Source organism: Rhinatrema bivittatum, chromosome 2 (genome assembly GCF_901001135.1).
Source record: "Rhinatrema bivittatum chromosome 2, aRhiBiv1.1, whole genome shotgun sequence".
NCBI classification, from domain to species: domain Eukaryota; kingdom Metazoa; phylum Chordata; class Amphibia; order Gymnophiona; family Rhinatrematidae; genus Rhinatrema; species Rhinatrema bivittatum.
The window spans coordinates 482,765,378-482,909,556 of NC_042616.1; the positions used below are offsets into that span (position 1 = coordinate 482,765,378).

General features: G+C 43.7%; 1 long non-coding RNA gene across 4 annotated transcripts; it reads right to left on the minus strand.

Annotated features, from left to right (window-relative positions):
* Positions 1–36,637: 36,637 nt before the first annotated feature.
* On the minus strand, positions 36,638–118,683 carry LOC115086177. 4 transcript variants are annotated; one of them, XR_003855125.1, is made up of 6 exons: positions 118,657–118,683; positions 118,507–118,577; positions 96,094–96,296; positions 65,477–65,681; positions 65,250–65,357; positions 36,638–36,657 (listed from the first exon to the last, which is right to left on the minus strand). It is a non-coding gene; the product is annotated as an uncharacterized LOC115086177 (long non-coding RNA). The 4 variants fall into 4 exon arrangements; XR_003855127.1 differs by lacking the exons at positions 118,507–118,577; positions 118,657–118,683 and adding an exon at positions 105,069–105,166; XR_003855126.1 differs by lacking the exons at positions 96,094–96,296; positions 118,507–118,577; positions 118,657–118,683 and adding an exon at positions 65,925–66,175.
* Positions 118,684–144,179: the final 25,496 nt, after the last annotated feature.

The window sequence follows — 144,179 nt, forward strand, 5'->3', positions numbered from 1 at the left end:
GGCTGGATTGCCGGCCTCATGTGTCATTATTGGCTACAGCTGATGCAGATGATATGAGTCCTGAAGCCCTTCAAGGTTACCATGGAGGAGCTCAGTTCCACAAAGCCACCCTGGGTGGTCATCCCCATACTCAACATCCTAGAGGATCTCTGGCAAAAATAGGGACTAGCACCAGAGGTGTTGCTGTTTGTGGACTCCTTGCATTAGCAGGTGTAAGATAGGGTCAAACCCCTCACTGAGAAGTATAAATAGAGTTAGTCATGCTGTGACTAACAGGTGAAAGGGAGTAATGGAATATTGATGTCTGATCCAACAGTCTAAATAAATGGAAAGAAACACTGGCGACTAGGGTGTGGGGATGTGGATACCTGAGGAAGTGGGGTGTAGTACAGGAAAGAGTGGACACCCCACACATTCTTGTCAGCTAGGGAGTACCCTGTCAACTACCATTTCCTCTCCCACCTCCCCCACATAACTATTGCAGAATGAGCCATAGCTACAGTGGCAATAGAGGAGATTGTGCTTCCCTATCAAAGGGCTTTGTAAGGAATGGTGGTTCTTGACCCAGCGACTCATTGAACTCAGGGCACAGATCCTCAGGATTAGTCACAGGACTGGCTAATTTTAGAACACCTTGGTAATTACCTAGCCTACCCAGCAGGGGTGGTCTACACCCCTGGAAGTTCCCAACTGAATCAGCCTTGGGTGTGTCCACAGACTGGAAGCTGGTTGAAACAGTCTTTTTAGGCCTTACTTGTGGAAATGCTGTTCATCTGGCCCTTGATTATTGATCATCACCTAATTCCTATTCCTTACCAAATGTTTGGTCTATGGCAGATTTGTGATCTATGCTAAATTCCTGGTCCACCCTTATTACTGATACACAAAAAATGTGCAGAATGAATTTATTGGTCCACATATAGGATTTCATCAATTAAGGTTTAAATATTTCATAAAGCGGCAACTCCACTGTATACAGGTATGACTTTAAAGGGTCCCCCAACATGGACCTCATGTTTTGCCGAAGGCTGCGTCGGGAGGGACAACAATTTTAACAACAATCTGTAAATAACTATAAGGTAAGTTATATTAGAATGAGACCAAACAAATAGGGCAAACCGATGAAATACATTCAGAGAAACATACCAATATCCATAGTTGTAAAGATTCACAGGGAGTGCACTGATAAAAGGAACGAAGGGACTTTAAACGCTAACAGCTTTGGCACGAAAACCATCAACCAATCAGAAACAAGGAGAAGGTTAGCCAATCAGATCACAGCAAACAAATTCAGATAAAAAAAAACTCCATTCCATCTCATTATTCAACCCATGCGGAATCAAACTATTCAAAGTATGAATCCATTTATGCTCCTTCCTGATTAAAATTTCAGAGAAGTTGCCCCCCCCCCCAGGGAGGAGGAGAGACAACATCAATAACAAAGAATTTTAAATCCAAAAGAGAGTGGGATAAAGAGACCCAGTGATCAACTAAGGGAGCATTTTCACTGAGATTTTTTATATTAGAGCGATGTTCTATAATGCATGTCTTAATCATTCGAGATGTTTTACCCACATATAATTTCTGACATGGACAGATGATAACATAAATAACCGCTGAAGAGGTACAATCAGAGGTGCCAAATAAAGAGAAAGTTTTTTTGGAAGCAGGGTGTGTGAAAGAAGACATTGTGGACGTTAATGGGCACATAGAACAGTGACCACACGGCTTATGAACTCCTGAGGCATGGGATTGTATAGTCCTAGGACGATGTTCAGAGTGGACCAACACATCACGAAGGTTCTTGCCATGACGATAGGTGAACTGAAGGGAACTATTAAAAGTATTATTAAGTAAGAGTGAAGACCAATACTTACATATAATATTGCTAATCGTGCCACTAAGTGTCGAAAAAGGGAGAATGCAATTAATAGAACCATCTTGTGGCAGGAACAAGAAGTCTCGGTTCACGTATAGTGCACGTTTAAAGGCTTTCTTCAAAACTTTGGAGGAGTACCCCCTTTCACTAAACCAGGCAGACATCTGCTTAGCTTGTAACACAAATTCAGTTTTAGAAGAGCATAGCCAGCACAATCTCAAAAACTGTCCAACAGGAATGTTATTCTTCAAAACACATGGATGAAAGCTGCCAAAGGTTAATAAAGTATTGCGGTCAGTCTTTTTTCGGTAAATGGAAGTAGAGAATCCACCATCCTAGTTAAGGGAGATTAAGATGTCAAGAAAAGGTATCTGATATGGATGAATACTGAAATTAAATTGAAGATTAGGGTTACAATTATTTAACCAATTCAGAAAAAGAAAGAATTGTACATCAGTACCCAGCCACACCAAAAAATCATCATCTATATACCGTAGCCATAAATGTATATGTGTGTGTACCAATTGGATGGGTAAACAAATTTCTCCTCAAAATCTGCTACGTATAAACAAGCCAAACTAGGAGCCATAGTGGCGCCCATGGCTGTACCCTTGATCTGTTGAAAAAAGTTGGAATCAAAAGTGAAGTAATTCTTAGTAAGGGCCAGTCGAGCAAACTCAATCAGGAAAGAAGTAGGTGTACAGAGGGAATTGGTGCGAAGATTTAAAGTATGTTCAATAACTGTCAATGCCTCATCCTGAGGATTATTAGAGTATAGTGAAATAATGTCTAGCGTAACCAAAAAAGACAGACCAGATAGAATATGGGGGGAAGATGGGGGACCCTTTAAAGACGTACCTGTATACAGTGAAGTTGCCGCCTTATGAAATATTTAAACCTTGACTGATGAAATCCTATATGTGGACCAATAAATTCATTCTGCACTTATTTTTTGTGTATTATTAATGCTGTGTGCAGCTACAGCTCTCCATTGTTTCTTTGGATTTTTCCACCCTTATTACTGGCCATGCCAAGATTCTGATACCCTTGGCCCACCTGGGCCTTTAGGTATTCTTCGGAAACACCAAGTCCTGACTGTGGCCTGCACTCTTGGGCTCAACCCTTGAGGAATGGCCATGGCATGGGGTTAAGACCCCACCTTGTCACTTTGCATGGTGGGCCTAGGTGGGCCACTTTCCTCAATGCAACCTCTGTCCTTAGACTGCTGTTTACTATATCCTCTGATCTCCTCTGGACTCCTACTTTTCTCCCGCTGGAAAGGAACCCATGAAGCTCCCAGGCACTACCTACTGAAAGATGAGAAGAGAGACACTAAAAAAGATGGGTTGGCCCTGTACTGAGACCTCCCTGCCTGATCTGACAAAATTGCTCCAGTCGTCTGCAGACAGTGAACTGTTTTCAAAAGGGAAACGGGAACCCTCAACACCTGTAGAGGGGAGGAGTGAAGGTAGCATTACCCCTCTTACTATGAGCATTCTTCAAGGTCCTCAGTCTACCCACATCATGACTACAGTATGGCTTTCTTGGGGAGCATACTTAATTGGCTGCATTAGATATGATCAATTCTGGAGCCATTATCTATTTTATGGACCTTGCCTTCACTGAACACCACCAGGTTCCCATCCACCACAAAGGGATAGGAGTGGTAATCAAGATAATTGATGTGTGCCACCTTCATCAAGGGTGATGCTGGTACGCTGACTCTGAGCAGGGAGTGAAGGGGAGCAGAAGAGAAGAGAGATGCTGGACAGAGGGATAGAAAGAAGGGAGCCTGGGCACTGTGATCAGGGAGGAAAGAGAGGAGGGATGCTGGATCTAGCAGAGAGTAAGAAAAGAATTTTGAAAAGAAAATTGGCCAGGCCTAAAAATCTGCATGCCCAACACTAGGCTCTGGGAAGCAGATCCTGAAGACAGCGTCTCAGGCAATCAAGGATGTGCTATATTAAATGAAGATGAGGACCTTTTGCCAGATAAGTACCAGGAGTTTCAGATGTCTTTGACAAGGATACAGCTGATGTCCTGCCTTCATATATTCTGTATGGAACCAAAATTCCATTTGGGTGGATTTATTCCTTGTCCAAGCTATTTTAATTTTTTTATTTTCCAGGGAGGGAGGGGGAACGGGTGCCAGAAGAAACAATATTGCACATTTCCCTTTGGAAGGATTTGGGGGCGGGGACTCAGCCAGAAGTGTTTTAAAAGATTAATGGTGGTAACCTGTGGTTAAAATGTTTTTGTTAATTATAGGAGCACCACTTAACCAGATATCTCTTGACGTTATCTGGTTAAGTGGCATGTTATTCGGATACAGAAGGCCGGAACATTTTAGACTTGCTGTAAAGCAGTTCTAAAGTTATCCAGCTAACTTAGCCAGTAATATTGAAAACTCCTCCCTGAAACACCCCCAAAAAGCCTTATTGTTAACTGGCTAGATTTAACTGGATAATAACTTATCCGGCTAAAATCTAGCTGGAGAAGAGGTTCAAAACTTGTGTTTTCCATCTAAATGGCTTTGAATATTGACCTCTAAGGATATACAACATTTCTTGAGAATTGCCAGCTTTTACAAAGGGTTCTTACAGGGGGTTTTTTTTCAAACTGAAAACCGTGCAGGATATGAACTCCCAGCATGCCCGCTGGTCACGTTTCTTTCTCACTCTCTGCTAGGTCCAGCATCCCCCCCTCCCCCATCTCTTTGCCCTTCTTTTGCAGTGCCCAGCATCCTCTGTCTCTCTCTACCCCACCCAGCACCCTCACTCCACAACTCTCCTACTCCCCCAACTTCCTCTCAATCTCCACTCCCTACATCTACCCAGCATCCATTCTTTTATCGCTTGTGGTGCCATGCTACCATGGGGAGTGGGAGTGGCAGCACCTGGAGGTTTATGGGGGCTTTGCTGCCCCCCCTAAAAAAAATGTTGTGCCTAGCAGCCATCTAGTTCACCTAAAAGAAGAACCCACTCTGTTAGCATATTTTCAGATGGTCATGCCACTGCTGGTACCAAATTGCCCCTCCTTTGGTGATGGGTATAAAAGTCCTTGTTGCCAATACCCTTTGTCCTTCTTGAGGTGCATTGGGGAGTTTATGCCATTATTGGTCCTGCTTTACTCATCTCTTGCTGCACTGGAATCTTCAGTCCTCTCTTGGTGCAGCCCTTTGCCCCTTATTTGCAGCCTTGGGGCATTCTTGCCATTCTGGGTGCTGCTTTGCTCCTATCCTAGTGCCTTGGGATTCTGATGCCTCTGTTTGGGCTACTTTGCCCTGTCACAGTGCTTTGGGCTATTCATGCCACTCATGCTGATACTTTGCCCCATTCCTGATATTTTGGAGTGTTTTTCTCTCTGCTACTGATGTCTGCCTTCAAGTTTCACTGAACGAATATAAAAAAAAACCCAATTTTTGAGCCCAAAATGCTATGTATTGCTTCCCCCCCCCCCCCTCCATTGACTTTAATGGGAAACAAATGAACAAACAACATGAAAAAAAACAATTTTTTCTTTGCTCTGAATTAAATGAAATGAGCTGAGCCAAAACTTTTCTCCATGCACATCCTTACTCCATGTCTCCATCCAGAAGCGTGATTACAGAGGGGACTCACCCAGTAGAGTAGAAACTGGAATACAGCATTGCCCAGGTGCAGGAATCCATGTGTAATTTGAGACCCAAAAAGGAATCACAAAAGGAAGAAAGGGCATCAGCTTACTGCTGAAAGAACTCCTAATACTCTTTCTTGTATTGGTTAAAGAATGGCCACAAATGTTCCCTGGCTCTCCAATTGTCCTACTATAAAGTGGACTGTCCTACGTTCTGTTGTGAAGGAAGAGAATATTCTAAAAAAGTTCCCTATTAATTCTCAATTACAGTTCAATTTCTCTAACATGAAAAATGAGAACTAGACAACCCATTGGTTCCTGTCAAATGCTGCTTGATGAATATTTTGGCTTCCTTGTATCCTGTTTTAGAGTTATTCCAAATATACGGATATATTAAATTGTCTTATCAGTTAATGTAAACATTAAACCTGTCTGCATATTACTTTTTATTGAGGATTAATGCTGCTTATAAAACAGAATTGATCAATGCAATCTCTATTGCATATTAACAGAGACATTCAATGTTATGATGTGTTTGTTTTGGTTTCCAATTAGTTTCTATTATTTTTCCTATTAGCTTTTAACAGATAGCTGGAGAAATAAATTTAATGACTGGGAAACTGTTATCAGAGTCAACAAAGCACCTTAATGGAAAATGTATGTATTTAAAAGTGGAAAAAAATAATACCATGTCTAATCATTTTATGTTAGGAGATAAGTTTATCACTCTAAAGCACATCTGTTTTATAAAGAGACATGGTAAATTTTGTTTTGTAGAGTTTAGTATGTACAATTTCTTTAGGTCAAATGGAACTATCCAGATGTTTGTTTGCAGCGAGGGTTTAAAAATGATTCTGAAGCCTAGGAACCTTTGCTTTTCTTCTCAGCAGAAGTTTTCTAAGAGTACAGTATATCCTAATTACCAGCTCATCTGTCTTGTTTTCAGTAGCATAAAAGGTGTTTAAGCAGTATAGGAAGTGTATTTATGCCTTAATTATTGACTGGTTTGTATGGCAGCAGATCATTTCATTACTTGAATAATTTCTTTGCCATAGAAAATTCTCTTGATGAGGCATAGTTACAGTAAATGCATAGCTGGAAAACCTGTTTGAGCTCAGTATACAAAGGATTCCATCCATAGTAAAATCAAACCTGCCATTAGGATATTCTACAAAACTACCTTTTCAACAGTCTAATCATATGTCTTCATCGGTATACAATTTCTGTCAACCTGCTGCTGACATAAACATTTTTTTCTGATCAGAGTTCTTTCCCTTTGATGGCATCATATACTATATTTTGAACATGGGCACTTGGGATCTCCTAGTGGCACCTTGCATATTCCCTATTTATTTATTATTTATTTATCTTAACATGAAAGTATCCCAAAATACTCTGCCTCCCTGGCCTCAGAGCAGTCACAACTGATCAGAAAGCCACCTGCAACCCATCTAGGTTTCTTATGATGATCCAAAGAGAACTGACAAATTTTGATCCCTCCCTACCATAGCCCAATGGAAGAGGTCCCATAGACCAGACAATGACCTCACTGCTATAGTGCTACTCCCAGTGTAGCAGCTCCTGACCACATCCTGATGCAGTAATGCCAACTAGCAAACATAAGAACATGCCTGGTTGAATAGAACAAAGTCATCTTGGCTCAGGTTACCTGCTACAAATGAAAATAACCCACCAGTTAATCCTCATTCCTCCATCCACAACTCTTATCTATCTGCATTCAGGCATGGTCTTCAAAGTCTCTTGAACTGAGTTATTTAAAAGGTTGATCCCAACATCAGATAAGTGCACTCCATCTGACCTGCGCAACCTTGCACAGTTGTCCCTCTTGGGAGTCCAACCATGAGCCCATCTGTTTATTGACCTTTTTGATTTCTCATCTCCACAATGGCTGGTCCAGATACTTTTGTTTCACCACTATGTTTTGTTAACTGGTTCTTTTTTTCCTGATTACAAATAGTATATTCAGTTGTATAAATAATAATAATACTGTCTTTGCCCTTTACTTGGCGAATATATGCTGCAAAAGCTCCAGAATGCCAACGGCCAATGACTGTATCTCATATGCTGCAATCTCACTTCTGCCGCACTAGTGATTGCTCCAATATGAAAAGAATGCATCCCATATTCCCCCATTTCTCATCTCAAGCTTCCAATAATTCGCTTCAGAATGCTCTCAGACTGATAAATCAGCAGGGACCCGACCCTATGCATGAAAAACTGTTTCCCTCCTATGTACACATTTCCTGAAAAAAAACAAGCACTGGTGCTGGGAATGCCAACTTATTTCACAACCGAATCATAGTGACTACCACTTTTAATCTACCTTTGACCAATGAATACACAAGTGATCTGCCCCATCTGTCACCTGTACATTCTCATTCAATTACCCTCTTACTCCAGGCTTTGCCACTTATATTGTCACCATCTTCCTCGATTGCATAGTTCCAAAGTAAGCAAATATGATGGCTACACAAAATAAAACTACTTGAAAACAGACCAGCACATCATAGGTAAATGCTGCACTATCACCACCAGCTCTCAGTATGTTATTGGCTTCTACTTGTGCAGCAATGACACCACCACCCCTTTCCTAGCCACCCAACATATGACTTATTGGAAAACATGCTGCCAGATTCCCCCATCCTAACACCTTTATGAAAATAAAAGCCTTCTATGTACCTTACTGTTGCCAATGAGAACCCAGCCCCTTTTGTTCACACAATATAGTGCATGATCCATGAATCTGCTACTGGACCACTATGCCACTCATATTCCTGCAGAAAATGACAGACCACATTTCTGTCCCTTATGTAGACTATCCACATTGCAGGAGAGAGTGATGCCCCAATGAAATCCCATCATTTGCCATGCCAAACTACTACTTCCAACTCAACTGCATTTGGTATTAATCTTCAGAACACTTCTCACTTTGAGTTCTCTATGCCTTGAATGTGTCTTGCCCAACCCGACATCACAAACACACAAGAGAGATGACACACTCTCGAACTTGGCAGATTACCTGTTGATGATATTCTGGTTAACACACCAGAATAACTCCATTTTGGCCCACTTCTTCTTCCCCCAAATTGCTAAAGCAACCACTAAAGGGAAATAACTCCAAGAAGGTGATGTTCCTTATTACTTCTGACCTGTGGCATAGTCACGAGTGGGCCTTGGTGGACAGTTGCCCACCCAATTTGGACCCAGGCCCACCCAACCATAAGAGGCCTGTTGAAGCAATGCCGATGCGGGATCCCATGCCAGTGACGGCGAAAAGGAGGGCCGGAGCTGAAGGCTATCATGGGTTGCCATCCCCGCGATGGCAAAGAGAAAAGCCAGAGCTGTAAGGCCAGGCCCGGCGTGACTGGGTGTGCATGGCCTACCCCAGGAGGCAATAGGCTGGTGGCAGCAGGAGAGGCCGCAACAGGGTTGCCAGGTTTTCATGAAAGAACAAGCACTTTTTTCCAAAAAAACAAGCCCAAAAAAAGCCCAAAACACGTGAAATTGAAACTTTTTTTATTTTTTATAGCATTTAACGCTTGAAATACTTTTGTAATGCACATAAAACAGCTGACTTTATTGTAATAAATTGTTGTAGCTCTTACACAGGCCGATACAGTATATTTGGACGCATGTTTTCGACGTGCTAGCTTTATCCCTTATTCAGTGTCCCTAGCGCCTCTTTTTATTTATTTATTTATTTATTTATTTATTTATTTAAAATTTTTGTATACCGACGTTCGTTATGCAAACATCACATCGGTTTCCATGTAACATAAAACTGGCCAACAGGGCTTTACAATGAAACTGATAAAAGAACTGGGGGCTGGTAAGAGGGGGGAAACCTAAAGGGAAATTATTGTACAAGAAAGATATAAGCGAGGTAATATGATTATAAGCGTGGGAGCATGATTATATATAGGCAATAAAATTATATACAGAAATTATATACAAGTAAATTTTTTACAATGAAGATGATTTGGGTAAGGGGGGAGGGGCAGGGGAGGGGTTTGGAGAGGAGGAGTGAAAGGCGGGGGGTTCAAGTGTATGCTCGTGCGAAAAGCCACGTCTTGAGGTTTTGTCTGAATTTTTTGGGGCAGGTTTCGTGGCGTAGATAGGTGGGGATAGAGTTCCATAAGGAGGGTCCAGCTAGGGAAAGCGCACGTTGTTTGGTGGTTGTTAGGTGGTAGAGTTTGGGGGATGGATTTTTTCCATGGGCCCTAATTTGCATAGGTCACCCTCCTGAATCGCGCGCTCAGGAGAGTGGCCTAGGCACTCGCCCGCTCTCCCACGACTTACTATATCAGCCTGTAACAGTTAACTAAAATAAGGTCTGACAATTAGTGATAACAGCCAGTTCTTCATTCTCTACATTGTCAGCATTGTCACGATACATATTTTCATTAAATTGCTTCAGCATATTTCTACCTGGCAAGAAGCTGGTACAGCAAATTCCCTCATGCTCATTCTCCTCTCCCCACCCCCCTCCAAGCACATCCCTGGCACGCACTCATTCCCCTCTCCCACCCCCTACAAACACGTCTTCAATTCCCTCATGCACATTCCCTCCTCCAAGCACATCCCTGGCCCCCCTCACACTGATTCTCCCCTCTGAGCACATCTCTGGCCCCCACACTCTCATTATCCCCTCCAAGTACATCCCTGGCCTCTACACACTGATTCCCCCCTCCAAGCACATCTCTGGCCCCTACTCTTTCATTCCCCCCTCCCTACCTCCTCCGAGCACATCTCTGGCCCCCACTTTCTCATTCCCCCCTCCCAACATACTAATTCCTCCCCTCCTGATACCTGACTGTAGCTGCAGAGTCTGAAGATTCCTTTGCTGCTGTGCTGCAATGCCCTGCTGCTGGCCTTCTGGTTCCAGGTCTGCCCAAGTGTGATGCTGTGCATGCCCACAAAATGTGCTCCTGTGTGTGAGTCAAGGTTTTCACTGCTGCTGTGCTCTGATTGGCTTACTGCTGCAATATAGGGATAGGGTGCGCCTGCTATGGACAGGCTTCATCGCAGCAGCAGCCAATCACTGCCACATGATTCAGAGGCCAAGTCCCGCCCAACAAGCCCAAAAAAACGCGCCTGGAATTAAAAATAGCCCAATTAAAAGCAACCCGCGAATCGGAAAAAAACCCCCGCGAATGACTACAAAAAGAAGCCCAATCTCGCGGTAAATAAGCGAGGTTGGCAACACTGGGCCGCAAGCCGCCAGCGGAGCCTAACCAGCTGTATAAGTATGTGGGTGTGCACATCTGCACACAGCTTCTGCTCCCTCCCTCCCCCCCCCCCATAAGGAGGAAGATCTGTGGGCTGTGCAGCCCGAAGATAGCAGAAGGTCCTTGGGTATCCTAATTTAAGAACAAATGCTCAGTAGGGACCTGAACCAGTTTTTTTTTAATTTAATAAAGATCTATTCATTGAAAGAATGGGACATTAAAGAGTCAAAGTGGACAAGAAGGGGCCAGACAGGCCGCCGCTGGATCCCATCACTAGGGTGGCAGAAGTAGGACTTTGACTGTACCTAATGAAAAGGCCCTGCATGTGTGTAGGTGAGAATGGGAGCTTGAATGTGTGTATGTGGGTGAGAATGGGTGCCTGGGTATGCATCTCTGTGTGCATAAGATTGGGAGCCCGGGGGGGAGGGGGGGTGCGAGAGAATGAAAGCTTGTGATTGTGAGGGAGTCTCTGAGAGAAAGCGTGTGTAGTGAATGTGAGGGAGGAAGGGAAGAAGACAGTAGGAGAAGAGAGACACTGAAAAGGAATTAGGAAATGAGCGACAAGGGAAAAATGGGAAAAAGAGACCAGGACCAACTGATTAGAAAAATACAAAGATCAGACAACAAAGGTAAAAAAAAAAATATTTTGAGATTTTAGCAATTTGAAAATGCCATCTTTGGGAATGAGCATTTCTTATATTTTTGTATTTTGCTCTTTCTTTAGTATACCACTATTCAGAATCTAGTTTCTTAGGCTTTCTATTTTGGTTTTGTCTTCATGTTTCTGTTTCTAATTTGTAGTCTCTTATTTCTATATTAGGTAAAGGTCGGTCTCTGTTTTGCCTGTGTGTTGTGACTGAGGTGCAGTATTTCTGCTAGCATGTAGTTTCTCTGTAGTAGTCCAGCTTGTTCTGTTATTCCAGTAGGTGATGTATTAATGTTCTAGGGCCTGGTGTAGTATTTGCGTTGCTGCTTTTTCATAAGGTTGCTGTTATTTGAATCCTGAGCATCAGTGCTGTGACTGTATGGTATGGCAAGGTTCTAGAAGTCTCTTTCTTTGCAGGAGTTTGTGTTATTTCATAAAATACCAGTGGAGGGATTCTTTTTGCTGAGGTGACACCAGAATTTGAATTTTTTTTTTCATGTTAGTTGTAATGTGAATTGTCCTAACTCTGCTCTGCACCTGTTCTGATGATTAATGATATTTTATTCTAGTTATGATGACTTCTGACTTTCTGCAACGAGGATTCATGAAAGAATGCATTGATTTTTGTTTTATTACATGATTGATTGGATCTGATTCTTTGCTTTGCTTTTTACATGATATACTTGTGCATTTATAAACTGCAATAAATATAAAATAAATTAATACAAATTATAAAGGAATTTTTAATGCTGGTACGTGCTTGAAATAATTGAGGTAAAATATTTTAAAGTTTCATTCATGATGCATAATGGCTGTTGCAAACTACTTAGAAAGCCATTGTAGGGTGCAGTATATGGCATTATTTATCAAGAAGAATACAACTAGTAAGTCTCAGACCTACATGCCTACAGCCTATCCATGTTAACTTTGTGCCCACCCATAAAATCAATTCTGGTTACACCACTGCTTCTGACTCTACATATACCACTCGCCAATGCTCCGTGCACCATATGGTCTGTCAATACATTTCAAACCCCACAGGCCTTGCCACATCCAAGTATAATTCTAATCTCTGCTACACACCAGTTCTGCCTGCATTACTAACACACCATTTAATGTCTCAAAAAATGATTCCCATGTTCTTAATTCCTCCTTAATTATCCTAGTCACTCATATAAAATGGTGTGATCTGTTAATACACATTGTCGATGCAAATTTCTAATGTATGCCTACCCCATGGATTTTGGATTGATGAACAGGCACCCCTCCTTAAAGCATTGGCATCAAAGTATGAGGCAGATGGCATCATTTGTAAGATTTTAATAGAAACCATGATTTAAAAAGAGAAAATATGAGTGTAAAGAATTAAAATATCATACTGTGTGAATGATGAATGAATATTTATTTATTTATTTAGAGAAATTTCTATTCTGCCCACTTACCAGACAAAGTGTTCTGGGCGGATTAAAGCAGAGTAAAATAGAATAACAGTACAATAAAAATAACAGTCAATAAAATATAATAAATCAAGCCAAACAATTTAAATCATTAATATATATAAAATAATTAAAACGCAATATTGCAGAAAAAAATGTGTCAGTTCCTAAGATCTCTTAAAAGCCTCATTAAATGAGTCTTCAATGCTTTCCGTAATAGTTTATAATCAGAAAGCAAAGTTCTGAAGGCAATTCATTCCAAAGAATATGAGTGATACAGGAAAATGCACAATGATTAGTTATTTTCAAGCATGTAGTTTTAGCACCCAGTGCTAACAATAGATTCTGAATAATAGACCATAATGTATAGGAAGGAACATCCTCAGCTTTGAGCCTCTTCAAATAGACCTGACTTTTTCCATACACAGCATGGTGTGCAAAGGTCAGTATTTTAAACTATAAACATTGCTCAACTGGAAGCCAGTGTAAATTTAGCAAAATTTGTGAAATATGATCACAAATTGAACTTCTTGATATTAACCATGCTGCAGCAATTAATAAAGTTGATGAGACTTTGGCAAACCAATATATAAACTGTTATAGTAGTCAATAACCAACAAGACAAAAGAGTAAATTGCAGTCCTTAAATCACCTTGATTAACGATGTACTTTAAACGATGTATTTAAAAAGCTATTTCACACAACTTTAGGCTAAAAGAAGTATCTAGAATAATGCACAAGTCACAGACTGAATAAGAGAAAACAACTGAATGTTCATCTATCTTTAGTGGAAGTATTTTAGATTCTGGAGAAGTATGAGAAGCAAGTAATGTTTGTTTTTTGAAACATTTAAAAGAAGAGCATTAGAATGCATCTGATTCTTTATCCTTAACATGGTTTCACTTACTTTGTATAACGTGGATTCTAAAGAGTCAAACTCAGGAAATAAGAGCTACAAATCATCGGCATAGATAGGAAAAACAATCCCTAATTCCTCCAACAAATGACCAATGGAGTAAATAGACATTTAAGAGTACAGCCGAAAGTGAAGACCCTTGAGGCACACCAACCTCCAACCATGAAGAAGAAGATGCTCCTACTCTAACTTGTTGTAAATGATGTTGTATAAACGAGGAGAACCAGTATCAAACTGCATCACCAATTCCAATTTCTGTTAGCCGCTGTAATAAAATAGGGTGAGAACAGAATCAAAAGTGGCTGATACATCAAGTAATACAATGACAACAGAGCCCTTCTGGTCAAGCTGTCACAAAACTATATCTGCTACTGAAACTAATAAGGTGAATGAATGTTGTTGATTGGCAGAATGGGTTAAAAGGGAAAGCAGAAGAAATAAAACTCAACCATACTTTATATTTGTTTTAGTAGAAATAAGCAATTGTACTTTGAAATTCAGGTGAATGACGTAATAATTAAGATGTTTTAGAAATGAGGGAAGGGGCCGATATTCAGAGCTAAATGGCCAACTAAATAGGGACTTATCTGGCTAAGTGGCAGCTGCTGAATATCTGGCTATGCTCAGTGATTGCCACTTGGCTGGATAAGTATTTTTCTTTGTTGAAACAAAAAATAGATATTTAAAAGAAAAAAAGAAATAATGTCAAAGCATATACACACAAAGATGCAAAAGTGAGCGAATGAATAAAGGAACAGGTACTCTATTAAAGTTGGATTAAATGACACATTCACAACAATCAAGAAAACAGAGCAGCTATCATACCAGCATGCCAGAAGGAGACAGACAACAAATGAAAAACAATTGCAGATAACATAAACTAGATTCCATCATGGACATTGACAGAAATGAACAAGGAAAAAGTCATGTAGTGGATACTTCCACCAGCCATATCTTTTGTACCCCTGAGGATCCTCTATCAACCTCTGGACCACTCTTGCCTCCTCCAGTTCTACCTCCTGTTATCCAAGGCCAAGATTAGACATCTCATGGGGTCCAAAAAAGGAAGGAGCTCCTTAGTGAACTGAGTCCAACAAATGCAAAGCTTCTATAAGTGATAGACTTGAGAAAAGTCTCCGTTTCATTTTAGCAGCATACATTGGACCCATCAACAATGTACAGGAACTCTACCTTTCTCATACAGAAAGACAATGGACAAGGTATTCCATACTTACTGGAGTTGGGAAGAGGACCAACCAGAGGTAGTCCTTCTCATCCCAATATTGGTCTCAGAGGACCAGCTGCAGGAAAGCAGGTGGGCAGGAGCTGGGGGGTCATGGAAAAATTACTGTCCAGGGCTTCCATCATCTCTCTCAGTCAGGCAATGAGCATGAGCCCATGAAGTCTGCATTTTTAGATTGTGCTACCACCCCGATTAGGATGGTATATTATCAGCATTTAAAGAAATAGGTCTGTTTATGCTGCTCATGCATAAGCATTCTATACTCTTTGGTGATTCCAAACAGAAAGCTTAAAAGAAGGGGCAATAAATGGTGAATGACAATAGTTAATCTTTGGCCTATAGATATGTCCATTTGCTTGTACATGGCATCGTTACCTCCATACATCACACTGGAGTACAAATATTAGGAGGTGTGCAGGACATCCTACACTAGAAGGCACTATGTCAGTCAAAATGTATGGTGGATGTGTTGTAGAAGGTGAAAGAATATTTGCGGGAGTGGAATACATGAAGCAGGAATCCCTTTTATTATTGCCTGACTACAGGAGATGCAGGTAGGTGGAACAATAGTGGAGCCCTTAGATGTGATTGAGGAGGTTCTAGTATCTAGTGCCTCTTCCTGAAATGTGTTCAAGGGGGTTACAGGTTTGTGAGGCCATGACTTCAATGCAGGGATGGAGGATTATATGGTGCATGCAAGAGGAAAAGAAATGTGAGTAGTATCTTGCAGGTATTGTCTCTTCAAGGAGACCATAGCTATGAGTGAAGAATACAAAATATTGTGTAGAGAGAAACAAGTGGGTTTTTTTTAAACATTTGGATTCATGTTAATTTTGAATGATGGGAGTTTCTCATTCTCTGCAGCTTGCTAATACATTGCTAGTTTGTTTTCGACTGTAATAAGCAGTGGGGAGTTTTTGTGTGTGTGGATTGCTCAGGTTTTTCCCAACAGATTAATTTTTCGCTGGAGTGAAAATGTGTTTTAGAGAGTATGCAAATGAGATGATATGGTGATAGAAATATGGGAATACCAGGCCGACCCAATGGTTCAGTGGCAGTACCATGCAGGTGGTTGCCAGTTTGAAGCCTGAATTAGATGTTCTGCTCCCTGATTTGGCTGGGGCTAGGATGCTGTAGAGTCAGCCTTCACAGTCTTCTGTAGGGAGTTGTGGTTATTGCTTATTGGTGACACCTAGTGGCTAGATTCAGGAATCCAGATTGGAGGGTACCAGAAGGAGTCCCGGTACTGGCTCTAAGCCCAGGACTGTCCTTGCAATGATCACATTAAGGGGCAGATTTTAAAACCTGCAGGCGTGGCCTACATTTGTGCGCGCTACCCAGCGCGCACAAATGTATGCCCGATTTTATAACATGCGCGCGCATGAACGCACTGAACGCACTGTATTGCATCGGCCCCTATGAAAGTTAATACTACAAATATTACACCAGCCCTAAAACAATAATACACTCCCTATTAGGAAAACAGAACAAATCAAGCTGCTATAGATGCCTATATAGAATTACATTCTAATGGAATATCTCACTTCAGTCACACATGAAAACCACAGATAAACCCTCAAATATAGAATAAAGAGACCAGACCATACAGTATAAATAGAAATGTACAAACAAAAACTGGAAACTACAATAAACTAAATTCTGTATGTACTGCAACAATGGAAAAAATAGAAATATTACCGTTCCTCATGAAACAAAATTAGTAACACCATACAAATAAAAAGAATATTTCAAAACAACTAATAAATAGAATAACATTCCATAATTAAAAATTCATATAATATTTTTCCAAACATTAATAAAATATTTCAAAACAGAGACATCAAATAACAACCAAAATTAAAATAAGGATATTTTTTTAAATCCACAGTTATCCATACCTTTGTAATTTAAATTTACAGATGCCCAAAATTGTCATGAATTAGCAGGCAGAGAATAACTGGGTTCACACACGTGCTACCTCTCATACACACACATGCTCTCTCTCAATCTCCCAAACACTTGAACACATACTCTCTCTCACTTTCCCACACATAAGCATTCACGCTTTCTCTCACTCTCCCACAGACATGAATAAATGCTCTCTTTCGCTCTCCCACACACATACACACATGCTCTCTCTCACTTTCCCACACACAAGCATTCATGCTTTCTCTCACTCTCCCACAGACATGCATAAATGCTCTCTCTCGCTCTCCCACACACATGCACACATGCTCTCTCTCACTTCCCACATGAAGCAGCAGGCAGCAGCAGTTTTCTTCTTCAGGCCCCACAGCCAAGAGAATGACTTCTGGCCATGAGGCTGACCCAGCTCTAACATTGGACTCCTTCCGGCAGGGCAGGGTGTGCTCTCCCTCCTCCCCCAAAGCAGTGTAGCCTTGCCGAAACTGACGATGTGGTAAGCGCGACTTTAGTAAGTGGAAAGGTAATGCAGCCCTGCCAGAATCAACAGCGTGGCTAACAGGGCAATGCTGTTTTTCCACTTACTAAGGCCGCAGCGACCACACTGTCAATTTCAAAGGGGCCACACTGCTTTTTCTCTTCTGAGAACCTGGCAGCTGCACTGCTCTCATTGACACATGGCAGCACTATGACATCTTTTGGTAGAGGTGCCTATGGCCATGGGCACGCTACAGCTCTGGGTGACAGAGGAGAGATACTAACACACATAAGTAATTTGTTGACTTCAAAACTAATTCTACATTTATACACCCAGCATAAATATAGGAATGTGCATTGATTTTGGATGAATTAGACAATTGTGATATAAACTAGAACTCAAGAATCAAGGGGCATTTGCCCTCTTTCACTCTTTCCAGACCAAGGATGTTCCAGAACCTCTCGGACACATCATCGATCCTGTTAAGATACTCCTGGTTAGTACAGTAGGGAAAATATTTGTACCTTCCACACTATATGAGAGAATGGGCCCATGACTCACTTGTTGCAGATCACCTTGGCAGGTGCAAACCCTTGAATTGCTTCAATAACACTACTGGTAGCCCCAAATGAAGCAAGATGTCAAGCCCTATGTTGATTCATGCCCTACCTGCGCACATCAAAAACACTGCATGGCCAACCCTGGGGGCTGTTACTGCCATTGCCAGCTCCCAAAGAACCCTGGACCTACTTTTCCATGGACTTTATTATGGACCTTCCCAACTCAGATGACACCACCTTGATTTGGGTGGTGCTAGACTGATTCTCTAAAATGGTACACTTTGTTCCACTACCGGGACTTTGTTTCACACTAGAGCTAGCCCGTCTCTTCACACTCTATGTCTTTCACCTGCACGGCTTGCCAATGCACATATTATTCAACAGAGGAGTTCAATTCACCACACGATACTGGTGCTCCCTCTGTAAGAAGTCTGGTATCACACTTGACTAAACCATAGCCTATCACTCACAAGGGAACGGACAAGCAGAGCGCACCAATCATATGCTCATAAGTCAATGAGCGCCAGGATAACTGGGCCACTCTCTTACCATGGGCTGATTTCTTTCATAACACTCATATCAAAGCAACCATCTGATCTTCTACTTTAAAATTAATCTATGAGAAACAACGTTTACCTCTTCTGTATCAGTGCCTTCAACAGCGGTTCAACTTTTTACCCAGGAATTGCATGTACTTTGGGAATAGACCAATCACCTGATTGAGAGATCTACTGACAGAACCAAGAAAACTGCGGATGCCCATAGAAGACCAGCTCCCCAGTTTAAAATTGGAAAGTGTCACTGAGTACTTGGCATTTATGCCTGCGGCTCCCCTCCATGCATCTGGCTCTGCATTACATTGGATTTTTCTACATGCTCTGGCAACTGGTGCCTGTCACTTACCAATTAAAATTACCACCTAGACTGAAGATCCACAATATATTTTATATGACATTACTCAAGCCAGTGGTATTCTCTTGGCCCTCTAGAATGCTGCCTGAACCACAGAATGTGGTGATTGATGGCGATGCTGTATATGAAGTTGAAGAGGTATTGGATTTGCACCCTGTCGCAAAAAAATTTGAATACCTACTTTCGTGGAAGAAATATGGTCTGCAAGAAAAATCTTGTGCCAGCCTCCAACATCTTGGACCTCAATCTCTGAGAGACTTCCATCATCAGTATTCCAAGAAACCCAAGGCCTCAGAAAGGGTGCTTAAAAGGGGAGAACTGTTACATTTAGTGCTCTGCAGTAGGGATGTGAATCGGTACCAGCCTTGTTTCTGGTATCGATTTCGGGTAAAAACCGCGGGAAATCTTCATTCTCGTGATTCTTACCCGTTTTAATCGGCTGTGTCGTGCCGAAAAAAAACAACACCCTGACCCTTTAAATGAATGAATGAATAAATAAATAAACACGCACACTAATACTGTGCGTACACTCTATAGAAAGTTTTTTGCATGGCCAAGCAAATATTTTGTGCAAAGCCTGTTAAATGATGTTTCAGCATGAATGTCACATTTTTTAGCAACGCTGCTACACATGTTAAAATGTGTTTAGCTCGTTTTAGTGCATAGACCCCTAATTGTATTAACTGCATAGAAAGTATCGCAAACTTAAAAGGTAAACATAAGTCTGTGGTGGTTACAGGTCTAAAGCATAAATGTTTTAGTCTTGGTACTTTTAATGAACAATCTTACTTAGTATAACAGCAGATGTCTAAATTCTCTTTTACCTCTATGAACAAATCTTTCCATTGCAGCTAAAGCCAATTCTATGCTTATTATTATTATTTCTATTTTTGTTTTAAACCACATAAACTATCCCAACCCTTTTTATGCAATCCATCAGTGGGCGAGGCAAAGTGTTGTGAAATTCTGTACCCAGGTATCATTTAGCATATAAATCCAAGGGTTTTACTTATTGTAACCAAAGATTTATTTACTTTAATAACTTCATATAATAAAAAATCCTTCTTTATAGGTACTAAATTACATGCTCTTAAAGTATATCACAGTTGCCTCCAGAAATATGTCACAATATTTTCAAGATATTACTCCTAACAGACAATGGTAGCTCTAGGTGGCCAGACCAGTGCGCAGTAGTACAATGTGGTACTCTTACAAGTTATGTTTTTTTAATTTATTGAGCACTTAAGTCAAGGCACCATACAACAAACTATATACAGTTGCAATGCATCCCTAACTCAGAAAACTTGTAATTACATGGGGATCAAAGAGAATGGGAGATGAAATGACGTGCCCAAGATCTCATTATATGGCAGAGGCAGAAGCAAAACTTAGACCTGGATCTGCCAATTTGCTGTCATAATCCATTCCATAAGGTCCACTCTGCTCTGTCTCTATCTATTAACCATTACTTCTCTTCCTCAGGCATACAGCATGGCATCAAAAACAGGGCCGCTTTAAGCACTTATGGAGCCCTGGGAAAACTTTGGTGGATGGGCCCCCCTTTAAATTTTTTCCCAGATAGATCCTGCCCCCATGTAAGGAACAGGGAAACTTTGTACTATTATAAAATATATTTTAAAGCAATGCTTTTACATGCCTGAATAATTACATACAGAGATCGTCATCAATATATAAATTGTTCTTATGCGCAGCTTTAATATTTTTTGATAAGGGAAGTAATTGTGATGTTGTCTGCTTTTAACCATTTGCTAGAAAACTCATTTACTTAATGTGAGCAGGGTCAAGCCTTTCATAAGACAGGATGAGGGCCGTGTCTGCTGTAGAGCACTCTCTGCTCTTGGTGGTTCATATGGGTTCAGGGTTGTATGCCTTCCTGCTGGAAGAGGGGCTAGCAGTGAGGTTTTGAGTATCACTCACCCCCACCCCACTTCCTGTTTTTCTTATTATAGATGGTTAATGAAAAAGAGGCTTGATTTCTTACAGCTTTTCCCAATTAGGTTTGACATCTTTGAGACTGCTTTTAAATCCAATCAATCCTGATCTTGATCCTCTGACAAACATGCTTTTAGTGTAATACTGAAGTGATTACTAGAATTGGCTTGTCTGTATGCCTCAACAAGACAGTAAGCTCTATCAAGCAGGTATTGTCTGTTACGTGTATATTTACAGTACTGGGTACATCTGGTAGAGCTGTAGAAATGTTAAGTAGTAGTGCAAGTATCTTCAGCAGTGTGGACAAAATAACTCAGCTGACTGGATGGGCCAGATATAGTCTACTTCTGTAATGAGACTGAAAGGTTCATGAGGAGAGACACTGTTTGAAAACCATAAGCTTTTGTCATGTTAGTCAGAGAGAGGCCTACGTTCATAAGGATTTTCCCACAGACACAGAATGAGAGAAATCCATTTGAAAATAGAGTCTTAACTAACACCAACGTGATTTTCATACCTGGGAACTTTTGACTTCCAGTCACCCTGAGATTACCATGGATTAGCGGGGGGGGGGGGGGGGGGGCAACTGCACAGTAGGACTGGATGCTCTCATAAACACTCTAACATGTTCACACTTACTTTCACTGCTCATTCTCTCACATTCTCACGTCCATTTACACCTTTACTTCTGCCATTCTCCCACCAACACACACACACACTCACTCATGTCTCTCCCTCTTCCATACACACATGCCCACTCACTTTCACACCCATGCTCATTTGCATTCAGCTCTCTCCTACTCACCTACATTCACTCTCAGATCTCTTCTTCCTACACAAATACACACTCACTCACTCTCACAGACATGCTCATTCATTCTCTCTCTCCCCCCCCCCCCCTTCAAAACACACTAGCAACAGCAGACACTAACTTGGGCTCCTGGAGCAGCAGCAGCAGCCTCTTCCTTCTCCTGTGCTGTGGAAGTGGACGCTGCCTGTTTCTTATTCCTCATTTGATGCACGGGCAGGAAATCACAATGTCAATTAGGGATGTGAATCGTTTTTCAACGATTAAAATTATCGTCCGATAATTTTAATATCGTCTTAAATCGTTATAGAACACAATACAATACAATACAATAGAAATTCTAACGATTTATCGTTAAAAATCGTTAAATCGTGTTAGTGCGCACTAACTCCCAGTTAGTGCGCACTAACAGAAAATGATACAAATTGACACTTTCCAGGTCAGTGAAAGTCAGTTAGGAATGAATATGTGTTCCTATTGGCTGGCTGCCCTCTTATCTATTGATGTTACCAAGGTTCCCACTGAGGTGATGGTTGGGGGGATGGGAAATGGAACTGGAAACTCACGAACACCAACAGAAAATGATACAAATTGTTGACAATTCCCAGGTCAGTAAAGGTCACTTAGGAATGAATATGTATTCCTATTGGCTGGCTGTGCTCTTATCTATTGATGTTACCAAGGTTCCCACTGAGGTAATGGTTGGGGGGATGTGAAATGGAAACAGTTGGAAGCTTGACAAAAAAAGTAATGTGATGATCATCACTCATGTGACTAGAACTTGTTTGTTTATTATTTTTGTTAGCAGGCACGTGAAATGCTAGTGCATGTTGAATTTGCCAATCACTGTGCATTTTAGAAAGGTGGTCCTGGCTGGAACTACACAGTTCAAATATATGTGGTAATTGATTGTTGGTAAGTGTATTTTTTATGTAGCCACACTGGCCACCAGTATGTTTACTTTTCCTCCTACTTAACTCACTCACTAGCTCAGCTTTATAAGAAGGGCTTCTCTGCTTGTGTGTTGCTTTTGTTTGGTGTGAGGAGAGCAGAAACATCAGATCTTTATTCAATCTACTACAGTCATCTATTATATTAACCTACTCAATTTTTTTTAAATGATTTATTATATCACTGAATTAATAATTAATTATTATTAGGTGGTGGTGAATGTCTGACTAGGCTACTAGCCTAGTGTCACTGGTGAGGCTAGTGGCATTTTAGCAGAATTATAATTTATTTTTATTAGTACTGCAGCATTAATATATTCAAGCCTAGGTAGGCAGGCAGTGCACCACTCCAGCAGTCACATCATTGCTTCCTGTGCATTGCATTATGTGCACACATTGACTCCAGCTTGGGGACAAGGCAGGTCTCCTTTACTGCACACAATGACTCCAGCTTGGGGAAAATGGCAGGTCTCCTTTACTGCACACATTGATTCCAGAATGTCTTAAACACAGCCCCAGTTTCCTGCAACAGCTCAAGGACAGATCCTATGACAAGACTTGGAAAATTCTGAAGCACATTGACATAGCATTTCCATCTTTTATAATAATGAAGAGGTTGATATTCAGCCATAGTCTGTCCTCAGTAAGTTTACTCCGGTGAATGTGCCAGAGTAATTTGCATCACATATTCATCGGTGCACCTCTGCTGTTGAACCTACCTGGACAAAACCACAGTTATCCAGATAACTTTAGGACTATCTCTTGCATGGCTAACGTTATCCGGAGGATAAACTTACCCAGATAATTTCAATATCCAAGTTATCCAGCTAAGTTAGCCAGCTAATTTTGGTCCAACCAGAAACACCCCTGAACTACTTCCCCTTCCCCCTTTATCTGGATACATTTTAACGGAGTAAAATGTATTCAGTTAGAGAAGCATGAATTTAAAACCCCAGGTTTTGCCCGGGTAACTGAAAAGTTACCTAGACAAATCCCTTTGAATATTAACCTCATAGTAGTTTTCCAACCTTGCTTGTGTCTCTGTATCTATATATATATATATTTTTATTTTTTTTTTGTTGGGTGAGGAAAAGGTATTGCAAGTGTTAGTAGGGGAGCAGATCTCAAGGGGTGAGGAGATGGATACGAAGGGAGGAAGTCCAGGCATGGGATGAGGAGAAGATGGGAGGACTGGGATGATGGGAGATGAAAAAGATAGAGGAATGGGGATGGGGAGATCCAGAATATGGGATGAGGAAGAGTGAGGTTCTGGGTTTGAGGAAGGGAAGGAACAAATAGGAGGGGCTGGAAGTAGGTTCCAGTATTTGGAGAGATGAGCAAGTAGGAAGGAAGGAAGGAAGGCTTCGGGATCTGAGATCATGAGGGAGAGGATTTGAACTGTGATAAGGGAAAGGGGAGGGGGGAGAGAAGTGTTGGGCAAAGAAGGGAGAAGGCAAGTGTCCCGGTCCTGCTTCCCCTTTCATCCCTTTGTAAACTCTTACCTAATTTGGCACATGTATCCATACACATAGACACTCACAGCACAGCACAGTACCATTCCCTTTTCTCTCATACACATACTGGCTCCTCTCTCCCGTTACCCTTTCTTGTACACAAGCACAGGCCTCCCAGCTGATCCCCCCTCACCCTTCACCAACTTCTCTCCTCTTCTCCTTCCTCCAATAATACCCCGGTCAGCCCTTCCTAAGCTCCCCTTTGTTCTGTCTGCTCCAGGTTCACCCCTCCCCTTCTGTCCCGGAATGACAGTAGAGGGATTTGGATTAGTGGACAGAGCAGCTCTTCTTTGTTCTGCTAAATCTGCTCTAAACTCAGCTCCTCCTCTCCTGTTCCCTGCATGCTGCCTGAGAGGGAAGAGGCTGGATTAGGAGGCAGAGGGCTGTTCTCTGCTGAGCAAAATTCAGCACAGTTTGAAGGCAGCAAATCTTCAAGCAGCCTGCTGCCCCCCGGACATTTGCTGCCTTAGGCACAGACTTTGTGTGCCTATCGAAAATGCTATTCACCATGCAAAAAAAAAAGAATATTCAAATTCTGGTGTCACCTCAGTACAGCAACAAATTTTCTCTCCACTGCCAGACACGTTGTGAAGTAATTTTTTAAAACTCTGAATAATATTACAAGTGCTAGAACATCAGTGCCTCTCATTGGAAAACAGAACATGCCGGACTGCTATAGATCTCTACACAGAAACTACGCACTAGCAGAATCCCTCAAGTTGGTCAACACTCAGAACAAAGACAGGCCCTATCCAAATCGGAATAAGTGACTACAAATTAGAAAAAGTGCAGAGCAGACAAAAACTGAAATGGAAACTCCCAAGAAATCAGTGCAACACTAGAAAAAGAAAAAAAATATATAAGAAACGTATTTTCCCAAAGGTGACATTTTCAGTCACTAAAATGAAAATAAATTGCTTTTTACCACCTTGTTGTCTGGACATTTTATTTTTCTAGTTGCATTGGTCTCTTTTTGCCACTTTTTTCATCAGCCTTCTTTCTTTCCACCCAATTCCCATATCCCAGCTCTCTCAATTCTTCATTCAGTCCCCAGAATTCCTGCTCTCTCACTCAATGCCCCAGCCCCTGCTTGCCTTCCCCCCACCCAATCCAAGTTCCCAATCTCCCTTCCCTGCCCAATGTCTCTCTTGCTATCCTGCTCAAGCCCATAGGTCCTGCTCTCCTCTCTCTTTAAATTCTCACTCTAACCCCCAGTCCCTGAATCCCTTCCCAACCTTATCCCCAAGTCCCCTCTCCCTGTCATCTTTCCCCTCACCACCAAATCCCTGCTCTTCCACTCAATCCCTAGACCGGTCCCTACTCATTTCCATCCTATCCCTGAGTCCCACAGTCCCCTCTCTGAGGCCTTTCTCTCCCTATAGTCCTCAGGATCCCCTCCCCACCTAGCTCTGGTCCCTCATGAGTCCCCACTCCCCTCTAATTCCACGGTTCCTCCCATGCTTTCTAACCTCCCATGCTTTCCTTTTCACTCCCAAATTCCCACGTAATCCTCCAGTCGCTGTTCACATTCCCCCTATCCCAACCAACCCCTAGAAGCTGCTCTCTTACCCCTGGACAGCTTCCTCCCCCCACCACATCGCATCTTCCACTTCTGGCTCCCCCCCCCCCCCCTCCACCTGAGTGCCTACTATGCCTTTATTTCTTGCCCAGTCCCTACTCTCCCTCATTCCTCCCTCCCCAATTTCCCACTAAATTTCTGAGTGCCCCCCCCACACTCCTCCCCCCCCCCCACCAGCCTGGCATTTCTCAGCTGCTCTTCCTGCCATTTGGTTCACGAATCAGTGGTTTGATCTGCAGAGTGCTCCATAGATCTCTATAAAGTACCATACGGTTCAAACCACTGTTTATGATTTGACCTGAGCAAGAAGGACAGGAGCAGTGCCCAGCTCGGTTACACAGCTCATCCTTTCCCTCCTGGAGCCATTCAATCCTGAGTGCCTGGAAGAAAAGGCCAATCCACTCTTGGCAAGCAATGACTCAAGCCAGGGCCAAGAGTCTGCAGCACCTCCCCACTGTCCTACCGCATACCCTCACCCTGAGCTGAATGTGCCCTCTGACACTGGTAAATACATAAAGTTATGGTCACTCTCTTAGTTTTCTCTCTTTCTCTCTCTCGTAATCCTAGCGAGTGCTCCATGACTGCCTCTTTCACATTTTTGAAAATGTCGCTCTTGTGGTCGCGCCAGCCCTGGCTCAAGCCAGCTCTGGCCCAAGAAGATTTTGGACAATGCAAATTAAGACATAGCAAAAGGTCTGCTAAAAATTAATTAAAATCAATAATAAATGGAAAGACTCTTGATATTTGCTAAGGAATATTAATTATAGTAGATCAGAGGTATTGCGCTTGCTGAAGGCACTCACCCACGAGGCATGCCACTCACCCTGATGCCAGGCCTCTCTCTTCTTCTTCATGTGGCAGGTCACTGCCACAACTGCTGTGTCCCCGTCACTCCTTAGGAGCATGCGCATTCAAAGGCTCATACTTTAAAAGGTCCACAACGGGAAAAGGCCGCAGCGCCTGAACATGATGTCACCAGCCTGGGACCTATCTCACTGACAGCCCTTCCTTGTCTCAGCAAAGGGTTCAGCTCCCAGCACAGTGCGTGTTGTTTCACTGCTGTTCCAGTCTTTTATTCCTGCTTGTTCTGCTCTTCACTCCTTCTTGTTCTAATCTTCGGCCCAGCTTGGCCTGATCTTGTTCCAGACTTCTTGCCTGCCTGCCTGTTCCAGTCCTATCCGTTCCTCCTCCTCTTCTTCCTCCGGTTTGACCTGTGACTGGATTCTGGATACGTTTGACCACTGCCCGCCTCTGACCTCTGCCTGGATCCTCAATAGTTCCGACCGCTGCCTGCCTACAACCCATGCCTGGCCTTGGATCATCTCACCTGCCATCGGCAGAGACTGCACCTAAGCCCTGCCATCCCCGGCACTTAAAAGCTCAACCTGAGTGAAACGTGGGCTGGTAGAGGTGAAGGTGCTGACTGGCCTCTGCTTCACCTGGGTCCGCCTGCTGACAGAAAGAAAGAGCAGGGCTCCTCCTTGCAGGTAGAGTCAATCTTGCCTCGGCCCAAGGGTCCACAGGTACAACAAAATGTTAATGTTTTCTATGATTAAAGAAGCAGAGAGATAACTTCCCTGTGTTCTGTTGCTTGGGCAATGCCTGTTCCCTTATCCTGTCATTGTTTCAGAATTCTTATACATTTATGATTCCACTTAATGCATAAAATAATTGGCAAATGCACACACAAATTGCACCAGTTTTCAAAGCAGACTTACACACATCAGTCCGCTTTGAAAATTATCCCACCAAATTTATCCCTGCAAAAGTTACACCTGCTAAAATGTACATACATATTTTCCATGAAAGTTTCCAAGCACACTTTTAAAAATTAAAAAATATTTGCATAAGTCCAAACTCCTTCCCAATTCCACTCCCAGGAATGCCTCTGCTCAGAGCAGGTAAACTTGCATGCTAACTTGACTTGCCAGTAAAAGTTTACCTGCATATGTAGCGAGCAGCTTTGTAAAAGTCCATTTCTGCATGTAAACACTGTTTTATCTACAGAAGTCGCTATGAAAAAGTTACTCTCCTACTATAAAACCTCCCCTTGCTCATTTATTCTTCACTGTTTGCTCTGAAAAACAGGAAGAAAACAAGACATATTCATTCTTACCTTAAAAGCAAAATAGGTTCCTTAAAAACTAGGGGTAAGATCCAAAACCTTATTCATTCAATGCAGCACTCTAAAATCATAATAAAGTAAGCCAAAACAAGTAAGGTTTGTAGGTATAATTTAAAATGATTTGAATTGTGTGAATAATGTATAGTTGTTATTTATAGCTAAACATACATCCTTCTATTTATACTTTTACCAGCATTTATATCTACCCTGTTCTAGCAGTTACCTAACACTGTGGAATTACTAACTATATGTAGTATACTGTATACTGTGTGTTTCCCTGTCAAGCAAGTATGCCGGTCAGTCAGCGTGCTCAGTTTAAGCATCCCTCTATAAGTATTCTAAAAAGTTACATAATATGCAGTAGGGATGAGAATCAGCAGGAGCAGCTAAATGTGAGCAGCTGCTTGGAATGCAAACAGTACAAAAACGCTGTGCAAGTGCCAAGATAAGGCGCCTACAGGAATGGGCTGGTGCTTTAGGGGTCAAATTACACATGTATACCACTCTTAAATATTTGTCTATTTATAGATACAGGTAGATACAGTAGATAGATAGATACAGTAGATAGATAGATAGATAGATAGATTTTAAATTGGAAGGAATCAAAACCACCTACACAGTATAGTTTATAATAAACTAGTTAAAGCATGTTTAGCATGACAAACTGTATTCCAAATGGATTTCTTTGTGTTGCCTTTCAGTCGTATTGATTTATCATTTAAATTGAATTGTTTGGAACTTTTATCTGGGTTGATTCATACCATATATCTCCCCTTCCTTTAGCGAATGTAAAACATGGACTAGGCCTCAAAATAGATGCATTTCTGCAGTATAATTTGTTACTGAAAGAAAGGCTGTCTGAAATTTGTTCATGCTCCTGCAGGGGCGTGCACAGCATCTGAAAAATGTCATTCCGATAAAAGGGCCCCCACAGCCTGTAGAGAAGACAGGTTTGAAAACAGCAGCTAACATGTAAACTTGCTATCAGGAGTCCCTTTGTGAATGCTGGAGAAAATATAAAATGAAATTATATTGAAGATTTTAGAGTAAAGGAAATCTGTATTGCATGCTATTACACATCAAACAGAAAGTACTCTGACATGCCAGTCACTATATGCATTATGTGGTAATGCTGCAGACTTATTCTGTTATTACTGTTCTTGGTTCAGTTCCCCTATTCGATGTGAACCGACCTGATATGGTCTCCACCATGAAGGTCGGTATAGAAAAGTGTTAAATAAATAAATTCAAGAATCTCAGTGATAAAAAGAGTCATTCACAAAGAATAAGTGGCATTTACAAAATCAAGAGCAAAATAAACTTAAACACAGGCTCAAATATTAGTCTAATATTAGTTTAATAGTAAATAAAACAAGGAGAGGCTAACCTATTCTAGCCGCAGGAGGAAGCAGCCTCTGCCAGGGTAGAAGAAGAAAGAATTACGAATGTGCAGTGAATATTTTTTTGCTTTGTTTTTCATTTTGTTATTTTGTTTTTTGTTTTATTCTATTTGGTTTCATTTGTTGTTGCAACAAGCAACAAAGAAAACCGCCCTGAAAAAGTTGCCGGCAAAAAGAAAAGCTGAGCTAAGGTTAGGGCTAACCCCCGGTTCAACCCGGGGTTACCACAAGTAGCAGCCCCAACGCCAAAGTTAAAAAAAGGTGTCCAATGTATGCATGGTGACAGCCCCCCACCCCATCCCTCCAAAGCTTGCAATAAAATTAATTAGTGTTTAGAGTGACCCCCAACTTCCCCACCCCAAAGTATAAAAAAGTCTTTGGGATATAGTGTCTCCCACTGTGGCACTACCTCTCCCCAAAGGTATCACCAAAATCATTGGTGTTCAGTGGGGATACCCCCTTCCTCCCCTCCTAAAAACAGGAATTGGGGTTCAGGGACCCCCCTACCCCCTGAACCTTTAAAAATAGAAGAAAGTCCCATGTTTGGGCCTGGGGCAACCTTTAGCACTCGGCCTGGTTGATGCCATTTTTCAAAATGGTGCCAATCTGACCTTGCTCTTTTCATGTGACTGGGGCAAGGTCTGGGCTCCAGCCCCAGCACGGGACCTTCTATTTTTAAAGGTTTGGAGGGGGTGCAGAAGGGGGATGCAGGGGGGGACTCCCCAAGCCCTAATTACTTTTTTATGTAAATTTGGGGGGATGGGGAGGGTACCCTAATTGAACACCAATGATTTTGATGATACCCTTGGGGGGTGCCCAGGAGGGGCACCATACCCCAATGACTTTTTATATCTTTGGGGTGGGGGAGTTGGGGGGTCACCCTGAGCACCAATGCATTTTATTGCAAGCGCTGTCACCATGCATACAATGGACACCTTTTTTTTTTAACTTTGGCATTGGGGCTGCTACTTGAGGAATCCCCGGGTTGAGCCAGGGGTTTAACCTTTGCTCAGCTTTTCTTTTTTGCCGGCAACTTTTTCAGGGCAGTTTTCTTTGTTGCTTGTTGCAAGAACAAATGAAACTAAACAGAACTTTTAGGGGGATGGGGGGGGGGGGGGGGGGCGTTGCCACATGAGAAGTGTAAACCTTTTTAACTTTGAGGAGTCGGGTCCATCTTGAGGGGCAGTCCCAGGTTTATCCAGGGGGTTAGCCCTGACCCCCACTCAAATTCACGGTCAAGAGGTTACTATTTGTAATATGTATGGTCCCAATGACTATAGACCCACTTTCTTTACTGATCTAGTCAGTCTCTTATTACTGGTAGAGAAGTGAAGGAAGTGTTCTTATGGAAGAGTGGGAAGATTATCTCTTGTTCATTTTTAGTAAGGCGATATATGTAGTATGTGTACGGAGAAAGCGTTAGAAGATAGAGTGGAGAAATGGGAAAAACTGCACCTGTATAACTTTAGAAAAAGCAGAGGTTAAGGCAATATTACAAGACCACATAAGTGTTTCAGAAAATGTTAATATGAAGGAAACAGGATATAAATTGTTATATTGCATATATATGCGATAAATATAAAAAAACATGGCAATTTCAGCTAAACTGTCAGATAATAATAAATGTCTACAATGTCTTACTGAAAGGGGCTTTTTTTCACTGAATATGGGAATGTGAGAAGGTCTCTTCTTTTTGATCTGAGGTGCTTAAGGAGTTGCGTCAGATAATGAACTAGACTGTACTACAGAATCCCTGTCACTGTCTATTTGGGATATCTGATGGCTTACTGAATGATCTAAATGAAATTGAGTGTTCCTGTGTAAATCTTCTTTATTAGCTGTACAAACTACCTTGGCAATTTGGATATCTTCTGAGGAAGTGTCGATGGCACTATGGAAAAAGTGCCTTCACCAGCTTTTATGACGGCACAACAAAGATCAGATGGATATAAGGAGACGTTTATCAGTAAATGATATGCTTACTTGGTCACACTTCCTAAGTCTGTAAACAACAACAGTAAGCTCACTTAGGATGACCTCTTTGGAAAAGTTACTAGTGAAATGTATAATTCGGTTGGGAAGATTGGACCTTAAATGTATTTACTATAACTACCCAACAATTTAGAAGTGGATACAGTAAGGATCATTACACGTTTCCCTATTAGATGAGAGAAATTTGGGTAGGGGGAAGGGAGTGGGGGTTAAGGAGGTCATGTTATAATAGACTGAGGTGAACATTGATTACTATGTTTGTCAGTTTATAGTGTTTGAACTGTTTTTTGAAGGTGAAAATCAATAAATGCATGAATGAAAAAACAAAAGCATCAAAGCATATTGGTGAAGGGTAGTAATCTCCATGTCTTCTGCTAAGGTAGTAACCACCGTACCAGCAAGTTACTTCCCCTGCACACCTATCTCATTTCTGTCCTCTAGCCTTTACAAATCCACAGTGTTTATTTCATGCCCCTTTGAATTCTTTGATTGTTTTCTTCTTCACCACCACCTCCGGATGAGCATTCCAGGCCTCCGCCACCCTCTCCATGAAGAAATATTTCCGGATGTTGGTTCTGAGTCACCCCCCCTGAAGAAGATGTAAGCTACCCAGATTTTGGATGATAGCTCTTACTCTTAGGATTTCTCTTCCTGTTCTAGAGAGTTTTGTGGTTTTAATAGTAAGCCAGTAGTGATCTGGAAACTAGTTGGCTGGAGAAAAAGGTTTTCCTTCAATCATTGTGTTCAAGTGCCATGCAGGCATTATTTCAGAGGGAGGAAAATAAGAGTATGCCCTTCTGGAACAAACAAGGAGGGGAGAGGAGATTGTTGCCCAGCATAAAGCTATCAAGAAGTACAGAGTGCAGAGATTCAGAACAGTGTACCTTTTGGTATTAGATACAAGAGTTGTGCCAGAAAACCAACAGGTCAATCCAGTAAAGTGCAGCCGTGTTTACCCCGCTCCTAACCCGATTTCTACTCATTTTCCGGCCGCGTTAGCCCTTCCTGCGATACACAATCCCCTTTAACCTACTCTTACCGCGTCCTTAAATCCCCAGGTAACCCCTTCTGCACGCGGCATGTATATTACATGTAAACGATCGAATTAGCTATTCCCTACCATCCAGTAACGCGCACCCCGACTATCGCTTTTTTACCCTGCCGTTTTGCCGTGCGTTTAACCTGCTAACTTACCGTCTACCCTTACCCCTGCATTAGAGGCAGTGGTAAGGGTAGGCGGCAAACTTTCCCCCAGCCCCCGCTCACCTGCCCTGGCCGCGTCCATGGGTGCTGGTCTCCGGGGCAGACCCAGTCCTCTCCCCTCCTCCCGAAGCAACAAAAGTGAAAAAAATCGAAAAAGCGAAAAAAAAAAAAAAAAGTGAAAAAAAAAGTTGCAAGAGAGAGAGGGGAGAGAGGACGGGCAATCCTACGCTCGGAATTGCCAGTCCTCTCTCCCTTCCTCCCAAAGCAAGGCGCAAAAAGCAGCCTTGCTCCGGGAGGATGGAAGAGAGAGGACTGGCAGTGTAAAGCGACTTACTTGTTTTGCAGCCTCCCTCCGGAGACGGACATCGGCGAGGACGACCACGGCTCCCCTGTCTCCAGCTGCCCGCGAAGATGGATGCCTGCACGGGCGAAAGCGGCCCCTGTTCATGCAATTGGGCCGCTCAAGGCGTGACGTCACGACGTTTGGCATCATGGCATGTGACGTCACATCTTGAGCGGCCCAATTGCACGCACAGGGGCCGCTTTCACCCGTGCGTCCATCTTCGCGGGCAGCTGGAGGCAGGGGAGCCGCGGTCGTCTTCGCCGATGTCCATCTCCGGAGGGGGGCTGCAAAAAAAGTAAGTCGCTTCGTCGCTTTACACTGCCAGTCCTCTCTCCACTCCTCCTGGAGCAAGGCTGCTTTTCGCGCCTTGCTTCGGGAGGAGGGGAGAGAGGGCTGACAATCCCGAGCGTCGGAGAACCGTCCACTTCCTGGTACCTGTCATTTCAAATGTCATTTGAAATGACATTTGAAATGACAGATACCAGCGTGTCCGTGAAACGTTAGGCCCGCGCACCCAGGTTACTGTATAGGCGCTGTATAGCGCTCTATACAGTAAAATGGGTTGCGCGGGCCTAACGCTTCACGGACGCTTCTTAGACGCAGCTTGCATTTGCAAGCTATTTAAATACAGGATCGAGCGGTAGGTGAGCTGGACTGTGCGTGCGGCAACCGCGGGTGCGCCGGGCACTAACGCAGCTCTTCCTACCACTCGTTACTTGATTGACCTGCTAGGAAGCTTTAGAGCCTACCTACTCTACTCAATCAGAGATCATACGTCAAAAAAACTAAAGGGTATCCTGAGAGAATGTGGTCATGACTAATCAGCTGAAGTTATGTATTCATCTCTAAGAAATATACTCTGTGCCAAAATGTTACACTCTAAGGAGCTGAGTTTCAATAATATTTGTTTTGTTGAAACACAACTTTCAGGTCGATCCAGTAAAGTCCGTGGGAGAGCGGACGAACGCCCGCTCTCCCGGCGCACGCACCGGCCCTTGGCCGGTGCGAGCGATCCAGAATGCAAATGAGCTGACGCGGTGCAAACGAGGAAAAGGAGGCGCTAGGGACACTAGCGCGTCCCTAGCGCCTCCTTTTGGCCTGGAGCGGCGGCTGTCAGCGGGTTTGACAGCCGACGCTCAATTTTGCCGGCGTCGGTTCTCGAGCCCGCTGACAGCCACGGGCTCGGAAACCGAACGCCGGCAAAATTGAGCGTCCGGTTTTCGGCCCGACAGCCGCGGGCCGAATTCAAAATTTTTTTTTACTTTTTTTTACTTTTGGGGACCTCCGACTTAATATCGCTATGATATTAAGTCGGAGGGTGCACAGAAAAGCAGTTTTTACTGCTTTTCTGTGCACTTCCCTGGCGCCGGAAGAAATTAGCGCCGACCTTTGGGCGGCGCTAATTTCTTAGAGTAAAATGTGCGGCTTGGCTGCACATTTTACTTACTGGATCGCTCGGGCATACCTAATAGGGCCATCAACATGCATTTGCATGTTGAGGGCGCTATTAGGTGCCGCGGGTGGGCCGCGTGTTTTCCTCCCCTTACTGAAGAAGGGGTAAGGGAAAACACGCGTCCAGAGCAGGGTGACAGTGCGCTCTGACGGAGCACACTTTACTGGATCGACCTGTTTGAGAGAAAAGCATATTTCGCTGGAGTTAGCGCCAGTCTGAATTCCCTTAGGACCTTGAAGTATACAGTTTTTCTCCTGCTCAGGAATGGACTCAGGGCTGGGACAAGTGAGCTCAGACAGCCCAGATGCCCCACTGCTTGGTGAGGATGGACACAGGAAGGGGCTACAGAAAGAAGGAAAGGGAGAGAAGGAAATGATAGAGAAGGGAAGGAAAGGAAAGGAGAGGAGAGGAGGATGAGAGACCAGAAAGAGGAGGGAAGGGGAATAGAGGAGGAGGGCAGTTGAAGGAATTGAGGGGAAAGAAGATGGCAGAGGGAATAGAGTGGAGTGAGGAATAGAGAAGGAGAAGAGAGAAGAAATTAAGGGGAGAGGGAAGGAAGAAGGGAGAGGGAGGAGTGAATGGAGGAGAAAAAAGGATATGGATGGAAGGAAATGGTAAATATAATAAGAGAATGCAGCAGGAGGAGGGGAAATGGAAGAAAGGAGGAATGGGAGAGGATGGAAGGGAGAAGTAGAGGTGTGCAGCCAAAACATTTTTGCATGTTTCATTTTGTTTTGGGTTTGATTGTTTCATTTAGGATTTTTTTTTCTGTTTGTTTTCTGTTTTGTTTTAGCACGCACAAAATCTTTTAGTGTACATAAAACTCACTTAGTGTTCACTAAATAGGCTTTTATGGCCTCCTTTCTCACTTACCAAAACACGATGGAGGGCTCATTCTGCTTCTAGTTCAGTGTCTTCCTTAATCAGAGCATAATCTGTGCCATAATCCTTCATGTGAAGCTCCTTCTCCCCATTGAGCCCAGCCCTTGGCACAATAAGAGACAATGGTCGTTTTCAGTTCAAAGCCCAGTACAAGTGCGCTTTCAAGTCAGCCAGCAGGTCTGTGCTGCAAAATGGCTGGGACGCCCTCCCGGGGGTTGTGGACCCTGTTTCTGAAATGTGTGAATAATGTGGCATCAGATTCAAACCGACTGAATTTCAACCGAGTTTGAAATTCTGCAGAAATTTTGGAATTTCCTGGATTTGCCTGGAAAACTTGGATGAAATATTCTGAGCAAATCTGAAAAAAATCCAAACATGCTTGCTGGAATTCTATCAGGAGTTGATGATTAGAAAGGTTTGGTGGAACCCCCCCAGAACTTTTTTCACTCAAGTTTTCACATCTCTATCCCCCATCCCTTGCTGGTTCAGGGAGCAGGAGCTAGATCAGGGTTTGAACCTAGGTCTTCAGCACAGCAAGGAACAGCAATAGACAGTCTTCACATTTTGCAAATTCATCTAAACTTCAATTATGTTTTGTTTTTTTTCTAGCAGATGTCACAATCATGGTTGGTAAGGATGATGACAAGGCCTTAAGACATGCAAAAAAGCCTTTTGAAACAAAGGTAAATAAAAGACAGGAGAGGTTGATTTGGATGGATTTACAGAATTACCTGTAAGAAGACACTAATCTGTTTTCTCCAATCCTTTTAAACGACACTATGCTACAGTAGTTAAATATTGTGTCACATTATTTTTGCAAGCTCCGGAATCAATACAATTCTTTTGTTTCATTTAGAAGAATGCATTTTATGTACTTGCTTAGCAAATAGCATTATATAATACAAAACACAAGAGGTAGTAAACAGGTGAGAGTAGTCAGCGTAATTGCTTTTCAATGTTTAAAAAAAAAGTACAAACTAGTCTAGAATTACATGGCAATTTAAAAGAGCATATTTTACGACTGCATGACCTGCATGTGTGTGTTACAGTTGCTTCGGGGGGGGGGGGGGGGGGTATGTGTATATGTCTTGCAGTTGATCCGGAAGGATGGGGGGATTGGATAAGTGTGTGGGTGTGTTGGGATATGGGAGAGGGTGATGCAATGTTTCACACCTTCCCCTTCCCCCTCCCCCTTGCTTTGTATGGCCACACATTCTCTGCTCCCCCCATATCCCTGACTTGGAGTTCCCAGGTCAGAAGGGCTTGGGTTAGAGGCTCTTGGTCCCAGGGGTGCTGGCTTAAGGAATTTTGAACCCCTGGGATCCTGGGTTGGAGTCTCTCAAGCCTAGGAGCCCTGGGTCTAAAATCCTAGACCGCAGAGAGCCCCTGGCTTGTCTTTCTTCAGTGGTTAGAGGTAGGAGTTAAACTTAAATTGTACCACGGAAGTTAAAAAAAATGGTGCCTTGGTGTGTCAATGCCGCTTCTGCTGATTTCCTGCACTTCCTGCGGTGCCTTTGAGTGTTTATTGCCTCTGCTGATGCAGCTCTTCCTCTCGCCGCATGGCGTGGAGCCTTGTCACCTCTGCTGCTGCTCTCTACCTGCAAGTTTCAAAAAAACATTGGATGAAAAACCACAGGCAAAAAATATAGCATTGGTATAATGGAAATGATATGATATACCAGAAAAAAATGTTCATGTTTTCATTTTAAAATGACAGCACAATCCCTTCCGGCAGCCTCAAGGAGCAGAAGAACTTTTGCCAGGCCAAAGAAAATAAAAGAAGGATCAGTTTTAAAAATACATGAACTGAGTTCAATGTGAATTGACTAAGATACTGTAACTCGGTGAAACAGCATTTTTCCTATATAATTTTCATTTCTTTGCTTCTATAATAATCTATCCATTGTAAAAAGAAACTACAAAATTGTTTGAAATATTTTTTTCCTGAAAAAAAAAAAATCACAAAATCAACCTTCTTTGGAACCAGGAGGAATGAAGCTCTGCTATAAATGTAATGTATTCCTTTTTATAAAAGTTTTGGGCTCCTTAATTTTTACATAGCCCTAATCGTTCAATGTGTGAGTGTGATTTAAAGGCTGAGGAATGGATTTTCAAACAGTCTTTGAGTGGCAAAGGTACCTGATTATTTTTGACAGGTTATCTTTAGCCAAATCTTCAGCAACCTAACCAGTTAGGTGTTAGGTTGAAAATTCAGCTACATCAGGCAACTCAAAATTTGATGTGGCAAACTTAGGGGTGTGTTTGTTAAATCACATGAAAACTGGATCTTAAGGCCTCCATATAATGTGTGGCATGGATACACTTGCATATTGTGCCTATTTCTTATTTCTCCATCTCAAAAACAGGTACAGGAAAACTAGAAAATATAGATAGAAGAGCAACGGTAATGACAAAAGGTATGAACGACACCTCTAAGGAAGAAAGGCTAAACAGATTAGGACTCTTCAGCTGGGAGAAGAGAAAACTGAGAAAGAATATGAAATAGTGAGTGGTAATAGTGTTCCTTGTCTCCTGCAACTGTGCGGGCATGGGAGAAATCGCTCATTTAGCTCATTACTACAGAATCAATATACATATGGCCCTTTCCCACCTCTTAATTCAATCTTTTAAAGAATGCCACAGGATGCCTGTCTTCAGTCTCAGCTCCTTCTGGTCCTGCTGCAGCCCCTCCCTGCACAAACAGCTTGCGGAGGAGTGGTAGTGGGGTGGTGGTGAGGCTGAGGCCGGAGCAGATACAAGCCTCTCTCTAATCTCTAATAAAGGTTCTTGCACCTACAATGCATGCATACGTGGCCAATCGTGCACCTGAACATGTTTCGGAAACGCTGCAACTGCTGGTGTCTCACAGCTGGCAAAGAGGGCATTCATTTCAATTCGTGGAAGCCTTGATGACTGACACTATGGCTAACAAGTTTCAAACCTGTGCTAATTCAACCCCTTTTTGTGTCTGTTACCATGCGACTAATAAATGCACACATATCTTTCTGGGTAATTAACAGCATGAGAACCTGCTGATAGTGAAGGTATTTTTAGCATACAGAAGCTTACATGCTCAGAAAGACAACAAGGACTTTCTCAAAAAATATAAAAAAGGATAGTTGCACTATTTTAATTCAAAATAAAAGTAACATTTTGCAGATAAGTTTGTAACTTATGTCTTAACGATAATTTGGTGATTTTTTGAACTTGGTACATTTATTTGTATGTAGTTTAAATATTGTTTAAAAATAAACAGCAGGACTGTTTTTTAATAAAAAAATTGACTTTTTTTGCATAGTCAGATGTGTGAAATGTTATGCAAAACTATGCAAATTTGTCACATAATTGCCACAGTCTTTGCTAACACTTGCTGCAGAATTTTGAAAAATCTACCTTAGGGAGGGGCTCTGGTGGTCTGGTGGCATGGAGTAAGTTCATAGGGCGTGGTTATTTACCCTTTCAAATAGCAATAGGACTAGGGGATACCCCATTAAACTAACTTGTCGCAGCTTCAAAAAAAATTAAGAAAGATTTTTTTTTCAGTCAATGCACTGTGAAGCTGTGATCAAGGTTCATAGCATAACCAGGTTATAAATAAAGATTTTGAAGAAGTTCCTACAAGATGGATTCACTAACAATTATTAGCCAGGTAGATCTGGGGATCACCATGTCTTACTTCTAGGAACAGCAATGGGCAGACTGAATAGGCTCTATGGTCTTTAACTGCCCTCATGTTCTATGTTTCTATGGAATGGATATCTCCATGTGGGTCTGCCAGCACTTCCGAGTGATCTGAACTGGCTGCAGTCAGGGTAGGATGCTGGGCTTAATGGGCCATTGTTCTGATCTAGCATGGCACTTCTTACATTTCTTAGATGCTTGATTGTTATGTGCACATTGACCATCTGAGTTAGAGTGCTTCCCTTCCTATTACGGGATTCTGAAGATTCACTCAATCTGATGTACTTTCCAGTCAATTCAACTTCCATTTTCATAGAGCTGCCGTAACCCTAGTAACTTTCCCTAGTTCAATATTTTGTTTTTTAACATGTTTAAACAGAAATGGGATCATGATTCAGTGGCTACACCAGAGCCCAAGGCTAACTTCTGTGGGTAAGTATTATCTTAGTCAAGGAGAGACAGATTAAAAACTCAAATTGAACATGTTTTATTGAATACTTTTGTTTTGTTTTCAGAACACAGTTTCAGGCAATGAGATAATGACAGCAATTTATTTAATTTATATAGTGAAATGTTTTAGATGATATTAATAGAATGAAAAGAGTTTATATTTTCACTTTTGAATACAGTTCTCTATGGATACAAACACATTAAATGAACTTTACCGTACAACACCCACCTGCATGCATGCTATAAAAATAGGCTTGGCAAACACTGCAACAGCAGATACAGTAGTTTCAAAATATTCCACTTGTGCTGAAATAATGCACAGAATTACCATTTCACAAAACTCTGAGCATGAAAATTTCTGTGCTGGTGTGGGTGCTGTGACATTTACTGTCTGTCATACCTCTAAGGAAATCAATGGTGAAACCTCATTTGGGTCCTGTATCCAGTTTTAGAGTCTAAATATCTGTAAAACCTTAAACAAAATCCAGAATGGGACCAGCAAAATGGTGCAGGGTCTGAACTGTACCATAAGCTCTGTGAAATGCGACTCAAAGACCTAAATATATGCTGGAGGTGAAGTTTAAGAAAGCAGCCTTCCTATTTCTTCAACCTTTGCATATGACTTCTTAAGAAGACGAGAGATAGGTCACCTAGGAGGTTATTGGGTGGCTATGCAGTTTGTGACTAGATAATAGATATTGCTTTTGTTCATTATTTTAAATGTAATGCTTGTCATGGTTTAATTTGTTTTAGTATTTTATGAAACTGATTGATTATGTAACCTCATTTTATCTGCCTAGAACAATAATTATTGAATGAGGGAAAATATTTTAAATAAATAAATGGAGGGACTAAAATATTTCAAGGATATAAGTGGCATACAAAACGCAATCACTTTTTAGTAGAAAAGATGCTCAAGAGCAAAAGCTTATTATATGAGACTGGAAAGGAACTGATTTAGGAGTAATTTTGAAATATTTCTTCATAGAAAGGGTGGTAGAGCTGTCTTCCAACAAAACCAGGAGGTAACAAATAATCCCAGAATTCAGAAAGGCATGGGACAAGCAGAGAGCTTAATGGGAAAACGAGGGTACAACCAGGAGCAAGTACAATATGTATTGCAGTAGATAAGGAGCATGAGCAGACTAGGCAGTTCTTTGTGTCTTCATCTGCCATTGGCTTCTATGTTTCGCTCTTATTCAGACCTGCCTATAGATAAGAAGAGTGGTGGTAACAGGAGGACTTTCCTAATATGACTAGAATTGAAGATAGAGGAGAGATGTAACTGCCAGTAATGAAATGCCAAGGAAGGTTTGAGTGCCTGGACTATTCTTCTAATGACCATTGCCAATGGAGAACACACACAGTAGGCCATTTGCACTAAGGAGACCAATTTGTTTCCTTTCTCACAAACCTCTGTTCTTAACCCTGGAAAAAAAAATCAAATTGCACTTCACTTATTAAAAATGTTTTGTATCTAACACATGCAAAAGAATTGTAGACTAAATAGCCCAGAGGGTCCATCAAGCCCAGCATCCTGTTTCCAACAGTGGCCAATCCAGGATACAAGTACCTGGGAATAAATTAAATAGATCCCTTGCTACTAATGTCAGTAATAGCAGTGGCTGTTTTTCTAAGTTAACTTGATTAATAGCAGTTTATGGGCTTATCCTCTAGGAACTTGTCCAAACCTTTTTAAAACCCAGCTAAACTAACTGCCTTAACCACATCCTCTGGCAACGAATTCCAGAGTTTAATTGTGTGTTGAGTGAAAATGAATGTTTTCTGATTTGTTTTAAATGTACTTCTTGCTCCCTAGTCCTTGTATTATCTGGAATAGTAAACAACCGATTCACAAGTCATTTAGTTCAATAAAAAAAAAAAAAATGTTCCTATTTCCAGGACTTACTGTCTAAATTTCAAAAAGAGCCTCCTCCTGGCTAGCATTGCAAGAGCAATGCCAGGAAAGATCCTTTTTTAAAATAATTTCTTCTTTATTGAATTTTCAGTTAATGTGTTGCACCAGGAGGTGGACCCTTGGCCTAGTACAGGATTGGTAGGCTCCCTGGTCGGACCCAAAGAGCGCCTGCCACCAGGAGGCGGAGCACAAGAGGAGACAGAGGCTAGCTGGAGCTTCACCAATAGCAACCCGGGGTTCCCTCAGGCTGAACCCTTGGTTACCCGGGCCGCCTGGTCTTAGGTGGGCCTCACAGGATTTCCTTGAGAGAAAGTTCAGAGGTGTGCCCACCATGATCAAGGGTGTGCGGTTGAAGTTCAGGCTAGAAGTCTGGGGTGCCAGAGAAGACCAGAATAAAGTTTCTGAATGTATGGCAAGGATCAAGGCCAGAGTCAAGGCAGCATAGTCAGCCAAAGCAGGGGTCAATACCAGTGGTCAGTCTGTGGATAGTCAGCCAAAGCAGGGGTCAGTTTCCAGGCGGCAGTCAGACGTGGTCAGTGGTCAGGCAGAGGTCAGTTCCAGGCAGCGTGCAGACATGGTTGAGGAAACAGGCAAAGGTCAAATCCAGGCGGCAATCAACGTAGTCAAGAACAGGCAGAGGTCAGTACCGAGAAAACAGTCCGAGAGGTACTATCTGGGGAGATGAAGGAACAGAAGGACGCTGGAACAGAAGGACTCTAGAACGAGACTGGAACAAGGCTGGAACAAGACTGGAACAGACACTGGAAACGCAGAGGCAAACTAGAAATCATAGCGTGATCAACCCGATTGCCAAGGCAAGGAAGTGCAGACAGGTACTTCCTTTTAAGCAGTGTTCAATCAGAGCGCGCTGCGGAGCTGGGATCCACCCCTGGCTCTTTAAGGGGCCAGGCGGTCCACGTACGTGCGCCTAGGGGGTGGGGCCGATGCCACGGAGGATGCCGAGCCCCACCATAAGACCTGGCTGGAAGTGGAAGGCCCGGCAACCGCTGCCGTGAGAAGCAGGGGAGGATGACCCGGGACCCGTGGAAGTCTTGGTGGAGTGAGTAGGCCCGGATGCGGGTCAAGCGCAGATGGGACAAGCAATATAATCTAACACAAAAATACAGGAAATGATGGGAAGATCATATAACATTTTCATAATTTCAATCAAGAATAATAATACAGTTCTGTATCATCAGCCATAATTTCTGGGGGGGAACACACAACTATGTAGTCTTACATATAGTATTCTACCATAAATGCATATATAAAATAAAAATGAAAATTAAGTGAGGAGAGTTTTATTATTTATTTTGGTCATCATTACTATCTCCTCCAGGGCTCCTATCTTTTTTTTTTTTTTTATTAATTTTTAATTTATGCATTTCAAAATTATAACAACAAATATTATAATTGTATACAGATAAAGCAATACAAATTTAAGAAAAAATATAGTTCCATTTTATCAGGTGATAACAACATTATCTGTTTTTTCTCTAAGAAAATCCAGGAGAGACAAATTATAAATGAGCGACTTAAAGGAAAAAGGAAAAGCAAAGAAGATTAATACAAATCCCCTCTCTTACAGACCGATACAGTACAGTGCGCTCCGATGGAGCGCACTGTTAACCTGCCCTTGGACGCGCATTTTCTCTTACCCCTTATTCAGTAAGGGGAGGAAAACGTGCGTCCAACCCGCAGCACCTAATAGCGCCCTCAACATGCATTTGCATGTTGAGGGCACTATTAGGTATGCCCGCGTGATACAGTAAGTAAAATGTGCAGCCAAGCCGCATATTTTACTTTAAGAAATTAGCGGCTACCCAAAGGTAGGTGCTAGTTTCTGCCAGCACCGAGAAAGTGTGTTCCCTCCGACTGAATATCATGGCGATATTAAGTCGAAGGTCCTGAAGTGTAAAAAAAGTTAGAAAAAAAGAAAAAAAAATGTTTAAATGGGCCGGTGGCTGTCGGGCCGAAAACCGGACTCTCAATTTTGCCCGCGTCCAGTTTCCGAGCCCATGGCTGTCAGCAGGCTCGAGAACCGACGCCGGCAAAATTGAGCGTCGGCTGTCAAACCCGCTGAAAGCCGCCGCTCCGGGGCAAAAGGAGGCGCTAGGGATGCGGAGCAACCTTGGAGGGAACAGGGAAAGCCATCGGGGATCCCCTTGGGCTCGGCGTGCGCAAGGTGCACAAGTGTTATAAAATCGGGTGGCGCGCACAAATGTACCCCGCACGCGCTCCTTTAAAAATCTGGCCCATAAGTTATATGCTCAAGTTACGTCCTGTGAAAAGAAGGTGTAACTTCACATGAGTGAATCTCTGCATAAACCTGACCACTTACCTGTGAATTTTGGAAGCAAATTTATGCTGAGTACTCTTATTAACTCCTTGGGCTATAGATTTAGTCTTAATCCTAGAGACACTAATGATCCACAGATAACATCACACATACTATTTGTAGATATATTGAAGCTTTATAGCTCTTATGATTACCATATAGCAGAACAGCTCCCAGAAGTGAAGAGTTTCTCAGATGCCATGAGGATGAGATTTGATCTGGACAAATAAAATAAGGTGACCTGGGGGAGTGTGCGAGAGTGAAGGAGGGGGTCGTTGCCTTCCCTGAGGCCTAACTGGCTCCGAGGACCCCGAGAAATCCATCTGCCGGCAGGAACTGCTGGGGGCGCGGCTGAGTGACGTCAGTCAGGGCGTCCCCTCACCGATGATAAGAACTGCGGTGTGGTGAGCCTAGAGAAAGTAAGAATGCAACTAAGCTTTATTGGCAAGGGCCCCGAAAGTAGCTTAAACATGGATTGGATAGTCACGTCTAACTTGGCAACACAGGAGCAAAAGGAGGATAAGAGTAGAAAAGACCCTTGAAAGATAGGGTATTGAGTCATCCAAGCCAAGCCAACTCCTATTGCAAGTTAGTAAGAGAATATAGGGTTTAGGTATAATCCAAATCAGCTCTTCCATCCGTACTTCAGCACTGCCTATGTGCAGTCAGAGTCTCTCTGGTATAATCAATAAGTACATAATGTTATAGGAACAAGAAGAAAAAGGTTCTTTGCTTGTCCCATGGCAACCCAGGAAAATAATTTGCTTACCCCATGTTCACATGTGTTAACAGGTGTATTAATCAATAAAAAATAATTAAAGCTCAGGAAAATGATACTGGGTGAAAGTACTTAAAAAATCAGATTCAGAGTTGAGGGAAAGCAGAACGCAATGATTTTTGTATAAGAATAACTGTTTAAATTATAGATGTGAATACTCTGTACACTGCGAGAGCTAATGGGCCTAATTGCTTCCCTGCCCTACTCCTCCAAAAATATTCCTTTTTTTCTCTCCAAAAGGTACACACACATACTTGTTGGTAACACACAGTCCAGCATATTTAAAACTGTGTGTGGTTCACGATAATTTGACAGCCTATCCGTTGTGCAGTGCTATACACATACATACAAGTGAGTTGTTCCACAATAACACAACTTGTCCATCAGTTTACCATCCATGCTGCATTGGTTTTAAGGTAGCATGAGATTACTGTATATGATTGGAGGGTGGGAGATGGGTGGGCAGGGGTTGGGGGAGAGGAACAATTATTTGATTGATTTCCTTCACCTCTGCTACATGGACAGAGATGTGATTGGCTACAGCCTTGCTATTTTGTTATATGTTCTGATTTCTGTTTCATTACATCTTTTTCCTTTTACTTTTTTTTCTGCTTGGGTAACTTCCTTCAGATACTTGCTTTCCTCTTCTCGGTGGCTATGGTGGTTTAAATGGGAATTGTAGTTTTGCTAGATGGATTTTAAGGTACCTGTTTTCTTCTGTTCTTTCTCTTCTATTGCAGCTCCTTTGTGACATGCTGGCCATCTTTCTGGAGGAAAAGCTAGAAAAGAAGATGAAGCAGCATGACTCTTCAGCAAACCCAAGCAGCAACAACCTTGTGTAACCTCTTGGTTGTTATACTTCCTCCCGTGGCTGGCAGCATGGGAGGTGCTTACCTCCGCGGCCTAAAGGCCGCAGCAGCACAGGACTTTTCCAGCAGGCCATCCAATGCCATGGATCTTTGTGGCCTGATCGCCATCTTGCCGGCACGGCAGGAGCCGTGCCGGGCTTCTCTAATGAGGCAGGGAGCCACCGATGACTGTGCGGCTTCGTGGCCCGGAGGCCGCTGAAGGCAGGACCTTTCCTGCGGCTGGTGCCACTCCCGGACCTCCTCTTTGCGGCTAGATGCCGCTGACAGCATTGGGGCCTGTTTGCAGCCTTCCTCTGGCCTTCTCTGCTCTCCCGTCGCAGCGGCAGTATGGCCGCTGTCCAGGGTCCTGCCCAGCTGTTTCTAGGGGCAGACCCACTGCTCCTCACCAGATTTAAAGGGCCAGCCAGGTGTGGCCCATGTGAACTCCTCCCAGGGAGTTGCCTGTCTTTAGCCCTACTTAAGGTCTCTTCAGTCGTTCCTCCAGGGCCTTCGCAACGAGCCAGTCTTCTGAGGAGCTTCTCCTTCCTCTTGGACTCCATGTTCCTGCTCTTGCTTGGTGTTCCAGTATTTCAAGGGATCCCTCTTTGTTTTGTCTCTGCTGTTCTTGATCTCCGTCTCTGATGTCCTGATGTTTCTCAGTCCTCCATCTTTGATGTCCTAATGTTCCTGACATCCTCCATCTCTGCCATCCTGATGTTCCAGAAGGCCTGATGTCCTCGATGGCTAGAGGTCCTTACATTCCTGATGTCTGTTCCTGTGATGTTCCAGCTACTCGAGTCCTCCAGATGTCCATCTAGAGGGTAATCCATTTCGTCCAGTTCCTGTTCTTGGACACTGGAGCCTCGGTCAGATGGACTCCTTTCCTGAGTCTGCCCTGCTGCCTCGTGGTCTGTCACCAGCCTCCAGGTTGTGTAGGATGGATAGGATGCAGTGAGACAGGGTGGTCCATGAGCAGCCCATTGGGTCTGCCCATGTTGGTGGGCTGTGTAGGGCACCCTGAGGAACAGTGCCCATCTGTCTTCATCCAAGGCATCCCAGTTCCTCCTATCTCATCTGGATTTCCCAAGGTCTGTAAGAGATATCCTTGCCTCGGACGTTTCTGATGCCCTGAGCCTCCATCCACTCTAGTTCCAGATGCCTTCTATGGGTGAGCTTCCATCTGCTCACCTTTCCGGATGTCCTGACATCTTGCGTTCCTGATGTTGATGCCTTATGTTCTACTCCTAAGTCCTGAAGTCTTCGTCTCAGCCTTCAAGCTTCAGTCCTTGTCTGTCCTCGTCTCCTGTCCGGCCTGCTGCCTCTGTCGCTACCCAGCGGCAAGTCCAAAAGGGTGTGGAGTAGTCGGAGGACCACTCAGAAACCAACCATGTTTGGTTGGTCTGACTAGGCAGGCCTGGTCGTCTCCAACCCTAGATGAGGTCCGTCTTACCGCAAAGGGGCACACATCTCACCCCCTAACACTCCCAGCCAGCGAAGCATAACATTGGTGGGACTGATACCTCAGACTGAACCTAGGGGCACATAGAGAGATGGACCCTATCTGCTCTCAGTTCTCCATGGATAGCTTTACATCTGAGTTCCAGGGCTCCCTATGGGGGGAAGCTTAGCTTCAAGGCCCTTTGGCATTATCACTCAATATAAGCCCTTTTTTCTTTGTTGTACACAGCACTGATAATAGTCACAGTCATTTGTATCCAAAAGTCACACTGAAAGGCAATGTGGTTTCCAACCTCTTTACTGATAGGTGATTAAAGAAATGAAGAATATTTACAGCACTCAAAATCAGGGTTTAAATAAAATCAATGAATAAATAAGCGGTAGAAAAATTAATAAACATGTGACCTCACTTCTCTAGTAAAGTCTCTAATTTCCTTTAGAAGCCAATTCCTTAATACTTGATCTCCTTTTCCTCTCAGTTTCTCAAGATGGAGGAAAGCTTAATTCTCCCTCTAAACCCCAACATTATCACATATCTTCTCCTCATTGTAGAATGGTTAGAATAAAGTCCCAATTATCCATCAGAATGTAAGTCCCAAATTTCATTCTTCCTGAAGTCCTCTTAATTATTCTAGATCTCCTTATGACAATACTAGTGGGTACTCTCCTCTCATGTGTAGCACACTTGAGTCAGCAGCAGCAAAATTCTTAATCAATACCTTCAGATCCTTCCCTACTCTGGAAAAGGACAGGGATCCACTTGTCTGATGAAACACTCACTCCTCAGGCTCTTCCTAGGTAAAAGACGCCTCTTTCCCAATATCTCAGAAACGGATTCTCTGGAACCAAGGGCACTCGGCTCCAGGTAGAACAAAAATAGACTTTGACACAAAATAGAGAGAAAATAACCCAGAGACAGGAAGGGTGGAAAAAACTTCCTTGTTTCCAACTGAGGAGATAGTTATTAAAGAAAAATAACTCAGGGATGAAACTTCTCTGCATCGGGTCACATACAGGCCTATCCCCTGGAGGAGTGATAGAACACTGCCAGAATCTTCCCTATCCCTTGATCTAACCTTACACAGAGATACTATAATCCTCTGTGAAGGGGTACCAGGGCTTTCACATGAAAACATCTCCAAAATTGGGATCACTGGAGTAAAAAGCAAACAGTTGTGGGTCAGATTTACAGGCTGACCAAAAAGGAGGAAAAACAGACAACTCCCCTGCATTAAGCTAGAAATTAAAAGACCAGAGTCAGAGAGCTCTGTCCTTTGAAAAGGTAACTGAAAACCCATAACCTGACTTACTAAAATCCACACTCATAAGATGGTGCCTGGGGATGATACACAGCTAGAGCATACCATCTGAGTCTGCCACATGGGGAGAAAAATGCACATTTCGCTTTACTAAACCGATTTGAACCACCCCATGCTTGTTAGTTTACTCCTTCTGGTAAGGAAATCAGGCATTCCTTACATATGGTCTAACCCCGACAAGCGGCCCCGTTTCACATGCGTTTGCTTCCTCAGGGGGACTGCAACCAGTGAGAAAACCAAACCTAAGCTTTAGATACAAGAACTTAGGACACATTCACCACCATACATATTTAACAATTTTTTTACCTCAAGATCATTTATTATCAGGCATTTCTCCAGACTGCTTGTTAAATATGTATGGTGGTGAATGAGGTAAAAAAAATTGTTAAATATGTATGGTGGTGAATGTGTCCTAAGTTCTTGTATCTATAGCTTAGGTTTGGTTTTCTCAGTGGTTGCAGTCCCCCTGAGGAAGCAAACGCATGTGAAACAGGGGCCGCTTGTCGGGGTTAGACCACGTGAATAATCATCAATAACGAAGTCAAGAACGGTCATTCCAAAGAGAAGAAATCCACATTAGGGGTCAGCCATAGAATGAATAAATGATATACAATGTGTTAGTATTATATTTCATGCCTAAGAGAAATATGACGCAGATGTGGGGGTTGGGTACATATAGATTGTAAGTGGGTATATCCACAGGGATTACAAGTAAAACATTGTACTGAAATTGCATTGTAATATTGTATAGACTCATTGGAGTCTCATATGCTGACCACTGTTGTGCATTTGGATGTATTTTAGGTATGAATGAGTGTGTGTGTGATTTTATATTTTATGGACACATTTCCAAAACATTCTTTTGAAACTTATGATAATAAAGCTGTACACTTCTCTTATTTCTTGTCAAGTTGTATAAATATAGAGAAAATAGTTCTTGTTACCCAGTGAGTATACCTTATACGGTTACCGTAGATATTCAAAAGCCATTTAGATGGATAACTCACAAATTATCCATTTAAATGGCTTAAACAGCATATTGAACCTCATATCGGGCTAAATTGTAGCCGGATATGTTATTGTCCAGCTATAATTTAGCTGGATATAAAAAGGGGGTTTTGGGGGCGATCCAGGGAGAGGTCCCATTGTCTGGCTAACTTAGCTAAATACAGGGTATATCTGGCTAATTTAGCCGCATAACTTTAGACTTCCTCAGAAGCAGGTCTAGAATTATCTGACCTCATATGGCCGTATAAGTTTACACTTAATTGGGTATATTCAAAAGAACATAGCTGGTTAAGTTACTTTGCATTAAAAAAAATAATTGCAGCCTGTCCCCCTCCTCCCTCCCACCCGAGTTTCCAAGGCCCTATGGGGTTGAACTAGCCCTCTCCCCGAAAATGGCACATTTAATCTTAAAAATAAATTTTTGCAGCCGGAAGTCCCCCCTGCCCACCCCTGTGCCTACTTCCCCGTATACAAAAAAAATAAATAAATCTGGCAGCCTCCAGAGTCCCCTCCCAACACCCCCTAACCCTTTCCCTTCTTCTCACACCGTACCTTTTGTTCAAGGTTCTCAGCAGGTTCACGGCAGCCTTCTCCCGCGATCTGAGACTGGGGCTTCTAAGGACAGTTCTGCCGTTGCTGTGCTACTACGATGGAAGCACGAACCCTATCCTGCAAGGTCTTACTCTATACTCCTCATCCCTAGATGCCTTGTACTCTTTTCCATGAGTTCTTCAGAGTCCAAATGAGGGGGGAGCACTCCCCCATTGCTCCTACCCTGCCAAGTCCCAATTGAAAATGGCGCCAGTTGGCCCTGAGCCGGGTGCCATTTTGTGGTATGGCCCTGGGTCATTTGGACTTTGGAGATCCCACAAATGGGTAAGAAGCATCCAAATGAGGAGGTGGTGGTGGTGGTGGGGGGGGGGGGGGGTAATGGGGTTAGAGGGGAAGACCTGGGGGAGTTTTCAATTCTTCAATTTTGGAGGTGCTCAGTTCTTTGTGGTGATAATGGTCCCAGGAGACTGGGCTGGGGTGGTGTCTGCCATTTTAAAAAAAATAAAATTAAAAAAAACAAACAAACATCATCTGGGGTTTGTTTTGTTTTGAAACATGTAGGCATTAGAAAAAGGCATATAGGTTCTTCAACAATGTGCCCTGCAGTTCCAGATGACAAAAGTGCCACTAACCCTTTCAAAAGTAGCTCTTTGGAACATTGAGGGAGCCAATGTATTAAAGTGAGCTAACATTGGTCATTAACACATATAAATATCATAATTATCATACATTCTAATAGCCAAAGTTGATGACATGCAAATGAGGCAGATGGTAATGTATGTGCATACAAGCACATACATACATATGGATGATCACAAACACTTGACTATCCTTTCCCAAAGTATAAGTAAGTTTTTTTATGCTAATACATCTGCAAAGTAGTTTGCATTCATAAGTTTTTGCTCTTCTAATAGATGAGTTATTTTGTGTAGTTTTGCATCTCCTTATCATATATTTCGCATTAAAAATATTGTAAACTAATTTATATACATTAACAGAATAACGCTTGTAAACTGACTTGTGCATTCTAACAGTGCTGTGGACACATGTGGTAACATTTGCGATACAGTTAACATACTTTTTATCACATTGGCCCCTTAGTCACCTCTTAAAAATGGAAGGTTAACAAATGTCTTTTTTGGGAGGGGCTGTAGGAGTTGCTTTCAGACAGAATTAAAGATGAGGGTTTGTTATTGCTGGATCTCTAATTTTTACTAAAGTGTACAAGTTCTTAAGAGTGTCAAAATTAGCCCCAGAATATAATAACAGGAGCTGTGCAGCTGCAGCAGTGCTCCTGTCCAGAATTACTCCCCTCTTTAGTGGGAGTATATACATTCATGCCTGATGGATCCATGAAGCAAACAAAAGGTGAATGGGTGATTGTGGGCATGTCTGTAGGAAGTGTGAAAGGCATTAAAAAACTGTCTATGACGTCTCTTCTTTTTGTCTGCCTAAATATATATACAATATCTTTCTCCAGGCTATAATAAAAATAGCACTTTTTTTTTTTTTGCGGAATATCTCAGTTTGCATTCAGCATTTTCATGAGATTTGCCATAAAGAGAATCAGAGTTAATAAAAAAAAAAGCAATCTGCAGACTTACCACTATAAGAAACAGAATTCCTACTAAAGGTAAACTAGAGGATTTGAATTCTGACCTGAAAAGAAGAGAGTATTAACTCTTGAAAGCTAATACAAAATGTATTTAATCCAATAAAAAGGTATTACCTTATATATTATAAATAACATTCTAACTAGCTGGGCAGGTTCAGAGAGATTTTCTAAACACTGGGTTGGATTTTACTCCCACACATGGGAGACTGAGAAGGTGTTGCCTTATCCTTTTTCACCACCAGGCACCATTTTAGGTTGTGGTATTTTTAGTTAGATTTCCTGAAGGCAGGAGCTCTCTATCTCCTGTCCTTTATTTTTCTAACTTATTACTGAAAGGTTGTCTGCTTTTCCCTTTGTCAGCTTGTCAATCTGACCTACTTCCTAATTGTTTTATGCTCTTTCAATCCATTTTTTTGAGATTTCCCTTGTGTGAACTGTTCATAGAGGACTGGGGCCATCCCTGTGTGTGGTTGAATCAAGGGTTGGGAAGATTCTGGCAGATTTCTATCACTCCTCCAGGAGAGAGACCTGATGCAGAGGAATTTCAACTTATAAAGATCTGTCTTTTGTGCCGTCTCCTCAGTTGTGAGGCAGGGAAGTTTTTTTCCGCTCTTCCTCTCTCTTGCTTGTTTTCCCCTTTTTGTAAACGACTATTGTTTTTCCAGTTGGAAATGAGTGCCATTGGTACAAGGGAATCAGTTTCCATTCTTTTGCCTAGGAAGAGCCTGAGGAGTAAAATTTACATCTGAGAAATGGAGTCCTGTCCTTCCTTTCAGGGAAGGAAGGTTTTGAGAACAGTGTTCACTGCTGACTCAAGTGCCCACTGGTCCTGTCATAAAGGAGATCTAAAATATTTAAGAAGACTTCAGGAAAGATATGAGAGTTAGACCTTACATTCTGATAAATTATTGGGACTTTATTCCAACCAATCTACAGTGGGAAGAAGATGTTATAGATTGAGAGTGGAAGGAGGATTGAACTATCTTCAATCTGAATAACTGGAAAGAGAAGATCACGTATTATTAAGGAAATTTGCTTCCATAGAGAACCAGAGACTTTACTAGAAAAGTGAGGTCACGCATTAATTAATCTTTCTTCTGCCTATATATCTGATTTGAGTGCTGTAAATATTCTTCGGTCATCTAATCAACTATCATTAAAGAAGTTAGAAACCACATTGCTTCTCAGTGTGATTTTTGGATAGAAAACACTGGAGTAGATTTTTGTTCGCGCTCCAGGCGCAAACAAAAGTATGCTGGATTTTAGTAGATACGCGCGTAGCCACGCGTATCTGCTAAAATCCAGGATCGGCGCGCGCAAGGCTGCCGATTTTGGGCAGCCGGCGCGCGCCGAGCCGCGCAGCCTGCCTCCGTTCCCTCCGAGGCCACTCCGAAATCGGAGCAGCCTCGGAGGGAACTCGCTTTCGCCCTTCCCTCACCTTCCCCTCCCTTCCTCTACCTAACCCACCCCCCCCCCCCCCGGCCCTATCTAAACCCCCCCCTACCTTTCTCCATGGATTTACGCCTCCCTCCGGGAGGCGTAAATCCACGCGCGCCAGCGGGCTGCTGGCGCGCCGAGAAGCAATCCGGGGGCGGTTCCGGAGGGCACAGCCACGCCCCGAACCGCCCCTGCCCAAAACCACGCTCCCGGGCCCGCCCCTGAAACGCCGCATCCCACCCCCAAAACGCCGCACCGATCGGCCCCGCCCCCGACACACCCCCGACTGAAAACCCCGGGACTTACGCGAGTCCCGGGGATCTGCGCGCGCCGGCGGCCTATCAAAAATAGGCGCGCCGGCGCGCAAGGCCCTGCTCGCGTAAATCCGGGCGGATTTACGCGAGCAGGGCTTTTAAAATCCGCCCCACTGTGATTATCATCTGTGCTGTTTCCAGAGAAAAAAAAAAGACTTATACTGTGTTTAATGCAAAAGGGCCTAGGAGCTAAGCTTTTCCCCATAGCGTGCCCTGGATCTCAGATGTGTAATGCTATCCGTGGAGAAACTGAGAGCAGATAGGATCCATCTTTCTTTCTATGTGCCCCTGGGTTCAGTCTATGGGAGGCATCCCACCCAGGGTTTACAGATTTTTTTTTTGTTTATATTAACCTTTATTTACGTGCATTCAAGTGGATGAAAATGGCAGCCAAAATAATTTATACTAGAGGGAACCAATGCAGATTTACCAGGCAGCTGGAGCAAATCAGGTATATTTAATGTTCACGGAACAGAATGAAAGGCTAGAAAAATTATGATGTATTGTGAAAGGAAAAAAATCTTAAGAATTATGGTAAAAGAGCATCACAATGCAAAGAGTACCTATGTCTATATATAGGGCTTTGGGGATGGAGGAGAAGGAGTGGGTATCATACACTCACAGTAAACAGAATCAAGCATTCATTCTGCACTGATACAGTTTTCTTTTGCCCTGTAGTGTATCTGATTTGATGGTAGGAGTCAGAGCGTAAAAACAGAGGCATGAAAAAGTCAGATAACATAGGAAGAACAAGCCCTATTCCGTTCAGAAGAACAGCAGGCTGAGAGCCTTGTTTGCTAAGCATTTTCCCATAGACACTCAATGGAAAAAGTCCTTTAGCATACAGACTCCTGATCACACTGTTTCAAGACCACACAGAACACAAATTGCAGGGAACTCTGTCTCCTAAGAAACATGTGATCCTACATCAAAAAAATGACTATCAACGTGTTTATGTCTGAAGCAATAGAACACACCACTGAATAGAAAGAATTCTGGAGGAGCTCTGCATGACTTAGCAGCAGATCTGCATTAGGAAGTTGAATAAGAAATATCAGTTCCAGGCACATGAGAAAAAGAAATAGCATCCGGCCTTTAAAAAGTGAGTCTCAGCTTTGCCGCCAGCCATCTTTCTTGCCTAACTGAAACAAAGGGACCACACTGGACAAGAAATGATGATGGCAGCATGAGGAAACATCACACCTGGGACTAGAACCAGCATATTCTGGTCTACAGGCAGCAGCTCTCTTGATCAGCCAAAAGGAGAGTGTCTTTTTGGTTAAACCATAGCCCCAGGTGAGAGAGGGAAAAAGAGGCCGAAGCAAAGGAGCGGAGAAGATGGATACTGATGGGAGGGGGAAAAACTGAGGCTAGATGCGGTATGAGGGGAAGATTGAACTGGAGGGGATGAGGAAGGTAATAAACTGGGGGGGGGGGGGGGGGAGGGGGGGAATGATAGGTAAAGCAGGAAGATGGAGTGCTGAACATAGAGGAAGACCAGAAGTGCTGATGGAGTGAGGAAGGACAAGAGAAATAGAGGGAGAGAAGAGAAAAAAGAATGACCAGATGCGGCATAGGTGTCAAAGAGATAGACGGAAAGGAAGGGAGAATGATGAAGAGAAGAGAAACAAAAGAAAATAAGAACCAGAAAAAAATCAGAAGGGAAGCGGCATGATAAAAACAGATTACTTATGAAAAATAGCACAGTGAGAAAAAATTACAAAAGTATAAAAACTAAGGAAGTGCATTTGTTGATATTTGTGCTAAGCGTGTATATAACAAATGGACGAATGTACATACAAAAAATGGTGTGCATCTATGCAGGTGCACAAATAGATGTGCGCGCACACCATTCCTTTTGTGCACACAATCATCCATTCCCTCCTTTTTAGTGGCTAAATACAGCTGCTTACTGAACATAGGCAGTGGTAAATTTTCAATGCTTCACAACTCACCACATAACTCTGTAGTTAGGCAGCCAGATTATTTTGAAAATTTACTTGTATGTTAATAGAAACTAATGCATCACTGCTCTGCTTGTGTTAGCTCTAGCTCTAGAGATTTAGAGCTTCTGATTTTTAGGTGTTTATAAATTGTAAATTTAGGTGTTTATTTTCCAGCTCATTAGGGGTTCTTTTGGGGTGCCAACAATCAGTTTCTTGGTGATTTCATGGCTGGATACCTTTTCCAGTTGAATCAATATATACAGAACGAGGAATTATTAGTGTGGAAAAGGCAAAAAAAACCAAAACAAAGCAGAGGATCCAGGGTAGGCACATTTATTTGTTTCAAATCAGGAGTGTTTTATCAGGGTTTATCCTTTAAAACCTAAAATTAGAGGCCCTAAATATATTGGGTTAGGTCTAGCTCTAGCTTTCCTCTCTCTGCTTGCCATTCTATCCCATGTCTCCCTGAAGTCGACAAACCGCCTGGGCTGGCTAAAAACTACATACATCTACATGAAGCAGCGTTGGTAGAGATGTCATTTTGAATCTCTGAGTTTCTTGTACTTTCAAAACCCTGAGACTTCAGTGGGACTTGTAGGAGAAACAGACTGAGAAAGTTTCTCTTCTGATTCTGTAATTTCAATATCCCTATTCTTGTCTTCCACAATAAAGTTGGCATGGCATATGTGCCAATTGGGATTTCATAAGAGAATAGGATACAGCTGCAGGGTTAGGGTATTCAGTTTTTACACCTCAGGCACTGGAGGGTTGGAAATATGTATTTATTTATGTATTTATTTATTTGACAGTTTTTCTATAGTGTCGTTTGGAAACACCATCACAATGGTTTACATATTACACAGTAAAAATATAATAACAACATTAAAAGTCAAATTATAATAAAAAAATACTAAAAATGTAAGCAAGTGATCAAATAAATAATAACATTAAAAAATAAAACTTAAAAACAATCTTACATAAATATACAATAACTAAGCATGGAAAAATCAGATTATGAATAAAATCATAAAAACTAAGAAAAGTACCAACTATTTGCTCTTGGGATCACCTTCCATTTGTTTAAAAGCCTGTGTGTATAGTCATTTTTTCAAATCCATTTTAAATTGCTTGCAATTAGTCTAAGGCAGGGGTCAGGAACCTTTTTGGCTGAGAGAGCCATAAACGCCACATATTTTAAAATGTAATTCCATGAGAGCCATACAATATGTTTAAAACTAAATACAAGTAAATATGTGCATTTTATGTAAGATCACACTTTTAATGTACAATAAGTCTCTGAAAATATTACACCAGGCCTTAAGACACCAATACATCTCCTATTAGGAAAACGGACCAAGTCAGGCTGCTATAGAGTCCTACACAGAAACAACACGCCAGCAGAAAACCTCACCTGAATCACGTGCTGTCCCTCACCTAACATAGAATAAAGAGACCAAAACGCATAACAAGAAGCATGCAGAAAAAACTGAATTGGAAACTGCAACAAACCAGAGTCTCTGTATGCAGTGTAACAAAGGAAAAAAGAAACATCACCCATCCTTATAAAACAAATCAAGAAATATAAAATCATCAGCAGTAAAACTGTACTAACAAAAAGAACATATTTCGAAACAGCTGATGAGTGGAATATCCAATAATTAAAAACTCATATAAAACATTTCCAGATACCAACAAAATATTTCAAAATAGCAGACACAAAGATCCAGTAATGAAAAATAATAAGGATACAAAATATTTTTTGCTCTGCATACCTGGGAACGTTTGATATCCAGGTGTCCTGAGATTGTTCTGAATTAGCAGGAGGTGGGGTGGTTTGCTTGGAACTTTCTCCTCTCTCAGTCACATACCAGCACTCTCTCTCACACTGGCTCTCAATGACACACCTATACACACATGCTCTCAGTACTCACATATACACATGTTTTTTCTCTCTCATATAGGCTCTTAATTACACATTTACACATATGCTGTCTATCTTTTCACGCTTACACACACACACAGGCTTTCAATCACATAAATACATGCTGTCTTTTTCTCTCACACACAGACTCTCATTCACATGCTTACAAACATGTCCTCTCTTTCTCTCATTTACACACAGGCTCTCAATCACATACTCACATGCTCCCTCACCTAAATCAGCTCTCAATCACACACAGACACACATGGTCTCTCTCTCTCATTTAAACACATGCTCTCAATCACATACTCACATGCTCCATCACCTAAACCAGCTGTCAATCAGACACAGACACACATGATATCTATCTTACTTATACACACAGGCTCTTAATCATACATACACATGATTTCTCTCACACACAAAGGATCTCAATCATACACACATACTCTTTCACACAAACAGGTTTTCAATCACAAACTTACACATACAGGTTCCCAATGGTAAACTTACATTCATGCTCTCTCTCTCACAGGCAGGCTCTCAATCACAGACATACTCTCTTTCACATATACAGGCTCCCAGTCAATCACATACATGCAATCTCTCACTCACACACACAGGATCTCAAACACACATGCTTGCTCGCTCATTCACTCACTCTCTCCCCCACCCCCACCCCGGGAACTCACGGCAGCAGCCTCCTCCCAACGCTAACCTCCTTCATTTTCAGCCCTCGCGGAGGCGAAGGCGGAGTCCCATCGGTCGCGGTTGAAACTCTTCATTTTCCTCCGAGCCGCGCTGCAGTCTTCTTCCCGTCGGACATTAGCGTGGCCTCTTCTTCCCGCGCAGGCACCCGATGCTCACCACTTCCTCTTCCGGGCCGCGGGAAGAAGAGAGCGCACCGGCGCGCTCTCTTCTTCCCGCGGCCCGGAAGAGGAAGTGGTGAGCATCGGGTGCCTGCGCGGGAAGCCTCCCGCGCAGGCACCCGATGACTCCAGCGCTGGCACCCGGCTGACACCAGATGACTCCCGCGCAGGCACCCGGCTGACTCCAGTCATGCCGCTGACTCTCTCTTCTCCTCTTCCCCCCCCCACCCCCGCGGCCCGGAAGAGGAAGTGGTGAGCATCGGGTGCCTGCGCGGAAGAAGAGACCACGTGGTCTCTTCTTCCGCGCAGGCACCCGATGCTCACCACTTCCTCTTCCGGGCCGCGGGGGGGGGGGGGGGGGGGGAGGAGAAGAGAGCACGCCGGTACCGCTGACTCCAGCTGTCCTGCCGTGTTCCGCCCGGGCTGACAGCATTTTAAGCCCGGGCGGCGGAGGACCGGGGAGCAGCTGGGTCAGCGGGGAACCGCGAAGTGTGGCGACACTTGTCCGCGAGCCAGATGCAGCCCTCAAAAGAGCCATATCTGGCTCGCGAGCCATGGGTTCCCGACCCCTGGTCTAAGGTTTACTGCCATCGCGTTCCAGATTTTTGGTCCAGCGAGTGAAATGGCCCTATCCCTGACCTGTGTGAGATGTGCTGTTTTTATGGACATAACTGGTAAAAAAAACCTTTGTTTGCTGACCGTAATGTTCTTTAAGGTGTATGCAAATGAATTGTAGTATTGAGCCAGTTCGCATGTTCATCATATATCAGTTTTATTGTAGTGTGCTAAGAACTTTGTATTGTATGCAATATTCAACCGGGAGCCAGTATAAATTGGCTAATACTGGAGTAATATGGTCCTTTTTTCTGCTGCCAGTTAATATTCTTGCCACTGCGTTCTGCAATATTTGCAATGGTCTAATGGTAGAAACTGGTAAACCTAATAAAAGTGCATTACAGTTATCGGTGCTTGCAAATATTAAGGACTGTAGTATAGTTGTAAAATCCTTTTGGTTGAGTAATGGTTTTAATCATTTTAATATCATTAATTTTCCATAACCTTCTCCTACCTTCTATGTTACATGCTGTTTTAGGCTAAGCTCATTATCGATAATTACGCCCAGATCACATACTTTATCAGATAGTTTAATTGTTAAATTATCATTGAGTGTTATCGGTGTCTGAATAATCTGGGATGCCTTTCTTCCTAAATGAATAAATTCGGTTTTATCCATATTTATTACTAACTCCATTTGTGTTAGAAGCTGTTTGATTATGTTTAGGTACATGTCTGCTTGTTTAAAAGTTTTGTCAATGGTGTCAATTATTGGTAAAATCAATTGGATGTCATCTGCATATAAATGAGTAATCCCTAATCCTGCTAAAAGATGACATAGAGGTATCATAGATATATTAAAAAGTGTAGCTGAAAGTGCAGATCCCTGTGGTACTTCTGTCTCTAACATTATTTTCTCTAAAAAGGTATTGTTTATCTGTACTTGATAAAAACGGTTCTTTAAGTAGGATTCAAACCATTGTATGGTAATGTCGCTAAGTCCTATTTCTTTTAGTCTTTGTAACAGTATTGCATGGATCACGGTATCAAAGGCCAGATGACAGATCTAGTAAAATCAAAAGGTATTGTTGGCCGTTTCAAATCCCCTGAGTATTGTGTCCGTTAATGATAATAGTAGGGTTTCCATACTATAATGTTTTCTGAATCCATGTTGGGAAGGGTATATAATGTTATTGGTTTCTAAATGCTCAGTAAATTGAATTTGTATTGTTTTTTCAATTAATTTAGCCAGGAAAGGTAGATTAGATACGGATCTATAGCTACTTAATACAGATGAATCCAAGTTTTTTTTTCTTTTTAATGGGTTTGATGACAGCTTCCTTTAGAATATCTGGAAAGGATCCTTCCTTTAGTGATAGATTAATAATGGCAGTGATATATGGTGCTACAATTTGTACTAGAGGTTTTAGCACTGTGGTGGGTATTGCATCAATAATCTGGTTTGCAGGATTTAGGATTCTTTATCATACTTTCTAGTTCCAGTGTCGATATTTAGTTTCTTTATCATACTTTCTACTTCCAGTGTCGATATTTCTTTAAAATTGGTCCACTTAGTTGCCTCTCTGGTAAGCATTTTTATCTCCTGTTTTGGACTGATTTTTATGTTCTCCAGTAAGTTATCTTTTTTTTTTTTTTTAAATGTTGGGGTAGTATGATTTGGTTTGAATAGGTACCAACATTTGTTAATCAAGAGAGCACTGAGTCACTCTGGCTGACTAACTAAGTGTTAAGGTTGTGTGTTTGATTTGAATAGGTACTATTCTTTGTTAATCAGAACAGCAGTGAGTAACTTAGGAAAACTAATTGAAGTGTAAATCTCCAAAGGAATTATTTTGTACTAATTTACCTTAGAAGCACATTTTATATTACAAGGGAAGTGTTAAGGTTGTGTGTTTGATTTGATTAGGTACCATTCTTTGTTAATCAGAACAGCAGTGAGTCACTCAGGACAACTAACTGAAGTGTAAATCTCCAAAGGGATTGTTTTGCACTAATTTACCATAGAAGCACATTATATATTAGAAGGGAAGAGCTCAGTTACCAACAATCCAAAGGGAGCACTGAGAGGAGAGGATCACGTTGCTGGTGGCTAAAAGGAATCAGAAAGTTTTTGCTTGGGACATTGTCTTTTTTTAAAAGTATTAGGGCAAAGTTAACTATTTGGGAATATTATTTAGTGTGTTTGTGTGTTTGTGCTTTTAATAGTCAGTAAGGCAGTGAGTAAACAAGTTAGACTGAATTTTTAAATAGTCAATAGGCAGATAGTAAGCAGTAGGTAGTGTGTTTATTCTTAAAAGTCTGTAAGGCAGCTAGTAAGCAGAACTGAGTGTTTGTATTAAAAAAAACAAACAAACCCAAAAAGTAGCCAGAAGCTAGAAATAAGTTAGGAGCAGTGTATACCTAAGTAAAAAGGTTGAAAAGTTCAGCTCAGTTGCTCACCTTGGAAAGGTGTTGAGGTAGTGTGATTTGGTTTGAATAGGTACCAACATTTGTTAATCAAGAGAGCAGAGAGTCACTCTGGCTGACTAACTGAAGTTAGAAAAAAACTGAAAGGAGCAGCTGCAAGAGTCATGGTCATTGTTAAAAAATACCATTCTAGAAGCACAGTCCAGATGTATTCCACACATTAAGAAAGGTGGAGGTGGAGTTAAGATGGCGGCAGGCCTGTAGCGGCAGAGAGGATCTGGCCGTTTCTCTTTTCTTCATTTTTCAGAATCCTCTGCAAGAATGCCTCCTAAAAGGAAAGGCAGAGTTAGGGTATATCCCTCGATGCCCTTAACACTGCCCGGCCAGAAAATGACCCCCGGACTGACCGTAATTTATCCCATTGGGGGAGCGAGCCCCGCTGATGGAAAACTGGTGGAAGCGGTGAATCTGTCTGGGGAGTTGCCCCCCAGATCTGAGAACTCTGGCTGCGCCAGGACCGTATCAACCCCCTGTGCTGACGCCGAGCGATGGGATAAGGGAGAGTATCGCGAGCAACGCTGAGGGAGCAGCCTTCGAGTCAGAAGATCCTGAATCAACAATGGCGCCTGGCGAGCCTGGCCAAGCAGGAGTGGCAGCGAGAGCGGAGACGGACTCTAGGAGTGGAGGGACGCCTGTCCCAGACGGGGAAGTGGTGAGAGGAGTGCCGTCTGAAGAACATCCCGAGCTACAGACGCTCCTGGAAATGGAAGACATCGCCAAACCGGCTACGGTAACTCTAGATTCCCTGTGGGAATTACATGCTTCATACCGCCCTATGTTTAAGGGCTATTCTCAACAATTCGACAAACAAACCGTGTCTAGAAAGCTGGAAATTATGGAGAATAAAATGAGGATTGAACCTGAGAGTTTTAAACTTCCCAAGAGTCATTGGAGAACTACCTCATGTAACTTTTAAAAAGTACCTAATAGAAGTTTTGAGAATACCTACTGAGAGTATACCATCCTTTAATAAAGTGTACTTTTTGCCATTTAAGAGAGGGGGGGGGAAGTTAGTCAGCCACAGCTAGATATTGGGAACTTAACAGAGTTTCTAGAGTCCTTGAAATAGTAGAAAGATCAACTTTACTTGTTTCTTTAATAATTGAGAGTGATGTAAGTCTGCTTAAGAGATATTATTTTCAACACTTAGGTGAAAATTTTCTAGGACAGCCTGTCCAAATATTCTCGGATATGGCTAATAGGGATGTGAATCGTTTTTTGACGATTTAAAACAATCGTCAGATATATTTTAAATCAACAAAAATCGTTAGAGCCGCGATACAATAACAATTCCCCCGATTTATCATCAAAAAATCATAAATCGGGGGAGGGGGAGGGCGGGAAAACCGGCACACCAAAACAACCCTAAAACCCACCCCGACCCTTTAAAACAAATCCCCCACCCTCCCGAACCCCCCCAAAATGTTTTAAATTACCTGGGGTCCAGTGGGGGGGGGGTCCCGGCGCGATCTCCCGCTCTCTGGCCACGGCTACGTTAAGAGAAATGGCGCCGGTGGCCCTTTGCCCTTATCATGTGACAGGGCAAAGGAAGCGCCGGTGCCATTTTGGTTCCTGTCTCCCGATGTCACACGTGCAGGAGATCGTTCCCGGACCCCCGCTGGACCCCCAGGGACTTTTGGCCAGCTTGGGGGGGCCTCCTGACCCCCACAAGACTTGCCAAAAGTCCAGCGGGGGTCCGGGAGCGACCTCCTGCACGCAGGCCGTATTGCCAATATTCAAAATGGCGCCAGCACTACCTTTGCCCTCACTTTGTCATACGGGCGACGGTCGGAGAAAGTTCTTTTTTACTCAACGCACAATTAAACTCTGGAATTTGTTGCCAGAGGATGTGGTTAGTGCAGTTAGTATAGCTGTGTTTAAAAAAGGATTGGATAAGTTCTTGGAGGAGAAGTCCATTACCTGCTATTAATTAAGTTGACTTAGAAAATAGCCACTGCTATTACTAGCAACGGTAACATGGAATAGACTTAGGGGTAGATTTTACAAATCTACGCGCGCACGTACTTTTGTTCGTGCAGCAGACGTGAACAAAAGTATGCGGGATTTTATAAAATACGCGCGTAGCCGCGCGTATCTTATAAAATCCGGGGTCGGCGCACGCAAGGGGGTGCACATTTGTGCACCTTGCGCGCGCCGAGCCCTGCACGCGCTGCCCGTTCCCCTCCGAGGCCGTTCCGAGTGGCCCCGGAGGGAACTTTCCATTCACCCCTCCGCACCTTCCCCTCCCTAACCCACCCCCCCGGCCCTATCTAAACCCCCTCCCTACCTTTATCTTAAAAGGTACTACTGCCTCCGGGCAGTAGCAACTTACGCGCGCTGGCGCAGCAGGCCCCGACACAGGCTGCTGTGTCGGAGCACTCGGCCATGCCCCCGAAATGCCCCCGAGCAGGAAACATGCCCCCGGACATGCCCCAAAAATGCCGTGTCACTCCCGACATGCCCCCGACACGCCCCCCCCAGGCAAGCCCCGGGACTTGCGCGTGTCCCGGTGCTTGCGCACGCCGCCGAGCCTATGCAAAATAGGCTCAGCGCGCGCAGGGGGGTTTTAAAAGGGTTACACGCGTACCTTATGCGCGTAACCCTTTTAAAATCTGGCCCTTAAGTTTTTGGGTCAGGTTCTTATGGCCTGGATTGGCCACTGTTGGAAACAGGATTCTGGGCTTGATGGACCTTTGGTCTGACCCAGTATGGCATTTTCTTATGTTCTTATAACATCACTGTTCGGGGAGTTCTTGTGTTTGTTGATTCTTATCATTAATAAGTTTGTTTACTACACTGAGAAGTGTTCTGGGATTATGTGCGAACATTTGGATTTTTGATCCATAGTATTCTTTTTTTTATTTTTCTAACAATTTTTTTATGTGCTAGGAAGGTCTGGTAATTAGTATTTCTGTAGATTGATTTTTTTCTCCATTGTCTCTCTTTTTTTCTTAGCATTTTTTTTGTTTCTCTGATTTGGTTATTATACCAAGGTTGTTGGTTTTTGGCATTTAGAATATTGATTGTTTTAATTGGGTTTATCTTGTCTGCTATCTTGTTTGTCACATTAATCCAGGTATTTACAGCATTATTTCTAGTAGTTATATATATTTTATCAATGTTATCAATGATTTATTTTTGTAGTTCTTCCGTTTTAAATATCGGCCGATATTTGAACTTCTTAGTGTATTTTTAATCTGACTGTAAGTTATGGTTAAATGAAATATTTGTGTGAATTAGGAAATGATCTGACCATGGTACTGGTGTATATTTTGAATGTACATTGTTTATTTCATTTGTGTTACTGAATATTAGATCAAGTGCATGACCACCTTTATGTGTGGCTTGATTCTTGATTAAATTAAAACCTAAAGCAGTAAGTGCTTCAGTAAGTGTGTGGCATGAATTTGAGAGCAGATTAACATTCATATGCAGGTTAAAATCGCTAGCAATGATAGGGGTTTGACAGGGTTAAATTATATGAGAGAGGAAGAATTAAAATCAAGTAAACCTGGTGGACAGTATGGGATACATATTTGTAAATTAGATGGCTCAAATAATGCAATTTTGTAATTTTGAGATGTACTCAAGGGCAAACATTTTAAGCCAAGTTCTTTTTTAGCTATTAACATGAGACCCCCCCCACCTCTACAGTGTTCCCTGGGTATTGAGAACGCCTCATAGTTTCCTGTGGTGATTTGGTTAACGATCACAGAGTCTGCAGTCTTTAACCAGGTTTCTGTAATTGCAATGAAGCTTGGTTTGTAATCTTGTAGCAAATTTGGCACGAGTGGCCATTTTTTTGTTATTGATTGCGCGTTGACAAGTAAAAATGATAATAGTAAGATATTACTAATGAGATTGGATTCTGTTAGTTTGATTGATATTACATTCCTTGAGTAATTAGTTCCCCTTAGGCGATGTTGTCTTTTCATTTTCAGTGAGTTTTTCTTACCATAGTTACCGCGGTTGGTGCAGAATGGAATTGGACATGCGTACTGTAGATTGCTGGTCATTGTTATGGATTCTTCAGCAGTAGTTGAGAATTGAAAGGGCTTCACAAAGGGGCATGCTAAGGGACATGCCCCTTAGTCGCGCTCCTTTGGCGTACGGTGCCTTCGGGCCCTGCGCTGCGCTTATGACACACACCCTTCCCGGCACTAGCTAGTACAAATACATTTACCTGCTATGACTGAATCATGCTCCTAGGTTAGGCCTGCAAATCGACAATGTAAATACATTTTGAATGTAGATTCCATGCTTGGAAAAATGCAAAAGGGAAATATATACAAAAGAGAACAAAAAGGTAAAACTAGTTAAGACTTAAGTTTAGAGTAGACATGTTATAACTTTATCAGAGGGAAATGAAGTAGCATAAAGCCTATGGAATGGCAAATGTTTTATAGATCCATAGATTAATAGGTAAATACCTACAAATAAATGAGCATTAATAAACAAACAATCAAGAAAGGGAGACAGAGAAACATATATTAAAAATGTATATACCAAAAGTGAAATCAATATTCAGATTTTTTTTAAACAAGCACACATTTTTTAATGCGTGGGATGACATTATTGCATGCATTTCAGGTTGAAAGTGAGTGTGAAGGGAGTGATTCTGACTTTTGGAATGAATCAGGGAGAGTCAGAGAGGACCTGCGGGGATCCGAGTGTAATATTATGAAATTTGACATACCTGTTGTGTGGGCTGAGATGTTGGTTTGTTTTTTTTTTTTCCAGGCAGATCATAAAAATGATGATATAGAGTTTTTGGTACTACACCCAGGAGCCAGAGATCCTCCACCTAAAACATCATACTACCTGTCACGCTTCCAGATTTAAGAATTAAACTGCAAAGTGCACAGCAAAATAGAGAGAACAACATAGAAAAAAGGGCAACTGCATGCAAGACAGAATCTTTACCCAAACTCTCTCCTTGCTCAGCATAAACTCCTTCTCTTTCAGGCAGTTTTCCTCTGTCCCATAGTTTACTCTCATTCATTTCAGAAGAACTTTGCCTTCTACTCAGATGATAATTGGATTGTGCTGTGTTTATGCAGCAATGATTAACACGTGATTGCTTCCTTATGTCAGAGTCCCTCTAGAACATAGAAGGTGGAAATGAGGCCTGGGGAAAGACAAGAAGAAACCTATTAGTTAACTGCCTGAACTTCTCTTCAACCTACCAAGACAGAATATTTCAGTCATCACATATGCAGTAGAAAAGAAATGAAACATAATACATTCAAACTAAAACTCTTTTCCAGGTTTCAAGAGCAGATATTAAAATGCAATCCAGAAAGGAAACGAGAAAGCAAGATTTTGATGCGGGCAGATCTGGATGGGTTGTCCTATTGAAAATTCACCTCACCCTCGTATCGGTTCAAGCCACAGCCTTAGCAAATTAAGTATATTTAAGTCTGGAGTGGGGCTGGTGGGATGGAAACCGGGTGGTCTCGAGAGAGAACAGTGACGCAGCAGCTGATGGACAGGGAAAGCGCAGAGCCATCTGCTATGGCCAGCAGAGCTCTTTCTGCCAATCCAGGAGAGGAGGCTGGACAAGAGCCTCAAGGACTGAAAAGCAGGGGACTTCAGTTCAAGTTCTGCTGCTGCTGCCACTAATGCCTGCAACGCTCTTGGATAAGTCACTTTATTTCCTGTTGCTTCAGGTGCCCATTGCATTGCAAGCATTTCATGCTGGGGATACTCTGAATCTGGTTGTAAATTTTCATACGACACCCTGATTTAGGGCACTGTATAAATGTTGACATTAGAACTGCCAACTTGCTCCATTTTTGCAAGACATTTCGATCCGGTCCTGTTTTGTTTTGTTTTTGCTTCTTACCTCATTGCAAGGGATCTTCATTTTCAGATTGAATTTTGTTATTTTTTCCTCTGGAATTTATAAGTGTTTTATGATAACACACACAGAAGAAAATCATTGTAAAAAATTGACGTTCTTTTTCCACTGATTTTCTCCCATGTTTGTTATCATAAACACTGATAAATTACTGAGAAAATGAAAATAAAAACTGAAAATGAAGGTCTTTACTCATTGCCTGCTCAGATTTTAAGTCCTGCTTTTCTTAATAGAAATCAATAGGAAAATTAGAACTGCATGTTCATATTCAGAGTGAGGATAAAATGAGGACTGAATCAACCTTCTTGATCAAATGGAGCTAGCTGGCAACCCTTAGCTAAAATAAGAGTAAAGGAATATGTTAGAAGAAAAACAGTATAATAGATCTTCTCTGTAAAAATGAATACAAAGACCATTACATGGGGCAAAACTGTTTTTTTCATCCATTTGAGTACGCTAAGAAGGGTTTTCTGTCAATCTAAAGAGGTTTTTAAATCCTACACCACTGTGAGGAATTAGTTACAAATGAGATGCTCCAAAAGGTTTACTGATGATTAAATCACTGCAAAGAAAGAAAATCCTACTAAATGAACATCACTGCAACCTGCAGTCTAGCAAGCATGCAAAATAATTACATCACTTAGGGTGACGTGTAGCACAGTGAGAAACAGAAGAGGTCAGATGTATGAAAAAATGCAAATTTTAAAGCATCAATTGTACAATGCAGAAACAATAAACAAAGAAGAGTTGCTTCTGGAGTAATAGCCTGACTGGCAACCTAAGGAGGGGTAATTTCTTTTTCATTGTAGCAAACTGGCATGCAAAGCATTTGTGTACCACCTCTACATAAGAATTTCAGTATCAGCTCAACTAGCTCAGGGGCCGGTGCAATAAAGGGCGGCCAGCCTAGCGCACGGGTTTCCACACTGTTGGGCTCTCATTTTGGGAGCACTATCCTAATACCTGATGCAGTAAGGAGATTAGCATGCTCAAAAGTGCACCCTAATAAATACGTAGCCGATAGCACTCATCACATGTAAATTCCATGTAGATGAGGCTATTAGCTATTACTCCCGATGCAGAAAAGCACTAGGAGCCTAACACATATTATTTATTAACATGACAAATTTAACTCCAGCCCCGGAGGTGGAGTAAAGTCAATTCAGGAGTCAAGGCCTCATAAGAAATAAAAAAAATATGGTCCTCTGTGATACGATGAGTGTGCCCCTCTAATTAGTATTGATGTGACCCTCTTATTTACTACTTGTAGTGGACAAAAATAAATCTATATTGGCTTGATAAAAAAAAAACAATTTTCTTATGGCCACACAATTTAGACGCCCATAGCAAGAAGCACTTAGCATAAGACGCTTCAGCAACTTTAGCAAAATAACAAAAAAATTGTCCTGAAAAAATGGAATAAGAACAGATGTTTGTATTGAGCACCCATTGCAATTGTGGGCATCAGAATCAATTGTGCACTACAGATGTGCAATTCTCCCCAGAATACCATTTTTTACTTGCCAAAAGTCCAGCGGGGGTCCGGGAACGACCTCCTGCACTCGAATTGTGTTGCCGTAATGAAAAATGGCGCCGGCCATATTGCCGTACGGCAAAATTGCCGTAATGAAAAGCCATTTTTCATTGCAGCAACACGATTCGAGTGCAGGAGGTCGTTCCCGGACCCCCGCTGGACTTTTTGCAAGTCTTGTGGGGGTCAGGAGGCCCCCCCAAGCTGGCCAAAAGTCCCTGGGGGTCCAGCGGGGGTCCGGGAGCGATCTTCTATGCTCGTGACGTCGGGGACAGGAACCAAAATGGCGCCGGCACTACCTTTGCCCTGTCATATGACAGGGCAAAGGTAGCGCCGGCGCCATTTTCTATCAATGCACTCGTGGCCCGAGAGTGGAAGACACAACGGGACCCCCCCACTGGACCCCAGGTAATTTAAGACATTTTGGGGGGGTTCGGGAGGGTGGGGGATTTATTTTAAAGGGTCGGGTGGGTTTTAGGGATGTTTTAGTGTGCCGGTTTTCCCGCCCTCCCCCTCCCCTCCCCCCGATTTACGATTTTTGACGATAAATCGGGGGAATTCCTATTAAATATCGCCTCTAACGATTTTTGACGATTTAAAATATATCGGACGATATTTTAAATCGTCAAAAAACGATTCACATCCCTACTAACCACATCCTCTGGCAACAAATTCCAGAGCTTTATTGTGCATTGAGTGAAAAAGAATTTTCTACGATTAGTCTTAAATGTGCTACTTGCTAACTTCATGGAATGCCCCCTAGTCCTTCTATTATTTGAAAGTGTAAATAACCGAGTCACATCTACTCGTTCAAGACCTCTCATGATCTTAAAGACCTCTATCATATCCCCCCTCAGGCTTCTCTTCTCCAAGCTGAACAGCCCTAACCTCTTCAGCCTTTCCTCATAGGGGAGCTGTTCCATCCCCTTTATCATTTTGGTTGCCCTTCTCTGTACCTTCTCCATCGCAACTATATCTTTTTTGAGTTGCGGTGACCAGAATTGTACACAGTATTCAAGGTGCGGTCTCACCATGGAGCGATATAGAGGCATTATGACATTTTCCGTTTTATTAACCATTCCCTTCCTAACATTCTGTTTGCTTTTTTGACTGCTGCAGCACACTGAGCCGACGATTTTAAAGTATTATCCACTATGATGCCTAGATCTTTTTCCTGGGTGGTACCTCCTAATATGGAAACTAACATCGTGTAAGTACAGCAAGGGTTATTTTTCCCTATATGCAACACCTTGGACTTGTCCACATTAAATTTCATCTGCCATTTTGATGCCCAATCTTCCAGTCTTGCTAGGTCCTCCTGTAATGTATCACAGTCCGCTTGTGATTTAACTACTCTGAATAATTTTCTATCATCTGCAAATTTGATAACCTCACTTGTCGTATTCCTTTCCAGATCATGTATATATATACAAGCCGTTAAGCCCGTTAAAACGGGCTACATCCCTCTGTCTCTCACCTCCCCCTCATTCTCTCTCCCTCACTCTTCACCACCCCCTACCTCCCTCACCCACTCCTCCCCACCCTCCCTCTCCTCTCACTCAGTCCCTCCCTCCCACTCAGTCTCACTCACTCCCTCCCCCCTCTCTCCCTCCCTCTCACTCACTCAGTCCCACTCCCTCCGTCCTCTCCCTCAGTCCCACTCACTCCCTCCCTCCCTCTCTCTCCCCCCCCCTCCTCTCTCTCCCTCAGTCCCACTCCCTCCCTCAGTCCCACTCACTCCCTCTCACTCAGTCCCCCCTCCCCCTCACTCAATCCCTCCCACTCAGTCCCTCCCTCTCACTCAGTCACTCCCTCCCCCCTCTCTCCCTCCCTCTCACTCACTCAGTCCCACTCACTCTCCCTCAGTCCCACTCCCTCCCTCCCTCTCCCAGTCCCACTCCCTCTCACTCAGTCCCCCCTCCCCTCACTCAATCCCTCCCTCCCACTCAGTCCCCTCCCTCTCACTCAGTCACTCCCTCCCACTCTCTCTCTCCGTCCCTCCCTCCCACTCAGTCCGTCCCTCCCTCTCTCTCTCTTCTCCCTCCCTCGCTACTGGCCGCTACCGCCGCCCGCTGCCGCCGCCCGCTACTGCCGTCGCCGCCGCTCGCTACCGTCGCCGCTGCCCGCTACCGCCGTCGCTACCGCCGCCCGCTACCGCCGTCGCCGCCGCTCGCTACCGCCGTCGCCGCCCGCTGCCGGTACCGCCGCCGCCGCCCGCTGCTGCCACTGGACGCCGCCATTTTTTTTCTTTCTGACGCTGGCTCAGACCAACGTGCTCGCCCGCACATGCGCGGTAGAGCTGGTCTCTACTGCGCATTTGCGGCACGTCGGTCAAGCTTCGTTTATCTAGTAAGATTGAAAAGCACTGGTCCAAGTACAGATCCCTGAGGCACTCCACTGTTTACCCTTTTCCACTGAGAAAATTGACCATTTAATCCTACTCTCTGTTTCCTGTCTTTTAACCAGTTTGAAATCCACGGAAGGACATCGCCTCCTATCCCATGATGTTTCAGTTTTCTTAGAAGCCTCTCATGAGGGACTTTGTCAAATGCCTTCTGAAAATCCAAATACACTACATCTACCGGTTCACCTTTATCCACATGTTTATTAACCCCTTCAAAAAAATGAAGCAGATTTGTTAGGCAAGACTTCGCTTGAGTAAATCCATGTTGACTGTGTTCCATTAAATCATGTCTTTCTATATGCTCTATGATTTTGATCTTGAGAGTAGTTTCCACTATTTTTCCTGGCACTGAAGTCAGGCTCACTGGTCTATAGTTACCCGGATCACCCCTGGAGCCTTTTTTAAATATTGGGGTTACATTGGCCACCCTGCAGTCTTCAGGTGCAATGGATGATTTTAATTATAGGTTACAAATTTTAACTAATAGATCAGAAATTTCATTTTTTAGTTCCTTCAGTACCCTAGGATCATACTACCTGGTCCAGGTGATTTGCTACTCTTTAGTTTGTCAATATGGCCTACTACATCTTCCAGGTTCACAGTGATTTCGTTCAATTCATCTGACTCATCACCCCTGAAAACCATCTCCGGAACTGGTATCTTCCAAACATCCTCATTAGTAAACATGGAAGCAAAGAATTCATTTAGTCTTTCTGCAATGGCCTTATCTTCCCTAAGAGCCCCTTTAACCCCTTGGTCATCTAATGGTCCCAAGCGACTCCCTCACAGGTTTCTTGCTTCGGATATATTTAAAAAGCTTTTTATTATGAGTTTTTGCCTCTCTGGCCAACTTCTTTTCAAATTCTTTCTTCACCTGTCTTATCAATGTTTTACACTTAACTTGACAGTGCTTATGTTTTATCCTATTTGCAAGTATTAGGAATTCTGAGTGCTTAGAAATAGAACTTTGGGTTATTTTGGGACTTGAATAAGTTAGTATTTGTTTAACCTTGTTAAGAACTGTGAGAGTTTAGGGATAATAGGCACTGGGTTATTTTGGTGAGCTTATATAAGTTAGAATTTATAAGTATTAGTATTATGAGTTTGCAATGGTCACTTACCTGATCTGAAAAGGAAAGAGTACTGGTTCCTGGGCAATTCATCATTAGTTTGATTCCCATCCATCCAGGCTCTTTTTCTGTTAAATAAATATCACCCCCTCCCCTCCCCTCCAGTTAGGAGGAAACTCTTGAAAGGAGGAGTCAATTTGTGATTTTAAAAAACATATAATTAACCCTGATTTTAGTGACTGACAAATTTTAGTTTTGTTTGCTGGTCATTCACAAACCAACAAAATCCACCTAGTTATCAATTTTAAAACCTTGGGGTAGATTTTAAAAGAAGCACGCGCTTTCTACCCAGCAAGCACACATGTACGCCCGATTTTATAACATGCGTGTGCAGGCGCACGCATGTTATGAAATCGGGGATCGGCGCATGGAAGGGGGTGCACAATTGTGCACTTTGCGCACACCGAGCTGTGCTTCCTTCCCCCATTCCCCCTAACCTGATCTTCCCACCCCTTCCCCTAACCTTCCCCCCCAGCCCTACTCTAACCCCCCAAAATTCTTATTTTACCTTTTGCGCCTGCCTCCGGGCAGGCTGCCGTCACGCAATCCTCCGACCCAGCAGCAATGACCGCTCTGTTCGAGGCGTGTGGCCTCACCCCACCCCTGGACCGACCCTTTTGTAAAGCCCCAGGACTTACACGTGACCCGGGGCTTTACGCCTGGCGCACGTAAGACAGGTTACGCGCGTAACCTTTTTAATATCCGGCCCATAGATTTTAAAAGACACCAAATTATTTAAAATCCCTTAAATTGAGATAAATAACTGCTCCATAATCACCTTTAAATCTTTAGCAACTTAATAAAATGAAGATGCAGAAGGAACTATCCAGACCTTTGCACATGTTGACAGAGGATGTGGTCAGTGCAGTTAGTGTAGCTGCGTTCAAAAAAGGTTTGGATAAGTTCTTGGAGGAGAAATCCATTAACTGCTATTAATCAAGTTGACTTAGGGAATGGCCTCTGCTATTACTGGCATCAGTAGCATGGGATCTTCTTGGTGTTTGGGTACTTGCCAGGTTCTTTTGGCCTGGTTTGACCTCTGTTGGAAACAGGATGCTGGGCTTGATGGACCTTTGGTCTGACCCAGCATGGCAATTTCTTATGTTCTTATCTGCCTGTTGGTGTATACCAGGTACAAAAAGCTCCCGGCTCTCAGAGAATGAGTCCCATCGCTTGAGGCCAGAGTGGCAGACATGGAGGAGCTGAAGCAGACAGAGAGGTAAATAGAAGAGATTTCAGGAACATAGTAGAGCAATCCCAACTCCAGTCAATCAGCCTTTGCGTTGCTTTGGAAGAGCAAAGTCACCTGGCAGGTGGCAATCATCTTGGTGTGGCAGGAAGTAATGCTGTAACTAGGACCTGCTCTCCAAGTGATGCCTTATTCTCTCGCACCAAGGATGTGTCTTCAAGGTCATGTGCCTAGATGGGAAGGGTTAGGATGGCCATTATAGTGGGTGATTCAGTCATTAGAAATGTAGATAATAGATGAGCTGGTGAATGGGTGCAAGGATTACTTGGTAACTTGCCTGCTTGATGTGAGGATAGTGGACATCACGCAACACCTAGATATGATTTTAGAGTGTGCTGCAGAGGAGCCAACTGTCATAGTACATGTGAGTACCAATGACATAGGAAGGAGCAGAAGGGAAGTTCTGGAGGTCAAATTTAGGCTCTTAAGTAGGAAACTAAAATCCAGAACCTTCAAGTTTGCATTTTCAAAAATGCTTTCTATTCCTCATGCAGAACCCCAGAAACAGGCTGAGCCCTAGTGTCTCAATGCGTGGATGAGACGATGGTGTAGGAAAGAGGTTTTTATATTTGTTAGGAACTGGGGAACATTCTGGGAAAAGGGTAGTCTTTCCACTAGGATGGGTTCCACCTTAACCAAAGTAGGAAACAAGCTGCTAGCACTAACCTTTAAAAAGGAGTTGATGAGGGTAAGCTGAAAGTTGCTCAGAAGCACATGGTTCAGAATGATACTAACAAAACAGGGAAGTTAGTACATCTTGATGGAGAGGTTGCAATAAATGCTAAAGTATCCCAACTGCTTTTAAGTAAAGAGCAGACAGAGCAGAAAGATTCCAAATTACCTCTGTCAACTGATATGCAGATTGTTAATACAAAGAAAATACATACTTTGAAATGTCTGTTTACAAATGCTAGAAGTTTACAAAATAAATGGGAGAGTTAGAATGCATAGAACTGAATGTAGATATAATTGGCATCTCAGAGACCTGGTGGAAAGAGTATAACCAATAGGACACTGTGATACCAGGGTACAAATTATATCGCAATTATAGGATGGATCAAATTGGTGGAGGGCTTGGTATTGGCAGAGCAGGCAGGCTATCCAGAAGGAGACTAGCTTCTGTCTCTGCTGCGGTACCGATTCACATCCCTAATTTATATATAGTTTAAATACTGTTTAAAAACAATGTGAATGGTTTGCAATAAAAATTTGACTTTTTTTTTTTGAATCGTCAAAGGCATGAATCTTTATGAAAAATTATGTAAATTTGCCACATTATTGCCACAGAATCTTGAAAACTCTGCCACGGAAATAGGGAGCACTGGCTATACGATCTGCTTAAGTCATGTGCTATGGATCTATTTATGATGTATGCAGCATGAAAGGTTCTTATTCCTGTCTTTTATTTTTCTGGCTGTGCATCTCCTACCTAGGTGGGTGCTGGTGTACTTAATAAAATTTGTTTGATTTCTGCTGGCTCCATCTAATATTCTACATCATTTCCTGATGATGAGCATGAGATCCTCCTGTGGTTGATATGCACCGGCAGAAGTGTGCAGTTCTTGATTGGTAAGTCCAGCACAATCAATCAGCAATGAGAGAACAGAATAGTGTTTGGAAATCAAAGCAACACATTCACCTGTAGCTATGGCCATTGTTGGTCACATTCAGGAATTTGGGACAGCCGAACGCATGGGATTCTTATGCAGAGAGACTCATTCTGTTTAGAAGAAAATAAAATTGAGATCCCTGTATTGAAACAGGTTATTCTTTTGATTATGAACAGGAAAAAAACATATGCCGTCATACATTTGCTCGTCTCACCAACCTTGCCAAACTCTAAAGCATATGAGAAGATCATAGCATTGTCATTTCTTACCTATCTAGTTTTATCATAATACAAAAGTTTCAGTTCCACAAGCAGAATCAAGGTAATGAGAGCATTGCCTCCTGTATGACTCAGCTACAATTGCAGAGAATTGCAAACCTGGCAAATTCTTAAACATCGAATGACATGCTTTGTAACTTTCTAGTCTGCAGGATCGAAAATGAAGCACTTCAATCCTTGCTGAACCAAATCTGACCATTGTAACAGCACAGGAAAGGGCAACTTAAATGATGTTATGGCACACGAAAGAAATCCGGGTGACAGTGACTGATGTGGACATTGTTAGCCACAATAAGAAAGTCACTCAACACACAATGAGCTGTGCTTCTAAACTCATGCTTTAGCTGCAGAGGACAGCATCAACATTCTATCAGCAGATTTAAAGTGGCAGAGTGTAATTTTTATAAAAAGAAAGGCCACATTGAATGAGTTTGCAGATCATATCTCAGTGGTCAGAGGTGTAAGGGGAACAATAAGGGCCCTGATTCACAAACAAATTTGCTCAATATAGTAATGAGTGATGAGACTGGGAAACGATATCACAACCAGACTGTACAGAACATGGAGTCACACAATTCAGAAATGTTAACATAACAGTCTATATTGATGAACATGAATGCAAAATGGAAGTTGACTGGATCTGTGGTGTCAGTTATCATTGAAGACATTCTCAAGGAGTTGTTCCCTACTCACAGTCCTCCTAATTTATTCACCAACCATAATGCAACCTCTGTGATTACAATGGACAGAATGCAAACTGCAAGGAAACTGTGTTGTAAGAGCTTGTTATGGCCTTTTCAGGAGATATTGCCATTCATGGTCTTTCATGGCACAAAAGCCTCTTAGGAAGAAATTGTTTCACACTGTTAAGAATCAGTGTCATCATTGTTGTTCTGGTCAAGGACATCATAGATGAATTCCTCCGGGTGAGCAAATATGCAAATTAATTAAGGTCTCTGATCAAATGTATATAAATATTCTGGGAGATTAATCAGGCTGCAGTAGTGTTCTAACATGCGTTAAACAGCTTATATCATGGGATATAAAGCAATATATGCGATATTCTGAATCTCCTCACCCAGGTTCCCTTCCCTATTACAATGACCTTCTTTGCATGTGATTTGCATGCAAAATAATGCAAAGTCATGCAAAGAAGGTCATTACTAGGCAATCTTATGTGAATAATTTACCATGGCCAATTGAGAAGATGGTCAGCTGCAATAAAATATTTACTCCTTTTTGAAAAGTGGTAAATGTGAGGTGGGAGGCTGGGGATCCTAATATGGATTCCAAGGCTCCTGCCTCACATTTAAAGAGTCATGGAAAAAACAAAAGTCACATGGACAAATGGAGAGGATGAGCAGGCGTCAGTGCTGACTAGGGATGTGCATTCATTTTGAATGAATGCGCAATCCACAACTAATAGGTCCCTATTCGTTGCATTCATGTTTCCACAAAACGCATGGCAAACCCCCACGAATGCAACATATCATTAGTTTTATTCTTTTGGTTCATGCTGTTTGAAATAGAAGGCCATGTGAGAGTAGGGGCAGATTGGCCTATCGGGGGATCGGGCTTCCCCCGGTGGGCTGGACTAGCGGATCACATGGCCTCCTCTGCTCCAGGCCATTGAGGGTGCCGGGCTGAAGAAATGAAGAGACCAGACCGGAGGGCCGAAAAAAAGAAGATGGCTGCTGCCAGCCGCCGCTGCCGGAGAAATGAAGATGGCTGCTGCCAGCCGCCGCTGGAGAAATGAAGACTGGCGCAATCAGCCGCCGATGGAGAGTAGGCTGGTGGGGCTGAAGAAAACAGGATCGGCGCAGCCAGCCGCCACCCGAGACCAGGCCGAAGAAAAGAAGATGGCTGCTGCCAGCCGCCACCGGAGAAATGAAGACCGGCGTAGCCAGCCATCGAAGAAGATGAGCTGTTCAGCTGGGGGCCTTTGTGTGTATATGTATTTGAGATCGGAAAGGTGCTTCTGTGCATGTGTATGTGTATGTGAGAAAGAAATGGTGCTTCTGTGTGTGTGTGTATGTGGTGTGTTTGTGAGAAAGGAATGGTGCTTATGTGTGTGAGACAGGGAAGGTGCTTCATGTATGTGAGATAGGGAGGGTGCTTCTGTATGTGTGTGGTGTATATGTGAGTCAGGGAGGGTGCTTGTGTATGTCAATGTATGTGTGTGCGAGAGAGAGATGGATAATGTTTTTGGCTGGCTTGTGGCTGTGAGAGAGGGCATGTGTGTGATTGAGCCTGTTTGTAAGTGAGATAGAACATGTGTGTGATTGAGAGCTTGTGTGTAAGTGAAATAGAGAGAGCATGTGTGTGATTGAAATCCTGTGTGTAAGAGAGAGTGAGAGCATTGTGTGATTGAGAGAGACTGGCCAGAGAGGTGACAAGTGTATGTGTGAGAAAGATTGATCAGGGAGATGACTGGGGTGTGTGTGTATGAGAGAGAAAGAGAGACTGGTTGGGGAGATGATTGGTGTGCGAGAGACAGAAACTGGTCCTGAGGGTGTGACTGGTGTGCTTGTGTGTGAGAGACAGAAGAGACTGGTTGCGGTCCCTAAGGAAGAGGACAGCTTCAGCAGCTACTGCTGCTTCTGGTGTGGCCTGCAAGGGAAAGGAGTAGGAGAACTGCTAGAGAGGGTAAGTAAAGGTGGCTTTTTAAGTTCATTTTTCTTGATTGACTACCATTTTAATTATTGGGTAGTATGTGATGTGCTTGCTGTTTGAAATATTTTATTGGTGTTTGGTAAAGCTTTCAAAATTTGCATGTCTTTAATTATTGGATATTCTATTCATCAGCTGTTTTGAAATTAATTTTATTAGTATGATTTTACTATTATGATTAATGATTTATATATCTTGATTTTATTGATTGTTTCATGAGGATTGGTGACATTTTTGTTTTTCCTTTGTTGCACTGTATAGAGTCTGGCGTGATGCGTTTTACAGTTCAGTTGTTGTCTGCTCATTTCTATTTATATCTTATGTGGCTTTATTCTGTATTTGGTGAGGGTCTGTGTTCTGCATGCAAAGACTGAGATGAAGCATTCTTTTAATATGTGGTTTCTCTGTAGGGATCTGTAGTAGCTTTAGCTTGGCCGGTTCTGTTTTCCTGATAGGAGGTGTATTGATATTTTAGATTCTGGTGTAATATTTGTGCTATTCTTTTTCATAGGTAGGATTGTTATTCTTTGAGTATTGGCAGATAGTACTGTGTTGATACGGGAGGACCATGCCGAAATATATCACAAGAGGTATGATGCCATATGAATTCCAAGATGCAAAGTTTTCTTGTTGGTATCACAACAGTGCATGAAATTATCACAATAACTTATATATTAATTTTACCTCAGAATGTCACTTTTCATGTAAAATATGTGTTAAATGCATAATTTAAAATTGTGTATGGGGAGGTGGGGGTGGGGGTAGGGCGCCAGGCTTTAAGATTTGCTAGGGTGCCTAATACCCTTGCACCGGCCATGTGCACAACAGCAATGCTCCACCCCACCCAGGCATAGTTCATCATGTTTCAGGTCCTAGACTCCTTGGTCCGTGTTTCAAGATGAGTCAGGTGAACAGTATGCCCCAGTTGACAGTCACGCCGCATGCTGAGCCTCATCTTGTCTTGCCTCCTTGTCTTTCCCCTATCAACACCACAGTGACCTGACTACCTCCGCTCTGCCAGCCTGTGTTGTCCCTATCAAAACCACAGAGACCAGGCTACCTCCGCTCTGCCAGCTTGTCTTGCCCCTATCAACTTTCTGCCATTCTGCTTGCTGCCATACACCAGATGACTCACTCAGCTCCTTGTGGTGTTCTTGCCACTATCATGGTTCCTCTCAGTGTGTTGGTGCTAGTCTTTCTGCTTGCTATGTTCCCCCTTCATTGTGCTGCAGGATGTTAATGCCACTTGCTTGCCATTTTGCCTGTCATGCTCCTTTAAGGGTTCATGCAACTGTTATTGGTGCTCTCTTTTGAAGCTTTGCTGTGTTTTTGATACTCTCACTGCTGCTTTGCACCTCTGTTAAAGCACTCTATCCACTCCTGGTACCCCTTTGCCCCTTTACAGTGCCTTAGGCTATTCATGCCACTTTGGTGCCACTTTGCCACAGTCTAAGTACCTTGAAGCTCTTTTCTCGCTCTGATGATTGCTTCCCAGAAGTTTCATCAGAATTGATAAGAAAACCCCAATTCTGCAGCCAAAAATTGGCTGCAAATACTTCCCCCATTGACTTTAATGGGAAAACTAATAAAACGAATTGATTTTTCCCTCATGAAACAAATGCAATGCATTTGGATCCTGGTGAAACAAATACGAATCGAAACAAATTTTTTCTTTCTGCACATCCCTAGTGCTGATCCCATCTCAACCCGGGGCCTCCACTCGGGGTGGTCTCGTCTCCCTGAAAGTGAAAATAAATGTCAATATAGCGCATATTCTATTTCCCTGCAGTGTTTGGCCATGAGACAAAAGAATGTACTATACAGCCATGATGTTTTTTTGAGCGAGGGGCCCCCATTATTGTGGCGATACCCACCATGATAAAACTTTGCAGCTTAATGAATCTAGGCCATTGTTATTTATTATTATCCTTTGTAAAGCACACTCCAAATGTATTTAGTGCTGGACTGACACATGTAAGAGGCAATTAATATGTATTGTGTCTATCATGAAAACCAAATCTGTTGATCTATCCCTGACCTAGGACTGCCAGTTGGCTCAATTTCTCCTTGGCAGACTGTTTAGTTTTAGGAATTGGCATGCATGAATTTGTAGGCTTGCTTTTCTAAGGAAAAATAGAAATACATTTACTTAAATGAAATTGGGTAAAACCATGGCTGGATTAGTCTGACTAGAAGCCAACCCTGGGTCTACTCCAGCCATGCAGTCCTTACACTGCTTTGTGGACAAGGCATACAGCCTGGCACACATTCTTAGAGATTTGATTTCACCTTCTTTACAGAAATGAATAGCCTTCCCTTGGTTGAACATGTCAGCAGTTCTTGTGATCTGATTGATATAGAATAATGAAGGATCCATTACTTAGGTCAAAGCTGCAACAAAGGCCACCAGAGGAAACCAGAAAAAAGTGGTAAAAAATAGTCACCAGAAAGTTTTCCAGAAAGTTATACTAACTATACATTCTTTACATTTTTACCTGCAAACTGTGCCGCAGAATTATTCCTGAACATGTGTATTTTCCTGCTGAATAAGTTCTCATAATGTTTTTGATTCACCCTTCTTCTTTGTTGAACTAATATAAATTTCATAAACAAAATATGCTGAAGATCATTCAACCAGAAAAATGATGTCACTTCATTTTAACACCAAAGGAGATGCAGGAAGAATTGAAAGGTCCAAACTTAATGATTGTATTTAGAAAAACAAGATTTCTTTAACTCAAAATGGCAACTCCATTGCTCACTTGTCAAGCATTGCAGTTTTCTTTAGGGTCCTCCGACACGGACCCCATGTTTTGCCTGAAGGCTGCGTCGGGAGGAACAAGTTAAATTTTGAAACTGAAACACAAATAATACATGTATAAATATTCATAACAGCAGGACCGCAAAAAACTGGTACATCTTTTCAAAATTATGCCGATAAAGCATACCTCAAATGCAGAGTAACATTCACGGAGCTGACAAGGCAAGGAGAGCGAACAGAAAAGACAGAACCCAGCATTTAAAGGAAACAGTTTTGGCGCGAAAAATTGAACCAATGAGAGAATAGTAAACCCGACCATGAAGGCCAATCAGAAAACAGTAATACAAAAATAGCAGTGAAATTGAACATGGGAATAAACATCACTATTGTATATCACCAGTCATTAAATAAAGTATTGCCACTCAATATCATTGTTCATCCCCTTTGGATGGAGACAATCAAGTTTAAAAATCCACTTTTGCTCCCTGCGAATCAATATCTCGGAGAAGTTGCCTCCCCGAGACGGTGGAAGCAACATGTCAATGACAAAGTATTTAAGATCACTTTCCAAATGCCCTAACGTGAGTCTGTGTGTGATTAAAGGAGCTGTTTCTCGACCAGTTCTAATATTTGAATGATGTTCCACAATTCGTGTCTGAACTGACCGGGTGGTTTTCCCCACGTAAAGTTTAGGGCATGGGCAGAGAATCACATAAATTACGCCCTTGGATTGACATGTTGTGGAAAAATTTAAATAGAATTTTTTATGTGAAATGGGGTGTTCAAAGGTTAATGTAGGTACAACATGAGGACAGACAGAGCAATGTCCACATGGTTGGTGGCCAGAGGGACTTTGTGAGCCTGACAGCGAAGGGTCTTGAAAATGTGAGTGGACTAAGATATCTCTAAGGTTTTTGGTAGGTTGTCTAGTTGGCAGATGAAATACATTTAGAAACAGTTGAATGAGAAGTTCTTAGAAGTGCAATGCATTCAGGAAAGGTGAATGGTTTTGCTATGTTAGATTGTTACGCAACCGCTGTTGCTCACCCTCTTGTTTTCCTGCACTGACTCCACTAGGAAGATTGGTGGCCTCCGCCAGCTATCGTTGGCCTACCCACCCCTGTTCCCAGGCATCCCTGGACGGCATGGACACTGCTGACCGCCATCTCACCCTTGGAGCTCTTTAGGTGTGTGTGCGTGCTTCTGGGTCAGTCTTAAGCACGTCATGGTGGGAACCTCAGGGGCATCCCCCTCGGATGATGTCATTCTCCATGGACTCTTAAGCCAGCTGGCCCTGCCTGCCTACGTCTTGGCAATGAGTTCCCTCATTGCAGAATCTGCTTCGCTCACTACGGACCTTCCGTTCCAGCTCCTGCTTCCTCGGCGTGAGACGTCCCGGGTACCCGCTCCTTGGGAGCCCTTTCCTCATCTCTGGCTATTTCGCCTAGGACTGCTGCCTACCCCATTCCCCGGGGCTCCCTCTGGAGCTATCATCACTCCCACTGTTAGTACTTCACTTGCGTACCATTACCGTATTCTCTCTACTGAGGACCCTCATCGGTGTACCCTGCTCTGCGGACCACTACCATATCTCCTCTATAGAGGAATCCTCTCTCCTGGGTATACCCTACTCCACAGAGCCTGTGGCACCTCCATATCTGTGTGATTTTCTTGCTATACTCCCTGCTCCGCAGGCAGTGCCTCTCTCTCTACTCTCTCTCCAGTACCTGCTGCCCTGCACACTTAAGAGCTGAGACCTCGCCTCCCAACGGTGAGGCTCTCAGGGCTTTTTCCCGTGGGCAGTACCATCTCTCACTTCAGCTCAGGGCTCATGAACCCACATATCCTAACAGATTGCCAAGTCAATGGACCCAGCCCAGGACTCCGCCTCGACACCTGCCAAGCCAAACTCAGCTTCACAGATATCACCACTCCGGCCTACAGTGCCCTTGCCGGTACCTCCTTGTTTTGCAGATGACTCCTTGTTATGTAGGAGCTTTTTGAACCAGTGCAACATGCACTTTTCTTTACAACGTGCATATTTCCCTGATGTAGTTTCCAAGACAACCTACATCCTGTCTCTCCTGGATGGAAAAGCGTTAGCCTGGACCCGGCACAAGCCAAACTCAGCTTCACCCCTTTGGGAGTGAATGGATCCAATCCTCCATGACCTGCCGGGCTTCCTTGCCCTATTTCGCTCTATAGTCGACGACCCAGGTCAAAAGGCCATTTCCGGGTCTACGCTGCTGCACCTGCAACAAGGTTCCATATCTCTGACCGATTATGTCATCGAGTTTAGGACTCTTTTGTTTGAATTGCACTGGGACCTGGGCTGCCTGCGTGCGATATTCCTCAAAGGTTTGAGCCCACGTATCAAGGACGAATTAGCAGCGCGAGAACTCCTTGAGGTGTTGGATTCTCTTATAGACCTCGCCGGTCATATCGACCGCCGTCTTCGTGAGCACTCACCGAAGGCTAGAGGATCCAAGAGGGTGACTTCAGGTGCTCCATGCATTCGCCCAACCTCTTCCACTCAGACTGTTACTTCACCCAGTACCGAGGAAGCGGAACAGATGCAATTGGCTCGTAGCCACCTATCTTTAAAGGAAAAGCGTCATTGTCAAAGATCTGGCCTTTGCATGTATTGTGGTCAAATGGGTCATGTGGTACCCTCCTGTCCACTCTGTCCGGGAAACTCCCAGGCCTAGATTCTGTCGGAGGACTTCTCCTAGGCCTGACCACATCTTCTCCTCTGCTCACTCTGCCTCTCTCAATTAACACGGATGCTCTGGAATTTCACACCCTGGCATTGGTGGACTCTGGGGCCGGTGGAAATTTTATCCTAAGACAACTCGTGGAATACCTTCGAATCCCCACTGTCCGTACACCAACGCCATTGTCGCTCTCCTCCATTCATGGTGAACCATTAACAGGTGAAGTTACTCTCTCCACAATCCCCATCCGACTCTGTACTGGATCTCTGCACATGGAGGCCATCTCCTTTCTGGTACTGGACAAGGCTATACACCCTGTGGTCCTCAGTCTGCCATGGTTAAAACGCCACACTCTGCAATTCTATTGGAGCACTCTACAATTTCCCAATAGGGCAATTCCTGCCATAAAAAGTGCTTAGAAGTAGTATCTCCGATAACTTGTCTAGCTACTACGACGTCCATTCCAGGCCTCCCGCCACAATACTCCTCCTTTGCAGATGTGTTTTCTAAGAAAGCTGCGGACACCCTACCTCCTCACTGCTCTTTTGATTGTGCTATAAATGTATTGCCCAACACCGAGCCTCCTCAAGGAAGGGTCTACCCACTTTCATTAGCAGAGACAAAAGCCATGTCTGAATAAATACAAGAAAATTTTAGCAAACGGCTTCATTTGACCTTCCAAATCTCCCACTGGAGCAGGATTCTTTTTTGTGGGGAAAAAGGACAGCTCCCTCCGGCCGTGTATAGATTACCGCAGCTTAAACAAGATTACCCAGAAGGACCGTTACCCTTTACTATTGATCTCTGAACTTTTTGACAGGCTCCAGGGGGCCAAGATATTTACCAAATTGGACCTCAGGGGAGCTTACAATTTTGTTAGGATACGCCAGGGCAACGAATGGAAAACCGCATTTAACACCCGCGATGGCCATTTTGAGTACCGGGAATATGATGAACGAGATCATTAGAGACATGCTCTACAGCTGCGTCATGGTCTATCTCGACGACATCCTGGTATTTTCATAAGACTTCCAGAGCCATCACCAGGATGTCGCCAATGTCCTGCAACGCCTAAGGGTCAACCAGTTGTACGCCAAGCTGGAAAAATGTTTTGACCAGGAGACAGTCCCTTTTCTCAGCTATGTGGTCTCGAGCCAGGGTTTCCAGATGTATTCACAGAAGACCAAGAGTATCCAACCAACAGGCCTTAAGGCTCTCTGAAGATTCCTGGGGTTTACAAACCTGCACGCATGTTATAAAATCCGGGGTCGGCACGCGCAAGGGGGTGCACACTTGTGCACCTTGTGCGTGCCGAGCCCTAGGGGAGCCCCGATGGCTTTACCTGTTCCCTCCAAGGCCGCTCCGAAATCAGAGTGGCCTCGGAGGGAATTTTCCTTCTGCCCCCCCCCTACCTTCCTGTTATTATTTAGGAGAGTTGTGGGTGGATCCCTGGACCGGTGGCAGATGACCACATCCCCAGGAGAAGATCCCGAGAGGGACCACCGGTCAGGCTCAGAGTTAGGAGAGAGACACACTCTAGTTCTTTTATTAGACAGTATACTGAACCACCAGAGGTAGCAGTAGTGAGCTGGAATGCCCAGCTGGGCTGTAGTCCCTCAGAAACTGGAACGCGATCTCTGGAGGCTGAGCTGTAGAGAAACAGGGTATGCAGATTTCATGGACAGAACCTGAAGGTACCACTCACACAATGTCTCATAGAAGTTCAGGAGCTAGAATGAAGTAGGCCCTCGAGGAGCGAGTACCTGGTTCCAGGAAAGCTCTGAGAGAGCGATGGCAACTCACAGATGCAGTAGGCAGTGATGACTTCCAGGCAGAAGTGAATTCTGAAGAAGTCCGGGAACGAGGGCCCTCAAGAAGCGCGTACAGGTTCCAGACTACAATCTACAAAGTAAGAGAGAACGAGGCCCACGAGGAGTGGGTACCCCTGGTTAGTCCGGGGAGGCAAAGTAGCATAGATAGAACGAATCCTTATCCTTGCTAACTCGAGTTGTTAGCAATTCAGAGATCTTTAAATATCTGAAGCGGATGACGTCATCTCAGGGTGACGCCCCTTAGGTTCGCGCCACTTCTGGTACTTGAGGCGGGCCGCATTGTGCGTGCACCCCTAGGCATCAGGTCAACATGGCGGATTGTAGCGTCGGGCAGGTCCGGGGACGCCAGACGAGGACGGCCGAAGGACGCCGCGGCAGCCGGCCTTCCATCAACCCCGGAGGGAGTCGCCAATGCGGTAAGGAGGGCGAAGTGAAGACGTCAGGCAGCGATGGTCGCAACACTTCCCCTCCCTTCCTCTACCTAACCCGCCCCCAGTCCTATCTAAACTCCCCCCCCCCCCCCCGTGACCTTTGTTGGCGAAGTTGCGCCTGCCTCTGGGCACGATTGCTGTGCTGGAGGCCTCTGTCCCGCCGCCGCCCCCGGCCTGCCCACTCCCCGCCCATTTTTTCAAACCCCGGGACATACGCGCGTCCCGGGCCTAGGCAAAATAGTCTCTGTGCACGCAGGAGCGGGTTTTCAGGGTTACACACGTAATATATGTGCGTAATCCTATGAAAATCCGCCCCATAATTATTGGAAACTAAAATTAAATCTTGTAATTATCTTAGAGGAGGCTACCGTTCAGCGTTTTTTGCCACTTCCCTTTGTTTGGATTTTGAATTGAATTACCATTTTTGTCTCCATCAACTTCTCTGGGAGTCTATTCCATACATCTACCATCTTTTCTTTAAGAAATATTTTTGGATGCTGTTCCTGAGTATTTCCCCTTGGGGCCTCATATTGCGACCTTTTCGTTCTAGCAGAGGTGAAGCTGCAGGTGGACCTTGGGGGCTTGTGCCCTCTCACTTTGGTCTCCCGCTCCCGCTCTGAGCACCAGAGTCATATCCCATCTGAGTCAGCCCTTAGAGGGTCTCGATGCACTGGAACCACTGCCAGACCACGATCCTCTGCTCCTTTAAGAAGGATAATTTGAAGGACAAACTGCATGGCCCTTGGGCTAGGCATGTAAAGGCTTAAGCACATCAAAGTCTTTCTATTTATTTTTGGCAGGTAATTTTCCACCCTCCCCTCAACCTCTTACAATTACTACTGCTGCTGCTACTACTACTTCACATTTCTATAATGCTATATGGCATACGCAGTGCCATGCAAACACACAAACAGGAGAGTCCCTGCTCAATACAGCTTACAATTTAATAAGACAAACATACAGGACAAGATACCTGGGGCAATTCATAAAGAAAGACAATGGTTAAAAAAGAAAAGAAAGTTAGTTAATGAGGCTTTACCATTGTATAAGGCAGCTGTCTTAACCAGAGAAGGCTAGTGAGAAACAGCAGAGACAGGGAAAGGAGACTGAAGAGATAAAGGATAGAGTGTGCCAGAAATTAAATTGGTGTGATGGCCATTACTTTGAAGACCCACATAGGACAATGCAAGGGGAGGGGACCGGTCAGGGGAGAACAAGTGGTGGGTGGTTAATGCCCACCCATGTTAACCTTGGGCTCCCCTAAGAAATTCTGTTCTCTATACCCCTGTGTCCTAGGCAGTCTAAAATAGGTTTATTTCATGCACCCAATTTATATATGTACATTTCAGGTATTTAAATGTTTCTATCATATACCCAGCCTCTCCTTTCCTTTAAGGTGTACATATTTAGGTTCCTAAGTATGATGTAGGGATTTGCAGAGTCAAATTTTCATTTTCTTTTGTTCATTTGTTTCATAGATTACCTACATTTGTTTCTTTAGTTTAAAAAAAATAGTTTGATTATTTATTTATTTCCCTTTAAAGTCAAGGTAGGAAGCAATGCAGCATATTTTGAGCTTTAAATTTGAGTTTTCAAATCAATTCTAATGAAAATTGTGGGTAAACTACATCATAAGGGGATAGAGAATTCCAAGGTACCAAGACTGTAGCAAGGTGGCACCAAAAGTGTGATGAATAGCTTAAGGCACCATTGAGGAGTAAAAGTGTGCCAGGAGTGGCAGGAGTTTTCCAAAGCACCATTGGAAGAGCAAAGTAGCAGCAAGAATGTCAAGAACACCTTCAGATTTAAAAAGAGGGCATGAAGCCCCAAAGGCAGTACAAAAGGAGCAAAGTGGAACCAAGAGTGGCATTAACATCCTAAGAATCCATGAAGGGGTAACAAAGGTGCAGAGAAAAAACCCAGGCACTGACAGAGGGACAAAGCAGTAGGGATGTGAATCGTTTTTTGACTATTTAAAATATCATCCGATATATTTTAAATTGTCAAAAATCGTTAGGGCCACGATACAATACCAATTCCCCCGATTTATCGTCAAAAAATCGTAAATCGGGGGAAGGGGGAGGGCAGGAAAACCGGCACACTAAAACACCCTAAAACCCACCCCCGACCCTTTAAATTAAATCCCCCACCCTCCCGAACCCCCCCCCCCCAAATGCCTTAAATTACCTGGGGGTCCAGCGGCGGGGGTTCCGGACCCCGGCTGAACGACCTCCTGCAGTTGATCTCCTGCCGGCGCCATTTTCCGTACGGAAAACGATTCGCGGCAGGAAATCGCTCCCGGACCCCCGCTGGACCCCCAGGGACTTTTGGCCAGCTTAGGGGGGCCTTCTGACCCCCACAAGACTTGCCAAAAGTCCAGCGGGGGTCCGGAATGACCTCCTGCAGTCGAATCGTGTTGGTCTATGGCCGCCGCCATTTTGCAAAATGGCGGCGCAGAATGGCGCCGGCTGAAGACAACACGATTCAATTGCAGGAGACCGTTCCGGACCGCCGCTGGACCCCCAGGTAATTTAAGGCATTTGGGGGGGGTTCGGGAGGGTGGGGGATTTAATTTAAAGGGTCGGGGGTGGGTTTTAGGGTGTTTTAGTGTGCCGGTTTTCCTGCCCTCCCCCTTCCCCTGATTTAGCTACGGACCGCCGCTGGACCCCCAGGTAATTTAAGGCATTTGGGGGGGTTCGGGAGGGTGGGGGATTTAATTTAAAGGGTCGGGGGTGGGTTTTAGGGTGTTTTAGTGTGCCGGTTTTCCTGCCCTCCCCCTTCCCCCGATTTAGCTACGGACCGCCGCTGGACCCCCAGGTAATTTAAGGCATTTGGAGGGGGTTCGGGAGGGTGGGAGATTTAATTTAAAGGGTCGGGGGTGGGTTTTTGGGGGTTCTAGTGTGCCGGTTCACGATTTTAACGATTTTCACGATACTCTAAACACCCAAACGGCGACGATACGATTCCCTCCCCCTCCCAGCCGAAATCGATCGTTAAGACGATCGAGGACACGATTCACATCTCTACAAAGCAGTATAAAAAATGGCATGAAGACTGTAAAGCACCATCAGAGGTGCAAAGCAGCCGCCCATTGTAGCAAGAACACCCCAAGGCGTAGAGTCTGGAGTATGGCAGCAAGCCAGAATGTTAGAAAGAAACCCAAGGTGTTACAACAGTGGTATGCCAGCAAGACAGAGTGGCAGCAAGATTCCCAAGGAGTACAGTATGGGGTATAGCACAAGGCAGAGTATCAGCAAGATGCTCAAGTGTAGCATCAGGGGCATGACAACCAGGCCAAGTGGGAGCAAGTCCCTCACATTTAGCATAAGGGGTATAGCAGCAAGGCAAAGTGGCATCAATAATCCTAATGTGTAGAATCTGGGTGTATGGCAGTAAGGCTGAGTGATAGCAAAACCCCCAAGCTATTTCATTAGGAACAGCGCAGCTTCACCTTGATTGGTCCTCTGTGCTGTCTACTTTACTTTCCCTCTTCTACTACCTCATCTCTGTCCTGGCTGCTACCTCACTGGCATTACTTGTTTGCTACTCCTACTAGTCTCACGCCAGCACTTTGCAATTGTCCATAGACTTGAATAGGAAACATAAACAAATCAAACTAAAACTTTCATTTAATTCATGGGCACCCTCCATTCATTTCAGGGAACCACGAATGAAACAAAAACGGTCTCATTAATTGTATTTCACCCATTTGTTTCAAAGAAATGCACATCCCTATTATCATGCCCCATGGCTTTTGTTGCAGACCCTTCACCATTTGTGGTAGCCTTTCTCTGGACCACATTCAATCTGTCTATATCATTCCAGGGGAATGACCTCCAGAATTAGACACAATATTCATTGAGGTTTCACCAGCAACCTTTTCAGAAACATGATCACCTCCTTTTTCTCTGCTGGATATGCCTCTCCCAGTTACTTTAGCATCCCTTCTGCCTCTGGCCACCACTTTATTACTCTACCTTATAATCATCCGACACTATTGCCCCTCAGTTTCTACCCACTATCCTCACCCTATACACATGCACCCATTGGGTACTGTTCCCTTGAATTTCTGCATCTCATGTGCATGACTCTGCTCCTTTTTATATTGTTTTAATTGCTAAGCAATAAACCACTCATTGAGTTTTCTAAGATTATTTCCTATTCAGTCTATTCCTTCAGGTGTAAATGTGACATCTTGTTTTCCTCATTTTAACTTTATCTTAACTAATTTTTTCTCAATTAACTCATGTTCCATTAACACAAAGGGCAGAATATAAGCAGATAACTCAGTTTCTCTGCAAGGTACTACAAGTGATTACAGATTCTAGTCAGCATATTTTTGAAAGAAAAAAATCTTTACTGTCCACACCCAATCAGATATAATATTACTCCCTGGGAATAATCACACTAATTTATGTAAACAGTAATGGTTGCAGGAATATAGGAACAAAGTTTAAAAAGGAAAACTAAATTCAGATTGGAAAATATTTTATAGAATGAGTCAACAAGTCCCCACAAGTCTGAAATTAGCGTGTTATAAGTCAGCTTTAAAGTACAGCATGAAAGTCCAAGATAAAATACAGCAAAGTAACTTCAGCAGAAATATGTGACAGAAAACAGTCACAATACGTGAAGACTGAAGGGTGGCCATTGGCCAATGTAATGCTGATTTTTAAAAAAGGTTCCAGGGATGATCCAGGAAAGTATAGATTGGTGAATGTAAAGTTGGGGCCAGGTCAAATATTAAAAGCTATTTAAAAAAAAGAAAAAAATCACTGGCCTTATATGTAGACATAGCTTAGTGGGGAAGAGTCAACATGGTTTCAGCAAAAGGAAGTTTTCCTTACCCATCTTTTATATTTTTCTGAAAATGTAAGTAAACATGAGACTAAAGGTGAGCCATTTGCTATAGTGTATTTGGATTTTCAGAAGTCATTTGACAAAGTCTCCCATGAGAGACTTCTCAGGAAATTAAAAAGTTACAGGACTGGAGGTAGTGACTTATTGTGGATTGTTCACTGGTTTAAAGACAGGAAACAGAGGGTAGGAGTAAATGGTCAGTTTTCCAAATGGAAAAAGTTCATTGGTAGAGTATCACAGGGATTGATACTGGGACCTGTGCTGTTTAACATATTTATAAATAATCTGGAGAAGGGAATGACGAGCCAAGTGATCAAATTTACAGATGCACAAAATTATTCAAAGTTGATAAAACAGCAGCAGATTGTGAGAAACTGCAGAAGAACCATGTGATACTAGGAGACTGGGCACCTGAATGGCAGGTAAACTTAATGTGGTAATGTACAAAGTGTTGTTACGCATGCCTCACCTTTTCAGGCGGACTCCAGATCCTGGCTCCTCTTTACTGGCAGCGATGGGCCGCCAGCTCCGACCTTGGGTTCCATCCAGTGCCTCCGGCCCTGCCACGCTACCCATTGTTGCCAGCCAAGATGTCCCTGTTTGTTAAGCCTCTCCGCATGGCCCGCAGAGAGACACTGCCATCATTAGTTTTTTTATAGGGCCCGTGGCGGGAACCTGGCCGTGGACCTGGCCGTGGACCTGGATGATGACATCATACTCTTCAGCATATAAAAGCTCAGGCCTCGCTCCATAGTGTTGCCTTTGCAAAAGGTCTCCTCATACTCCGAATACTCATTGCTGATCCTAGAATCGTCTCTTCGTTGTGTTCCTGATTCCTGTGGTTCCCGGTTCCTGTCTTCCTTGTTCCTGTTTCGTCTATGTGTTGGACTGACTCTTTGGATTTGACCACTGCTATGCCTGACTACTCCTCAGCTTCTCTCCAGCCCCGGACCTCCGCTACACCTGACCACTCTTCTACTTGTCCATGTCCTGACCTCTGCTATGTCTGACTACGCCTGCCTTCTCAGTGCCCTGACCATTGCCTTGATTGACTACGCCTGCCTTCTCCATGCCCTGACCATTGCCTTGAATGACTACGCTACAGACCTCTCTGTGTCCAGGGTTCTACGTTGCTTGTCACAACTTCCACTTGCCGCTGGCTCTGATCCTAGCCAGTCAGTGACGCCTTCTCTTGCCTATCCCCTGGATGTGGACTTACAAGGCATAGGCCTTTCTTTGCTTGAGCACCTCCAGTTACTCGTTGTTCCTTTGGCGCCTGAGTTCCAGTACCAAATCCAGTCCAGGGTAGGACTACGCCATCTACCGGCTGCTGTCTCTGGGCTGAATTACTTCTCATCTCTAACCACGAGGCCCACCTAAGTCCTGCTGGCCCCTACACCCAAAGGCTCAACTCGAGGGGAACGAGGGCTGGTATAGGTGAAGCTCCAGCGGCCTCTAGCTTCAGCCCACTCCACCTGCTGGCGGTGAGGACCCGAAGGTCCTTACCTATGGGTTGCGTCAACCCCACCTCGGCCCAAGGGTCCACCTCTGACGCAACAAGTGATGCACATAGGGAAATTAATCCCAACTATCAGTACACAAAGCTAGATTATTTATTGGGAGTAACCACTCAGGAAAGGTTCTTGGAGTCCTTGTGTACAATACATTGAAATCGTCAGCTCAGTGTGCAGCAATATAAAAAAAGCAAACAGATGATTAGGAATGATCCATAAAGGAATGGAGAACAAAAGGATAATATTATATTGCCTCTGTAATGAGCCATGGTGCAACTGCACCTTGAGTATTTTGTTCAGTTTTGGTTGCCCCACCTCAAAAAAGACATAGTAGAACTAGAAAAGGTGCAGCAGAGGGTGACAAAAATGACAAAGGGGATGTATGTGATGCCTATTTTTATATTTTGATTTCAAGAAAATGATCTTTATTCTAGTATTTTATATATTTTTCTTCTTTAGTTATTTTCTATTGAAACACAAAAGGTCTGTCAGAGCTTTTGTCTAAGTTCCCCAAACTGTCCTTTAAGGGGGCCATTTTTAAAACTCTGTGCATTGGAACAAAGTTTGCAGGTACTTTCTACCCATGGACTTTGCACCAATTTTCAAAGAGAAAGTATGAGGATAACTTTAAAAGATATGCGTGTGCACTCATATATGCATGAACATGGCTGTGCGCAGAGCTACCCCACTATTTTATAACCCATGAGTATCATAAACATGCAGGTTATAAAATACGCATATATCTACCCTGCAACATTAGTGCAAGTGATAGGTATGCGAAAATAGATATTCAAGTTAGCCAGATAAGTTCCGACTTACCCTGCTAAGTGGAGGCTTTGCCACTACTTAGTCGGATAAGTCTAGGGATTGAAACTTTCAAACCGGCACACATGCGCACATTTGCTCACATACCTCAGCCTGCACCCAAGGACCCAGCCATTTTATAACATACGCGCCCATGTAAAAAAATTGTCTGGCCACGTGCACATGTGCACCAAAAGTTTCAGTGGGAGCGAGCATGTGTGTGCAAATCACGCTTCTACTGTGTAAATCGGGGGATTTTAAAGGGGCACGGGCTGATGCTATTCCCAGTTTTTTACCAGTTCATCCCCAGTTCACCCCTCTAGTTTAATAGCCTTCACTCCCCCCCCCCCCCCATTTAGCCCCGACCTTTAAAACCCTGCAGATCTGCCTATTTTTCTTTATTTTTTAATTTACATATCATCCATAGCAGAACTAAAGTGTGGCAGTGGGCCTCGGCGCGTGCCAGATCACGTACGTATTTACCAGCACAACTCAGGTTCAAACCCCAAAATGGCCAAGCACTGCCCATGCCCCGCCCCTTTTCGAAAACCTTAGAGATGTGTACGCTCCGGGAGATATGCGCATATCTCAGCACCTTTTAAAATCCGCATGGCGCACGCGAACCCAACCTGTTCACACATCCCCCTAATTAATGCATGCATCGGGCTTTTAAAATTCACCTTTAAGAGCGCTATTTATTTATCTGGGGAAGTAAGATAGCCAAAGAAGTCTGAAACCTTTTGGCTAAGTAAGATAACTGGATAAATCTCAGACTTATCTTACTTAGGAGCTGATTCACTAAGGGTTTTTCCCATAGACACAAAATGGGAGAAAAACCTTCATGAACCTGGCCCATAGTTGTTAAACAGGGCCAGTCCTTCTATTAGGCAAACTAGGCGGTCGCCTAGTGCACCAAGATTTTTGAGGTGGCAAAATCCTGCCAGTGTGATATCTAGAAGGGAGCTGTACCACAGCCAATAATGTCAAAAAAGGGAGCGCTGTGCTGGAGCCACTGCCGCTGGTAGTTAAGTCAGGGGAGGGGGATAAATGATCAAAGTTTCACCTATGGGCATCAAATATGCTTGCACCAGCCTTGTAGAGATTTTACACGTCTATTTGAAATAGCACTTTCTCACTCGTAAGTCACTTTTTACACGTGTAGGTCTGTAAATTTTGTAACATTCCTGCAAGAAGGAAATTACTAGTTTACTAAATAGTCCACCAGTATGCCCAGTCCATGTTCACGTTATCGAGACTCTCCTGGCTCTTCAGCCTGAACTACCCCCAGTTCTCCCAGAGCCCCCACCCACTCAGTAGTTCAAAGTTCAACTGCCAGATTATAGTCCAGAGAAAAGAATCACTAGCACATTTCTCAAGTACTGTTCTCACTTCATTGGTTGCTTACGCGATGGCGTTCACATTTTAAGGTGCTATTGCTTATTCATAAATTATTATATCTGGACACAGTTTGTAACTGAAAGGAAAAAAAAAGTTCTGTTGTAACAACCCCCGCGAACTTTGAGATTTTCTGGTGGGCAATTCCTGGCTATTCCATCGTTGCATGAGTTTAAACATTATTTTGCTTGTGCCTGTGCTTTTACTTGCATAGGCCCAACCTTATAGAATGTTCTATGTGTGGAATTGAGGGAGGAAAGGGATATTAAAATATTTAGGAAGAAAGTTAAGGGTTTTTATTTTTCTGAAGCTTTCAAATCATAGGATGTTGATGCTTTATATTGTTTATGCATTCGTTTTGTGCATTTTATGCATGTTTCCCTGTGATCCTCACTGCACAAAGTGTGGGAGAGTGTGGAATATAAGAATTAGTAAATAAATAAATATAGATGTTTAATATCGTGTATGCCAGATAATGAGCAGGCGCAAATATACGCAAGTAAGCTGCCAAATCTACCCATGTAAGTCTCTTATAAAATAGCAATTTATATACGTAACTGCTAGCCCCACCCTGGAACACCCCAAAGCATCCCTTTTCTACACACGCAGATTTAACCAGGAACCCTAGTTACGAATGTATATTTCAGCTTTATAAAATAGAATATATGCGGGTGCATGCTATTTAAATTCGTTTATGCTCATTTTTCCAGGTGCTACCTTTAGAAACTTCTCCTTTATGTGTGTGCTTTCAGTTTGAAATGTGCTGCAGGTACAAAGTACCCATGGAAATTTGCACCTGCTGTTTGTGTGGTTGTTTTCCTCATGGAAATAAAGCCTGGGTAGGTTTGAAAATGCTATCTACCTTCATTATTTTCGTTCCTGACCTAAACATGTTCCTGGGAATACCTCCTCTAAATAAGGAAAAAAAATACTCTGTGCAAAAATGCACTGACTTTTAGCCACATTTTGGTATTGCCATTTTCAGACAATAACTCTCTATTTGAACCATGCAAAAGGTTTGGAAAATTGTCACCTATAATTCCTAATTACCAAGGCTCTTGAGCTCTCGGCTGGTAATCAGATGAATCAACATTCAAAGGATATTCAGCTTCCCAGATACATTAAGATTGAAGTATGTAGTTTTCTGGGGGGTTTTGTGTCTGACTTTTGGGCTGAATTTTCAAAGCCATTCATATGCAGAATCCTGGTTTTATTGGTGTAAATGGTTGCTATAAACTCAACCGGGCCTAAGTGCATGAAAAGTATGGGGCGGATTTTAAAAGGGTAATATACGCGCGTAACCCTTTTAAAAGCCTCCTGTGCGCGCCGAGCCTATTTTGTATAGGCTCGGCGATGCGCACAAGCCCCAGGACGTGCATATGTCCCAGGGCTTGAAAAAATGGGCGGGGAGTGGGTGGGCTGGGGCGGGGTCGGAGCCTCCAGGCACAGCAGCCATTTGCCGCTGTGCACGGGATCGCAGGCCGGCCGGCGCGTGCAACCTACACCTGCCCAGAGGCAGGCGCAACTTAAAAATTTAAAGTAAAGAGGGGGTTTTAGGTAGGGCTGGGGGGCTGGTTAGGTAAGGGAAGGGAGGGGAGGGGAGGGGAAGGTGGGGGGGGGCGGAGGGAACGGAGGAAGGCTGTGCGGCTCGGCGCGAGCGAGCTGCACAATTGTGTACTCCCTTGTGCGCGCCAACCCTGGATTTTATAACATGCACGCGGCTGCATGCACATGTTATAAAATCGGGCGTAGATTTGTGCTCGTCAGGTTGTGCGCACAAATCTACACCTGCTCGTAGTTTTTAAAATCTGACCCTATGTGCATAGCTACATTTCATGAACTGGAGAGAGGCATTATGGAGGATGGAGTTCTGGCAGAGTTGGGACTATGCACATAAGTTAACCTAAAAAATTACACCCTCTAAAGAGGAGGCATAACTATGTGTGAGTTAATCTGTATATGTACCAACATTTTCATAGCTAATTTATGCACATCTGCTTTGAAAATGTTGGCTGAAGGCTGCATATACAACTTACATGCAGACTTTAGCCCTACTTTCACAGTACAGTTTTAGTAACCAAAACTAGTGCAATCCCACTTAAGACCCTAAAAACATCTTAGAAATCTTATGTCTTTTATAATAATTAGTGATTTGAATAGATCAACAGATTCACCACTGTTCACATTGAATTTTTTTGCTTACCTTCAGTCATGTGATTCATAAATCAACAGCTGCAATGATCCAACTGTCATGATCCACAATTCAGAATTCACAGTTCTGAAATCTAGCGATTTGAGATTTTTTTAAATATGTTTAAGTCCAGAGCACTGATCAAAATTTGCATCACAGCCTATGGATTGTGGTTTATTATGGGGAAATAAATATATTTGGTCATATATTAGATTGTATTTCTTTCAGAGGTAAAGACAACTAAATCAGACCTATTAGTCTAAAAAGAATAGACATAGCAGAAAAAATTGTGACCCACTTACTCACCCATTGAATGATGCAACTAAACTTGATAACAAAACAATGACTTGCTTAAGAAGCTGACATTGGTTATCTTGAGCATTGTCCCCCTGCCATCTCCTTCATACCCCATGGCCAATTTTATTCTTCTGAAAGATGGGCAAGATTTACCTAGAATTCATTTCATTCTGTGCGTATAGCAAATATTTTGTTTAATCAGGCCTTCTCTCCTAAAATAAAAATCACAAAACAGAATGAAATAAAAATCAATAATTCAGATATTAATGGATCACAATCAATAAAAAAATACATTTCAGTGCATTTTCTCACAAGCAAAACCACCCAGAAAGAGTCAAAATAAGTAGTAGCTCTACTTCCATGCTTATCCTCACTACATGTTTATTTACTTATTTGTTTGATGCACTTATCATCCGTAACATCCAAACTTGTCAATATGTGCAGCTTACAAAATTAAACATACATAATCTTACACACATATAAACAGCAAGTAAACAATTGTTAATATTTAATGTACAAAAAAAAATCCACTACTATTCTGTAAATGAGTCATATAATCTCCTCCCTACCACTATGCATCCAAGAACTGCAAATGGCTAATCAAGAACTGCAGTTCACAGCTCACTTATCAGGTGGGTTCCACAGAACTTGAATCATGTGCTTGAAATTAAAACCTTGCAACATTGCTCTGCACCAAAATTAGCAGTTCATGACCCAGGAGCCACTGGGAAGGATTGAAAAATTATTTAGGGATCACAAATTTTTGATTCAGATCATTTCTAGAAAGCCCCCCTCCCCCATCTCTTCCAGCCACTCCGCTAAGGACACACAAACAAATGGAAAAAAACCACATGAAGCACATACTCCTATCATCTGAAGGTGCAGCAACTGGAATGTTTATGTCAGTGGATGACTACCTGACACATGGGACGTTCTCAGTTCCAGTTCTGACAAGCTCCTTTCAGCTACTTTGCCACCCACACAGCCTGAACTGCTTCCACCCAAACCCAGAGGTCAAGGAAAGATTTATTTTTTTTTTTCCCTTTGCTACTGCTATTCTTTTTTTTTTTGTATTTGCTGGGTAGGGCGTTATCACCTCTGAAAGTATGGCTACCTGTGATTAAGGGAGAGCTGCAGGCTGTGAGTGAGTGACAAGGTTTAAAGTACATGTTATTTCCTCTGCTTCCTCGCTGCTGTTGATGATCCATGATCCAGCACACCATGGCAAGGGATTCAGCTCCACTGACTGCTTCTTTCACACACAGCAAGAGAACAGTTATATGGTTAAAGGTGAAGATATTCTCGTAGCCTTGTATCTGGGTGAAAGCGATAAAAGCCTGCTTTTTCTGAAATACAAAACTTCCTATCAGAAAATGGTGAACTCAGGATCTTTGGGTTGGATTTAGGTACTTTGTCCTGGACCGCACAAACACTCTGTAGAAAATGTTGCAGAACAGGACAGTGAGTGGTTTTTGATGTCCAACATTTCAAGCCTATTTAGAATTTTTTCTTTAACTGGGGCACCCAGTACCAGCCCCTCCCTCCTTTTTCCCTAAGTCGGCCCTTCCCACAATTTGACGCACAAATATACAACACCCATCATAAAGAGACACAGACCACAGATTCAAATGTGGAACATTTATAAGGCTGTAGTTTTATTATAAAACAATAACAATTTGACATAACCTCACATGTTTGACCTCTCCCCCTCCATCCCCACTATGAGACACGTCCTGCACCGACACAAATTTGCAGAGTCGTTATTACCAGGGAGCGTTATCACTATGTACCCTGCCCTGGTCATTCGCGTTCCGGTCACAGGCCTCATACTGAGCAACCCTTCCAAGGCCTGATATCAGTCGCAAGGCCTTACATGTCAATTGCAAGCCAGACACCACCCTAGCTCATATTCTGTGGCTTTATGCAGTCAGCGTCTCATTGCGTGCTGGTCCGCAGAAACCCCTTCATCTCCCCCCCCCCCCCTGAGATTCAGACACCCGCCAAAGTTAAGCCTTCACCCCATGGAAGCATACTGGCATGTTTCCAAGGAGGGGAGGCACACCTTCCAACCAGCTGAGGCCTTTAGATAATTTTCCTTCTTATATTTCCTTAAACTCCAGAAAGCTGCTGATCAAAACCTTGAACAAGACATTTAAGAATATGGCCATACCCATCCTGAACAATTGAACACCATCCCTTTCAAACAGCTCAGTGCAGGAAAAGACTAACCATTTGTGGTGAATGTGCCACTGCCTACCACTAAGTAAAGAGACTGCTTTGCCCACCTCCAGATCCAAAATCTTTTATGAGCAAACTTGAAACGGCATGATTCTGAACCAAATCAGGAGGGATCCGGTCATCCAGGAAGTGATGAGAGCCAAGTCACATATCATAGTGTTTAACAAGAGTCAACAGGTAGACATTGTTGCCCCCAAGGTGGATGAGCAGAGTGCCTGGGTAATTGCAGGGTTGTTGAAAGTTAGCCAACAACAGACGTCAACAAGGTAAAAGTTCTGCTCAGCATAGCCTGACTTGCCAATCAACAGACTCTCAGGTGTGCAGGTCCACACAAACAGAACTCATGAAATGTATTGAATTGTGCTACTTCCTCAACCCTGGATATGAAAAGTGAAACAGAAACCAAACAGTCTGCATTCTTCCAGGAACACCTGCAGGAAATCAGTGTAATTATAAGCAGCATTTTAAAAGAGCACTTCCAGAGGTTACTGTCCTCACACCTTATTTATGAGACACAGGCAGCTGAGCACCATCTTCCAAGATGTTAAATGGCTTCAACCAGGAAGCCCGAGGCAATGACGCTACTAGCCGCACCTATCCTAAAGGCTTGCGTGCTATAGTGTTGTGGCTGGAGACCTGCTGCCTTGAGGATCTATCTGAAAATGGAGGCAAACTAAAAACGGCTAAGTGGGTAGAGATTCTTGAGAGCCAGGAAGTGGTAGGGGCATTTTGGAAAATGGCATCAACTGCGTCCAGAGCAAGGGGGTGCTCCTGGACCCCACTGACCACCAATGCTTACATTTAGAGGTACAGGAGGCTCCATGGGTGGGGTTTGGGGTGCCCCCCGCCAGCATATCAGGGTCTATTTTTTATAGCTGAGGCTTAGGGGTTTGGGGAATGGCTTTGGGGGGGGGGAACAAGACCCAAGGGATATTTTATTTGGAGTGGGAGGGGAAGGGATGGAGCTGATGGGGGTCTGCTTGGAAGGGAAGGTGATTTTTTAACACTGCAGGGATATTTTTAATGAAAAAGGAGAGGGGTTGTAGAAGCGAGCAGGCCATCCCTGCATGGTTTGCCTAGTACTTGTTTTTGCTTGGGGGGGGGGACCAGAGCCACCACAGAAGGTGATGGGGGGGTCTCCAAAGACCCCTGGGGTGATTTGTGAACTTTGGAGGTTGGCCTCTTGGCCCTTTAAATTTTCACATGGGACCATCAGGGAGCCACTTTAGCATCCTGATACGCCCCTGGGAAAATAACTACACCTCTCTAAGACATGATAAACTAACAGGGTTGACTTTTTTCTAAGTCAGTCGGGTTATTTTATTAACATGGAATTGCCTATGCATAAGCTGTTTTACATGCATTAGGCAATTTTATGCTTGAAAATTCATGCAAAGCAGCTTATTTCCATAAGCAGAGGAATACATTGAAAATGTCCACGATAAGTCGATATAGAGCGATAAATGGATTTTAATACACATTACACACTGTGTAATGCATGGTATCACCTTATCACAGGTTAGTACATCTAGACCTAAGTTAGCTGGATATGTAGCTTTTCCTTGGAAGGCCCCTCACTTATCCAGCTGTTTAGCTGGATAAACAGCTGGCCGACTAAGTGGCTTCCAGTCAGTATGAAGAATTTTCAGAATGCACCACTTACCTGGCTAAATCAGCACTTAACAGACTAAATGGCACTGAATATTGAACTCAAAATTTCTAGATACCATAAATGACTGCTTCATGGAACAGCAGGTCCTGGAACTGATGAAAGTAGGAGCAATTTAAAACCTAGTCCTCAGTGGAATGCTGAACCTGGTGCAAAGGGTAACAGTGGTGGGGCCGCTTAGCAATTGTAATCATAATGTAATAAAATTTGACATAATCATTGGAGGGAGAATATTAAGTAAAAGTACTGCAGAATTTATGATAAAATGAGAAAATTAAAAAAACACCGAAAGGAGTTGTTTCAAAGGTTAAAAGTTTGCATGAAGTGAAGACATAGTTTAAATATTACATATTGGATGCTCAAATTCCACGCATGAAAAATGGTCAAATGAAGATCAAACATAGTTAAACAGTGAGGTGAAAGAGGCAGTTTAAGATTAAAAGGACATCTTTTAGAAAATGGAAAGCAAATCCAAATGAAGAAAATAGGAAAGAGCATAAGCACTGGCAAGCTAAATATAAAACATTAATAAGGCAGGCGAAGAGAGAATTTGAAAAGAAATTTGTCATAGAGGCAAAACAAATAATAAAATCTTTTTTAAATACATTTAAAACAAGACGTCTGTGAGAAAGTCAATTGGATGCTAGATGACCAAGAGGTAAAGGGGGGTGCTCAGGGATGGCAAGGCCAGAGCAGAAAAACTAAATGAATTCTTTGTTAAGGATGTGCATTCGTTTAAAACAAAAGTACAAACTGACAAATAAGGTTAATTAATTTCCTTTGATGGGCCCCAAAGCGAATTGGGGACGCCCAAATGAAACAAACCTTATTCATTTGTTTTATGTTGAACCAATGCATTGGGCCTAGATCTAGGCCCAAAGCAGGGGCCTCGCCTATGGTATAGGCTGAGGGCCAAAGTAGGGTCTGTGGCCTATGCACAAGCAGGATGCTAGGCCCTTGGCCTAGACCTCACCTAGGGCATAGACTGAGGCCCAAAGCTGGGGCACAGCCTAGGCCTGAGATCAATGCCAGTGTCTTGTCAGAGGCACGGACTGACAATGGAGCCCGGCCGAGATCACTGAAAATAAAAAAAAATACCTGATCTATCAGGTAATCCGATGAAGGCCAGGTCCTAATGCTGGTGTTGCGTCCATCGGTCTCAAACAGCTTCGACCTTTGTGCTTCACCTTTCTCTCTGCTCTCCCCACTAGCCTCGGGAAGATGACTACTGCCGCATCTGTATGCCGCTCTCTCCGGCGTCCCCGGAACGGCAATGGCAAAGCCTCACGCCATGTTTCTCCTGAGGGCCTCCTAGGGTGAGCACGCGGCTTTATCCACGTCATGGCGGGAACCTCGGGGGTGTCCCCCTCGAGTAATGTCACGCCATCCAGGTAGTTAGCCTGCCCTTCGTTTGCTAACTATCGAGTTAGCAAGGATCGTGAATGGATGGAAAGCCTCCAGTCTGAGCTACTCTGCCGCTTCCTTGCTGCCGCTGGAAGCTTTCTCTGCCCTTCGGGGTATTTCTCTAACTTGAGTACCTGCTCCTCGGGGGCCCTTTGCTTTCTTTCAGGTGCCTATCTGGAATCAGGTACTTGCTCCTCGAGGGCCTGCTCTCCCTGGCTCGGTGCCTGTATACAACTACTTCTGCCTGCTGGGATCTCCACCTATACAGCTACCAATTTAGTGAGTAATCTAACATTGTCAGTCTCTCTTATCTTCAGCTCTGCTGCACTGGGAACCTGCATCTGGATCTCCCTATACTATCTCTGTGAAACGGGTCTCCTCTGCAGAGGACCCCTGGGCTGCTACCTCTGGATCACCTCACTACTGCCACCTCTGGTGGTACATCTCAGCTGTATAATAAAAGACAAATCTCTGTGTTTGTGTGTCTCGAGTCTAGCCTAGTACTGTGGTTCCTCACGGGGCTCCACCCCGTGGGCATGGTCATCTCCACAGTACCCAATAATCCACTCAAACACCTCAAAACCATAACAGCTGGGGCTTTAGCCTAGGCCAGGGCCACACCCAGGCCCAATGCTGCAATCCAACCTAGAGGCCGGGTCCTGACACTGGTGCCTCGGCCTAGGCTGGAGCCCGAGCTCAGGCCCAATGCCATGACCCAGGCCTAGGTCGGGACCTAGGCCTGACACCGGGACCTTGACAATGAGGCCGGGTCTCGACACCTGGGCTTCAGCCCAAGTTCAGGCTCAGGCCTCAGAGCCCAGGCTTGGGAGCTCCTCTTCTTGGTCCTCTTATTTCTTCGGCTCTTCAATGCAAATGATGGTATCCACTGGGGTTGTGTCAGAGTTAATTAACTCTGGTGCATTCATCCCAGTAGATAGTTTCATTTTCATGTGTGACTAAATGGTCAGCTTTCCCAGTGAAGAAAGGTAGACTATAGGGATGCACATTTGTTGCTCCATTTGTTTCATTTGTTTCGGCTTGGATAGTGTGCGCACCAAAATGGATGGTTGGAGAGTATATATGTGCCAACTACATACACGCACACCATCCGTTTTGGCGTGCCTACTATCCATTCATGAGATACACACCTATTGCTGAAACTAATGAAATGAATAAAGTAATGAATACACATCCCTATAATGGAGTGCCCTAGGGTTCTACATTGGGGCCAATACTGTTGAACATATTCATAAATGATAGGAGTGATCAGGATACAGATTTTCATTTTGATTCATCCAGTTTCATTGGGGAAGAGGGTGGTTTTGGCCAAATTTCATTTTTAATGAATTTTATCTTTTTTTCTAGTTTATTTGTATTGGAAATTAGCACACTTTATTGATAAATTGTGTGTACTATATCAAATACTATACACTATTTACAAATATTTTCTAAAATGAATAAACCCATGCATTTTTTGGCTTTCTGGAGCCATTATTGATTTGTTTTGGATTTAAAGAAAGAAACCAAAGAAGGCCAGTTTCAGATCAGATTCCGTATTCATTTAAAACAAATGCACATTCCTAACAGATGATTATAAAATCATGCGTGGATGGAACAGATGAATAGGAGATGGTTATTTACCCTTTTAAATAGTACTAAGTCTAGGGGAAACTCCATAAAACTCACAGGTAGGAGATTTAAAACTAATTGGAGAAAGCATTTTTTTTTTCACTCAATGGATAATCATGCTGAGGAATTTGTTGCCAAAGGACATGGTGAAGACTCCTATCATAGCGGGGTTAAAAAGATGCTTGGACAAGTTCTAGAAGGAAAAGTCCATAAATTATTATTAACCAGGTAGATTTAGCCAGCAAGAAGGAATGGATCTACTCTTAGGGATCTTCCAAATAATTTATGATCCAGATTGCCCACGACCTAAAACAGAAGGCTCAATAGAGTTCTGGACTAACTCTGTATGTTCTTAAGTTAAACAGGCAGTTTTCCTGAGAAAACCTACACACTTACATTTGGCAATTCAAAAGTATGTGCCTAAGTGTAAATGTCTGCCCAACCTTACCCCTAGGAGCACTTTTTCATAATGTAGGCAAAGCCTCACACATAATGGCAGTGCACATGTAAGCTCACCTGCATGTACGGCGGGCAATTCTCGTAAAGTCTTTTTGAGTAAAGCAATGATTTACTCATGGAAATGACTGAAAATTGCCCTTCCTAAGCACACACTATGCCAAATTAGGGTCATGATAGCGGGACTGTTTCCATGTCTCTTGTAAGTAACTGGTCTAGCTATCTTTTGTTATTGCTTATACTAAAATGCTTTGACACATGTGCTATTGGGTAGGATCCACGTTTTTTATCATTGACTCATGTTTGTTGAGTAGTCCAAAGCTATGACGTCTGTTTATAGCTCCTGAGTAGAGCTGGTGAAAGCACTAGACAGACAAAGCAAATGACTAGAGTTCAGCAAATTCAGGGGGCGGCAGCCTATTACTTCTATTGGCCCTACTCCAATGGCACATTTCAGCAGCAAAGTAACCTCAGGTCTCTTGGCTGCTAGTAGGTAATAGTACCACCTTCTTCCCACCCCCATGGCTGGAAGAGGAAGTTGTGCTGCTTGGGCTGCGGGAGCAGGAAAAAGAGGTTCAATTGCAACGGCATTAGGCAACAGGAAGGGCATTAGCCCCATGGGCTGGAAGAAAGGATTCCCGAGGTGGAGCAGCGTCAGCCAGCCTTCACGGACAAAGACAGCAGTGACAGAAGAGGCACAGGAGCAATGTGAGCAGCCTGGATGGTCCAATAGAGAAGCGGCATTGGCTGGGCACACACAACAGTGGAAGGAAGAGAGGAATGGTGTTGGCTGAGCTCACATGACAGAAGGAAGAGAGGAGTGGCATTGGCTGGGCCTGCATGGATGCAAACAGGAGAGAGAGAGAGAGAGAGAGAGGAGGTGTCAGGACCATGGGGTATGCCCAAGAAAGCTGCTACTGCTTCTGCTTACGCATTCCAGGAGGAGGAAGAGAGAGAGAGAGAGAGTTGAGTAGAACATGAATATGCATGTGTGCATATATGAGAGAGAGAGAGAGAGAGCATGAGTCTGTGAGAGAGTATGAGCATGTGTGTGTGAGAGAGAGTATGAGTGTGTGTGTATGAGAAAGAGCATGAGTGTATGTGTGTGAGAGAGCATGAATGTGTGTGTGCATGTGTCTATGAAAGCACATGTGTGAAATCATTTGTGAAAGTGTGTATGTTTGTGTGTGTGAATGCATGCATGTGTGTGTATGTCTGTGAAATTGTGTGTGTCTGCAAGTGTGAAAGCATGTGCGTATGTGAGAGAGAGAGGAAAAAGTTTGAGCCCTTCCCCCTCCCCTCACCAATGAACGAAAATGTGACAGGAAATCAAAAGTTCCCACATATTAAAAGCAGGGAGTGGTATCGTCAAGCGGTCAGTGGTTGATTCACAGCCAGAAGAAGACACCAGGAAGCTTTTGGCTATGCACTAGTGACTTTATTTATAGTGAGATGTGATGTTTAACACAAAATGGCGTCCAGCCTTTAAGTCAGTATAACAGTGCACTGTAAAGTAACCCAAGACTGAATAGTTCTCAGTTCAAGAAGAAAACACACTCAAGTACAGTCCTTACATAAGTTCACCCACCTCACAGGTAACAGGTCCAGGCATATGGGAACTCCTGCTCTCCTCCCAGGGGCTCCAATAAGCATCTATGCCCTTAGGTCTTATGCTCCAGGGCTGGGTTCTTTCCTCTTCCCATAATCCCTTGGGGTGCTCCAGCTTAAAGAGGACCAGGCAGGTTACCTGAGGTAAGGTAAATTGAGGAAGTTGTTTACGCACTCCCCTCACACAGGGGAATTTTTAAAATCCTTATTATTGTTTGAAATATTTTATTTATCCTGCTTTTCCTCTATTTGTTAGCTGTTTTGAAATATTTTTTATTAGTATGGTTTTACTGTTATGATTGTTTTATGTTTCTTGATATTGTTTCATGTTTTATGAGGCAGTTTTTCCAGTGTTGCACTTCATATGGAGTCTAGCTTGCTGCAGTTTCCAGTTCAGTTTTTTTCTGCAGATTTCTATTTATACTTTATGGTCTCTTTATTCTGTATTTGGTGAGGGTCTGACTGTGTTTTGCATGTACGACCATGGTGAGGTATTCTGTTATCATGAGGTTTCTGTGTAGGGATATATAGCAGCCTGACTTATTCTGTTATCCTAATAGGAAAAGTATTGGTGTTTTAGAGCCTTTTGTAATATTTGCAGTGTTGTCTTCTCATAGGTAGGGTTGTTACTGTTTGAGTGCTGGTAGTTGGTACTCTTTTGGTACATAGCAATTGTAAATCAGTTTACTCATGGCTTTCTGAGGGCCAGGCTCATACCAACACATGTTGTAATAGGACTAATACAAGTCCAGATATTGAGAGGAATAATATACTATTATAAGTCTTTCTATTAATCTTTCTGTTAACCTCCCTGGTTACAATCAGAAAAACTTACAATAGGCCTAAAGCCATATGAGTTCCAAGCATCTCTTTTCCAGGGTTTTCTGGTTGGCACCACAATAGTGCATGTAAATATAATATATACAGAATATTGTGACCTTTTTTACCTGAGAATCTCTTTCGTGTAAAATCTATATACATGCATAATTTTTAATTGTGTGTGGGGCGGTCTGTGATGAGGGGAACAGAGGGGTGCGCAAGGCTGTAAGATTAACCTAGGGCACCAAATACCCTTGCACCGGCCCTGCCCTGAGGAAAGAACCCAAACAGATAATACTTTTCAGATATTAGTTAGTTGTTGGCTAAAGGGTAGCACTTGAAGAAGCTCTAGAGACAGTTGCCTTTTCTTTCTTGGCCAAAAGACACTGCTGCATCATTGCAGTAAACAGAAACATGGAGGTAATCTGCACAGAGTGGCAATTATTACCATAAGAAAATTGCTGGGCAGACTGAATGGACCATTTGGTCTTCTTCTGACATCATTACTATGTTACTGTTGCGGTCCTGGCCGCGAGCACCGCGACCAGGCCCTTACCTCCTTGTTCCCGGACCTGCTCCCGCCTCCATAGCCCTGGCTTGCGGCCTGTTTGGCGGCATCCCCGTTGGGGCTGCGCCACCGCGAAGGTGCGTGAAGACGCCCTGCTCCTAGGCACGCGCGCATGCCACTTGGGCGCCTTTCTAGCCCATTTCCGCCAGTGGTGACTCCGCCCAGTTCCTGACGTCAGATGCCGCGGCCTTGATAAGCCTGTCCGCGGCCATCCAGTCCTCACCTTGCAACGGGTTAGCTTCCCAGTTTCCTGTTGCGCTGTGCCCCGGAGTGACTCTCTTGGCTTCGTCGCTCCGTTCCTGCTACAGTACCTGCTTGGTTCCTGTCTGCTTGCTACAGTACCTGCTTGGTTCCTGTCTGCTTGCTACAGTACCTGCTTGGTTCCTGCCTGCCTGCTACAGTACCTGCTTGGTTCCTGTTTACCTGCTACAGTTCTTGCCTGGTTCCAGTACTCGAGTCTTGCTACAGTTCCTGCCTGGTTCCAGTACCTGAGTCCTGCTACAGTTCCTGCCTGGTTCCAGAACCCGTACCCAGTTACAGTATTGCTACTGTCCTAGTCTGGTTCCAGTTACCTGTCATCCACAACCCACCTAAGTCCCAGCGGCCGGGACCCTATGGGCTCCTCCCGGGGGGGCTTCGGCTTCCAAGGGTGAAGCCACCTAAGTCCCAGTGGTTGGGTTCCTCCGGGCTCCTCCCGGGGGAGTACCAGCTTCCAGGGTGAAGAGCATCTACGTCCCGCCTGAACAACTGCCTCCCAGCCTGCTATTCATTAGAGACATTGACCATCTATTCCCAGTCTCCAGCAGGTCGGCCCAAGGGTCCACTAAACTGAGACTCCCACAACAGATTGCAAGGCCATGGACTCGGCGGATGCACCTGCTCCCTCGGATCTGCCCGGGATGGCCCAGCAGATGCTACAGCACCAGAGCTGCATTGAGACTTTGGCAGCCACGGTGGAATGGCTATCCTCGTGCCTGGAGTCCTTGCCTCCCGCTGGCAGGGCCCTCAAGGGTCACGGCTCTTCGGTGACTCAGTTACCGGCACCCTCCCGCAACGCTGGTGATTTAAGGACCTGCCGCGGCTTCCTGAACCAATGTTTTGTACGGTTCTCCCTGTTGCCTTGGCAGTTTCCCTCGGATGCGGTGAAAGTGGCATATATCTTGTCCTTGCTCGATGGGAAAGCCTTGATATGGGCTTCTCCCCTTTGGGAAAACAATGATTCTTCGCTAACGGATTTACAACTGTTCATCATGAACTTTTGCCAAGCCTTTGATGAGCCCGTCCGAGTAGCCACGGCTACGTCTGATCTGCTGCAACTTCGTCAGGGGGCACGCTCCTTGGCAGATTTCGCAATGGAGTTTCGGACTTTAGCCCAGGAAGTAGGTTGGCAAGATGGTAGTCTTAAGGCCATCTTCCTGGAAGGCCTCTCCGGACGCATTAAAGATGAGATTGCGGCTCGAGATCTGCCGGAGGACCTCAACGCCTTGATTGAGATGGCTGCTCGCATTGACCGCCGCCTACAGCAACGGGCCAAGGAGCAGCGCTCCTCTTGCCACAGTCTGGCTCGTGGGCCGAGACCTGCGCCCTCTCCTAAGAGTTCTCGTCCAGACGCTCCTACCTGTGAACCCATGCAGCTGGGACGGGCCCCGCTTTCTGCTGAAGGAAGACAACGTCGCCGTTCATTGAAGTTGTGTTTATATTGTGGCCAGATGGGCCACTTCTTGGCACGCTGCCAGGAGCGTGCGGAAAACACCAAAGCCTAGGAGGTTGGGAGGAGCTCCTCCTAGGCGGTGCTACAGCTCCTCAATGTACAGTTCCTGTTATTCTGGAATACCCCGGAGGATCCTTTGAGATGATGGAGTTCCTGGATTCCGGAGCCGGAGGTAATTTCATCCTGCATGACCTAGTCTCCCAGTTGCGGATTCCTATGCATAAACGGGAGCTCCTGTTACGAATTACCTCTATGCAGGGGATGCTCCTTCCTGGTCCCATCCAGATGTCCACGGCACCCATTACGGTCCGCATCGGGGCAATCCATTTGGAGGAGATAGCCTTCCTAGTGTTGGATAAGGCTGTCTACCCTGTGGTGCTAGGGTTGCCGTGGTTACAGAAACACTCGCCCACAATTCAGTGGGATACGCTACAGATTGTTAAGTGGAGTCCCTTCTGCCTGGCTAATTGTATGAAAGTGCCTAAGACTCCTGCACTTCCGTTGATGCACTCTGCCGTGGGTCCCCCTGCACCTTATGAGGACTTCACGGATGTATTCTCCAAGACCAAGGCGGAGATCCTTCCGCAGCATCGTCCGTATGACTGTGCTATTGATTTGCTACCTGGTACTATGCCCCCTCGAGGAAGGGTTTATCCCTTATCTATACCTGAGACCTGTGCCATGTCCGAGTACATTGCAGAGAATTTGGCCGAGGGGCTTATTCGCCCGTCGAAGTCGCTTGCAGGGACAGGCTTCTTTTTTGTCATCAAGAAAACGAAAAAAAAAGAAAAGAGAAAAAAACGAGTTTTTTTCTCTTTTCGATTGTAAAGCTTGTTGCTGATTTACTGTTGATTGTGAACCGAGGTGATGTTATTAACGTGCCGCGGTATATAAAAAAACTTTGAAATAAATAAATAAATAAAATAAAGAAAGATGGTTCACTGAGGCCGTGTATAGACTATCGAGGCCTAAATTTGATTACCAAGCGAGACCGCTACCCGCTCCCGTTAATCCCGGAGCTCCTTGATCGGCTTCAAGGAGCGAAGATTTTCACAAAGTTGGACTTGGACCAAAGTATATCTTGGACCCCATGGACACCATGTATATCTTGGACCCCATGAGCATACAATTTGGTCAGAATCTGTCCCGGAGATGAGTGGAAGACCGCGTTTAATACCCGAGACGGGCATTACGAGTACCTCGTGATGCCTTTCTGCTTATGTAGTGCCCTGGCAGTGTTCCAGAACCTGATGAATGAGGTGTTACGGGACCTTCTGAACACCTGCGTAATTGTTTACCTCGACGACATGTTAGTCTACTCCCAGGACCTGCCGTCACACCGTCAGCATGTCCGTCAAGTGCTCCAGATATTTAGGGAACATGGCCTGTACGTGAAACTGGAAAAGTGCAGCTTTGAGAAGACCTCCCTGCCGTTCCTAGGCTACATAGTCTCTGCAGCAGGCTTTCAAATGGATCCTGAGAAAGTGGTGGCTATTAAGAATTGGCCCCGGCCGAGGGGTCTTAAAGCGTTGCAACGCTTCCTCGGCTTTTCCAATTTCTACAGTCACTTTATTCCCAATTACTCTTGTATTGTGGCTCCGTTAACTGCCCTCACCCGAAAGGGGGCTAATGCAGTGGATTGGCCAACTTCTGCCTGCCAAGCTTTTGAGGCCCTCAAAGAAGCCTTCTTATTAGACACCTGCCTTCGTCATCCGGATCCCAGCCGGCCCTTCGTGGTGGAGGTTGATGCCTCCAATGTGGCCGTAGGGGCCGTACTGAGCCAGTACTCTGATGCTGGACAGCTGTTGCCCTGTTCATATTTCTCAAGGAAATTCACCCTGGCAGAGAGCAACTACTGTGTTGGTGACAAAGAGTTGCTAGCCGTGAAACTTGCCCTGGAGGAATGGAGACAGTGGTTGGAGGGAGCCAACCATCCGCTTACGATTTACATCGATCACAAAAACCTAGCGTTCTTGAAGCAAGCCCAACGCCTGAATCCAAGACAAACCCGGTGGTCGCTGTTTTTTGATCGGTTTGACTTTACCTTACGCTACCGACCCGGCTCTAAGAAAGTTCGAGCTGACGCGCTTTCACGCTCTTCTGAGGTCGAAGAGACTCCTGACACACCTCAGTATATCTTGGACCCCATGAAAGTAAGTCTTGCTTCAACCTTGGTGCCCTCCCAAAGGAAGACCGTCGTTCTGCATAGCTCCTGAAGAGCAGTTCTCGCTTGGGCCCATGACTCCCTCACTGGGGGTCATGCTGGCTGGAAAGGTACTTTAGACTTGTTAAACCATTTCTACTGGTGGCCAACGGTGAGACAGGACGTCCAAGCTTTTGTGGGCTCATGCCCTACTTGTGCTGTTCAAAAGCCGCTCATCAGGAAGCCCAGGGGCTTGTTGCAACCATTGCCCATCCCAGTGGAGCCTTGGACACACATCTCCACTGATTTCATCATGGATCTTCCTGCCTCCGAGGGTAATTCGGTCATCTGGGTAACCATGGACCGATTTTCCAAGATGGCACACTTTGTTCCCTTGCCAAAACTACCTTCTGCCCCTGACCTGGCTAGCCTGTTCGCTCAGCATATCTTTAGACTTCACGGTCTCCCGCAGGATATAGTCTCCGATCAAGGACCACAATTTACAGCTCACTATTGGAAAGCCCTATGCAAACGCTTCAATGTGCAACTTAGTCTTTCCTCTGCGTTCCATCCTCAGAGTAATGGGCAACCGGAATGAACCAATCGAACCCTGAAGACTTTTCTCCCTGCCTTTGTGAACGAACGACAAGATAATTGGTCCAATCTACTCCCATGGGCGGAGTTCTCATATAATAATCACATGTCTGCCTCCTACAGTTCCTGCTTGGTTCCTGTTTACCTGCTACAGTTCTTGCCTGGTTCCAGTACCCGAGTCTTGCTGCAGTTCCTGCCTGGTTCCAGTACCCGAGTCTTGCCTCCCGGCCTGCTATTCATTAGAGACATTGACCATCTATTCCCAGTCTCCAGCAGGTTGGCCCAAGGGTCCACTAAACTGAGACTCCCACAACAGTTACTACTGACATAATATCTCTAGAAATATGAGATAAACTGATCATTCACTGGGAAGAGTTGAATATGCAGAAAGAAAAAGAAAGCCATTGTGTGGAAAAAAAATGCTTCAAGATTTAGGCAATTAGACAATAATTCTACAAGCAATGGGTGTTTGATTCACTAGGGGGTTTGGTAGCTGAAAATTATTGTTTATGATGTTGCTGTTCCTAAATTTTCAGACATAAATGTGCAACATTAATCATTTGGCTCATATTAACCTTTCGGTCCCTATCATCCGGCAAATCTGTCACTGGCAGCCCAAGGATTTTATATAGTCTTCAAAAGTGCAGAAGTTGCAGAGGGTTAAATATACACAACTGAGGCTGTTTAGAGAAATCACAGGAAGTATGCCAAGAGGAGGAGACAAGCAAAAAAAGAGAAGAATGTGTGTCTATCCTTTTGACTGATTGGTTTGATTAATTAACACCTACACATGTAGGTGTTACTGATGTTTATTTATACAAACTAATAGCAAAAGAGTTTTAGGGATCCTGGTAAATGGTACATTCTACCAAGGCTGCCTGAAAGTTACCGCTGTTACTATAGTCTGGTCCTACTCCCTGGGATAGTAACTTTGAAATGGCCGTGTGGGCGCACATGTATGCACATTTGCTGGCTCGCATCCAGAGATGCAGCCATTTTAGAACAAACATACGTGTGTATATGCACGCATGGTATAAAATAGAATGAACGTGTGCTCATGTGTGTGCAATTTTAAGTAGGATCATCCCTATGTGCACAAATGCTGCTTCTACCACATAAGTGGGATGATTTTAGTACACACGCACGCCAACGCAGTTATCAGTTTTCACAGGTCGTTCCCAGTCCGCCCAGGTAAGGGACAGGACTTCCTAACCCTCCTATTTAAATAGCTTCCCTTTTATCCTGTTAACCCCAGCCATTAAAACCCCACTCACCTGTTTTTTGTTTTCTGACTTACACGCCATCCATAGCAAAAGTAAAGTTATGTAGCAGGGGGACCCCGGTACACGTTTGTGCGCTGGTTTCATTGAGACCTGCTCAGACCACGCCCACGCCCCACCCCTATTTTGAGACATTTTTTTATGTGTGTAGTGGGAGATACATGCGTACGCAGGCGCCTTTTAAAATCCATGTGACGCGAGCCAGCTGGAATTGGGCAGGTATCTGCCGGTTTTGGCGTGCACCGGGATTTTAAAAATTCACCTTTTAGAAAATGTATTATGGGGCCAATACTAATGTGCAATATATTCATACATTTCTAAAATAACATTAAATTATTTAAACAATGGAAATGCTCAACACTTTTTGCACTCTGTGAGGCCGATGTAATAAAATTTAATGTGCACTTTAAGGTACTCTAGTAGACACTAACAACAGGATGCTATGCAGGAAGGCCTTATTGTACACATTATAAATGGCCTGAAAATCATTAGCATGAGCACACTACAATTAGGTTTTCATGGATGACAAAGAAAGAGCATCATATGCAAATGAGGATTTACCATGCACATTGTAAAAAGTGTATTTAGCACTGATGGTACCAAGTGCTCCTCGTTGAAATAGAACCTCGCTATAAAAGTGGGACTGTGCCTTTAAACTCTTGCAATCTTGTAGGAGAAACCTTTGGGATGTGAGTGTATAGTAAGAGCCCTAGATGTCTCTGTCCTGGCTCTCTGAACGTTCTGCAGCTGGTGGCTGAGGAGTAAGCATCTTTTGTTGCTGAGCTCAAGGAACTCTCAGCTTCTGACCAGGCTCCGAAGTTTTGGGCCTTTTGAGGAAAACCCTAAGAGGACTATGCAAACAGCCACTGAAGAACACCAGTAGTACAGGGGTTCACAGGAGCTGGAGTCCTTGCCTTAGAGCTGTTTTGGAACTGTGGGGTGCAACTGTGTTGTAAATCCTGTGGATGTGGACTATGTGAATTATTATCTTTCCCTGTCAATAAAAAGTCTTTGTTTGGAAACACTAAACTTATACTTCAGCCTGTCTTGACTGTCTTGACTGTCGGGAGTGGTTTGTCCATTCCAAGAAGGTATATTCTTTTCCTTAACTATCAGGTTTGGGGCTCCCATTGAACAAAGTAAGAACTGTTCCATTCACAGACAGGTTTGTGAAACAGTCCAGAGTAGAAAATCACTTCAGGAGGTCAAATACACCACCTGCTTGACCATAACTATTTAAGAACACAGTAACCCAGGCAGGAATTGGAATAAGGGTTTCCCATGATGTTTTCGCTCTACACTATTTACTGCTCACTAGAGACCTGAACTTTAAATCTGCCTTATACAAGTGTTAAATTGCTACGTGCATACTATTTAGAAGGCTCAGATAACTGTGAATAGAGGCCCTGAAGGCCTTGTATAGATGACTGTAAAACTTTGTCTATAGGCCCTTAGGGATAAATACATTAGAACATGCTTCTCTTTGCCAAACCGAAATTCAGGCAATACGCACTTCTAGCTGCCAGTCCTATGTGACTCCACCTCCCCTGCCCATTGTCATCAACCAGGGGGAGCACAATTTAGCTAACCCCCCACTGAGGGGAAAGAAGACACAACCACTGCTAGAGGCCATGCAATGTCCAATGGGTCTGTGCCTGTGTCCTAGGTCTGACGCTGCCTTGGACCAGAGGAGATGCCTCCATTCCAGCTGCCAGCTCCACCATCATCATCCTGTGGACTGAGCATTTAGCTGACCCCATTACAGAAGTGGGATACATAATCTATTGGACACTACATAGATTAATCAAATTAGATTAAATATCAGGAGAAAGTGCCAACTAAGGCGGGACGAAGATGATGCTGCCATGCATAATATTGGAATGTCCCATAAGCTGCTTTTTTCTGACAAAGGGTTTTAGATTCTTCAATTCTGTATCAGACCAATGCAATATAGTGCACTCGGCCGAGCGCAAGGCTTATACGCACTTCGATGCGTGTTTTGGATGCATGTCAAAAATCTCTCATGCAATAAGGGGATTAGCACATCCAAAACGCGCGTCCAAACTAGCACACAGCTCATAGTGCTCATCATGTGTAAATTCATGTTGATGAGCCTATTAGCTATTAACCCCCTCCCCCCCGATGCAAAACGTTAATGCCTTCCCCGGAGCAGACGCTAGTTCTTGAGGAGCCCCTAACGTTAACAGAAAAGCAGAAAATACTGTTGTCAGCAGTCAGGTTAGGAAAAAGGACGCTCAATTAACGAGGGTCCATTTTCCTAACCATTGGCTGTGCCCAGGTTAGGGAAATTGATGCTCGTAAAACTTAGCGTCATTTTCCTAGCCTGCACTGAGGAGGATGCTGAGGAGATGCTTAGGGACACACAATTTCCCCTAGCACCTCCTTTTTACTGTGGCAGCCCATTTAAATATTAAATCAGAGGCCTGGGAGAGGTGGGTAAGCGCGCATTAGGAGAACAGGTGCTCAATCATAGGCGCCCGTTCTGCGCATGCTGATATTGCATCGGGCTGCTTGAGCATAACTAGGATGTCTCCATTTGAAATGCTGGCATTGAGAGAATCCAGGAAAGAGATGCAACTTGTAGGGGGCAAATTTTAAAACTGTGTGGGCAGTAGGGATGTGCAGGACAAAGAATTTTGTTTTTGTTTCATTTTTTCATTTTGTGGATATTTTTCTTCCTCAAAGGAAAAATGTTTGTTTAATGTTTGGTTCATTTCCCAAAGTGAAATAAACATTAAGGGGTTGATTTTAAGACCCGCACGCATCCATGTGCGCGTGGTTCCCGGCGCACGCACATAGACGCGCCGATTTTATAACATGCGCACGGCGACACGCAGGTGTTATAAAATACGATGCGCATGCACACATGCTCGCTGTATTTTAACATCCATGTGCACATGTGCGGGCGGCCCACGACTCGCATGCACAGGGGGGGATTTTCAAATTACGCGCAGTGACGTGATCTCCCTTTTCCCAGTTCTCTCCCAGGAGCAGACTGGGAGGGAACTTTCCTAACTCTATCTTTCTTACCTCTTCCCCTCTCCTCCCTGACTCCTAACCTAATCCTGACGAGCCCCATTTTTTTTAATTTTTATACTTACTGCTCCTCAGGATCAGAAGTAAACCCCCTATGCTGGCCGGCTGCTGGTGTGCGCTTCCCCAGGACAGCGTCTAATGGCGCTGTCCCAGCCTGCCCCCCGCCCTGCCCAGACCCTGCCTCCCGGCCCACCCCTTTTGAAAGGTCCAGCACTTCGGTGCATAACGGGGGTGGCTGGGCCCTTCCGAAAAGTGCGCGGTGTGTGCAGGGCCTGACTACGCACGTAATCCCCATAATTCATGCGCGCGGGGCTTATATAATTTACTTGTAAATGAAAATAAACAGCCAAAACAAAAAGATAAACATCCTTCTTGAGGCCCTCCAACCCCCACCCATCCCCCAAGATAGCTATGGGGCCCAGGCTTACCTGGCTGGAATGCCTCATTTAGAATACTGTATATAATTTTGAGCCCATACCTTCAAAAAGATATAAAATGGATGGAGTTGCTTCATGGGTGGCTACTGAAATGGCCAGTGGTCTTCACTGTAAAGTGTTTGAGGACAGACAAAAATCTAAGAATGTATATCCTAGAGGAAAGGTTGGATGGAGGATATAATCCAAGCCATACAGAGAGATTTCCAGACTCTGGGAAAGCAGATTAGGCACATGGTAAAGATTATTGCCTTTTCAGAGGTGTTCATGGAAAGGGGAATGAGAGGCTAAGCCATATAAATAATTTCAATGCATGGCTCAAAACCTGGTGTAAGGAAGAAAGTTTGGGATATATTGGGGCTGAGGCCATGTATGGAACAGTAAGAGTGTCTATGTCAAATATGGCTTGCATCTATCTTTGGTAGGAAAAAGGATCCTAACTGAAAAATTAAAATCATATATCAGAAGGCATTTAAACTAGAAGCCAGGGGTGGCAAAAGGAAATTGAAATGTTACCCCCAACATCTTCAAGAAGAAGGTGAAGAAATTAACAAAAAGCTGCTTGAATAGGGCAGAAAAGATGTCCAAGGAGAGAAGCTTGAAAGCTATGGGCCAGATTTTAAAAACAGCGCGAGGGCGTAGATTTGTTTGCGCAACCCGGCGCAAACAAATCTACGCCCGATTTTATAACATGCGCGCGGAGGAGGTAGTGAAGAAGAGAATAGTCAAAGAATTCAAAGGGGAATGGGATAAAAACTATGGATCTCTAATGGCTAGAGGTTGGAAATGAGATAAGTATGCTGGTATGGCGGTTACTACCCTTAGCAGAAGGCATGGAGATAATACCCTTAACCAATATGCCTTTATGCTTTTAATGCAACTGTAGCATTGCTCCCCGCTTAGACAGTAGGGGGAAAAAAGAGGTATTGGATTCAGACGACAACCGAGGGCCCTGCCTTCCATGATCTGGGCTAATGATAGGCAGACATAAGGGAAAAAGCACAGGACTGTGTCTATGACCAAGTCCTTAAGGAAATAAAGAAAGTGTGCATGGGGGGTAACTTGCTGGTGTGGCAGTTACTACCTTTAACCAATAAGCCTCAATATTTTTTATGCAACTCCAACATTGCTCTCTGCTTCAAATGCAGGGGAAAATGGGAATTGGATTTAGCAGCAACCAATGAGAGCCATGACTTTTACGATCTGGAGAACTGATAAGAGTAACCTGCACAGAGCAGCACTTACTACCCTTAACTGAAGGCATGGATTATTACCCTTAACCAATAAGCCTTGATGCTTTTGATGAAACTGCAAGATCACTCTCTGCTTTGAAGGATAGGGGTTGGGAATGGAGGGAAAGAGGAATTTGGATTCAGAGACAACCAATATGAGCCATGACTTTTGTATAGTCTGAAGTACTGATGCACAGACATTAAACAAAAAACACAGGACTGCTTCAATGGCTAAGTCCATAAGCAATGCAAGTCAAGTAGCACTGGCTGATACATGGGGGTAACCTGCACAGTGTGAAAGATACTACCTTTAGAAGCTTGTTGGGCAGACCTAATGGACCATTGGTCCTTTTCTGCCATCATTTCTATATTTCTATATAGTCATATAAATTCTTCAAGGTATCAATTCATAGGAGATGGGCCTCTTTCTTTGGAAAGGAGGATCTGGAATGAGGGAGTCATTCCAGATCCTCCTTTCCAAAGAAAGGAGGATCTGGAATGACTCCCTCAGATCTCTTACCAGGCTTATAATCAAGATGTTAACCTTCCAGAAGCATAAGGCAGGAGAAAAAATTGCAACTGCTAAAATATGTTTCTCAGCCTGCCTAATTTGCTTCTAGGGAACACATGGCCTGCACTGGTTGCCCTACAGAAATAAACTTCTCCTGTCCCATCTGGAGACTACATTGTCTCTTTTTATATATTTACCAATTAACTTATATCCCCATTCATATATGGCTTTTTTCATACCAGATATAATTTGGTAACCTAGTAGCTTTGTACCATACTGAGTACTCCAGTAGAGGAGCGAGTAACAGCTTCTTGCACTTGATTTAATTACTGCTGTCATATGTTTCCTTTCTTTTTCTTCTACTTATTTTGGAGTGGAAACAAACAATGTAGTCTCCAGATGGGACAGGAGAAGTTTATTTCTGTAGGGCAACCAGCGCAGGCCTGGTAAGAGATCTGAGGGTCCTAGGAAGGTTATTGGGTTAGATTTAAATGAGTTTCATATAGTTTCATATAGACTTGTAAAAGAAGTTGATAATAATGTGTTCTTGACTGAACAGCTTAAACCACCACCAAAAAAAAAAAAGAAAAGAAATATGCTTTATAGTCCCTGTATTGAATGGCAGTGTAAGTGTGCATGCTGTTGATGTATTAAAAGTATAACATGCATGGTTGAAGGCTTTTGGGGAGGTTTGAGATTGTGGGCATGATAACTAAGCAATGTCTCAGTATTGCTTGCTTGTTGCTTGTTTAAGTGTGGTGTCCTCTTTTCATATTCTGTTTGTTGTACCCTAGTACTGAAAAACATGTGTACGTTTACATGCATGCTACTTGTCAGACTGTTCTCGATGACATGTACCTAAATTTACATTTTCACAAGCACATATTTTCTCCAAAATAAAGCTTTACTGGGCTCTTCAATGCCTACAAACCTTAATTTTTGGCAAATTCAAGTCAACATAGACTTGCAGCCCTCTTCCAAAGAAAAACAAACCCATTGTAAGACTTCCCTGAGCTCCAGTGGACAAACACATGGCTACATTAAAAATAAAATCACTCTAATACTTTACCAGTTCCTGGAATTTTGTAGAAAGCAAATTGCACCAAAGCGAGAGCAGTATGTTTCCTGGAATCCTATTGTCTGCTTGAAAAAGAAATAGAAAGCGTTTGTCATCATCAAACATCGTAATGTCAGAGCTTCCTTCCTGTGTTAGACTCACCTTAACCAACATCCCATCGCTTTTTCAGTCCTCTTGACAGCAGGTCAAAGGAAGGCACACTCTGCAACTGTGTAGCAAGAACCCTAGCTCATATGTCCTAAAATAGTAACTTTTTTCTTTCTTGATACACACACACACACACAAACTCTCAAAAGAAAACATCCTCTTATCCTGTCCTGCTGCCAGTTTTCAAAAGGCAATTAAACTTCCCCTGTTTCAAAGATTACAGTTCTCCTGAGTTGCAGTGTTTGAGCTGCAATGTTGTCGAACAACAGGGGGCTGCTTAAGCTTTGATTTACCTTCCTTGGGCGTTGGATCATTTTTTCATGGGAGTCCAGGCTCTTGAGCCTTTATCTGCTTCCTCTTATCTTATTTTCTCAGGTTATGGCAGAGTTCAACTTCCAGTGATCTTGATGAACTTTACTATTCAAGTTAGAATAAGAGAGTTTAGGTTTCCCAGCAGCTACAAAAATCAAAGACAAGGGTTTCTGTTAACTTAAAAGTTCCTTGTTAGACACAGCAGGAGAGCCAATTGGACTAAATTTAGTTTAACCATAGAAACTTAGAAAGGATGGCAGAAAAAGACCAAATGGTCCATCCAGTCTGCCCAGTAAGCTTATGGTAGTATGTGCTGTGCCGTGTAGGTTATGTTTCCCAGACCATAAAAGTCAGGACCCTCATTGGTTGCTGTCTGAATCCAATTCCCTGTTATGCCTTGCTGTGGAAGCAGAGAGCAATGTTTGAGTTGCATCAAAGTATCAGTAAGGGTAGTAACTGCCGCATCAGCAAGCTATCCCCATACTTGTTTGCCCAGACCGTAAAAATCAGGGCCCTCAGATGGAATTCATCCCATTTAAGAACATATTAAATGCTTAGGCACGTGCATTAGTTTAAAATTAAATAGAAAAATGAAAAAATTGGGGCCAATTTGCTTCTTTTGTGGGGGCCCCAAAATGAATTAAAGGAGTCCCATGAATTAAAAAAACTCCTATTTACTTAATTTGTTTCAAATAGAATGATTTCTATAAGCCATTATAGTCAATGGACTCAAAAAAATCAAAGGAAAGCAACAGGTGCATGTGTACTAGAGATGTGAATCGGAACCAGAATTGGTTCCGGTTTCAGTTTCGGGGACTATAGGGAAATTTTTTTTCCCGCGGTCCGATTGATTTTTTTTTATCGGCTGCGCCCGAGCCGAATAAACAAAAAACCCACCCCAACCTTTAAATCTGATTCTTTAGCATCCCCCACCCTCCTGACCCCCCCCCCCCCAAAAAAAAAAAAACTTTCTTAAAGTACCTGGTAGTCCAGCGGGGATCCTGGGAGCGATCTCCCACTCTCGGGCCATCGGCTGCCAGTAAACAAAATGGTGTCGATGGCCCTTTGCCCTTACCATGTGACAGGGGCTATCTGTGCCATTGGCCGGCCCCTGTCACATGGTGGGAGCAATGGATGGCTGGCACCATCTTTAAAAATGGCATGGGCCATCCATTACTCCTACAGGGACCCCCGCTGGACCACAGGTACCTTAAAAAACATTTTGGGGAGGTTGGGAGGGTGAGGGATTCGAACTAATTAAATTTAAAGGGTCAGGGTGGGTTTGGGAGTTGTTTGTGTACCCTTTATTCCTGCCCCCCCCCCCAAAAAAAAAAAACGATAAGAGAACCCCACAAAACATTTTGTGTGGTTTTCCTATCTGGTTCGGGGGCCCCCCGAATTTTGACGAGTTTGAAAATATCTTCCGATATTTTCAATCGTCAGAAAAACGATTCACATCCCTAATGTATACAGTTAAGTTGCTATTGTAGATCATTTCTTGGAGTATTATAGTGAACTTTATAGAAAGAAACATAGCCATCTTTCATCTAGGGAGTCTTTCTTTTCTAATCTTCCTTGGCCACAACTTACTAAGAGGGTCATTTTCCAAGGTGTTTATCGCAGGAGATAAATTTGCGCTAACAGCCGTTAACGCAATTTATATTCAGGGGGTGCAGCATATGTAAAGTTAGCATGGCTCCTAGCTACAACACTTTCATTTGCGTTACCTTGTGTACTACAGGTCAGTAAAGGGTTATTGCAGTCCACAACAAGTCCAAATGGAGAGAGAGAGAGAGAGAGGAGAGAGAGAGAGAGAGAGAGAGAGAGAGAGAGAGAGAGAGAGAGAGAGAGAACCTTGCTATAGTGCCTATGCCCTAGACAGGTATTTGTATCCCTATGGGAGGGCCACCTAGTAACTCGAGGTGGGGATTAGGTATGAGCGTAGGGGGTTGGGGGCCACTTTCACATTCAACATGAGACCTACGGAAAGAACAGTGGTCTCTAGTGAAGATTTGCTGGCCGTCGGAGTGAAGAAACTCACTCCAAGAAGAGATTTGGGCAATGTTCTCTCCACCTAGCTTGTTGTTGCCCAGGTAGAGTGTCCATCAAGCTAGGTGGAGAGAACATTGCCCAAACCTCTTCTTGGAATGAGTTTCCTCACTCCGACGGCCAGCAAATCTTCACTAGAGACCACTGTTCTTTCCGTAGGTCTCATGTTGAATGTGAAAGTGGCCCCCAACCCCCTACGCTCATACCTAATCCCCACCTCGAGTTACTAGGTGGCCCTCCCATAGGGATACAAATACCTGTCTAGGGCATAGGCACTATAGCAAGGTGCTCGCTCTCTCTCTCTCTCTGAATTGTCATGGACCGCAATAATCCCAGCTGGATGCTTTCGTGTATTGCAAAGATTCATTGGTTGTTTTATCGCGGTGCACGATGTTTTCGCGATTTGCGAATCCATTTCCGCAAATGGCGAAAACATCGCGTGACGCAATGTTTCCCCGCTGCACAAAAAATGCCTTATTTGCATAGGACACGCCCCCTCATGCGTTACCACTGCGATATTGGAAAATGAGGCCCTAAGTCTCAGCTCCTCGCGTTAAACAAGCCTATAACTGATTCTGAAATTCATGCCATTATACATGATCTTAAGTTGGGTACAGTTGCTGGCCCAGATGGCTTTGGGCCTGAATTCTATAAGATTTTGAAATTCCACATTTTACCTGTATTAAAGTCATACTTTAATAGTTTAGTTCAGGGAGCCTCAATTACTCCTAGTGAAAATCAATCTACTATTGTGCTACTCCCCAAACCTGGGAAGGATTTACAAGAAGTGGGCTCATATAGGCCTATCTCTCTTATAAATGGGGATTTAAAAATTCTGGCAGCTTTGCTGGCAGCTAGATTGAGTCTCCTTTTGCCCTCAGTTATCCATGGTGATCAGACAGGCTTTATTAAAGGGCGCCAAGGTGTTAAAAATATAAGACGGTTGATTGGACTTTTAAATTTTCACCCTAAGGCGGAGGCCCTGGTGTTGAGTTTAGATGCAGAAAAGGACTTTGATTCTCTTTCATGGGATTATCTGTTTTGGTCATTGCAATCTTATGGTATATCAGGCCCCTTTTTATCTTGGTTAGGTGCCATGTATGCTAGTCCTAGTCAAGGTTACTTATTAATGGTACCCTTTCTGAATCCTTTCCTATTTTATGTGGGGTACGTCAAGGGTGTCCTTTGTCTCCACTTCTATTTGTTTTTGCCTTGGAACCCCTGGCTATTAAGTTGCGCTTAGAGGATGGGTTTAGCGGTATCAGTGTTGGTCGTCAACAAATAAAATTAGCAATGTTCGCAGATGATATCTTGCTATTTGTGGGTAAACCTAGGACTAGTATACCTATCATTATTCAATGTTTTAAGATTTTTCAATCTATTTCGAGCCTTACCATTAATTTTTCTAAATCGGAAGCACTTGCCCTTGATCCTGGAGTGCAAAGTCAGTGGCCTGGATTGTTCCCTTTTAAGTGGGCTCTGAATAAAATGAAATATCTGGGGGTTTGGATTTCTCGAAACCCTCTGGATTTATATGAACTTAATATAAAAACCACACTGATAGAATTGGATGCCCAACTAAAGGCTTGGCACTCATTACCTCTTTCTCTCTTTGGTAGATGCGCTCTTCTTAAAATGGTCATTATGCCTAAGTTACTTTATAAATTACATATGTTGCCTTATTGGCTAACTAGCAAGGATGTAAGGTGGTTGCAATCTTCTTTCCAAAAATGTATTTGGGTTGGGAAAAAAGCGAGGTTACAATATCAGTTGTTGATGTCTCAACGGGGGGAAGGAGGCCTTGGCTTGCCGAATATTTGGTTATACAATGTGGCATGCCAACTCCGTTATGTAGGAGAGTGGATCCATGATGAATATACATACTGTGATGATGGACTGGTTATTAGCATGGTTGCACCTTGGTCACCTTTGTACCTGATCCAAGCAAGTCCGAAGGTTTACCGGACCTTACATATCCCTCGTAGTTTGGTGCAACCTTGCCATCAGGCTTGGCACTGGATGTGGTCCCGTGGAGGCTTGTCTGGTCTCACTTCTCTTTTAATGCCATTAATGGGTAATTTTGATTTTTCACCAAGTCTATTTATTTATTTATTTAGCATTTTTATATACCGACTTTCCAATAACAGAATTACTGATGAATTTGGTTTACATTTTAACAATAACATTGACAAGTAACTGTCTTACAATGAACAGGTCAATATAACTTGGATAAGTATATATGGGGATAATAACATAAGTAAAAGATACATTGCCTAATGTAGGCATAAGTCTAGACAACTATCATCTTTTTGATGCCTGGTTACAGAAAGGTTTAGCATTTATTTTTCATTTTTATGTTACTGACTCACCAGTAGTACGGGACTTTGCATCATTGGCCAGAGACTATAATCTTCCCGCAAAGCATTTTCTTGCATATTTACAGACCCCTCACTATCTTCAATCCTTTCATTGGACTGTTGAGAATTATACAAGGGAGTCAACTTTTGCACAGCATTTTTTTGATAGGATTTTAATGGGTAATTCCATCAAAGGATGGTGTGAATTTGGCAGAACATATCGCTCAATATCATATATAGATTCATTAGTTCGATACTGGACTGAAGCGTTGAGTATGGATGTTCCCTCTACATACTTGCATTCGTGTTTTAAACTCATGTCTAAAAGCATACCTGACCTTTCTCTACAAGAGTTGCAATTTAAAATTTTGCATCATATTTTTTGTGATGATGTTCGCCGATGTAGGATGGGAAGATTATCCTCTACTAAATGTATTAAGTGTCATCAAGTGACAGGTACTTTGGCACATAGATTATTTTTGTGCCCAGTACTTAGATCTTTTTGGATAAAAGTGATTGCAGTAGTTGCTCAATGTACTGACTCTTTTATTGTTTGGACAGGCAAGCTGCTTCTATCTGGTCTAAGAGGAGCCCTTTCTTCTTATAAATTATCCTTAGATAAATTTGGTCACACTGCCGTATTACTGGCATGCCGTACTATTTTAGCTGACTGGATAACACCAGATAAGTCTCCTGACTTGCGGGCCTGGTATGGGTGGCTTGCATTCTCAATGTAAATGGAACAGATGGTTGCCTTAAGCAGTGAGAAAGAAAGAGATTTGATATACCAGTCTTGTTGGTCAACTTGCTATGATCTACTACCGTCTGATCTTCAGACTACTTTAAATGTTGCTGGATATCATTCCTCTTGGAGTTGACTGAAAATATCTGGTTTGTTATATGACCTGACCATGAGGGGGCAGTTGATGTCTTATGTGTTTTAAATGGTGAGCAATTGAATTTTGAAGGATTCATCCCCAGGTTGGGGGGGGGGGGGGGGAATGGTTGTGTGTACTGTGTGCGTGGTTGTCTGGGTTGTGAATGTGTATTGGGCTAAGATTAGAGTTTTCTTTGTTTCTTTTGTTCTTATAAATTCTAAAAAGAAGGTACAAGGGAAGTTGTTCAAGCTTGTTTTAGTAATGTATATTGTTATTATTTGCTCCTTGAAAGTATTTTTATTTGTACCTATGATGTTTTAATAAAAATGATTTAGACAAAAAAAAAAAGAAATTCATACAGTGTAAGGCAGGCAGTCAGCAGTGAAAGGGAGGATGAGCATGGTGACAAAGAGACAAGAGGAATGATGAATCACAACAAAACAATTTTCCAGTCTGACCTTTTGCTGTAGACCAGGACAGTGATTGGATGAACGGAATCGTGGCACTGCGGACAAGGGATGTGAATCATTTTTCAACGATTAAAATTATCGTCCAATAATTTTAATATCGTCTTAAATCTTATAGAACACAATACAATAGAAATTCTAACGATTTATCGTTAAAAATCGACACTTTCCAGGTCAGTAAAGGTCAGTTAGGAATGAATATGTATTCCTATTGGCTGGCTGCCCTCTTATCTATTGATGTTACCAAGGTTCCCACTGAGGTGATGGTTGGGGGGATGGGAAATGGAAATGGAAACTCAGGAACACTAACAGAAAATGATACAAATTATTGACACTTTCCAGGTCAGTTAGGAATGAATATGTATTCCTATTGGCTGGCTGCCCTCTTATCTATTGATGTTACCAAGGTTCCAACTGAGGTGATGGTTGGGGGGATGGGAAATGGAAACGGTTGGTAGTTGACAAAAAAAGTAATGTGATCAGTCAATATGACTAGAACTTGTGCCCTATTCCTGATACCAGGGGTGTTGTGATCTTCCTGCACTCAGTGCCCTATCCCTGATACCAGGGATGTTGTGATCTTCCTGCACACAGTGCCCTAACCCTGACACCAGGGGTGTTGTGATCTTCCTGCACACAGTGCCCTATCCCTATTAATACCAGGAGTGTTGTGATCTTCCTGCACACAGTGCCCTAACCCTGATACCAGGGGTGTTGTGATCTTCCTGCACACAGTGCCCTAACCCTGATACCAGGGGTGTTGTGATCTTCCTGCATGCAGTGCCCTATCCCGCCTGCATTACTAGTGAGAGACTGGCTTCACAGACAGGGGGGAGCTGCCTGACCCTCACTCCTGACTTCCCCCATGTCCCAGCCAGTGAATGGTGTGTGGGTGAGGGGGGGGGGGGGGGGGGAGGATGGTGAAGTCTTAGACAGCTCCCTCCCTGCATTACTAGTGAGAGGATGGCTTCACAGACAGGGGGGAGCTGCCTGACCCTCACTCCTCCCCTTCCCCATGTCCCAGCCAGTGAATGGTGTGTGGGTGAGGGAGGGGAGGATGGTGAAGGCTGAGACAGCTCCCTCCCTGCATTACTAGTGAGAGGATGGCTTCACAGACAGGGGGGAGCTGCCTGACCCTCACTCCTCTGGGGTGTTGTGATCTTCCTACACACAGTGCCCAATCCCTGATACCAGGGGTGTTGTGATCTTCCTGCACACAGTGCCCTAACCCTGATACCAGGGGTGTTGTGATCTTCCTGCATGCAGTGCCCTATCCCGCCTGCATTACTAGTGAGAGGCTGGCTTCACAGACAGGGGGGAGCTGCCTGACCCTCACTCCTCTGGGGTGTTGTGATCTTCCTGCACACAGTGCCCTATCCCTGATACCAGGAGTGTTGTGATCTTCCTGCACACAGTGCCCTATCCCTGATACCAGGGGTGTTGAGATCTTCCTGCATGCAGTGCCCTATCTCTATTAATACCAGGAGTGTTGTGATCTTCCTGCACACAGTGCTCTATCCCTAATACCAGGGGTGTTGTGATCTTCCTGCACACAGTGCCCTATTCCTGATACCAGGAGTGTTGTGATCTTCCTGCATGCAGTGCCCTATCCTTGATACCGGGATGTGTGCTAGAAGATCACAACACCCCTGGTATTAGGGATACGGCACTGTATGCAGGAAGATCACAACACCCCCAGTAACCGGGATAGGGCACTGCATGCAGGAAGATCACAACACCCCCGGTATCAGGGATATGGCACTGAGTGCAGGAAGATCACAACACTCCCAGTATCAGGGATATGGCACTGCATGCAGGAAGATCACAACACCCCTGGTATCAGGAATAGGGCACTGTGTGCAGGAAGATCACAACACCCCTGGTATCAGGGATAGGGCACTGTGTGCAGGAAGATCACAACACCCCGGGGGAGTGAGGGTCAGGCAGCTCCCTCCTGTCTGTGAAGCCAGCCTCTCACTAGTAATGCAGGGAGGGAGCTGTCTCACCCTTCACCATCCTCCCCCCTCCCCCCTCCCCCACACACCATTCACTGGCTGGGACATGGGGGAGGGGAGGAGTGAGGGTCAGGCAGCTCCCCCTGTCTGTGAAGCCAGCCTCTCACTAGTAATGCAGGGAGGGAGCTGTCTCAGCCTTCACCATCCTCCGCCCCCCCCCCCCCCCACTCACCCACACACCATTCACTGGCTGGGACATGGGGGAGGGGAGGAGTGAGGGTCAGGCAGCTCCCCCCTGTCTGTGAAGCCAGCCTCTCACTAGTAATGCAGGGAAGGAGCTGTTTCAGCCTCACCATCCTCCCCCCCCCCCTCACCCACACACCATTCACTGGCTGAGACATGGGGGAGGGGAGGAGTGAGGGTCAGGAAGCTCCCCCCTGTCTGTGAAGCCAGCCTCTCACTAGAAATGCAGGTGGGATAGGGCACTGCATGCAGGAAGATCACAACACCCCTGGTGTCAGGGTTAGGGCACTGTGTGCAGGAAGATCACAACACTCCTGGTATTAATAGGGTTAGGGCACTGTGTGCAGGAAGATCACAACACTCCTGGTATTAATAGGGATAGGGCACTGTGTGCAGGAAGATCACAACACTCCTGGTATTAATAGGGATAGGGCACTGTGTGCAGGAAGATCACAACACTCCTGGTATTAGGGATAGGGCACTGCATGCAGGAAGATCACAACACTCCTGGTATTAATAGGGATAGGGCACTGTGTGCAGGAAGATCACAACACCCCTGGTATCAGGGTTAGGGCACTGTGTGCAGGAAGATCACAACACTCCTGGTATTAATAGGGATAGGGCACTGTGTGCAGGAAGATCACAACACCCCTGGTGTCAGGGTTAGGGCACTGTGTGCAGGAAGATCACAACACTCCTGGTATTAATAGGGATAGGGCACTGTGTGCAGGAAGATCACAACACCCCTGGTATCAGGGTTAGGGCACTGTGTGCAGGAAGATCACAACACTCCTGGTATTAATAGGGAGAGGGCACTGTGTACAGGAAGATCACAACACCCCTGGTGTCAGGGTTAGGGCACTGTGTGCAGGAAGATCACAACACCCCTGGTATCAGGGTTAGGGCACAAGTTCTAGTCACATTGACTGATCACATTACTTTTTTTGTCAAGCTACCAACTGTTTCCATTTCCCATCCCCCATATATTGTCAGTGGGAACCTTGGTAACATGAATAAATAAGAGGTCAGCCAATAGGAATACATATTCATTCCTAAACTGACCTTAACTGACCTGAAAAGTGTCAAATTGTATCATTTTCTGTTAGTGCGCACTAACAATGGTTAGTGCGCACTAACGGGAGTTAGTGCGCACTAATCGGAAAAAACGATTTTTAACGATTTTTTAACTAAAAAATCGTGCCAAACACGATTTTCTTCTCCTGCCAGACGATTTCAATCGTTAAGACGATAGGGGACACGATTCACATCCCTACTGCGGACCAGTGCCATGATTCTGTTCATCCAATCGCCCATCTAGAACCACTGCTGCTGGCACCCTCCACATCCCACCCCTCAAAACCGCACATCTCTCCCTTACCAGAGAAAGAGCCTTCACCATCGCTGGCCCCGCCCTATGGAACTCACTCCCCTCCTATCTCCGCCTTGAACCCTCCTTGCCCAACTTCAAAAAAGGCATCATAAATGGCTCTTCCTGCAGGCCTACCCTGACGCCAATCAAACCTAAACCCTCCTGCCCCCATCCTACTGCATCTTGTCTTAGCTCCCGCCTACAATGATGTATCTTGTCATATCTCCCGCCAACAATGATGTATCTTATGGAAATGCTGATTATATAACCTATTGAAATGTTAATACTATATTCACAGTTCCTATCCATTTCTCCCTCTCTCTCCTACTGCTGTTATTCATGCTCCCTGCTCGCTTGCTTTCACCCTGCTCCCCGCTCTCCCCTTTTCCTTCTCTGCTCCCCTTCCCCCTTCCCTGTTATATGTAATTCTTCTTCCCACCTCTTTGAGTTGATTGTAAACTGGTATGATATGAACCACGAATATTGGTATAATAAAAGTTCATAAATAATTAAACTAAATAAATGCTTTCACGCTGATCTTGAAGACTGAGCATGTCAGAGATTGCTTCTCAAGACATTGTCTATGTGAAAGCATAGCTCTGAGTTCTGAGCTCTCTCTCTCTGAGTTCTTGCTAAAAGTTATTTGCTGCGGCATATATTATAGTCTCACTGTGCCAGCAGCAGTCACTCAGTCACATAATAGAGGAAGGCAGTGAGGCAGCGCTGCATCACAATATCTGAGTTTCATAGCAGAACTGTGTTGCTTCTGCTTGTAGTAGCTGCTCTGCTTTTCCTTTCTGGTGATTGAAGCCTTAGGTACACTCGAGATTGGTCTTTTATTCTCTGTTTGCCTAGCAGCGGGCAGCTGTGGGCATAAGTGAGCAGTGAGGACAGGGCAGGGAGAGCAGCATAACAAGCTGTGTCATGAAGCCTTGTCTGCATCAGAGAAGTAGTTCACAGCACACAGCGTGACACTCAACTGCAGCAGTTTTTCCTGTGCTCTTCACACGGTAATGTGGTACGGGTACAGTCAATGAGCATTCAAATACCAATGCAAAATATTAAATCGGTGTAACTTTCACATCCCCAGGGACACAAAAACAATCATGCCAGGGACAGGGAAAGAGAGAGCAGATAAAGTAAAATGTAAATGCGTCCAAAACTGGCCAGGTTGACACTGGCACTGGTAGTGCCAAAAGAAACCAAAAAAGTAGTCTCAGTATAGCAAAGCAAGAAGAGATCAAGTATGGGAGGGATACTCCCAGGCTCTGAAAGAGGCTACCACTTGCCAGCAACAGTGCCATGAACCCTTGATGGCATCTCAGGTGGCGAACTGGCACTAGCATCGTAAGTCAATATGAAGGGAGCACAAAACAGAAAAGCCGGAAGTAAAAGCCTCCAAAGCAGGCACTGATAAAGGGGCCAAGCAGCACAAAGAGCGAGTTCATGGTGTACGGTCTGGTTATTACCACATTTAGCACATCACAAAAGATACTCAGGAGAAACCCTTTTGATGTATGCATGTGATAAAAATTAGAGTTAGTGCCAGAGATTTCATACAAAACCAGAAAACCAGGAAATGGAATAGGCTGAGGGAAGCTCAAAGTTGTGGGGAAAGAGTTCCTAAATAAAGCAGTCATCACCAGGCTTTCTGGAAACCACCCCATAATTATCAGAGAAATTGTTGTGATGTGCTAATTGTGATAACGTTTACATTTGGCAAACCCATTCTACAAAATAAATATCTAAATTCCACCCTGCACCTTGTGGTGGCACAAAGACCTTGAGGGTATTTGTGCCACCCAGCCTTGCTCGCATGCCCAGACCTTATACCTTGGAGTTCCCTTTGCCACTGTGCCTTGCTGTCATACCCCGGAGCTAACACCTTGCCAGTCTGGGGGAGCTGCTTTGCACCCCTCTGGGTGCTTTGGAACCTTCCAGCCACTCTTTTGCTGCTTGACCCTTTATCAGGGCCTGCCTTGGAAGTTTTACTGCCACCTTTTTGTCTTTGACTCCCTTCATGCTGCCTTAGCATGCACCAATGTCGCTTTTGGTGCCAGTTTGCCACAAGAGATACCATCCAGAGTTTATGGCACTCTTGCTGGTGCCCTCTTTTGGACCCTTGGGGTGTTCTTCCCGCTTTTCTGCTTCTTTGCTCCTTTTACAGTGACTTGGTAAGATCCTGCCAATGCTGGTGCCCCTTTGCCCTTTTACGGAGTCATAGGCTCTTCATGCCACTTTTGGTGCTACTTTCCAGTCTCCTCAGTCTTTTTAGATAGCTTGGAGTCCTTTCCCTCTTCTGTTGATTTCTTTCTATAAGTTTTAAAGCGAATGATTGGAAAACCCCTGTTCTGAAGCCCGATATAGGCTGAAACTTACTTGCAATGCTTCCCCCCTTGACTTTAATGGCAGAGAAAAATGAATCAAACTAAAAATAAACCCCTTTTTTTTTTGTTTGTTTTGAAACTAAAGAAATGAATTAGGATCCCCACAAAATGAATTTTAAAATGAAACAATGTTTGTTCCCCGCTGCACATGCCTGTAAAATGATGGATGGCTCTGTACTTTAACAAAATTTATATTACATTTCAGATGTGTTCTTAGCCTGTGTGCACAACGATCTAAACATGTCCCTCTCTTAGTTACTAATAAAGACCATCAACCTGACGCATCACTGGAAGCGATAAACAATCATGGCACTCTGTGTGGTACTTTGCCATGCTCCTTCCCACTATTTCCATTCCCAATGCATGTATCATCCTGCCAAGGCAAATGACAAGGGATACATTCTGTATGGAGGAGTGAGCTTCATGAATATTTTCATGAGGCTGACTGTTCTGATCCAAAGGGAGATGAAAACCATAGGATGGAGGTCTTCTTAAAACAGAAAGCCTTTGTCATAAGGATCGTGATGCAGTGGGCTGCATTTATGAGCTACTGTCTTATGGAAGTGGTAGCCAACTCTTACCAGCATGGGGGGGATGCTCAGTATACTCACTCAGTATGCTCACAAACATTTAGCAAACAGCCAGCATATATCACTTTAATTGCAATGGGGTAGGAACTCCTCAGTCTATCTGCATCCTCTTCTAGTAGAAAGGGAATGCTACCTTGAAAACTGTAAATTTCATGGCAGCATAGCCATCTTACAAGGAAGGGGTTTCAGCATGAGCCTGAAATGTGCCACTTCTGTAGTCTCTTCCATTCTCTGTCATTGGACCCTTTTGATTTCTCAGCTGTAGCTGTCTCAAGAGGTCAGGACTTGGAAGGAGCTTCTATATTCAGGAATCTTCTGCCACAGCTCACTATGCCCCTCCAGCTGTTCAGCACAGCTATGAAAGGGGCTACCACATTTTACTAGAAGTCGCTTGAATGTGATTTCAGCAGTTTTAATGACTGACTCAACTGAAATATAGCAATAATTTATAGCTCATCTTTCCAAATGATGCTCGATGCAGCTTACAACATACAATGAACCCGTCCAAAAAAGCATAAAATCTAAGTGGGTACCTGAGCCAAAGAGAAATAAAGTGACTTGCTCAAAGTCACAAGAAGTGTCAGTGGTGGGAAGTGGGATTTGTATTTTGTATTTTGTTTTTCTTGCTTCTCAGCCAATTACTTTAACCAATAGGTCACTTCTTCTCTCACATTCAACTCATTGGGTGAATAACTAAAAACTACCTCTCACTTTTGGAATAAAAAGAAGACATTTTATTATGTATTAAAGAAATATTTTTCAAGAACTACTCATATAAGGTCAAATCAATTCAAACTGAAGAGTGTAAAGACATCTAAATGTAACCCCACCCCGGTGTGCAGGTCCAGCATGGGTGAAGCCATAAAGTCATTTATACTCTTTGGGACAGGAACCCTGACTAGCTCTTGTACCTCCTTTACTTCCCAAGATATGGATTTGCTGGTCTTGGGGAAGAAAGGAGTCCTTACAAAATCCAATGTGACGGGGTAGTTTCCTTACACATTCCCTTGTATTTCCCCTGGGGAGGTATTCAGTTCGGAGTTAACAGTCTGCTTGGGATTAGCAATCTGTTGTTATTTAGGAGAGTTGTGGGTAGATCCTTGGACCGATGGCAGATGACCACGCCCCCGGGGGAAGATCCAGAGAGGGACCACCGGTCAGGCTCAGAGTATGGAGACAGACACACACTAGTTCTTTTATTAGACAGCATACTGAACCACCAGAGGTGGCAGTAGTGAGTTGGAATGCGTGGCTGTGCTGTAGTCCCTCAGATACTGGAACAGCAATCCCTGGAGGCTGAGCTGTAGAGAAACTGAAATATAGTGAGTAGGCAGGGTATGCAGAGTTCATATACTGAACCAGATGGTAACACTCACACAATATATCATAGAAGCCCAGGAGCTGGAATGTATAGGCCCTCGAGGAGCGAGTACCTGGTTCCAGGGAAAGCTCTGAGAGAGCGATGGTAACTCACCGATGTAGTTGGCAGTGATGACTTCCAGGCAGAAGAGAGTACCGAGTAAGTCTGGGAACGAGGGCCCTCGAGGAGCGAGTACCGGTTCCAAATTGTCACCTGAAAAACAAAGGAGAGAGCAAGGCCACCGAGGAGCGGGTACACCTAGTAAGTTCGAGGAGGCAGAGTTGCTTAGGTAGAGTTACCCTTGCTAACTATGAGGAGGCAGAGTAGCTTGGAAAGTCGAAGCGAGTCCGTAGTCATTCCTTGCTAACTCAATCTGTTAGCAAATTCTAAGACCTTATATATCCGTCACGGGTGACATCATCTTCGGGGGACGCCCCCGAGGTTCACGCCATCACCGGTACTTCAGTTGGGGCCACGCCGTGCGTGCCCCCCTAGGCCTCCAGGAAACATGGTGGGTTGCAGCGTCTAGCCGGTCTGTATTAGAGTTACCGATGTCTTAATAGTAGCCAGAAAACCATCCACTAGAAAGAATTACACCTTCAAGTGGAAAAGATACTCCAACTTGTACATCCAATGAAGAATTAACCCTTTCCCTTGCTCCCCAAAAGTTTTACTAACATATTTACACTCTCTTTCTACCTCAGGATTAGCAGTCACATCCATATGAGTACACCTAAGTGCTATAGCGGCTTATTACACAACAGAAGGAAGTTCAATTTCTTCTCATCCTCATATTTCACGATGTATGAGGGGCTTACTATGAAGTCGCCCACCGATATAAAAAACTCCTGTACTGTGGGACGTGAACATTGTCCTAGATGGCCTGATGAAAGTTTCCTTTGAACCCATGAAGTTGGCATCCTTAAAATACCTCACTTGGAAAGTACTCTTCCTCATTGCAGTCACATCAGCTAGACGAGTAAGTGAACTTCAAGCTCTAGTAATCAATTATCAGTACCTACGGTTCCAAGATCTTGTTGCTCACCCATCTGTCCTTTTTACCAAAGGTGGTTTCACCTAAACAAGTCAATTTCATTACCCACCTTCTTCCCTAAGCCACATATAAACAAAAGACAGAGGGCACTTAACACATTAGACTGCAAAAGAGCACTAGCATATTACAAAAGAAGAACTCAAGTAATTAGACATACATCCCAACTTTTTGTCTCTTTTAGTCCAAATGATCCTGGGAAAGAGGTAGCACAAAGGACACTATCAAATTGGATAACTCAATTTTGCTACTAATCACATTCAAGAATACTCCATAATCCAATTAAAGCACATCAGGTCAGAGCTTCAGCGACTTCATTAGTGAACGTGCACAATGTACCAATTCAAGAAATCTGCAAAGAAGCTACACGGTCATCAATTCACCCTTTTACATCCCATTACTGTCTAGATCAACAGTCAGCAGCAGACAGTGCATTGGGATCAGCAGTATTACATCACAAATGACAAGTTGCTATTTATCTACACATGATAACAGTAACACATGCAACCTTTCTGCTTGGGACTCCCAGATAGCATGGCTAAATAAGCCTGCTTATTGATAGAAAAAAGCAAGTTTTCTTACTGTAAATGGTGTTTTCCATAGATAGCAGGATGATTTAGCCATGTGTCCCCTCTCACCTCCCTGGACAACATTCTGCTATGTTCAAACGTCTGCTTTAAAACCAAGTGAGGAGGTCAGCTCGAAGAGCGCAAGAAGAGCTGCGTAGCCACACACACAAAAACTCTTCGAGCTTGGAAAGAATCTGCTCCGCCCCATGACGCTCGGATGTCACCCAGACAGCATGGCTAAATCATCATGCTATCTATGGAAAACACCATTTATGGCAAGCAAACTTGCTTTTCAGTGCTCCTATCCTCTGGTCTAGTGAAAACCCACATGTGCAAACATTGGCGTTCCCGCAAGACTAAGAAGGAACTAGCTCCAATTGTTGATCATTGCATTTCTAAAAATCACAATTTTGAGGATCTCCATTGGGCATCATAGATGTGGTGATCCCTTCCAAACATAGTCATGATACTGTTTCATTTTTAAATTAAAAGGAACCGCAATGGGTTTTACAACACAACACAGTATCCCCCCCCCCCCCCAAGGTGAATGAATAAATTAAGTGGAATTCCTTATTATGGATGTGCATTTGTTTAAAACAAAAGTACAAAATGCAATAAATAAAACTAATTTGTTTCATTCAGGGGCCTCAAACTGAATTGGGGACCTCACTGAATGAAGTGAACCTTATTTGTGCATTTCATTTTAAACTAATGCATGTTGTGTTCCACACCTGCGGCCGTCCGCGGGTGCGTCCCCCTACCTGAGCTTTGTATTCCACCCTCCTGTCGGCCCAAGGGTTCACAAGCCTGAGCATAACATGCATCAGGCCTCATCCTAAGGCACAGGCTGAGGCCCAAAGCAGAAGCCACAGCATAGGCCTGGGCGTGACCAGGGGTCTCTGGTGAGGCATGGGCCAAAGATGGAGCCTCAGCTGAGAACCCCTAAAATTAGAAAAAAAAACCCCAATACTTACCTGTTTTGTCAGGTAATCTGATGAAGCCTGGGTCCTGATGACTGGGCCTCATTATTGGCCGGAGCCTCAGCCCAAGCCGGATGCTGCAATCCGACTCGGATTGCAGGTCCCAACATAGGACCTTGACCAGGATCCAGGCCTAATGCCACGATCTGACCCAGAGGCCAGGTCCTGATGATGGGGCCTTGGGCTGGACACAGACCTAATGCCACAACTTGACTCAGAGACTGGTTTCCAATGCCTGGGCTTTGGCCTAGGCTGGATCTCAAGCCCAGGCCTGATGGCATGACCCAACAAGGAGGCAGTTATGGATGCTGGGGCCTAGGCCCAGACCCAGGCCCAATGACAGGGCCTCGTCCAGGAAGCTGGATCCTGATGCCTGGTCTCAGCCCAGGCCTGCCAGCTTCTCTTCTTGGGTCCTCTTCTTTGGCGCTTTAAAGCCAAATGATGGCATCCGCTGGAGTTCCACCAGAGTTAATTATCTCTGGCGCATTCAACCCAGCAGATGGCACCATTTTGATGTAAGTCAATGCCGTACAATGCCATACATCAAAATGGTGACATGCGCTGGTCCTGACACCAGAGTTAATTAGCTCCAGTGCAACCGAATGGGTGCTGTCATTTGGCTTTGAAGCACCGAGGAAAGAAGAGGACCCATGAAGAGGATCTCCTAGGCTTGAACTCTGAGGTTTCTGTGTTGGGCTTGGGTCCAGACCTAGACCCCGGTGTCAGAACCTGGCCCAGGCATCGGGTTGAGGCCAGCTTCCAGCCAGGGTCTTGGCTGAGGCCCTGCCATTGAGACCTAGGCTTCAGGTTTGGTCACCGCATTGGGCCTGGGTCTGGGGCCTGGCCTAGGCTGAAACCCAGCATCGAGACCTGGTCTCCAGGTCAGGTCATGGCATTGGGCCTGGCTCTGGACTGAGGTCCTAGCATCAGTACCCAGCCTCAGAATTGGGTCATGGCATCAGGCCTGGGTCCAGGCTGAGGTCCCAGTATTGGGACCCAACCTCCGGGTTGATTCGCGGCATTGGGCCTGGGTCTGGACTCCAGCCTAGGCCGTGGCACCAGCCTTGAGTAGAGCAAGGCTGCGGTGACCTACTGCTGCCTCAGCCTATACAAATTTGAGGCTTCAGCCTAGTACTAGCTGGCAAATCCCCACCAAACCAAGCAAGTGGGAGCCGAGGGTGATCTTGGCCCAGTCATTTTTCCGGGAGGGTGGGAGGGAGGCCAAGTTTTCATTCTTTAACCATTTTAGGTTATTTTTATTGTTGATTCATTTTTCTTACAAAAATGAAATGAATCAAACAATCTAAGAACCAAAATTCATGGGAAAAACACCTCCTGATAATGAACCGAAAACGAAAAACACATTTTTTCCCCTGCACATCCCTATTCCTTATTATAATAACTTCTCGTCATTGAATTAATTGACTGTTTATATTTCATTTCTCACTTTGATAATGATTGTGGCCATCAGTGATTACGTGATGATGTTCCCTATTTTCAAGTGCATTCCTTTGTACGATTTAAAAATTATGTCAAACGTCAGTGTCTGTTACATTGATGGGGCATTCAATGAACAGCCAATATAGGTGGTAGAGATATAGTGGCAGATTTACGCACATAGGGGGGTTATGTGCACCGGGCCTATTTTCAAAAAGCCCGGTGGCACGCATAAAGCCCCGAGACGCGTGTAAGTCCTGGGGCTTGAAAAAAAGCGGCAGGCGCAACTTATAAAATAAAGGTTGGAGGTGGTGGAAGGAAAGTACCCTCCATGGGAATGGGGAAGCCATCGGGGCTCCCCTAGGGCTCGGCGTGTTCAACATGCACTAGTGTGCATCCCCTTGCACACGCCGACCCCGGATTTTATAACAACCGAGCGTCTGCGCGCCTGTTATAAAATCAGGCGTACATCTCTGCACGCTGGGTTGTGCGCACAAATGTACACCTGCGTGTATGTCTTAAAATCCGGCCCATAGGTTGTAACTTTTTTTGAGCATTTTGATTTAAGTTTATATGGCAACTAATGACTCTTTTATTATTTCTGAACCACAAGCACATCATATTTGTTCCCAGTCCCTGATGAAGTATACAAAAAAGGATGTGATTCGTTTTTTGACGATTTAAAACAATCATCAGATATATTTTAAATCATCAAAAATCATTAAGAGTCGCGATACAATAGAAATTCCCCCGATTTATCATGAAAAATTGTAAATCGGGGAGGGGGGAGGGCGGGGAAAACCGGCACACCAAAAAAAACCCTAAACCCACCCCGACCCTATAAAACAAATCCCTTACCTTCCCCCACCCTCCCGAACCCCCCAAAACATACCTGGTGGTCTAGTGGTGGTCCCGGGAGCGATCTCCCGTTCTCAGGCCATCGGCTGCCACTCATAAAGATGGCGCCGATGGCCCTTTGCCCTTTCCATATGACAGGGTATCTGTGCCATTGGCCGGCCCCTGTCACATGGTAGGAGCACTGGCTGGCCACTGCCTTTGTAAAGATGGCCGCCACCATCTTTAAAGATGGCGCCGGCCATCCAGTGCTCCTACCATGTGACAGGAGCCGGCCAATGGCACGGATACCCTTTCATATGGTAAGGGCAAAGGGCCATCGGCGCCATCTTTATGAGTGGCAGCCGATGGCCTGAGAACGGGAGATCGCTCCCGGGACCACCACTAGACCACCAGGTATGTTTTGGGGGGCTCGGGAGGGTGGGGGAAGCTCAGGGGTCGTTTTTAAAGGGTCGGGTGGGTTTTCTTTTATCGGGCCATTGGCGCCATTTTTGAGTGGCAGCCAAAATAGCGCCGATGGCCCGAGAGCGATATATTGGTCCCCGCGCCCCCACTGGACCACCAGGTAATCATAAAATGTTTTGGGGGGGTTCGGGAGGGTGGGGGAAGGTAAGGGGTTAATTTTAAAGGGTCGGGCCTCACTACAAAAAAAATAACGATGTGAATCGGAACCAATTCTGATTCACATCACCCACGATCAGATTTTTTTCCCCCCTCTAGCCGAACCCGATCGTTAAGACGATCGGGCACACGATTCACATCTCTAATTTGTATTGCATTGGACTGGACTGTTTTTTTGAATTAGCAGGCTACTGATACTTAAAGAATTTACAAATGATAAGGACCTATTGAACATCCTTATTTTGGGGTAGATTTTCAAAGCAGCGCACGGACGAACATGTGCGCCCGCTACAGAGTCAAACTGCCTTCCCCCGTTCCCTTCCCCCTAGCCTAACCTTCTCACCCCTTCCCCTAACCTTTCCCCCTCCTATCCCTACTCTAACCCCCCCCCCCCCAAAAAAAATTATCTAACCTTTTGCATCTGCCTGGAGGCAGGCGCAGGTTGCGCATGCCGGTAACCTGCTGGCACGTGATCCTCCAATACAGCGGCAAATGGCCGCTGTATTGGGGGCCTCTGACCTCGCCCCTTCCCCACCCCCGGGCCGCCTGGTCCCGCCCCTGGACCGCCCCTTTTTGCAAGCCCTGGGACTTACATGTGTCCCAGGGCTTGCGCGTTGCCAGGCCTTTTTAAAATAGGCCCAGTACGTGTAACCACCCCTATGCGCGTAAATCCTCTGGATTTACGCGCATAGGGCTTTTAAAATCCGACCCTTTGCAATATTAAAAATTAAATCTTAAAGAAATGTATTTGGGAGACAGAGGATTATAAAGATCGGATTAAAAATATTAAGAGCATTAGAGCAACTTCAAGCGAAGTTGCAATGATTTTTTGACTCCGCTAACATCTGATTATATGAAGGTTTTCATATCTCATTTATGTAACGTGGTGGTTCCTGGCGTACTGTTGATTTCACATTACCTCCATATCTGGGTTCAGTCTATCTGAGTGAGATACTACAGATTCTACCACTGAGCTAAACAAACAGTTCCATTTTGTGGGCTCGTAGAAGAACACTATCTGGTTTATCCTAATCTCTTCTGCCTTTAAGACTTTATGCTTTCACAAAACCTTTTTCATTCTCAAAAAGCTCCATGAATGTTATGTATCTGACTGTGTACATGCAGCTAGAGAGATGAGTGCAGTAATACTGCTGAAAAATGCACCCTTGTTTTTTGGAACATTATATATTAGTCATTGGTATCACCATTATCAGCTATAAGTGACCTTAGACTGAAAGGAAGGTCAAAACCAGTTTCACTTATTGGTCTTGAAGGTTGCTGGTGTCAGAAACTTACAGTCATGTTGCTGGTCCTTTCTCTCTTGCTTGCCAGTTACTCAGATGTCTACTCTGATTTCAGGTCAATGGCAGCTATTCATTAAAGGATCGATTTTAAAATGAGTGTGCACGCGTCCATGTGTGCGCGGTTCCTGTCACACACAGATGGACGTACCAGTTTTATAACATGCGCGCGCTAAGAAAATTCTTTTTCACTCAGCACATAGTTAAGCTCTGGAATTCATTGCCAGAGGATGTGGTTACAAAGTTGATGCAACTAGGTTTAAAAAAGGTTTGGATAAGTTCCTAGAGGATAAATCAATAAACTGCTTTTGATTTATCTAATGTTTGGGTACTTACCAGGTACTTGAGACTTGGATTAGCCAGTGTTGGAAACAGGATGCTGGGATTGATGGGCCCTTGGTCTGACCCAGTATGGCATATCTTCTGTTCTTATGTAAGGCACTGCCACGTGCATAAATCCTGTATTTTACGTGTGCGGGCCTTTGAAAATGTGGGCATAATTGCTTAATTGATCCTATGTTTGACTTCAGTAGGATGATAAGTATTGATGTCATGCCAAACAGATGAAATGAATCAAATTGTAGGACCTGTCCTGATCCAGAGCAATCCAGCAGTCACCACAAAAGCATTATAGCACCAGTGAGAATATTCATTAGCCAGGTAGTTCAGTTGATCCATAATTTATGCTTCCCATTACTTCCAAAAATCATAGTTTCTGCAGTTGCAAGAGGTTTTCAGGAAAATCAGTAGAATGAATGGCAAGTAAGAAATGCAACTAGTATTATTGCCTAGGGATAATCTCTCTACATACCATAACTCATTTTCTATCTGACACACAAACGATGTACTGTAGAAAATATTTCCAGATTAGCAACCTATTGTTTGGTGTTATGTTAAGAAGACATTCTGTAGGCTAAATGTATGTTGATATGACATATAAGAAAGCATTCATTTTATTGAATAATAAAGTAAACAGTCACATTAAGAAAAGAAATTTTTATTGGCCTGAGCTCTGCAAAATTCTTCAGCTGTGTAAACATATAAATGTCTGGGGGTATTCTGCTAGCTGCATTTTTTCTCATGCTGCAACAAAAAAAAAAAAAATTTGTTCGTCCAGCCCTAAAGAATGATGTATTTTATTTTATCCTGTGAAGATTACTCCAATGCATACATTTTTACCCACCTCTAGCTCATGCAGGACAGAGGCCATTGAGAATCTTGTTTGCTCTAAACTTTTATACATGTTTTGTTTGTCATTAATATTTTACATATATGGCGGCATGCTTTATACACATTTAAGACACTCGGGATCAAATTTTCAAAGGCATGCATATCCACATGTCTAATTAGGAAAAATGAAATTGGAAGAAAAAGTTGCATATTTTCAGATGGCTTGCATAAATTGGATGTGGAAAGGAAGCTGGAAGATGGACTCTAACCTGAGTACACAAATAGGATCCTCTGTGTGTCATAAGTATACATCATGGAAAAAGCACTCCACATATTGTTGTTACATTAATAAACTTAGAAAAAAAGGACAACAAAATAAGTTGCAAATGATGCCTTTTTCTTAGATGAATAATACATGTCTGACAAACAAAGCAGCAGCTCTATCACACTTTCAAATAGAAAATAATTGCCTTTAAAGCACACTCAATCAAGAAAAACTCACTCTCTTCTCAGCAAGAGTTTAGCTAAGCAGGTTATAAAAGCCCCAGTTTTAACCAGTGCCAGGACCCACTCTCAGCAGCTCTTTCTTCAACAGCAGCTCCCTCAGGACTAAAATTTGTTGCTTTCCTATTTATCAGTTATGCCAACAGTTCCTACAAACAAATCCTTTGATGATTCACACTGATCTTCAAACTAATAAACCTTTCTACTGCAAACAAGAAAACACTTCACTCTCAAACAATAAAATAATTAACTTCAAAGCACAATCAAGCAAAACTCCTAAGCAGAAAATAACAATAGACTTCAAACCACTCCCAAACTCTCCTCAGCAAGCAATAGTTTAGTTAAGTAAGTTAGATAGACCCCAGTTTTTAATAAATGCCAGGTCCCTCTCAGCAGCTCTTCAATAGTAACTGCCTCAGGACTTTGCTTTTTATTTATTTGAAAATGTTTATAGAACGCCTAGCCTACTTCTAAGGGTTTACAAAGTCACATCCATAATAAAATCAAATTGAAAAGAAATAAAACATGAAAACACAAGTAATGCTCCATTCAGTGGAGGTTAGATAAGGCAAAAATAATTACTAACTGCAATGAAACTTATAATGAACAAAAAACATTTAGCACTGCGGCCAATTTTTCAGAAATACAACTTCATGATGCAACCATGCCAAAATTCAACAGAAGTGTCTTCAACTTCTTCCTAAAACTTGAAAGGTGTTGTATGGCTCTTAGCTCATTTGGTAGAGAAATCCAGAATAAAGGGCCAGATACTGAAAACAACCTCTCACAAGTTTCATACAAATGAACTTTATGTATAGATAGCTAGTTGATAATTATACCCAGAGCTATAAATATCATTCAAGCATTTCTGAAGGATTCAGCAATTAGGGCACTCTAGAGAGGAGATAACTAGAATGCAGCACATACAAAAACTTTCTCAGACACAGGCTTTTATAAATCAGCTGGAATTTATTAAACAACCAATATCTTCTCTGACTTGATATGATGCCTACTAAACATAGGGCCAATTTTAAAAAGGTTCCGCGTGCCGGGCCTTTTTTAAAGATGGCCGGCGACACGTGTAAAGCCCCGGGACGCGTGTAAGTCCCGGGGCTTGCAAAAAGGGGTGGGGAAGGGGGTGAGGAAGGGGCGGGGCCAGAGGCCTCCAACATAGCGGCCATTGCCACTGTGTCGGAAGATTGCGCACAAGTTATAAAATCGGGTGTAAATGTGAGAGCGCTGGGTAGCGCGCGCGCACCCTTTTAAAATCTACCCCATAATGAGTAGCTGTAAATACCTCATACCTTTTCTTGCTGCAGAATGAACGAACAAAGAAATACAGCTCATGGCGCTATTTCCAGGGTGAGAGAGCGGCCTACAAGGGCTCCAAACTTTTAAGAAAAATCCATAGCTTCCAGTAGCCAAGGTTTCAGTCAACCTTCATTCTAGGAACCAGAGGGACATACAGGCTTGTCTAGCTAAGAGGAAGTAGCTCACTAACCTAAATAATGCCCTCATGCATGTGTTATTTTTTGTATCCTGTGATGTGTATGCAAATTCTGAAAATTTAGTCAAAGGGGAGGAGTTTGGGTGGGGTTTATGAAAATGAGGGATGTTTAATGTTGTGTGCAACAGTGAAATGCACATTATTGTATGTTTTAATGCTAGAAATAATTATGCCTTTTTTTCCTGGTGTTAAGTTGTGCGATATGCCTGAAATGGGATTCTTGATATTTATGGTGAATCCTGTTTTAGCTGAGGAGAGGGGAGAGGGAGTGGAGTGAAGCAGAAAAGAGAGAGAGAGAGACTCTGGGATGACACACATATTAGTCATCTATTTATACCACTATAGGAGGGTCATCTAGTAACTTGAGGTGAGGTTTTGGTGGTGGTTTAGGGTTTGGCGGGAAGTATTACATGCACAGTCAGACATAGGAACAGCACATTACACATCAGTGAAAATTTAATGTGATTTGGAATGAGGAAAGATACACAAAGATGAGATTTCTACAATGTACTCTCACCCTAACTTGGTGCACCCAGTTCACTGATGTGTACTGTACTGTTCATACATCTGACTACGCATGTAAAACTGCCCCCCAAAACCTAGACCACCACCAAATCCTCACCTCGAGTTACTAGATGACCCTCCTATAGCGGTATAAATACATGTCTAATAGGCAAGCCTTATGAAGAGTCTCTCTCTCTCTCTCACATGCAAAATTTATAGCATTTTGATGAATCTAGGAGTACGTTTAAAAAGGACAGAAATTCCTGTAAGAGGCCATCACTTTTCCCATAGCTCTATATGGAGCACTATAGAACCACTAACAGTGCTAATAAGCAGTAGACTTGTCATGAAATTTATGTAGATAGGTGAAAGAAAATAAAAAATAAATATCTGCATCCATGGGGGAGCTTGCATGGCCCATGTGGATAATGACCTTTTTTTTTTTTTTTAGGGTGTGAGGAGCTGGCCTTATCTGGGAGCCAGGTGGAGAAGGAATTTGGCCACAGTTAAAAAAAAAAAAATGTTCCAGTGGCTGAATTGCCATGGTTTAAAAGTTAGGAGTGGCATGGTCACCACGTTGATTTTTTTTTTTTTTTGAGCAGCGTCTGCCCTGATTGTCAACGCTTGAATCGCCGCATTGTTTATGTGAGCGGCAGTGTTGCCAACCTCACTTATTTATCGCGGTTTCTTTTTCCGATTCGCGGTTTCTTTTTCCGATTCGCGGGTTGCTATTTTTTCTGCCAGTCACGTTTTTTTGGGCTTGTTGGGCGGGACTTGTGCTCTGAATCATGTTACAGTGATTGGCTGCTGCTGCGATGAAGCCTGTCCATAGCAGGCGCACCCTATCCCTATATTGCAGCAGTAAGCCAATCAGAGCAGAACTGTAGTGCACATTTTGTGGGCAGGCCCAGCACCGTCCGTCCAGCACGGCATGCACAGCATTGCACGTGGGCAGACCTGGAACGGGAAGGCCAGCAGCAGGGCATTGCAGCGCAGCAGCAAGCGACAGCAAAGAAATCTTCAGACTGTGCAGCTACAGCCAGGTATCAAG